Source organism: Nelumbo nucifera, chromosome 2 (assembly GCF_055504915.1).
Source record: "Nelumbo nucifera cultivar China Antique chromosome 2, China Antique-T2T, whole genome shotgun sequence".
NCBI lineage: Eukaryota > Viridiplantae > Streptophyta > Magnoliopsida > Proteales > Nelumbonaceae > Nelumbo > Nelumbo nucifera.
Genome location: NC_142650.1, coordinates 70,827,748 through 70,931,364, shown reverse-complemented (window position 1 = coordinate 70,931,364; position 103,617 = coordinate 70,827,748). Strand labels below are relative to the sequence as shown.

At 41.0% G+C, this 103,617-nt stretch overlaps 2 protein-coding genes across 2 annotated transcripts; both read left to right on the top strand.

Moving 5' to 3' along the window:
- The first annotated feature begins 21,539 nt into the window (after positions 1–21,539).
- LOC104604187 (abscisic-aldehyde oxidase-like) lies at positions 21,540–94,103 on the top strand. The gene is made up of 10 exons (XM_088897868.1): positions 21,540–21,983; positions 22,579–24,258; positions 35,234–35,449; positions 49,455–50,056; positions 52,381–52,599; positions 55,813–56,778; positions 62,827–62,922; positions 69,777–69,875; positions 83,274–83,463; positions 93,698–94,103. Exons 1-10 carry the CDS (start codon positions 21,836–21,838, stop codon positions 93,913–93,915), a joined length of 4,434 nt encoding a protein of 1,477 aa, XP_088753994.1. The 5' UTR covers positions 21,540–21,835; the 3' UTR covers positions 93,916–94,103.
- On the top strand, positions 35,464–41,659 carry LOC148802317 (uncharacterized). Its single transcript, XM_088897055.1, has 2 exons — positions 35,464–38,101; positions 38,428–41,659. The coding sequence occupies exons 1-2, from the start codon at positions 37,759–37,761 to the stop codon at positions 38,463–38,465; spliced, it is 381 nt and encodes a 126-aa protein (XP_088753181.1). The 5' UTR covers positions 35,464–37,758; the 3' UTR covers positions 38,466–41,659.
- Positions 94,104–103,617: the final 9,514 nt, after the last annotated feature.

The following is a 103,617-nucleotide window of genomic DNA, read 5'->3' as shown; positions in this document are numbered from 1 at the left end:
GCTTGTCGACCTGTCACCCGCAATTTGCTGGAGCACATGGGCAAAGAAGAGGTAGGCTCGGCCGAAGCCAAGGCTCCCCTCCTCTCGGTTCTATCCCCCCTGTCTTCTGAACTCTTGGCAGTCCCGATGCCCAAGGATTTCAAGCTCCCCCCTCTTGACAAGTATGACGGGTCGATCGACCCGAATGATCATGTAGATGCCTTTCAGTCACAGATGCACCTGGCACGAGCCAGCAAGTCGTGCATGTGCATGGCCTTCTCCACTACGTTAAGGGGAGCAGCCCGCACGTGGTACCGAAACTTGGCACCCGGGTCGATAAGAAGTTGGGCGCAGTTCACACAAGCCTTCACATCCCACTTTGTCACCAGCAAATGGTGCCCACGAACTGAAGAAAGCATCTTCGTCGTAGCACAAAGAGAGGGAGAGTCCATCCGAAGCTATATCAAGCGGTTCAATGACGCTTGTATGCAGATACCACGCCTGGACACCGCCGTACGCCTTGCAGCAGCCAAGAAGGGCGTGAAGCACAAAGAGTTCACGTGGCACATGGTCGTCAACCAACCCGCGACCATAACCGAGTTTCTGAAACTTGCAGATAAGTTCATAGCCACTGAAGAGGAGATCAACCAGAAGGGCGAGGGCACACCCGAAAAAAGAAAGAGAGAAGGAGAGCCTTCCAGTCAAGAGGACACCCGAAGAAAAAAGGAAACAGCTCGGGGTACAAAGCCGGGTCAATTGTTCCAAGCTCCTGCACTGGACTGAGCTGATTACACCCCACTGATCGCAAAGCGGGCCGAAATCCTGATGGCGATCAAGGACGCCCCGTACGTGAAGTGGCCACCCCATCTGAGGGGGAATCCCAATGAAAGAAATACGAGTCTGTATTGCAGTTTTCACAAAGACGACGGTCACAGTACCGAGAGATGTAAAAACCTCCGCGACGAGATAAAGGAGCTCATCCGTCGCGGATATTTGAGAAACTTTGTACAAAATAATAATAATAATAATAATAATAATAATAATAATAATAATAATAATAATAATAATAATAATAATAATAATAATAAGTAATAGAACATGTCGGCAAGGGGAGCACGGTAAAGACACTCCCGAGTCCAGTAGCAGGACGGCCGAACAACCATAGAGGCAGCCTCCAGAGGAGAGGCCAGTTTGGGGGACCATCCACATGATAGTGGGAGGTTCAACTGTTGCGGGTTGCACTTCAGCGGCAGCTCGGACGTCGGTTCGTGAGGTCACCCGGGAGGAGCAGAACCCCCCAAAGCGGCCGAGAATGGAAGAGCCAATTTTCTTCACAAAAGATGATGCGCGAGGGGTCCATTACCCCCATGACGACGCGCTCGTAATAAAGCTAAGAATCAACGATTTTGAGGTCAGGCACATACTAGTCGACTCAGGCAGCTTGGCCGACATGCTCTTCAAAGCTGCGTTTGACCAGCTCCAGTTGCAGAGAAGCGACCTGAAGCCCGCAGACACTCCTTTGGTAGTCTTCAGCGGAGAAAAGTCTGGCCCCTTGGGAAAATAACAGTACCTGTAAAGACTTCGAACACTTGGCTATGAAGTTCCCAACAGACTTCGGTGTGGGAGTAGCGCGGGGCAACCTGCTCGAGTCCCGCAAGTGCTACGTTGCCGCCCTAAAGGGGAAAACCAAGGTGGCCGATGACCTTGAACTGGAATGACCCACGGAGCAAGGCGAAGAACGAGCCACGCCCACGGAAGAAACAGTCGCGGTCCCGACCTCGACAGCAGACCCAGCTCGGATGCTTCAGATCGGCGCTTTCGTTCAGAAGCCCCTATGATCCGAACTGGTAAGCTTTTTACTTCAAAATTTTGATATTTTTGCATGGTCCGCGGTAGAAATGCCCGGTATAGACCTCGAACTCATAACTCACAAGCTGAACACTGATCCTGTAGTTAAGCCCGTTAGATAGAAGAAACGCAACCTAGCCCCGGAACGATGGAAAGCGGTCGACGAGGAAGTCGAGAAGCTCCTCGCAACGGACTTCATAAGAGAAGTCCAATACCCGAGCTGGGTAGCCAACCCCATCCTGGTAAAGAAGGCCAACGGCAAGTGGCGCATGTGCGTCGACTACACCGACCTGAACCGGGCTTGCCCGAAAGACTGCTTCCCGCTCCCCCGAATCGACCGTTTGGTGGACGCGACCTCAGGGCATGAGTTGCTATGTTTCTTGAACGCCTATTCGGGCTATAACCAGATCAAGATGGACCCGGCAAACGAAGAAAAGACTGCCTTCATCACGGAGTTCGGCCTATACTGTTACAAGGTTATGCCCTTCGGGTTGAAAAACGCAGGGGCAACCTTTCAAAGGTTTGTAAATAAGTTGTTTGTGCCGTTAATCGGTAGAAAGGTAGAATGCTATGTAGATGACATGGTCTTCAAAACTCAATTCTCACATGAATTAATACAAGACTTGCATTCTGTTTTTGAAATTTTGCATAAGTTTAATATGAGATTGAATCCAAACAAGTGTGTGTTCGGTGTAATCTTGAGTAAGTTCCTAGGATACATCGTTAACCGGCACGGCATTGAAGCCAACCCAGAGAAGGTTAAGGCCATCTTAGACATGAGACCACCCCGGAAGCTGAAGGAGGTTCAGAGGTTGAATGGCCGCATAGCCGCCCTAAGCCGTTTCATGTCTAAATCGGCGGACCGCTGTCTGCCGTTCTTTAAGGCAATAAAGAGCAAAGGGTTCGAATGGACCCAAGATTGCCAGCTCGCGTTCGACGAGCTCAAGGAATACCTTACTAGCGTGCTGACCTTAACCTGACCCGATGAGGGTGATGTTTTAGAACTCTACCTCTCGGCGAGCGACAAGGTGGTCAATTCGGTACTAATAAAGGAAGTAGATCGGGTCCAACGACCCATCTATTATGTTAGAAAAGTAATGCAGGGAGAAGAAACGAGATACCTGGAGATGGAAAAGCTAGCATACGCCTTGATAGTTGCAGCTCGGAAGCTCCGCCCGTACTTCCAAGCTCATACTATTATCATCCTTACCGACAAACCTCTGAGGCAAGTATTGCTTAAGCCCGAGGTCTCCGGTCGGTTGATGAAGTGGGCCAATGAGCTCAACGAGTACGACCTCCAGTACAAGCCGTGAACTACCATTAAGGCCCAAACCTTAGCAGATTTCATAGCCGAATGCACATTCAGCTCCAAAGTTCCCAGGCCGGTTGAGCGCGAGGCTCCCACCTCGGGTGAGCCCGAAGCTCCCGGGTCGGTCGAGTCTGAACCCCGTATAGTAGCAACCAGTGTGGCACCTCTCCTGGCTCGGCCAACCACGAGTTGGGATGAGGAGCCCTGGAATAGTTCTGCACGGCCCAAGCGGTGCCGAAATAGTTCTACACGGCCCAAGCGGCAAGAAACTGGAGTACGCGCTACGCTTCGAGTTCGAGGCGTCTAACAATGAAGCAGAATACGAGGCGTTGATAGCCGGACTAGCCTTAGCCAGAGAAGTAAAAGCCAAGCACATCGTTATCTGCAGCGACTCCCAGCTCGTGGTCAACTAGGTCACGGGCGAATATGAAGCTCACGAGCCGACCTTGGTTGCCTACTCAGCCAAAGTCAGAGAAGCCCTGCTAAACTTCCAGTCACACTTCATCAGACAGATCCCTAGGTCGGAGAACGTTGAGGCCGATGCCCTGTCCAAGTTAGCTAGCACTAGCGACATCACCATGAGAACCATGTACATGGAGGACCTGTCTCGGCCTAGCATTCTCAGGGGGGCAGAGGAGGTCGCTCCCGTCGTTCAAGCAGTCGAGCTGGATTGACCCACTCATGAGCTTCTTGTTACACGGGACCCTCCCTGCAGATCGCAATGCGGCCAGATGGGTGCAGCGCCAGGTAGCTAAATACGTCATGGTAGACGAGCGGTTGTACAGGAGATCCTATACGCTCCCCAACCTACGTTGCTTGCGACCTACCGAAGCCGAGCTCGTACTCCGCGACACTCATGAGAGTCTGTGCGGCAGACACTTGGGGGGTAGGGCCCTTGCCCAGAAAGCGCTTTGACAAGGTATTACTAGCCAACAATGAAGGCAGACGCCATTGAACTCATTAGAAAATGTGACAAATGCCAGAGACATGCCAATATTTACCACCAACCCGCTGCCGACCTCAAATATCTCAACAGTCCGTGGCCCTTTGCAAAGTGGGGTATCGATCTACTTGGGCCATTCCCGCCAGCAACGGGTGGAAGGAAGTTCTTAGTGGTAGCAGTGGACTATTTTACCAAGTGGGTAGAAGCCGAACCCCTCGCAACGATAACAACCCGAAATGTCCAAAACTTCTTTTGGAAGAACATCGTATGCCGCTTCGGATTACCTCGGGTATTGATTTCCGACAACGGCAAACAGTTCGAGGACATCAAATTTCAAGACTGGTGCCGAGACATGGGGATCCAACAAAACTTTACTTCAGTCGCGCACCCCCAAGCAAACGGTCAGGCAGAAGTCACGAACAGAGCCATCCTCCATGGACTAAAGGCACGCTGGACCGAGCTAAAGGATTGTGGGCAGATGAACTACCCAGTGTCCTATGGGCCTACCAGACCACGGAGAAGACCGCCACGGGAGAAACACCCTTCAATCTCACCTACGGCACCGAAGCAGTGATCCCCGCAGAGATCGAAGTACCTACGTTGCGCCTAGAAGCATATAGTGATCAAACAAACGAAGATGAGCTACATACCAACCTCGACCTACTCGACGAAGTAAGGGACCTCGCGTACATTAGGACCGCAGCCTACCAACAGAGAGTAGCTCGGTACTATAACGCCAGGGTCAAGAAGCAAAACCTCCGCATTGGCGACATGGCCCTTCGTAAAGTTATGGTGCCTGAGCCCGACGTTGGCAAGCTCGGGTCCAACTGGGAAGGTCCTTACCGTGTGAAACGAGTGCTCGGGGAAGGAACATATGAACTCGAGACCCTCGAAGGGAAACAAGTACCTCGAGCATGGAATATTGTCAACTTGAGGCAATATTATCCGTAAGAATCGAGTAGGCCACGAGCCACTCCTAAAGCCTAAGGGCCAAAACACCGAGCTAACATGACCTCGGCACAAGAAGACCCTAGTTGCCATTTCGGCCTGGGAGAAATCCAGAAGCGGACTACGGGTCCCTCTCTAAGCCTAAGGGCCAGAATACCGAGTTAATATGACCTCGGAACGACAGGACCCAGCCGCCCCTATGGCATGGGCAAACTCCGCGAGTGGGCCACGAGCCACTCCTTCAGCCCAAGGGCCAAAACACCGAGCTAACAAAAACCTCGGCGTGAAGAAAGAGCCCTACTTCGGGTATGTAACTTTAATAGCTCAAATGATGAGATCGCTTTAGCAAGAATAAAGGGAGTTCATCATACTCAGAAGAAGGAAGAAACTTTCATTGTCAAAAAAAAAAAGAGAAGAAAGAGCAGAAAAGGAAAATAACAAGCGCAGTAACCAAGCTAAACAGCTCAGGAAAGGTTTGATCATCACAGGGCATAACCGCCCAACCGAAAACTTGTGAAAGACCGGGTTTACGGCACCCGGAAGCCACAAAAGCCCAGAGAAAAGCCACCTCAAGGATTCGCCTCCTCATACTCTGAGAGTCAGGCTCCTCTTCATCCGCTTGGTCTGTTGTCTCAGGGACAGACCTTTCATAGTAATGCCATCGAGGTTGAGCCCGGAGAACTTCTTCCGAACCAGCCACCGGCAGAGCTTAAACCCTGAGCGGTACGAACCAGAACCATACTCCGCCTGGAGGTCATGAAATTCCTGGGAGTCTTTGAAATCCCAAACCGCTTTCTCTCACTTAGCCTCCACCATCTGATCAAAGTTTCGGGTCCGATTTAGAAGAGTGGACTCCAAATCCCTTACCTGCTACCTGAGGAGCTCCCTCTCCCCCGCCATCCTCGACGATTCCTTCCTATAACGTGCGTTCTCTTCAGTAAGCCGAGCGATTTGAGCCTCCTAGTCGTGGACGACCAGCTCCTGAGACTCGCTCCCCTTGCGGGTGTGATGGAGCTCGCCCCGGATCCGGTCGAGCTCGACCTGGAGCTTCTGGTTGGCAGCCCGCTGGTCGAGGGCGTCGACGCGATGGATGCGCGTCTGGAGAGCCATGGCATGGATGGAGGAATTTACCTATCGACAAAAAATAAGATCAGAAGATAGCGGAAAAGGGCAAAACAAGAAAGAGAGGGAAAAAGGCCACTTACCACCATGCAATGGGCAGAGGCGAACGCAGAGAGATCCCCGGGCTCCATGTTTCCCCACTGAGCGATCTCGTCATTATTGATTGCCTTCCGACTCCCCCGGCGAGCTACCAGATAATCATTTACCCCTTCCCAGTTTCCCACTGGGAACCGGAGGTAAGGACGGGGTTGAAGGGGGTTAAAGGGGACCTTCCCCGGCTGAGGGAGCTCGTTTCCCCCAGGGTTAATCCCTCTAGTCCCCTCAGGAGGGGGCATCGGAACCTCGGGCGGAGGAGACGGCAGGACTGGCTCAGCCGACCCGAACTCAGTGCTTCCTGAAGGAGGGGTCCAGTCAGGGCGCGTCCTCTTCACTTGGCATCTCTGGCTACCCGAGAGAAGGCGGCGCGAATCGGCACTAGACATGATGGCTGCCAAAAGACCACAAGATATTAGCCCAACAAGAAACAAAATACATTACACAATAGTCAGAAGACACTACGCGACCTAAAAGGCCGACCTATCCAGGCTTAAGCCTGCCTGCACGAGCTTCTCCTCGACCAAGTAGTTCGAGCAAAGGAAGCCTACCGACGCCCAGGACAACATCGTTTTCCGAATCTCAGGGTCTAGCTCGGCCCCGGGGTCCTGGATGGCGCCCATTCAAGCAGTGGGAAAGGGCCACCCCTCAGGGTTACGGACCACAAAGTAGTCCCGCTTCCAGGCGGGAATCTTATTCGGCAGCTCGTACAAGAGCTTATAGCCGCGACGGGGAGAGAGGTAATAAAAGCGCCTCTCCGGAGGAACCCCAGGAGCAGCGTTCTTTATACAAAGGATATAGACAAAAATGTCAAGGTCCAAAGGGAGGCAGTACTCGTGACACAGGGATATAGTCCCAACCATGTTTCGAATGGTGTTGGGATGAAGCTGGTCAATAGTGACATTGAAGTGATTTAGCACCTCCACTATCAAGGGGTGCAGGGGGAGACGCAAGCCAGCCTCGAGTTGTTCTTGAAAGATTACTATATCATTGGGACCATGCTCCCAAGGGAAGTTGCCAGTAGGGAGGCCGTAAACTAGGTCCCCAGGGAGGCGAAAGTAGTGGATCAGAGACATGAGTCTCTCCGTTGTCATTAAGGAAGGGCCAAAGGTATCAGGCTCCCTCCCCCTAGAAGTAGACGCCATGTCGCCGGAGGCCTCCCGAGCCTCCGGGATCTACTCCCAGGCTCCTCCCGAGCTCGAGGGAGCATCATCATCCTGGCTATCACCCCTGTGATAGGTATGGCGTGGGTACCCAGACATGGCTGACGGCGATTGGGACTCACCAGAGTAGACGGAACGGAGCAGACTGAGGAACTCGAGTAGACTAGGCGAAGTGCGACCTCAGAGTCCAAAGACAGCAAGATGGCGTGGAAGGAGATAGAGCCCGAGGGGGCCCCCTATTTATAGCCCCCATCCTTTCAAACCGACGACCCGGATCAAAGGAGATCCAACGGTCCGCGGGCGCCCTGATCGCACGCCTTTTGAAAACCGAAGGCGATTGGCGGCACATCTTCCACGATTAAGGTAGTCGCAGCCGCACGACGTTCGGAATTAAAGGCCACCTCAGCACGTTTTCGGAATCCGAAAAGTCAGGGAAGTTAGAAGATCTCTTGATTCCCGTAGATGCATTTAATGGGGATAGTCAATCAAGTTTGAATTTCGGTCAAATCAGTCAATTGCGCTTCATAAACTCCCCGCGCTAAGGCGATACTCTTAGCCCGAGGAGTAGGGGGCAATTGATGAATGATGATTTGACCCGACCTATGAAATGGCGACACGTGGACACTGACTCGACGTAAGCGACAGCTCAGCATTGTGGTCCAGTACAACTAAGTAACGGGCTCATAAAGCAGCTCGCTATATCGTAGCGCGCAAAAGGAGGAGCTCGCCACGACGCGAACTCCGGGTTCCCCGAGCTACCTCTAAAGGGATATTCCGAGGCAACTTTAGCTCGCAAGCTAAGAAAACCAGCTCGCCCGAGCTCCCAAGCAAACAAGTCATCTCGAGGACCAATTCTACTAAGGGCACTCTTGAAGTATTCTGAGCTCGTTGCAAAGTAGCTCGCGAATGGGCCGCACGAGCATTCCTCAGGAAACTTCTACCCAACAGGTCGTTCCAATCAGACTGCGCCACGTCCCTTACTGACGGCGCAGTCCCTGTCCTTTCGACAGTCTGCACGTGCCTGTCACTTTGGAGACGTGTCACTTACCCGAGCAAGGAGTACGTCACAACGGCCACCTGCGCAGCCCTGGCAGGTAACAGCTGTGGCAGGGGCCCAGTGGCGGTTATGCCCGATCTCACAAAAACGCCCCTATAAAAGCCCTCAGGGCAGAGGAGAAACTTCTTCTGGAAAAAAACCTCTAATCGCTCGAATATAGTGATAAAGCGCGACCTCCACTCTTAGCCTTCGTTTTCTCTTTACTTCCCACACACAATACTAACTTAAGCATCGGAGTATTCCCACCGGGTAAATCCCTAGGAGTCCTTCCTTTCATCTTCTCAGGTGCCGTTCGTTGCCAACAAGGAGCTAGTCAGCAGTCAGTTAGGAGTGCCCGTATCGCGCTACATCAGTTTTCATGGGTGAAAATTGAAACCGAACCGAATTATCAATTTACTCATCTTTGCAAACCCGAAACTGACCGGTGATGAAGAAAAATCGGCTGACTCGGATTGGTCGGTTTGGATTTATTTGTGAATAGTCCTACTATTCTTAGTAGATTGGTGCGAGATTTGAAGGTTAAAAGTTTTAATGATGTAAGCAATAAATGGCGTGTCTTAAACTACTGAATTCAAGGTTGCATTTGGAAACAATGCAAGTAGTGTAAATCCAAGTTTAGAGTAAATTTGCACTTTAGTTCACTTTTGCTTGTGTTTGACAACATTGCATTTGTACATTGATAAATGACAAACCAATGCATATTTATATTGATAATAAGATTTAAAATACATTAATAAAAAAGAAGTATATCTGTATTCAAGTGGGCTTTTGATAAAAAAGAAAAAACATATACTTTATTGAAATTCATGTTTGAATCCATTACAGCTAAAAATTTATTTAGTAAGAAAGTAAATTTGTAATGCAAAACTAACCAAACTTTACAATTTATATGAACTATTTTATACTCTGCATATTTAGATTTACAGTTATTTGCGTTATTTTAAGGAAAAACGGAGAATGACTGTTCAGTCCACCCCAATATTCGAGGTTTTTATCGATCTCCGCACTCAGAAGTCGAATTTGCAATTAACCTTGTAGGAAAACTGAAATAGGCACCAAATCCGGTTACTAAATCACTTTTTATTTTCAACTCCACTCCGTACATACGTCACACGTTTAGACTTGAGAGGCCCTCGTCTTCCTCTTCTTCTTTCCCGGAATTGCGTCCTGACCGAAAGGCTACCGACACCAGCAGCATGAAGAGTACGTCTTGATCGGAGTTGCGTCCGAATCGATAAAACTGCCTCAAGGAACTTGTCTTCGAGAGATCGATACCGACATGAAGAATATGTCTTGATCGGAGTTACGTCCTGATCGGGTCAAGAAGATGAGACATGTGGATCGGATCGTTTGCATATCATACAGCCCGACCCGTTTATATGTTAATTAATGTTACATACTATTAATTAATAGAAATTTTATTTCGATTTATTACTGTTAACAATGATAAATTATTAAATTTAACTAATAGTTGTTAATGAATATTGAGTTAAGTATACTTAATAGGTAATTAATGGTAAATTATTACTAAAAGTATATGTTAATTTACTAATAATTAGTAGAAAAAATGCTAAAAATAACAGTTAATTAATAGAATATTTATTATAACATCGCCTTTTAAGTACAATTTTTGAAATTTAATTTTTAGGAAATTAATTATTAGAGTTAATTAAATATTAAGGAAATTATTTTTTTGCAAATTAAATATTCCAACAACATATTTAGAACAAAAATTTTTCTGAAAATAATTTTGTGAAAATTATGTATTGCAATAAAATATCACAATTAAACAATTATCGAAAAATAATTGAATAAATATCCGAAAAAATATTTTAGAAAAACAAATTGAAAAGTAATCTGAAAAATTACTAATGATTACTGTAATTATATAATCTAAAGATTAATTTAATAATTATTGTTTTTGTAAATGATTAACTAATTTAAGGGTAAATTTCTTAAAATACCCTTATGGGTTAGTTAATTGAATAGGTGTACCTTTACTGTTTGAAAATTGATTAACACTACCCCTATTATTTTTGGCAATTGAGTAATTCTATCCTTACCGTTAGTATCCGTTAACTTTTCCTTATATATTTATTAAAAATTCCTAAAACACCCTTTCCACCATATCTCGTCTAGAAGCTTTTTCATTATTCCGACATTCTGAAACTCAAAGGCTTTCGACGTAGCTAGTGTGTAGAATAGTTCTCAGTTCCGATGAAGAGGTCTCAGTTCCAACATCCTCAAAGCTTTCTTCTTCATTACTTCTTTATCTTTTTTCAAATGAAAACTCGAGAGCAAGATTTCGATATCAGTTCCGGCGATCTTAACTAGCATATCTGTTTAAAACGAAAACCCAGGAACAAGATTTCGATATCAGTTCCGACAATCTTAACCAGCATATCTGTTTCAAACAAAAATCCAGGGGCAAGATTTCGATATCAGTTCCGGCGATCTTAACTAGCATATCTGTTTCAAACGAAGACCCAGGAGCAAGATTTCGATATCAGTTCCGGCGATCTTAACCAGCATATCTGTTTCAAACGAAGACCCAGGAGCAAGATTTCGATATCAGTTCCGGCGATCTTAACCAGCATGCTGGTTATGTAGTACCCCCTCCCTCGTTTTAAAAGATCTAATGGGTTTCGGTTAATTCTTGAGTGGTACAACCTGCCCAATATTTGTCTTTTAATGGGTTTAAAAAATCTAATGGGAGATCCTCCTTGGCTTCGGCGGAACCGCCAATAACATCCAAGGTCTAATCGAGTGAATAGATGAATGATAATGAGGAAATCAGAAACGGGAGATCGTGGGTTTTAAAAGAAATCTGGAACGGAGTGAACAGATGACTTGATAACAGAGAAATCTGAAACGGAGCTTGAGGTTTTTATAGATCTGAAATAGGAGATCGTCTTTTAATGGGTTTTAAAAGAAATCTGAAACGGAGTGAATAAATGAATTGATAACAGAGAAATTGGCTTCGCCGAAACCGCCAAGAACAACTAATATTTCTCCGTCACTGACTTCGCCGGAACCGCTAAGAACAACCAAAATTTCTCCGTCATTGGCTTCGTCAGAAATCGCCCTTGGCTTCGTTGGAACCAAGAAGAGAGCTGGGAGATCTGGTGGTTCTAACAATTCCGGAGAAGAAAACGAGAGGGAAAGGGAGAAATTTGCAGTTCTGGTGGTTTTTGGCAGTTCCGAAGAAGAGAACGGACGGGAAAGGGAGAGATACACTTTTTGAAAATTTAAAGAAAAGTGTAGGGTAAAATAGTCTTTTTAATATTTTCGTTAGTAAATTGTGAAAAACAGTAGGGGTAGTGACAGCACACTTAGTCAATTGGCTAAACTACCCCTAATTTAATTATAATGTAAACAATTTAATAATATAATCATAGTTTTCTTAAGTGCGTTTAATTTTTATCAATTAATTTTCCAAAAATTTAGTTAATAAATTAGTTTTCTAAAACTGATAATAATTATTATAGTTTAATTATTAGAGAAAATTATTTACAGTAAATATTCCAACGCAACACACGTGATCAAATATCCAAATTCCACCCCACCGGCACTTAAATTGGGTGGGAGGACTGTGTGTGTGCCCCGCATGCGACCAAATGTCGAAATTCCATTACCTTACCACTAAAACCAAAATGAGGGGTTATATGTCCGCCAAGTCCCCATAGTATCGTCGGCACAACCCTAGTGGACATCTCCACACCACTTGGACAATTGAACTCCCAACGGTTTTGCCCGATAGAGAGAAATGGAGATTCTACAGAACCTCTGTTTTACTCCGTCAGACTAATCCCTAGGTCTGAACCACCCCCACTTTGCACCGTGGCATCGTGGGACATTACCCTACAACATTGATGTGGTCCCTGAGACAATACACTTCGAGAGGACCTTGTGTGCCGCATGCGACCAAATGTCGGGATTCCACCATCTACTATTAAGGTTGGGCGGGGGTGTTATATGGCCGCCAATCCCCCATAGTATCATCGGCGCAACTCTAATTGATACCCTAACGTTGCATGACCCACTAAACTCCTGACGGAGAGAAATGAATTTGTGAAACCTCCGTTTTTCTCCGTCGGACCAATCCCAAGATTTGAACTGCCCCCGCTTTGCACCGTGACATCGTGGGACATCACCCTACGACATTACAATGGTCCCCGGGTCGGGATAACCCTGTATGCTGCATGCGAACAAATGTCGAGATTATATAGGGACATTTTCGTAAAAATCCGTATTCCTCATGCTGCTTGTGTCGGTAGACTCTCGATTAGGACGCAATTCCGGGAAAGAAGAAGAGGAAGACGAGGGCCTCTCAAGTCTCAACGCAGTCCGTATCCGTAGGGGCATTTTCGTAAAAGAGTTGAAAATAAAAAGGTGATTTATTAACCGGATTTGGTGCCTATTTCAGTTTTCGTACAAGGTTAATTGCAAATTCGATTTCTGAGGTGGGAGATCGTTAAAAACCCCGAATTCTTAGCCCATTGACCGTGGGTAGGATGCGATTTAAGACTATTGGGGATGTAATTTCAGATTTCTGCGACGAAGATGTGTCAAAAGGTTTTTTTTGGAAGGTTTTTCTTTGAAGACATCAAATGTTGTTTTTAATTTTTTTCAAAGGGTAGTGTCAACCAATTTGAATCATAGACTTGATTGATAGTCATCGTTCAGGAAGTGCCTTGTTTGTCGTATGATAACTTGGTAGTTTCTTTCTTTTTAATTATTTCGTGTTTGTTTGGATTTTACAGTATCAATGAGTTCAATTTCAAGTCGAGGACGAAGCTCTGTTTTTTATCACAATCTCACCAGGAGATGGTTAAAGCACAGAACTGACAGAAGAAGCTGGTTTTTGCTATTAATGGAGAGAGATCCGAGCTCTTTGGAGTTGATTCTTCAATTAGGTTGCTTGCAGTTGACCCTATAATCAGAAATAGTATGGGTAGTTTAAGAAATTTACTCTTTTAAAAATTGGTATATGATCAAATACCATTTTGTATTAAATATAAAATTAAAATTTTTCAACAGTATTAAATAACACCCTAAATATAAACAAATATATAAAAATGTCTCAAAAGATCAATAAATTGAATAAAACTGTCAAATGTATAAAAATGTTTCAAAAATTCAACAAAGTCAATCTAAAATTAAAGTTAAAAATTTGTCAAGTATCCTAAAAATGCCTCAAAATTCTTTGTTTTTCTTTTTTCATTCACTAGCAACAAAAACGCTCCATGCATCACCCGCTGTTGACAGAGAGCGAATCCTTACTGCCAAGAGTCAGTAGTATAGTTGTCTAGATCGTTTTGATGAGCCTCAAAAGATCTATACTCGGTGACGCAATCCTCTTTTGCCCGAGTATCTTCACCTCGGCCTCCTCGAACCCCCTCTTCAACACCTACCACGCCTCTTTGAGATCATGGACGTGACCCTTCAGCTTGTGGACAGTCTCATCCCTTTCCTCGATGCAACACCTCAACTCAGGCAACTCTACCTTCAATTGTGCATTCTCGATCTCTCATTACTCATAAAATTACCGCACCTTGTGGAGAAGGCCGACAAGGCCGGCGACCGAACAAACCGACTGTAGGGCACCGAATAGTTAGTACAAAAGAAAAGAACTGAGACCAAGGAAGAACAAATAGATCCAAACTTACTGCCATGATCTGATGGAGAGTCGCACTCTCTAGGAAGCTATTGGTGTGGCTGTTGGCTTCCTTCCTAATACCTGGGAGCATCACGCCCCAAGCAAACTGCTCGGCCACCCCCTCCATTTCAAGGGTGTCCTCCTACCAAACCAACCACTGTGGCACATACACACCGATCGAGCCCTCAGCCGAAGCATATTCCGAAGCGCCCCCCCTACGCGACGAAGACTACTCGAGCCCTCAGTTGAAGCATATTCCAGAGCGTTCGCCCTCTACGATGAAGACCGCCCGAGCTAAGTCTTGGCCTCCTCGAAGCCAACCACCACGACTTCCTCTGTCAACCTTGGCCTCTTCGCCTGCCAAGGTGTGCACTCTACCGAACGACGTTGGATCTCTGTGGCCCAGGGCTGTGTGCCCGAGGTCCTAGTTGCCTATGCCTTCCTCACGGCCACGACTTGCATACGCCAAGCTCTCTCCTCAGCACCAACCATGTCCGCATATGCAAAAATCACCACAAAGTTAGAACCAAATGAAAATAAGCTCATAAAAAAAAGGAGACCACACAATCCACAGGCCGGACTGGGATTGTTCAGCCAAAGGGCACATCAGCCCAACCAAGGTCAGCAATTGGGATGATGTGTACTCCCTGATGTGCACCTGCACTATCCTCCTTACAACAACTATCTCCTCCTTCGACAGCTTGACCGAGGAAGGACCCTTATCCTTGGTCCTCGGAATGGACAGGGTGAGGGAGAATGGTCAACTTCCTCGACACTTCACAAAGAAGAAACCCTCTTTCTATTGCTTAATGGAAGAGGGAGCCCTAACAAGCACCTTGGTGTTCGGCCTGGCCGATAGGTAGTAGTACCCCTACTTGTGCTTCTTCAAGTAGAGGAAGCACTTAAACATCGGTAGGGTAATCTCAATATCCTTGAGAGTGTAGTAGTAGAGCAGCCCAACTAGGTACCAAAATGACTTCGTTATTAACTGAATAGACAGGACCCGATACCACTATCCCAGGCACCAATCTCTCGCCTCATTGACACCAGTTTCCCGGGCACCAATCTCTCGGACCTCAACCTCGCCCTTGTCACCAACCTCGGCCACATTGGCATTGATCTCCAGTACCCCAACCTCGGTTGCCTCCCACCAAGGACTACCCTCACTCTCACCCCCCAAAGCATACCTTGTAAAAAGGGAAGACAGGGAAAACGCAGTGGAAGACATACTACCGAAGAAAAAAGAAGCTCGGGACACCTCAAATACCAAGCAAAGGACGTTAGCCGAACTCCAAGGCATACACTCTTTTCAAATGGCAAAGTAAAATGGCTCGCCTACCCCCTTTTTATAAAGGCAGCCAATGGTCTAGATCAAATCAGATCAATAGTGTAGGACCGCTGCTGCACTTCGCATGTACGTGACCTCGAGAAGACAAAACGACGCATCTACCAAACCATAACGAAAATAGTATGAGCGTTGAACCACTCGGTTCACCCACCAAGTTGACTTGACCATGGACTGGCCAGCTCACAAACTGGAGTTCCTCAACCAAGGACTTTAGAACTCTCCCGCCCGTTCGCGGCCGAGCACCACACTCCTCGACTTCGGAACTGGGGGAGTGGTGTTCGGGTGGTTGCTAAGCTATCCCAGGGCACTACGTGGCTGACTTCATATCTGCCCTCCCAGGACCACGTCAGCATGGACAAGGAAGCGGATTCCATCGGGGAAGGGGGAATCCCCCAAAGACCTCGATGGACAACCTCATCCCGAATACTCCAGAATCCCTATCTGACCCGAACACGGTCGTCCAACTATAAATAGGTACACTATGCTCAAGGTAAGGGACTTTTGGAACTCTGCGCTCTTTGAGTAACTCTTTGCACTATCTCCTCGTCTCAGTTCAACACTATCTCAACTTGCTCTTCCCGGCCACATCCCTCTCTATCTTAATAACTTGAGCGTCAGAGTACCTACTCAGGGAAAAACTCCTTGGGCCTCTAACCTCTCTCCTAGTTGCAGACCTCGGTGTGCGGCTTCGTCCAATTGGCAAGACTATTTGATTGTGTCCTCGGTTTGGAATACCTCGGATCAGACAACATCAAAAGCTATTCATTTCCTACTAGTTGTGGCATATGAGTTTTATAGAGTTAAAAGAAAAGAAATTTTCTCAAAAACACCATTAAATCAATTCTTTTCATAAACAGAGAGATCCTTCTTTTAGAAACTTTGTTCTTTTGATATATTATCTATAAATATCCCATTGTTCAATTGTCCAAGGTCCAAAGTTTGTTTTGTTCAACCTTCTTGATTTTTTATACATGGTAAATTGAAACTTAAATAGGGCAATGAGCTTTGGCATATCAGGCTTTTAACACTCAAAGACCTTTACCATTTTTGCTACAATTCACTAAGGGAGTGGTCTTCTGGGAGGGAGGGAGAGAGAGTGAGAGTCCACATTGTTTTGGACCGACCCGTTCAAATATTTCGTCAAATAGGTGGGGGTCAATCACACATTATCAGTCATTTAATAGGGCATAAACTCATAAAGGGGAAAATGGGATTTTTGAAAATTTAAATAGGTCACCTGATGTTATTTGTTAACAATACTTAACATTTTAACAGTAAAAGGTATATTTAAGTCTAATGGGGTTAGTCCACAAGGTATATTTAAGCCTAACAAAAAAACTCGGGGTATGCTTAAGTTATTTTATGAAAATTGAGGGTATGTTTAAATCTTTTGTCCCTTATATTTTAATAAAAAGGTCATGAGCATTATTAGGGGCATTTTTGAAATAAAAAACCTGAACTAATGGTCTTTTACATTTCCCCTTATTTTATGAGGACAAGTGACCATTTCCAGATGGAAATACAAATAGTCCAGAAAGATGGTTAATTAAGTAAAACAGTTGTAAATTATAGGTGGGTATTTTAGTAATATGCAAACTAGAGGTTGAGTTTTAGTAAATATGTGAAACTATAAGAGGTGTCTACATAAATGTAGAAGGGGTGCCTAAATAAATGATACATAATAAAATTGAGTGGACATAACCACACCAATCACTATTGAACCAAAAATGGAGTTTCACTTATTCCCACCCATGGAAGTAGAATGGTAATTTTATGTGCCCCAATAGGGGATTGGGGTGATCATGGGTTGTGTTCGGCTAGGATTTACACTTATTTTAAGGGCTATAGCTCAGGCCTAGGCCTGGCCTGGGCCTGGAACATAAGCTTGAGCTCAAGCCAAGAATGATTATGGGCCTACATCTTTTATACAACTATCTATAGTATTATTAAAAGTATAGATGAGGGTGTGGAATTTTTTCTTAATTTAAATACCCATATTTGTGAATTTAGTCTCTCTACTTGTAAGGGTTCAAAATGTAATTTCAACTATTACTTTTTACCTCATTTAATCTACTTTCATTAAGTTTTATATTTAAGGCATTAACTCTCATTCTCTCTTATTAAATTCTATATTTAAATTATTTTCACTAATAAATGCTATTAATTAGATCTAAGTCCAATACTTCTAACAATATAAACCCATGTATTTTAAAACTGAGTTAAAAACAAAATAATTCTTTCATCCAAGTTGTGACTAAGTAATTAAACCATCCAAGTCAAAAGGGTAAACCCATGAAGTCAAACTTAAATAATAAAATTATTAAAATAAAAGTTATATAAAAAATTTAAAAAATATAGAAAAAACTAGACACATTTATGATATTTTTAATCAAATTAAAAAAATATAAGTGTAATAAACAAGGAATATTTTTATTGACGACGAAAATGAAATACATATTGTAAAACTAAACAAAAATGAAATTATTTTCATGTTTGGTTGAGATCAATAGTTCAACTTTTGGGTCAAATGTATCAATCTTTAATGTCATAATTAAATAACAAAGATTAATAAAAGATAACAACACAATTTAAAAAATGCATAAATGGAGCCTAAGTGATATGGGAGATAATCTGTGTTGTGGCTTAGTACAACACAGGAATCACATCAGTTGGTGATGGCAATTCTTCCGGTGTGAGTCATGTCACATCAACAACAGGGCTTTTACCACCACATGCAGCTGTTATTTGCAAGACTTTAGGTTAAGTTTAGAAGGAATACAAATACAAGTATATACAATACAGATCTATACAAAATAATACAAAATATAAGATTTTGCCCTCTACATATTTGTATTTATACTCCTTACAAATGGAGCCTTAGTGATATGAGAGAGCATCTGTGGCCTTCATAAACGCGGAAAGAAATGCAATTCCACCGGAGTCTGATAATCTCAACGGCAAAAGGAAGGATGGGTTAGTACTGCTCTATTCTCTATAGATTGGTGCGGGGTTTTGCTGGTTAAAGGTTTTACTGATGTAAGATTGTAAGCAATAAATGACATGTCTTAAAATACTGAATTCAAAAGGAAAAACAGAGAATAACTGTTCAGTCCACTCGAGAATTCTTAGCCCATTAACCGTGAGTAGGATGTGATTTATAGGAGGCTATTAATAGACTATTGGGACTGTAATTTCAGATTTCTGTGACGGAGTACAATGTATTCACCGAAGGAAAAATCCAGTTAGAATCACTTTCGAATATTGATTTGGTAGACACGTCATGTTGAGCACTTTATAATTCTGACAAATGTGTCAAAAGTTAGTTTTTTGAAGGTTTTTTTTTTTTAAAGTTGTTTTTAACTTTTTTCAAAGGTAGGGCAGGTGGCAATCAAGTGGAATCATAGACTTTGATAGCAAATCAGGTGTTATTTATCCAAATTCATTGATGGCGGATTTTGATTGGTCAAAACTCTTTCCATATCATATCTTTTTTATATCATAGACATAGATTTTCTCATTATGAGTCATTATGAGGGACGGGTTGTTTTTAATTGTTCACCATGTGATACCTGATCCGGAGTAGTCAGTTTCACCTATTGAGCAAAGTGATGATTGTATGCGCCCCACTCCCAAATCTCCTCTCTCTCTCTCAACGTGTTCATTAGATGACCATTGAGGGCGTCCTCGTTCAGGAAGTGCCTTGTTTGTCATATGATAACTTGGTAGGTTGATTGTCCTTTCTTTCTTTTTAATTATTTCTTCGTTTGTTTGGGTTTTACAGTATCATGGAGTTCAATTTCAAGTGGAGGACGAAGTTCTATTTTCGACCACACTCTTACCGAGAGATGGATAGAGCACTGAAGAAGAAGCAGGATTTTGTTATTAATGGAGAGAGAGATTCGAACTCTTTGGAGTTGACCCTTCAACTACATTGCTTGAAGTTAACCTCATCAGAAACAGTAGGGATGGTGTTAGTTAATTTTCAAACAGTAAGGATATATTTAGTCAATTAGCTAAACTATAAGGATAGTTTAAGAAATTTATCATTTTAAAAATTGGTATACAACCGAATACCATTTTGTATTAAATATAAAATTGAAGTTTCTCAACAGTAGTAAATAACACCCTAAATATAAACAAATATATAAAAATGTTTCAAAAGATCAATAAATTGAATAAAACTATCAAATGTATAAAAATGTTTCAAAAGTTCAACAAAGTCAATCTAAAATTAAAGTTAAAAATTTGTCAAGTATCCTAAAAATGTTTCAAATTTCTTTGTTTTTTTTTTCATTCACTAGCAACAAAAACGCTCCATGCATCACCCGTTGTTGACAGAGAGCAAATCTCTCATGCCAAGAGTCAGTAGCAATCGCCCAGATCATTCTGATGGACATTTTTGTCAATTTACATGACACATAACGTTCGTTAACGGTTTTGGACCAATTTGACACTTTTTGAAAGTTTGGGTACTGTAGTAACACATTTGAAAGTTCGGGTACTAACTTGACACTACCCCCAAAGTTTAAGGTATTAAAGTGGCATTTTTTCAATTTAAAATAGATACTAAGATGGGAGCTTCTCTTCTGTTAACTTAAACATTAAAAGTGGGGTGCCTACCTTTTACAACGCGGTTGGATGACCAGCCCGCATCATAAATTGTTGTGTTCAGCTCATCCGGACCCGCTGGAATGGCATTCCCCATTTGAGAGAATGGCCATTACCAACCCATTCCTTGGGAATGAAATCCAGTCCTGCTAATTCCACCAACACCATTCACATTCCTATCTGAACTATTAGGAATGGACCATCCTGGTTCGAATTCTGAAAGATTCCGATTCTGATTTTAACTGTGAATCAAACAGACCCAAAAGGAGAGAACCCCTTTCTTCTTTAGCCCCGGCGTCCTCGGTCCTTGGAGGTAGGGGTGGAGGCGGTGCTTGCCTGCCCAAACACATGAGAGAAATGCTACACACGGCATCATTGGACACCACGTCTCACATTCCGTCACTTGTCAGTCTTAGTCACTCATCCTGGTTCGTTCGATCCGTTACCATCCATCACCTTTGGACCTTTGGTTTCGATATCACGTAAGGCTTCAAATAAACCGCGCCGGTAGCCCTAGGTTACACGGCCTCCACCAGCTGCTTGGATTCGAAGAAGATAGTGTGGTCAATGAGGCTTATCACTTATGAAGTTATGATCAATCAATACAGGAACGGCATTTCCATCGTGCCTTAGTACAACACGGGAGTCATATCAGTTGGCCACGACAATTCTTCCCATGTGTCGTGTCACATCAGCAACATGGATAGGGCTTTTACCACCACATGCACTGTTATTCGTAAGATTTTAGGTTCGATTTAGAAGGAATACAAATACAAATCTATATAAAATAATTTTGTCTGTATTTGTACTCTTTCCAAATGGATCTTTAATGATATGAGAGAGTATCAGTGGCCGTCATAAATGTTAAAAGAAATGCAATTCTACCGAGTTTGATAATCTCAACAGCAAAAGGAAGGATGGGTTGGTGGTACCTTCTATTTTCTATAGATTGGTGCGGGGTTTTGCGTTAAAGGTTTTAATGGTATTAAGATTATAAGCAATAAGAATTCAAAAGGAAAAACGAAGAATGACTATTCAGTCCACTCAAGAAGTTTTAGTCCATTGACCGTGGATAGGATGTGATTTATAGGAGGTTATTAATAGACCATGGGGGCTGTAGTTTCAGATTTCTGCGATGGAGTGCAATGTACTTCACCGAAGGAAAAATCTAGTCAGAATCACTTTAGAGTATTGATTTGGTAGACACGTCATGTTGAGCACTTTATAATTCTGACAAATGTGTCAAAAGTTAATTTTTTGAAGGATTTTTTATAAAGTTGTTTTTAATTTTTTTTAAAAGGTAGGGTAAGTGCCAATCAATTGGAATCATATACTTGGATAGAAAATCAGGTGTTATTTATCAAAATTCATGCGTGATGGATTTTGATTGGTCAAAACTCTTTTCATATCATTATCTTCTCTATATCAGATTTTCTCATTTTGAGGGACGGGTTGTTTTTAATTGCTCAACATGTCATACCTGATCCGGACTGGTCAGTTTCACCTATTGAGCAAAGTGATGATTGTATGCGCCCCACTCCAAAATCTCCTCTCTCTCTCTCTCAACGTGTTCATTTGACGACCATTGAGAGAGTCCTCGTTCAGGAAGTGCCTTGTTTATCAGATGATAACTTGGTAGGTTGATCGTCCTTTCTTTCTTTTTAATTATTACGTCGTTTCTTTGGGTTTTACGGTATCAATGAGTTCAATTTCAAGTCGAGGACGAAGCTCTATTTTCGATTACACTCATACCAAGAGATGGATAGAGCACAGAAGAAGAAGAAGCTGGTTTTTGCTATTAATGGAGAGAGATTCGAGCTCTTTGGAGTTGACCCTTCAACTACGTTGCTTGAGTTCTTACGTTCTCGGACACGTTATAGAGGTGCTAAGCTTGGTTGTGGAGAAGGTAAGTTGTTTTTCCGATTGTCCCCGTGGTTTCTCCTCAAAATTTTATTGTTTCTGGTTATTTGATGCTTCGGGTTAGTTTCTGAAGGTTTCATTAATACAGAATTTCGGGCTTCTATGCGGTTGGTTTTTTCTTTAACAGTATGGATATAATTGTTTGGTTAGGTGTTCTAGGAGTATGGTTCGTTTATCTGGCTTCTTTAGCATATTGAGAAGGTTCTTATTAATGGGTTATGGCTTCTTTAGCAAGTTAAAGAAAATAAAAAAACATTAGTAGTACAGTAGTTTAGTTTTGGCTTCTGTGGCATCTCTGAAATTGAATGCTTTAACATTGGATACATAATTTTATTGGTGCTTCTCTTCAAACTGTTGGTGGACTATTATCTGTGGCATTTGGTGTTAAATTTCTTGTGTAAGGTTTGGACTCTTATGGAATTCATTACTGCTACTCTGTTTTATTTCTTGGAGATTATGATTCGATTACATTCTTTTTTTTTCCTCTTATTTAGAAGAGAAATTTCCATCATATAGGTCTTCTTAGATTGATTGGAGAATAAATTTTGCATCTAATATTCAGTTCGAATTTTTGGTTGCAGGCGGTTGTGGTGCATGCGTGGTTCTTCTGTCAAAGTACGATCCTGTGCTTGAAAAAGTTGAAGACTTCACAGTGAGTTCATGTCTGACACTTCTTTGCAGTTTACATGGATGTTCTATTACAACAACAGAAGGTCTTGGAAACAGAAAAGATGGGTTCCACCCAATCCACCAAAGGTTTGCTGGGTTCCATGCTTCTCAGTGTGGATTTTGCACTCCAGGCATGTGCATGTCTCTTTTCTCAGCTCTACTGAATTCTGAGAAGACCCCAGGGCCAGACCCACCTTCTGGTTTCTCCAAGCTCACTGTATCAGAAATTGAGAAGTCTATTTCAGGAAACCTCTGCCGCTGCACTGGTTATCGGCCCATTGCTGATGTTTGTAAAAGCTTTGCATCTGATGTGGATTTGGAGGACCTGGGCCTCAATTGTTTTTGGAGAAAGGGTGAGAATAAAGAGGAGATGTTGAGTAGATTACCCTTCTACAGCCATAGTAATGAAATTTGTACCTTTCCTGAGTTTTTGAAAAAGGAAATCAAGTCGAAATCACTTTCTGATTTCAATGACTATTATTGGTACAGTCCTGCCAGTATTGAGGAACTTCAGAGCCTATTGGAAACTGAAGAAGATGGAAACAGGATAAAACTAGTTGTTGGGAACACAGGGGTAGGCTACTACAAGGAACAAGAGCAGTACAAAAGGTACATTGATCTAAGACATATCCCTGAACTCTCTTTGATAAGAAGGGACAAAACGGGGATTGAAATTGGTGCAGCTGTGACAATCTCTAAAGCCATCCAAGCCTTGAAAGAAGAAAGTGAAGGTGGGTTTCACTCAAATGGAGAAATGATAAAAAAGATTGCTGATCATATGGAGAAGGTTGCATCAAAGAACCTCAGGAATACAGCGAGTTTGGGGGGTAATTTGATCATGGCACAAAGGAACCATTTTCCCTCTGATATTGCCACAATACTTCTTGCTGTTGATTCATCAATAGTTATACAGACAGGTCCAGAAAGAACTGAACTTACATTAGGAGAATTCTTGGAAAGGCCACCATGTGATTTTAAAACTATAATTATAAGTGTTAGAATCCCCAGTTGGGAATCAGTAAGAAGATTTTTATTTGAAACCAAAACTAAGTTGCACTTTGAAAGCTATCGAGCTGCACAACGACCACTTGGGAATGCATTGCCATACCTCAATGCTGCTTTCTTAGCAGAGGTTTCTTCCTGCAAAACTTCTGTTGTCGTAGAAAGCATTCGGTTAGCTTTTGGTGCCTATGGGACTAAATATGCAATAAGGGCAAGGAAAGTTGAGGGGCTTTTAGCTGGAAAGTCACTCGGTTTGAATCTTCTATTTGAGGCTATTGAATTACTGAAAGCAACTGTGGTGCCTGAAGAGGGAACTTCATGTCCTGCTTATCGAATAAGTCTGGCTGTTGGCTTCCTTTTTGATTTTCTTTATCCTATGCTTGAAGCTGGTTCCACAAATCTATATGGTGGCTTGAATGGGGTATATATGGATACTTTGCTAAAAAAGAATTCTAAACATGAAAGTAATAATGATCATGTTCATATGCCTTCTCTGCTGTCATCTGGAAATCAGCTTGTGGAGTTTAATAGGGAGTATAGTCCAGTTGGAGAACCGACTAAGAAAGCTGGAGCTGAGATCCAAGCTTCTGGTTTGTTGCACTCAAATAATTATTTTGTTTTATATATGTGGTGGCTCCTTTCCTTTCATCCTAACTCTATACTTCTTTCCTTTTCTTTTGGTATATCACCTGACTGCTTCTATCTCTATATTTTTATAATTATTATATATCATTATTTTCTTACACAATAATTGTTATAGATGAACTTACTAGATATTTACAGGAGGAGGTCTTGTGGTTTATGTTGTTTTCTATTGATGTAGTATTGATTGATAATAGTACAGATACGTTAAATGCAAAGCTAGAATGATGTAGAATTGGAAGGTTTTGTTGTAGAAAGAACAAATCCAAGAACTGAAAAATATGATTGGAAAGTAGAGAAAACAGGAAAGCACAAACAGAGTACTCAAACACACACACAGAGATTTATGTGATTCAGCTTATAGTTTATGTCCACAGGCATCAGAGAAGGAGAAATCCACTATAAAACAATAGCAAGGATTACAGTTGCAGTTTAGATATTTTCTCACAAACCCTAGCTTGATATTCCTTGAGCCATTGATCTTTTCTCCGGTGGCTTCTGGTTGAAGGTCTGGTGCTTGACAGAATTTGAAACGTCTGTGGAAGAAGAGTTTGAAGGTTGAAGATGATGGCTTATTGGTGGGATGGGTGACACGTGGAGAAGGAAGGTTGGGAGAAGTGGAAACTGGAAAGGTTGGAGGGGAAGCGTTTTTGGTAACTGGAAAGTTACTCTTGCAGGTTTCGATTGTAGAGGATTCACCATTTTACTGAACCAGGCCGGGTTGATGGACCAAGCAAGAGGAGATCACGTGAGGCTTTAAATTGCCAGGCGAGTCGAGAACCCGATTTTTTGAGTAGGCCATTAGAGGACGATAATTTTCGTCCATTGTCTGCTCCAGCCATTTTTTTCAGAGAACGTCGATTTGAAGAGGGATTTTTTACAGAGTTGCCCGAGGGCTGATTCTCAAGGGTTCCATCACACTTGATCAGAAGCGATTTGGCTTCACCCCAAGGGTGGACGATGGGTGAGGAATAGCACGACTAAGTAGCTGAGGGCGAAAAAGGTGATAAGATTTAAAAATCGATACCCCCATTTTGTTTAAGGAAGAAGGAAGGAAGAGATTTGGGAGTGGGTGATTACTAAGTTTCATTCTGGTGATTTGTGTGAGTCAAGGTACCCGGAGATTGAGGCATCTTCAGAAAAGATTGACTCACAAGCACTCTTAGTGACTATTGAAATCGGCATTTCACAAGGAAGGGCTACTGGCAGAACTAGATCTGTATCTCCTGAGAAAGGTTCTCACAGTGTCTTAGACAAGGTAAAGGAGGGAAGTGAAAACACTTCAGATGTGCAGTTTCGTTAGTTAAAGAGGTGGTGGACCAACATCCTAAGCTTGGTAGTAAGGGGGACGTGGAAGATCGTTTGGAGAGAACTGAGGTGGGTGAAAATGTTTAGGAAAGCGATAAAAGAAAAAAACTCTGACTTCAATGTTTTAAAGAGTAGCCTCTGTCCCAATGAGGAGCAGAATGCTAGGGCCGATGCTGGAGTGGAGAATGAAGATGAGATGGGAGGTGAGGAAATTTCAGGCAATAGTGAAGTGACTGGAAACCAGGTCGAATGCTTACACCGAGGATGTTAATTCAACACCTAGAAATAACTCAAAACAACATCAATAACGAAAAAAAAAAAAACATATCAAAGTCAAAACCAACCGACCATATTACAAAATTGCAATCCCAGCAATTCCCAAAGGCTGTCCCCGAACTCTTCTTTCTTGACTTGTGCAAATTCAGGCATCTCCAGGACAGTCTGAAATAGACTTACCAACAACCTCCATCAGTCAAACCAAGTGATAACAATCTGATTTCCATCTCCTGCCTCCACTGTCCGTTCTCTCCTTTCTCTTTTGGCAACCCCTTCACTCTTCCCCTACCAAATCCTCTTCCTTCCCACGCCTCACCTGCCTCCTCTAAAACTTTTTTCTTGTTTTGTTCTTCTCTCCTGCTCCTTTTGGAAAGCTCAATCGCCCTTCTAACCACTCTCTCCCCACCCAGAAAAAATAAACCTAGATTTTCTCACCTCAATCTATCTCTCCACTAGCTCTTCAATATCCACCTTTCCTTTTCTAGAGCCCTCCTCTTCTGAGACCTCTCTCCTCAAGGCCATCCTGCTCTCTCACTTCCCCCCTCTCACCCCTTGTTCCTTCATTTCCAGATAAATATCCCTTCTTTTTCTATTATAAACTCTTTGCTTATGCTCATCTATGTCCTCCCCACTAGGATATTTTCTGTTCAGTTCGCTTCCCCTGCCTTCCTCCTCTTCAACTTTGGCTCCCTTCTCCTCCCCTTCTTTATTGATGTCTTCTAACATTGTTGAAGGAAATACAATGTTGGAGCTTACCTCAGTGTTCAAGCGAGCAATGATCTCTAGATTTGTCGAGCCAAGTAGAATACTCTCTGTGCTTCCCTTTGTCACAACATAGTCCTCGTCGATAATTCTTCCACGTTCCCTGTTTGTGGCTTCTTCACCACTCGAACCTCCACTTCCAATGTCTATACGAGTTTCCAGAAACTGGTTCTTAAATTGGGAATAACTTTGGGATGATTTAACACCTTCCAGACCTTGGTTGATCCCGCGAGCTTGAACAATCACTTCCTCTTTAACTTCCAATGATCCTTCTAGCTTCCAGCCTTTCTTATGCAAGCTTTTCTTCCTAGATTCCTCTTCAGGTTCTCCTAACCTCTCTGCCTCCCCTGCAGTATGATTACTATGCCATTGCGAGCTCTCCACAACAAGTGATGCATCCACACGTAGCTCAAAACTCCCCAGTCACTTCTTCCTCTCTGGATTGGAGCTTGAGACTGCACCCGCAAATCCACTTAACTTGATTGTCTTTTGCTTCATATTCTCATTCTCTTTCACCTGGTTGCCGTCATCCTGCCTCCTTTTCACCCTTTGAATCTCCTTCTCTCCTCCTTCCTACCTTGTGATAATCCAAACCCAATCAATCTTTGACTGCTACCTCCGACCTTCCCCATTTTTTCCTATTTTGCCCCTCTTTAAAACCCTAACCTAGACTCCCAATTTCTCCTTCTAAGATCCCCTTTCTTAGTTCTAGGGGTGTAAACGGTATCCGATTATCCGATTCCGAATTCGATATCCGACGTAATTGAATCGAATTCGAATGGTTCGATAAATTTAATGGTCGATTTTGAATTTATACATTCGAATTCGAATTAGTGTTGATCCGATTCGATTAAAATTCGATTTTGATTAATTATATACATTTAATATATATTAGTAATAATTATATACATTTAAAGTCTTAAAGAGGGGTCATGTCCCTCATAAAAAAAGCTGACAAATGATGTCACCTACACCTACCTACTCGAGTGGTCATTTCAATGACCCTTCCCCTCCCCTATCGAGCCTCTTCCCCCTCTCTCTCTCTCTCTCTCTCTCTCTTCTCGATGACACTTCCCCTCCCCTCTCGGGCCTCTCCCCCCCTCTCTCTCTCTCTCTTCTCGATGGCCCTTCCTCTCCCCTCCCTCTCTCTCTCTTGTCATTTCCTCTCCCTCTTTTAAGTTTTAATTTTATTCTTCTTCCTCCCTCTCCCTCTCCCTCTCCCTCTCTCTCTCTTCTTTTCCTCTTTCTCCCTCTTTTTTTTTTCCAATCTTTGCAAGCTATCAACAGCGATGGCAGCATGAATGATAGCAGTCGAGCACTGACCACTACCATCTCCTTTGCCGCTACTCAAACTCAAACTCAACACCTCAAGGCCCTCAACTATCCAGCATCACGGGTCATTGTTCTGCAACAGTCAAGCATCACCGGCCAACACTGCTCACTACCATCGCATTTACACCGTTAGAAACCCCGACTGCCGCCGTCACACACTCACACTTGGCCCACCGCCGGAAACCCATGACTGCTGTCGTCAATCCCCTGCCTCTTTTCTCAAGCTAATTACTTGCTTTTCTTTCCAAAATCAGTCATTTAAGATTATAGGCCTCATGCCGGTCGAATTCGAATCGATTCGAATATTCGATTTAAATAATAGAATTCGAATTCGAAATGAAACATTCGATATCCGCTGGATATCAAATTGAATTCGAATAATGTTTTTTATAATCGATTTCGAATTCGAATCTAGCCTGATTCTATTCGAACTTACCACTAGAAGAATGGGCCCCACACATCCCATTCACCTCCTCCGAACATGCAACAACCTGCTCCTTTCTTTTCAAGTCAAGTCCAACACTTGACTCTTGGGCTTCCTCACTTTGCGCCCCTCCCTCTCCCATGTGTCTTTCTTTGGACGTTTTTATCCCCACCCCTTCAATCGAATTCCCTTTTCCACCCAGCCCGAAATCCTCTCCTTCAACTTCCTTCTCTTTGTGACTGTTCACCTCCTCAACAATCTTTGTTGCAAAACTCTCCTGGATTCGAAACCATCTCAGCCCTCTAGTTGACTTCTACGTCTTGAGCCTTAGCGTCGACCTTGCAAGAGTGCAGAGCTGATGAATCCTCCCCTTCCAAAAGAAACCTAAGATCATACCATTCCCTTGCGAATTGAAGTCTCAAAGAACTTGGAATGCTGGAGACATCCTCAACTTCTACCAGGATTCTTGCCAGGTCCAGCTTGTCCCAAGTTTGATCCCTATTATCAAAAGCAAGAAATCTTCCACGGCACTCCCCAATCTCTTGGAAGGTAAGCACACTCCACGCATGCAAGGGGATACCAACCACTCCAAGCCACACTGCACTCCTTTTTCTCATGCCAATTACCCCTGCTGTTGGATACCATCTTCCCAACCGAAGATCAAACTTTGTGGAAATCGATTTCTCAGAGTCCAATACCTAGTCTGTCACTTCCATACTGTTTGCTGGATTACAACAATCGAAGAAGAGGGAGAGGAAGAAGAAGAGAAGAAGATCTGAGAAAGGCGGCATTAACTCTTCAGCCGACCCAACAAGTTTATATAGATGATTATAAAATAATATTACATGAACGGACTAGAATGCCCCTGATTAGTGATGGGACACCTAGACAAATAAACAATTAAAACATTAAACAGGTTTAGGCCCAATAGCTAAGAACATAAGACACAAATAAGACCAACTTAAACACTAATAACAGCCGAACCAACACTCCCCCTCAAGCTAAGCATGGATGTCAATCATGTTTAGCTTGCCAAGTACGTCTGAGAACTTCGTTGAAGCTAGTCCTTTAGTTAACACATCTGCAATCTGCATCTCGGAAGGAGTATAAGGAATGCAGAGTTCTCCTGAGACAATTCTTTTTCTAACGAAGTGCTGGTCAATCTCAATGTGCTTCGTCCTATCATGTTGCACTGGATTATTTGCAATGTTGATGGCAGCCTTGTTGTCACAGTACATCCTGAGAGGACACTCGACTTTTACCCCGAGCTCACCAAGAAGGGTTCTAAGCCACAACAGTTCTGCAACACCATGGGCCATAGCTTGATATTCAGCCTTTGTACTCGATTTGGAAACTACATTCTGCTTTTTACTTCGCCATTTAATCAGATTTCCTCCAACAAACGTGCAATTCCCAGAAGTAGACTTCCTGTCCCCAATAGAGCCGGCCCAATCTGCATTAGTATATGCTTCAATTTCAATTTTGTTGTGTTTTTTGAACAGAATTCCTTTTCTTGGGAAATTCTTCAAATACCTGAGAATTCTTTCCACTGCTCTCATATGGGGAATCTTTGGAGAGTGCATGAACTGGCTGACTACATGTACAACATAAGCAATATCCGGTCGAGTGAGAGACAAATATATCAGCTTGCCTACCGGTTTTTGGTATCTTTCTCTATCAAGGTAGTCATCTCCAACTGATTCCTGTAGACCATGGTTCTGCTCTATTGGAGTATTTTCTGGTCTACACCCCATCATACTTGTCTCCCCTAGTAGGTCAAGGACATACTTCCGCTGACATATATAGATGCCCTCTTTTGATCTAGCAACTTCAATTCCAAGGAAGTATCTCAGATGGCCCAAGTCTTTGATTTCAAACTCAGAAGCCAAGAACTCCTTTAATCTTTTTATCTCTTCCAGATCATCCCCTGTAATCACCATATCATCCACATAGACGATTAACACCGTAAGTCGGCTATTTTTTTTTTCCTTATGTACAAAGTATGATCTGCACCACTTTGAGTGTATCCCACTCTCTTCATGGCCCCACAAAGTCTCTCAAACCAAGCCCGAGGAGACTGCTTAAGCCCATATAATGCTTTCCTCAGTTTACATACTTTCCCATCAAAGCCATAACCTGGTGGAGGATCCATAAATACTTCTTCACGTAGATCACCATTTAGAAAAGCATTTTTTACGTCCAACTGATGTAGCTCCCATGAGAAATTTGTAGCCAATGACACTAAGACCCGAATTGTGTTGAGCTTCACAACTGGAGCAAAGGTCTCTTTGTAGTCAATCCCTTTGTTTTGAGTAAACCCCTTTGCCACAAGTCTGGCCTTGAATCTTTCAATGGACCCATCCTCCCTATGCTTTACAGTGAACACCCACTTGCATCCTACAGTGCTCTTCCCTTCTGGTAGATCCACTAATTCCTAAGTCTTTGCTTTCATTAGGGCTTTCATTTCCTCATTCATAGCCTCTTTCCATCTTGGATCAGACACTGCTTCTGAGTACCTAGTAGGAACATGCACTGAGGAGAGAGCAGACACAAAGGAATAATAACGAGGAGATAAACATGAGTAAGAGGCAAATTCAGCAATGGGGTGTTGGATAGTACAAGAGTGGGTAGACTTACGAAGAGCAATAGGGAGATCCAAATCAGAAGTATGAGTGATAGGATTACCTGAAGTTGCTGAGGCAGATTGATCCGAGTCCAATTGATTGCTGCCATGAGTTGGAGGGTCTTTTTTCCTTCTGTTGTAGGTGATTCTTATATCTTTTTGTTGCTTACTGGTGTCTCCAGTTACATCTGCAGGATCAAGAGTGGTAACAGGAGTAATGGGAGCCTCACTAGGTTCACCCGGGATGCTACAGCTAGGAGGATCAGGAGGAGAGGATGGAAGGTTCGAGGCAGAGAGAGGCACAAAACAGGAGGGGGAAGGAGAATCCAAAGAAGAATCCTCTTCCATCCCACTAGTCTCCCCCTGAAGAGGATTCTAGGAAGAATGAAAATAGGAGTGAGACTCAAAAAATACCACATCTTTTGTGACATATTTCTTCTTGGTGATGGGATCATAACACTTGTAACATTTTTGGGTAGGAGAGTACCCTAGAAAGATTCCTTTCGTAGCCCTAGGATCCAACTTGGACTTCTTCGGATCCTTAAGATGTATAAAGCACACACAACCAAAGACCCTAGGTGGAAGAGGAAAATCTGGAAGATTAGGGCAAAGGATAGAGAAAGGAGTTTTCATACCCAACACCTTGGATGGCATCCGATTTATCAGATATGATGCGGTAAGGACAGCTTGAGATCAGTAGTGCTTGGGCACCTTGTGCTGAAATAATAAAGCTCGAGCGGTCTCCAATAAGTGTCTATTTTTGCGCTTAGCAACCCCATTCTGTTGAGGGGTACTAGCACAAGATGACCGATGTATCATGACAGCATCCTCCATGAACAGGTTCAAGGACCTTTCAAAATATTCCGCAGCATTGTCTGAACGAATTGTTTAATCTTCTTGTCAAATTGAGTCTCAATCATTTTACAAAATGGCATGGTTATCCGTGGCATTTAATGACGTCCTTTTAACAAGTAGATCCATGTGCATTGTGAATAGTGATCAATAAAACTGATAAAGTAACGAAAGCCATCCATAGAAACAAGGGGTGAAGGGTCCCAAACATCAAAATGGACCAAATCAAAAGGAGCTTGAATTTCATTACTAGAAATTGGATAAAGGGTTCTACATTGTTTTGACAACTGACACACTTCAGAAACTAGACTTTGACTTGAAATACCCTTAAATAATTCAGGAAACAACCCTTGCAATGATGAAAAAGGTAAATGACTTAGCCTAGCATGCCACAAGTGTAACCTAGCTATTGACTCCTCATTATTCTGACTACTGGTTGCAGATGATTGTAAGACCGAACTTATGTCTGCATCAAAATAGTAGAGACCTCCACACTCATGGCCGCTCCCAATCGTTCTCTTCGTCAATCTGTCCTGAAAGACACAATGAGTAGGAAAGAAAGTTACACTACAGTTTAAATTCTTGGTAAGCTTTGAAACAGATAAGAGATTGGAAGTAAGATTGGGAACATGTAGAACAGATTTAAGAGAGAGGTTCTTGCTTAGGTCAACTCCCCCTTTCCCCGAGATGGTGGAGAGGAAACCATCAACAACCCTCATCTTATCTTGGCCAGACATCAATTGGTAAGAAGAAAATAAAGAGGACATGTGTGTCATGTGGTCAGTGGCACCAAAATCAATAATCCAAGAAGTAGAGTCAATGGAACTAGTTGTACTATAAGCAGAGACAATACTTGATTTGGCAAGAGAGGTGGAAGCAAGAGAATTAGTCCTTAGACAGGTTAAGGCCCGGCTAAGGACCTCTACCTCATCAGCAGTGAAACCCAAGGATTCGGATGTGGGGAAATTAGCAGTCTATCCCATGGGAGAAGATGCAACTATAGATGTATTCTTCGAGCTACCACCACTGTAACTAGTAACATGATTCCCACTTGCTGTTTGATTCTTCTGGGGGTTCCTGTCTTTCCTTAAAGTAGCTGGTTTCAGATGAGGATAAAGAACCCAACAAGTCTCTTTTACATGCCTTTTACCACCACAATGAGAGCACTTAAGATGCCTCTTGTCTGAATGCTTGCTCCCCTTTTGGTTTGAAGAAATTAGGGCTGAATGTTCAACAGACTCTTCGGCTGGCTGTGTTTGAGTGCCAACTTGCATCTCTTTCCTCCTAACCTCTTCATTCTTTACTAGATAATAGACATGATGTAAATCTGGCAGTTCATCCCTTCCCAAAATTTGAGACCTTATGCTCTCAAACATTGGGTCTAAGCCAGCCAAGAACTTAAAGGCTCTACCCTCCTCAATTTGTTTATCATGCCTCTCCTTGCCTTTTGCATTCTCCCAATCAAGAATAAGATGGTGATCGAGTTCTTCCCATAATCCTTCTAGGGTTGCAAAATATGTTGCAACTGTCATGTCTCCTTGTCTCAATGCAGCAATGTCTTGGTTCAGCCTATAAATTCTGGTATTGTTCTTTCTCTGTCCATAAGTTTTAGAGACTTTCTCCCAAATTTTAGCAGCAGTCGGAAAGTGTTGAACAGTCCTCCTGGTCACTCTTGAAGTCATCGAAGCAAGCGGCCAGGACATAATAGTAGCATTTTCCCTACGCCATACTGCATATTCCACACTACCCACTGCAGGTTCCTTCTTCTGGCCATCTAGATAACCCGTAAGATCCCAAGAAGTAATGAAGAGCATGGCTGAAACAGACCATTCTCTGAAATTATATTCATCTAACAGTACACTGGTGATCTGCAAGCTGTGCAGATTTGGATTTTCCAGATTAGGAGACCTCCCACCAGGTCTATTATCCCTAGAAGACACTTCCCCCGATATTGAAGACATCTCCTTCCTCTTACAGTGATCACAATTGAAAAACTCAGTGCAAAGAGCACAATTTCAGACTTACCGAAGCTGTTGCAGGCCTGAGAACCCCTTGTAACAGAACTGAAACCAAGAACACTCCACTTCTGTACAGTGCAGAACTCTTCTGGACTGGGCTGGACTTTGATTTCTGTTGTAGTAGACTGTGACCAACTGTACGAACCGAACTAGGACTGTCGAAGTCTGCCCTTCCACCTAGATCTGTTCCACACAGATCTCTTAGCAGCCGAATGGCTACTACCTGCTGTAAGGTGTCTAGTAGGGCATCGATCTCTGGAACAAACTCCCCTTGGGCCCTACAACCAAGGGAAACCCTAGATACAGACCTTGCTGTGCTCTACGGTCAGCCCTAGGGTTTCTTCACAGCGACCAAGACAGAAGAGAGAAAGGAAAAGAAAAAAAAAAAGAGAAGGGCCAAAAGGTGATGGCTGTAATCAGACAAACAAACCTTGCTCTGATACCATGTTTGCTGGATTACAGCAGTCGAAGAAGAGGGAGAAGAAGATCTGAGAGAGGCGGCATTAACTCTTCAGCCGACCCAACAAGTTTATATAGATGATTATAAAATAATATTACATGAATGGACTAGAATGCCCCTGATTAGTGATGGGACACCTAGACAAATAAACAATTAAAACATTAAACAGGTTTAGGCCCAATAACTAAGGCCCAATAACTAAGAACATAAGACACAAATAAGACCAACTTAAACACTAATAAGAGCCGAACCAACAACTGCCACACTGCACTCCTTTTTCTCATGCCAATTACCCCTGCTGCTGGATACCATCTTCCCAACCGAAGATCAAACTTTGTGGAAATCGATTTCTCAGACTCCAATACCTAGTCTGTCACTTCCATACTGTGAACATGAATGAAGAAGCCCGCCACATAGACTTCTCACTCCCATTATGGCATTATCTTTTCTTTTCCCCATTACATGACCATCCAAACTTCAATATTTTCTACATCCAACCTGCATCCTACGATTCTTCCAACTAAGCTTGCCTGAAGAACTTTCATTCTCTCCTCCATCTTCTCCATCTTCCCAACATCCACCTTCTAATTCTTGGAGATTTTATTGTTGATGACAATGCAACTACCTGAATCATGATTTTTTTTTTCTTACTTAGTTTTAGGATTAAGGGTAGATGTTTTAATTATTAGATTAAGTTTCAAGGTAATTAATATTGATTAGACCTGAATTTGTCTTTCTCACAATTTTCATTACTTTTAAAGTCATAGCCATCCCTTTATTTATTGCGCTCTCACTAAAATAGAAATATTTTTATTTAATGGATGCTTAAGGTGGCCTCTTTGTTGATCATTAATGTCACATCTTGTAGGTGAGGCCATCTATGTGGATGATATTCCTTCTCCAAAGGACTGCCTTCATGGAGCATTCATATACAGTACCAGGCCTTTGGCACGAATAAAGGATATTCAATTCAAATCTCCACCCGAATTGTATGGAGTTGTTAGAGTTATTTCCATTGATGATATCCCAGAAAGAGGGGAGAACTTAGGATCTAAGACCATGTTTGGTACTGAACACCTTTTGGGTACCCTAAACTGTTAGGGTACCCTTTAACTTGTGGAATGAATCGACCATGGAAAAAATCATGAAAACCTTGCGTGGAGCCTTGCTGGAGGTAAATCAAAGGAGTTTGCGTGCTGTAGAACTCAGAGTGGCAGGGATAAAACCAGAAAACCTGCCTCGATCGATCGAAGTTTTCTCATAGGGCGCCCTAGTATTGAGTTTGGCTGGCCTCAAAGCTAAAGCATCGCTTTGAGGAAGATGAGCGGAGGTTGGAGGTGATGGTGAGGTGGTAGGCTAGAGCACACGTGGCTCCCAGGGAGTGAAGGATAGGTTTGCCATGCGTGGTAGAGTTAAGGAAGAAATGGAACAGTTGCAGGGGTAAAGCAGGCTCAAAATCTTCCATTGAGGCAATTAATTCAAATTTTTTTGAAACAAAAATGTAGAGAAGATGGGCCGAATGGCCCATAGACTGTCATTTTATTTTATGTTATGTTATGTTTCTCTCTCTTGTGGGCCTTATTCTGGGCCCATACTCTGTAATAGTCTGTTTTTTGTATTTTCCTGCTCACTCAAGGGCCTCTCTGTAATTTGTAAAAAATTAACTTATTAATAAGATATTTAGAGTGTTAGAGTGTGGTTATATTTGAACCTCTTACTCTCTAACACTCATTGCCGCCAGCTCTCTCTTCTCTTCCTCTCTTGTTTGTTCATTTTCTGGTTTGCATCTAATATCAAACAGTTCCATACATCAAGTGGGCTGTTTTTCAACTTGGTATCAGAGCGGGTCATTGCTTGGCGTGTCCCTCATGTGGTTCTAGTTCAGCCAACTACATGAGGAGGTTTTAGGGCTGAAAGTTTACAGTCATCCGCCTGGTTCTTGGAGGTCATTGGAGGGTGCCCAAGTGTCTATACACTTGGAGAAGGGTTTGGTGACCAGGAAGAATCAGAGAGCAAGTTGTTTGGCCTGATTTGAAATCAGAGAAAAGGACTTTCGAAATTATCTCAGAGAACAAGTGTTCGGCCTGGTTTATAGTTGAAACCAGAGACTCTCTTGCTGTAAGTCTTTTCTCAGTTCTTTGCTGAGTTATTTTTTTTTGTTATCTGGGAGGACTGTTAAAGTATTCAAAACACCTCCATTCGGCCCACTGTTGCTGGACTGATTTCTGGAAGTGTGGTTTGGCTGTTATTGGGCTTCCAAACTGCTAAAAACTGATCTAAATTAAGTGGTACAAGCCTCTACTTAGTTCAGCTGCTTCTTGGACTTAGACGAAGTGTTCTTGAAGAGATTTCTGCTTGTTAACAGTGAAGTGTTGACTGTTGCATACATAGTGTTTGTAAAAAGTCCTCTTAGGTACTGTGGACTGTTTTCTTTGTTCTCCTTGGGAAATTATTGTTGGGAACCAAGAATACATATTGTTTGGAGGCCTACTGATTGTTCCTTGAAGGCTGAATCAGGGTTTCTCCCCTTTGAAAGTGCTGCCACCGAACTTGGTTCTCACGGCTGTCAGTTCTGAACTGAGTTTGTGAGTTGTTTTGTTTGCTACTGTTTCAACTCAATCTGAGTTCTTTGAAATCAGATCACTTTTAAAGGCCTGCCGAAACCCTAATTGAAGCTGTTACATAATGGACTTCTCAGAAATTGAGAACAAGAGCACTGCTGAATATGGACATAATTTGGGAACTACAACTGATTCCTTTTTGGCTGTAACTACAGTTAAATTGGATGGAACCAATTATTTGGCCTGGTCACAATCCGTAAAAATTCATATTTGCAGTAGAGGAAAGTGGGGGTTTATCTCTGGGAGCAAGAAAGCTCCCCCGGAGGAGGATCCCTCTTATGAGAAATGGGTGCAGGAGAATTACACAGTGATTGGGTGGCTTGTGAACTCAATGCAGCCACAGATTAGCCAACATTACTTGTGGATGAACTCGGCTAAAGAAATCTGGGATAGTGTTGCAGAAACTTACTCCTAGAAGTTGAATGTTGCCAAAGCTTACAAACTGAGAAGTGATGTGAAGATTCTAAGACAGGGGGAGAAGTCACTTGCAGCATACTTCTCAGCCCTAAAATCTATATGGCAAGAAATTGATTTGATAGAGGCCGTGACATGGGATACCCCTAAGGATGCTGAAACATATAGGAAATTGGTTGAAAGGAATAGGGTCTTTGAGTTCTTGACAGGGCTCAATTCTGAATATGACATTACAAAGCAAAACATCCTGTCCAAGGAAGATGTTTCATTGTCTCAAGCATATGCTTTGGTCAGCAGTGAGGAAAGTAGGAGGAAAGTGCAGGTTCAAGGGGTTAGTATCAATGATCATTTTGCAAATATGGGAATCAAACCCAAAGGAGTTACAGGAGCTCCCAGTGGCATAGGAAAGAAGGAGGTGGTGTGTGAATATTGCAAGAAGCCGAAACACACTAAGGACAAGTGCTGGAAATTGCATCCCAGTCTTGTTCCTATCCGATTCCAGAAGAAGAATGACAATAGAAAGACAGGAAGTGCACATACTGCCACAAGTACAGATACAGAGTTTGAGTCTGCAACTGCACAATTGGCAGCCATGAAAGCTGAATATGAGAAGTTTGGAAGGATGATCAGCCAGCTTGAAGGTGTAACTTCATCATCCAACCCTTCTGGAAGTCCAGCCACCATTGCATTTGCTCACTCAGGTATAAGGGCTTCTGCTAACCATGCATCTACCTCAGGTAATCCCAAGACCCCTTGGATCATTGACTCAGGTGCTTCTGATCACATGACCAACCTTTCCACTTTGTTTGTGTCATATGATTTGCTTCCTGGCCGTGACAAAATCACCTTAGCTGATGGTTCTCTTGCCCCCATTTCTGGCAAGGGAACTGTCAAGCCTACAGACTCTTTACTTTTATCTTCCACTCTTCATGTACCTAAGTTAAATACCAACTTGTTATCTGTAAGTAGCTTGACCAAGTCATTGGATTGTTGTGTAACCTTTTTCCCTTCTCACTGTGTGTTTCAGGACCTGAAGTCTCGGAAGGTGATTGGGAGTGGCCATGAAGCGAATGGAATATACTTGCTTGACACCCCTGGCCAATGCTTTGATCATCCCAAGAATGTTGCTTTTGGTTCTACTTCTTCAGAGTCTGTCAGTCAAATTATGTTGAGTCATTGTCGGTTGGGTCATTTACCTTTTTCTGCTTTAAGTCATTTGTTTCCCAAACTGTTTAAGGGAGTCAGTGTGTCCAGTCTCAATTGTGAGTCATGTCAGTTGTCAAAGCATTGTAGAAAAAATTACTCTGTGAGCAATAAAAGATCCTCTTTTTCTTTTTCATATTGTACACTCTGATGTGTGGGGGCCTTACCACTTACCCTCTATGGGGGGCTACAAATACTTTATCCTGTTTATTGATGACTTTTCTAGATTCACTTGGATATACTTAATGAAATCCCGAGACGAAGTCCCGAGACTTGTGAGGCAATTTCATGAGCTTGTTTTAACTCAATTTGGTACCAGAATTAAGGTTTTCAGATCTGACAATGCAAAAGAGTATTTTGAGAAGAGCTTATCCTTGTATCTCTCTGACATGGGGGTTATTCACCAAAGCTCCTGTGTTAGAACCCCTGAACAAAATGGAGTTGCTGAGAGGAAAAATAGACATATTGTTGAGGTTGCAAGGAGCCTTTTATTTGCCTCACATGTTCCCACAAGATTTTGGGGTGATGCTGTACTTACTGCTACCTATCTAATAAACCGTATGCCATCCAGGGTTTTAGGGTTTAAATCCCCCTTCAGTCTTCTTCATCCAGATAAGGATCTCTTCCCAATTCCTCTTCGTGTGTTTGGTTGTACCTGTTATGTTCACATTCCAAGTGTGCAGAGACAAGTTTGAACCAAAAGCCCACAAATGCATCTTCCTTGGTTACTCCCCCACACAAAAGGGTTATTGTTGTTTTGATCCAAAGACTGGCACCAGACATGTCTCTATGGATGTTACTTTTGATGAACTTTCTCCTTTTTATGGTTCCTCTCAGGAAGGACATTGTCAACAGGGGGAGAGTCTGTCACAAGTTTTTGCTCTTCCCCTTCCTGTCCCAGTTCAGTCTCTTGACAAATCTGTATCCTCCCAAAATGAATCAAAGGAGGATCAGCCACTTCATTCTTCTTGTCCTAGTGCTCCTATCTCTTTACCTCCTCGTCCTACCCATAATCCCAAAGTGTATCAAAGGCAGAGATCCAGGAATGAGCAAGTGGTTTCCCTTACAACAGATGAGGCTCATACCCTCCCAATCACAGATGAGATAACAGGTATTGCTTCAGCTCCCTTGGAATCCTCCTTCCCAGATCTTGATGTCCCCATTGCTGTTAGGAAAGGAAAGCGGAAGTGTACTGCACACTGCATTTCCAAACACCTTTCTTACGATCTACTTTCCCCTTCATATTGTGCCTACCTCTCTTCAGTTGCTTCTAACCCCATTCCTAGGTCTGTATCAGAAGCTCTTGGGATTCCAGAATGGAGAGATGCCATGCAGGCTGAAATGGATGCTCTACATGAAAATGGTACTTGGGAGGTGGTGGATTTGCCTGAAGGGAAGGATCCAGTTGGATGCAAGTGGGTTTTTACCATTAAATACAGGGCAGATGGGACTATTGAGAGGTACAAGGCCAGACTTGTTGCAAAGGGCTACACACAGACATATGGGATTGACTATCTGGAAACTTTTGCCCCTGTTGCTAAGATGACATCTGTGAGGGTTCTTTTGTCTCTGGCAGCTCACTTTGATTGGCCTCTCTATCAGTTAGATGTAAAGAATGCATTTCTGAATGGTGACTTACATGAGGAGGTCTACATGTGTCTTCCTCCAGGAATGTATGGGAAAGATATGCAAGGAAAGGTATGTAAACTGAAGAAATCTCTTTATGGCCTCAAACAATCTCCTAGAGCCTGGTTTGAGAGATTTAGAGCTGCACTTGTTAAATTCGACTATGTTCAGACACAGTCAGATCATACTCTTTTTGTGAAGAAAAGTGGGTCTCTAGCAGTGTATCTCATTGTGTATGTTGATGACATTATAGTGACTGGTGATGATGCCTCAGGCATTCTGGGCCTTAAGTCTTTCCTCCGTACAGAATTTGAGATTAAGGATCTGGGGGAGTTGAGATATTTCCTTGGCATAGAAGTTGCCAGATCCAGGGATGGGATTCTTATTTCCCAGAGGAAATATGTCCTTGATTTGTTCTGAAACTGACAAATTGGGTGCAAGACCAGCTGCAACTCCTATTGATATGAGTCACAAACTTTCAGCTTCGGATGGAACTTTGTTGGAAGACAAAGGGGTCTTCCAGAGACTTCTTGGGAAGCTTTTGTACCTGTGCATGACTAGACCAGATATTGCGTATGCTGTCAGTTGCATTAGCCAGTTCATGCATGCTCCTAGAGATACACATATGGCAGCAGCAGAACGGATTTTGTGCTATCTGAAAGGCTCTCCAGGAAAAGGAATTCTATTTGCCAAACATGGTCATCTGAAACTTGAAGCCTATACTGATGTTGATTGGGCTGGAAATATTGATGATAGAAGATCTACTTCGGGGTATTGCAGTCTGGTGGCTGGTAATGTTGTCTCTTGGAGGAGTAAGAAACAAACAGTTGTGGCTCGATCCTCCACAGAAGCAGAATATAGAGCCATGGCACATGGAGTCTCGGAATTGTTGTGGCTAAGGTCCTTAATGGAAGAACTTGGGGTAGATCATGACAAACCCATGATGTTGTATTGTGATAATCAGGCTGCCATCAACATTGCTCACAACCCGGTACAACATGATAGAACCAAACATATTGAGGTTGATAGACACTTTATTCGTGAAAGAGTCTCCTCCGGTGAAGTGTGTCTTCCATTCATTACTTCTGAAGGACAATTGGCAGATTTTCTCACCAAGGGCATTTCCAAGGGAAGGCTTCAACATGACACTGGCAAGCTGGGCATGATTAACATCTATGCTCAGCTTGAGGGGGAGTGTAGAGAAGATGGGCCGAAAGGCCCATAGACTGTCATTTTATGTTATGTTATGTTTCTCTCTGTTGTGGGCCTTATTCTGGGCCCATACTCTGTAATAGTCTGTTTTTTGTATTTTCCTGCTCACTCAAGGGCCTCTCTGTAATTTGTAAAAGATTAACTTATTAATAAGATATTTAGAGTGTTAGAGTGTGGTTATGTTTAAACCTCTTACTCTCTAACACTCATTGCCGCCAGCTCTCTCTTCTCTTCCTCTCTTGTTTGTTCATTTTCTGGTTTGCATCTAATATCAAACAGTTCCATACATCAAGTGGGCTGTTTTTCAACTAAAAATAAGACAAATGGATAGACCTTATGCTGATGTGACCAGAAGGGGAAGTGGACCGCTTGTCTCAGCCAAGGTGCTCTATCTGAACCGATGGGGAGAGTGGGTGATCCAATGAGCTGCTGGACCACATGGTCTACTAAGTGACCCAACCACGTGATAACTTAAGTGGTCATGTGGGTTGGATAAGGAAGAGGGAGATGGTAGACGAGAACTCCTGTCTATCAATGAGCTACAGTGTCACACTCTCTTCTCGGATGGATCCCGGGAATTAAAACCTTTTGCAAACATTTTTCATAAAATATTAATATATATATCATAAATATATTTTGCAATATTAGATTTTAATACAGTTGAAATTCACTGTCGAAAATTTAGGTTTCTATCAGAGAGTGTAAACCCTATCATTCACTTAGTCCGACAAAGAGGCTAATCCTATCACTATGATCACCCACTCAGGTTGCCCCAACATACCCAGATTTTGATCCTTGTTGATCTCACTGATTGGCATATCAAAGACAACCCAATCCAATACTGAAGGGATGAGAGATCCATCCTATGGACGCCCAAAGATTGCGGAATAAGGGGCGAATTTCAAAAATTTTATCTCTCCCTTCAACTGGGAATCGTATTCCCTATTTAGAAAATCATATTTTCAAGGATCAATCTTGAACCATAAATTGAACCAGATCTGAACCAAAAGGAGTGGGAGAGGATTATACCTGATACGGAGAAATACTATCTCCCAATGGAGGTGTTCACGCCCAAGGAAGGATCCAAAATCTGCTCCCACTGAAGATGGCGCAGTGAAGGATGGAGCAGAATCGGCAATGTTCTTCAAAAGAACTTGACCCTTCGCAAGAATCAACTGGACGGCTTGTGAGTACAGCTCCAATCAATCTTTTCCCAAAAGATTGAAATCAAGATCCAATCTTGATTGCTCCCAAGAACTGGAGATCGAACTGAAGGAATGGCAATGGCAGGAAGGTGGCGGCAGAAGAGAATTCGCAGTATGCAGGAAATCTCTTAATCTCTCTTTCTTCAAGAGAAGAATGCTATTGATGTTATTGTATATCTCAAGGCTGCCGCCCCCTTCCCCTTTTATAATCTTAAAGGGATCAGCTCCTAATCAGATTAGGAGTTGCTAATTCCAAATCATATTTGGGTTAGAAGTCCCTTGGTGATAAGGGATAATCCTTATCTTATCTGCAGATCAGATCAGCTGTCTCCTAATCTAATTAGGAGGTTTCCAGATCTAAATCTTATTTAGATCTTGGACTCTCTGAGTGGATAGGTTTCCAGTCTAAGCCCAATCCTTTTAGCTGACCCACTTCAGAATTCGCCCCCTTTAAATGACTGATCAAATCAGCCCAGTTCGAAATGGGCTTAAGGCCCATTAAGGTTATGTACTCAAAAAACCTTCCAAATTGCTGCCCAGTTGGGCTTCCTTGTATGGCGTGGGACCCAAGCATTGATCTACACATCAGCCACATGGGTTCAGCCCAGCCTTTGTTACAAAGCCTGGCCGAATGCACTGCTGAAGACAGTGTACCCCGTGAAACCAATAAATGAGCTCTATGGGCCCAACACTTACACTAAGTGGTCCCTGGGCCAAGCCACCTTGTAACACCCAGGGACTGTGGGCAGATGCAAGATTAGCCCATCAGGCATTATCCTCAATGGTCTTACACTTAACCTCTCAGCCCATAATGATCATACACTGCCCGACAAGAGAGGACCTCTCCCTCGGCTGCAAGGAACAGTGTTGCACTCTCCACTTATATGGATCCCGGGAATTAAAACCTTCTTGCAAACAATTTAGAAACCATATATATATACTTTTATATCTTATATAAAATATATTTTGCAAAACAAATCTCAACGGTTGAAATCGGCTGCCGGCAGTCTTGGTTTCCATCAGTGAGAGTGCATCCCCGATCATTACCTTTGTCCGACAAAGGGGCTGATCCTGTCACTATGATCACCCACTCAGATGAATTCTCGGACTGTCCCAGCATACCCAGGTTTTGACCCCCGCTAAGGATCTCACTGATTAGTACATCAAAGATAGCCCAATCCGACACCTAGTGCAGTATCATAATCGAGTCTAGGGGTCGGGTGTATTTTCCAGTTTTGCCCATCAATCTCTAAGGTCCAGGGCAATATTGGAAATCTGGTCCAGTTCAAAGATTCAATTAATCCTACACTGTATGTGCCTAGGGTCTCACCCTGGCAGCTGAGACAAGCCACCCCAACCGACTTGGTGGCACTACAGTGTCAGCCTTGCCAGGATAGGTCTCCCCAGACCGACCCACTGGCTGTGAACATTCTAAACTAACACGAGTCTCATTAAGTGTCCAGTTTAAGGGTATTACACAGAAACATACCAAGGGAATATGAAATCAAATATGTATCTTTATTCATTTACAATAAACTCATAAAGTACATCATTCTGATTGAAGCTAAGGGCATACAAAACTGTCTAACAGCTCCCACTTGCACTTAGGTCCAATCAGGTACTAGCCGGAGTCCCATGCTTTCCACGTGTTTCTCAAACACTTTCTGTGATAGTGGCTTTGTCAATGGGTCTACCACATTCTCCGCTGATGCTACCTTTTTACCCTATCCTCCCGTAGGTCCAGCGTTGTCATACAACAATGGAATGGGTGATGTGCTGAATTCCAAATTCAGGAATGAACACCATTCATGAGGCAGCCTCACTTACGGCAATGCTTTCGGCTTGGGTTGTGGACTATTAATTTGCTACTTAGGACCCCTGTTTGCTGACATTCAGGAAACAACACACGATCCTATCGTGAAAACATATCCAGATGTAGACTTTCTATCATCTGGGTCTGACTGGAAATCGGCATCTGTAAACCCTTGGATCTGTAGTGAGCTACCGTCGAACACCAGACAAAACTCTTTTGTCCTTCGAAGGTACTTAAGTATGTTTTTCACAGCAGTCCAATGCTCCTGCCCTGGGTTGGCCTGAAATCTGCTTACTACACTCACTGCCTGAGCTATGTCAGGACGAGTGCACAGCATGGCATACATGATGCTCCCTACGGCAGAGGCATAGGGAACGTCTTTCATGCCATCAATCTCCTCAGAAGTCTTGGGAGACATCTTCTTGGAGAGAGTGACTCCGTGCCTGAAAGGAACATTTCCTTTCTTGGAGTTTTTCATGCTGTATCTTTTGACTATTTTATCAATGTAAGCAGATTGGGATAATCCTATTATCCGCTTCGATCTATCTCTATAGAGTCGAAGACCCAGTATAAAGGAGGCTTCTCCAAGATCTTTCATGGAGAATTGCTGTGAAAGCCATACTTTCACCGTAGTTAACATTCCTACATCATTCCCAATGAGTAGAATGTCATCTACATACAGAACCAAGAAGGTAACCTTATCCCCACTGTATTTCCTGTAGACACAGGGTTCATCCGGATTCTGCTCGAAGTCAAACGATTTGACAGCAGAGTTAAAACGGATGTTCCAACTTCTAGAAGCTTGCTTAAGCCCATAAATGGATCTGTTAAGTTTACATACCATGTTTTCCTGACCTGCAGCAATGAAGCCTTGCGGCTGCTGCATATAGATATCTTCAGTAAGATCTCCATTCAGGAATGCAGTTTTGACATCCATCTGCCAAATCTCGTAATCATGGTATGCTGCTACAGCTAGCAGGATCCTAATGGATTTAAGCATGGCCATAGGCGAAAAGGTTTCCTCATAATCGATGCCCTCTTTCTGAGTGTACCCTTTCGCCACCAGACGAGCCTTGAAGGTCTCAACTTTACCATCGGGGCCCTTCTTCCTCTTGTAAATCCATTTGCAACCGATTGCCTTTACCCCGGAGGGCGGATCTACTAGAATCCAAACTCCATTGGTCTCCATTGAGTCCATCTCTGCCCTCATGGCCTCCACCCACTTCTGGGAATCTATGTCCAACATAGTTTCCGCGTAAGTCACGGGATCCTCCTCACTAGTCAAGGTTTCCACCAGGTAACTATCCTGGTCATAACCATAACGGACTGGTGGCCTGGATGCCCGAGTGGATCTTCTAAGTTGGTCACTACCTAGAACTTGTGGGACATCTCCCACTGCTCCTGAGCTCTCCTCATCAAGAACAACTTCCTGACGATGGGTGTCCAGGATATAGTTGGTTTCCAAGAATTGCGCATTTCGACTGCAGAACACTCTCTGCTCACTTGGGTCATAGAAAAGGTAACCTACAGAGCCTTTTGGGTAGCCTACAAACAGGCAACGACTGGTCTTAGATTCCAACTTGTCTGCACTCGTTCTTTTAACGTGTGCTAGACAACCCCAAATCTTCAATTGTCTGACACTTGGTTTCTTTCCGGTCCAAAGTTCATATGGTGTATTCGGAACCGATTTGGTTGGAACCCGATTCAGCACGTAAGTCGCAGTCTCTAATGCGTAACCCCAAAAGGATGTGGGTAACTCTGAGTGTATGAGAAGCGACCGGACCATATCTAATAAGGTCCTATTCCTCCTCTCTGAAACACCGTTAAGTTGTGGTGTAGCAGGAGGAGCTAATTGTGATACTATCCCATTGTCCTTTAAGTTGTCCCTGAATTCGTTAGAGAGATATTCGCCACCTCGATCGTATCGAAGGGCTTTAATTTCTCTCCCTAACTGTTTCTCGACCTCTTGTCTAAACTCTTTGAACTTTTCAAAGGATTCAGACTTGTGTCTCATTAGGCACACGTAACTATATCGTGAAAAATCATCTGTGAAGGTGATGAAATACACGTGTTGATTTCGTGTCCTAACACTCAGGGGACCACATACATCAGTATGTATTAGGTCAAGTGTGCCTGTACATCTTTCAGGCTTACCGTTAAATGGTCGTTTCGTCATCTTGCCTTGTAGGCAAGGCTCACAAGTGGGAAGATCTTCTACAGCTAGAAAATCCAAAGGACCATCCTTTACCAACCTTGTGATTCGGTCAACACTGATGTGGCCAAGTCGGTAATGCCACAGACACGTGGGATTAATTGTATCACGGGCTCTCTTCTTGGGGTTTTCAACCGACGTAGTTTCGGTTATGTTAGTTTCTAGAGAAGGATGTAGAACATAGAGACCGTTCTCCAGTTCCCCATATGCGATGAATCTGTTATTTCTTTTAATAGTAATCGTATTACTAAAGAAGACAGAATAATCATCTGCACATAGTTTTGAGACAGAAATCAAATTTCTTCTTAAATTTTGTACATAAAGACAATCTTTCAGTACAATTATTCCTTCTCTAAAATATAATTCCACGGTTCCTATGGCCGCGGCTACAACAGTTGCAGTAGTCCCTAAGTAGAGTGTTACTTCTCCTTCACTCAGCCTTCTGCTTACCTTGAACCCCTGCAGTGAGTTACGCGCATGAGTTGAAGCCCCGGAGTCAATACACCAGGACGCAGAAGCTACCAACAAATTGGTTTCTATAACACAAGTTTCGAAATTACCTTTCTTGGATTCCAGGTAGGCAGGACAATTCCTTTTCCAGTGGCCGGTCTTCTTGCAAAAATGACAGGCATCTGATGCCTTGTCCTTCCTCTGTTTCTTGGGTTTGGTAGCCTTTTTCTGGGGCTTTCTCTTTGCCTTCCTTTTCTTGCCCGATTTGCCAGTTTCAACAAGCATGGCAATGGGCTCATCCTTTTTAATCAATTCTTCGGCCCTCTGCAACATATTGCTGAGTTCCTGCAAGCTGACGTTTAGCTTGTTCATGTTGTAGTTCATGATGAATGGATTAAAGGATGGAGGCAGAGAGTTGAGAATAGCATCGATCTGAGTTACCAGATCCAGCCCGGATCCAAGAGCCTCTAATTCGTTGATATAGCCCATCATCCGGAGACAATGGTCGTGAACTTGTTGGCCCTTGGTCATCTGCGCGGTCATGAACTGTTTCAAGACCTTCTGCCGAGTAGAACGATTCTGCTCTTCGTACATTGTCCTAAGACTGTCCAATACGTCCTTAGCAAGTTCGATCTGATCGAATTGCCTCTGAATTGGATTGTTTAAGGAGGCAATGATATAGCAGCGGGCAAGGGAGTTTTTCTCCTCCCATTCTTGGTATTCTCTTCTTCGGGCCTCAGAAGCCCTATCTCCCGGACGATCCGGGGCAGGATTCTTTGCTACCTTGTCCAATTTCTCAGAGGTTAAGACCAACATAAGGTTCCTATACCAGTCAGCATAGTTTGGGCCTTTCAACTTGTTGTCATCAAGTAGCTTTGCAAATGATCCGTTTGCCATTTACTGATAAAAGAGCAAACATCAGTCCACGACCTAATTTGATTCATGTTCATTTCATAGATATGGATTTTAATCTACGATCCATTTCCATTTATTCATCTCTGAGATTTCCCTCCTTTCTCAGTGACGGAGACTATGGGTTGTCTCTGGAAATGTGGGAAATCACATAGGGTGCATGAAGACAACTGTTTCAGCTGCATAACCCCACCACCTTTCTGTGAAGGATCTTATCCACTCATCATATGAGTTTTCCCTTTGGCCTCTGTCAGACAAGGTTCAGAGCCGTTTTCAGGTAAACCTTTCTGTCCAGTGAGTGCTTACCCATCATATTCGTGAACGCCAAGGTACCGTGAGAGAGTTCCCATTTACAATAAACTCATAAAGTACATCATTCTGATTGAAGCTAGGGGCATACAAAACTGTCTAACAAACACCTAGTGCGGTACCATAATCAAGTCCAGGGTTATGTGTAACTTTCCAGTTTTGCCCATCAATCTCAAAGGTCATAGGCATAATTGGAAAATGGTCCGGGTTTAGTGTTTCATCCAAACACACACTGCATGTGCTTCGGGTCTAACCCTAGCAACTGTAACAAGTTGCCCCAACTTCTTTGGCAGTACATCAGTGTCAGCCTTGGTAGGATAAACTCCCCAAGTCTATCCAACGGCTAAGAACATTCTAAGCTAACACGAGTCTCATAAGTGTCCCTTTTATAGGGTAAATACACAGAAACATATCGATATTGACATGAAACAATAATGTAATTTTATTCATTTACAATAAATGTATCTGTATATTAATCTGATTGGAGCTAAGGGCATACACTGTCTAACATTTGCCACCTCCATTGCGTCCTGCCTCTTAGTGTTTTACACGACAATGCCTACGACAACATAGGGAGGTTGATTAAACAACAAAGGAACCCATGTCACTCCCTATTGGTTCATCGGAGATTCCAGGTTCGACTAACATAGACCTAGGTGTGCCTCTTGTTTCCTTTGATCGTTTAGTTCCTATTGATACTACTACCCCTTCTCCTAACACCATTGCGGATGACCTAGATCTCCCTATTACACTCTAAAAGGGAAGAGGAAGTGTAATACTCATTGCATCTCACTGTCTTTCATACAATGGATTATCCCCTTTATGCCGAGCCTTCCTTTCTGCCCTCGACTTTGTGTTTATACCTAAGTGTTAGTGAGGTTCTCTCAAAACCTGAGTGGAAGACAACTATGCAGGAGGAAATGAAAGCATTGATTAAAAATTAGACATGGAGATTGTGGATTTACTTGATGGCAAGGAGATTGTTGGATGCAGATGGGTTTATATAATGAAGTACAAGGATGATGGAAGTATAGAAAGGTACAAGGCGAGGCTGGTTGCAAAAGGGTACACTTATACTAGTGGCATAGATTACTTGGAGACTTTTGCACCAGTGGAAAAAATGAGCATAGTCCGGATTCTTCCATCACTAGCAGCTACATACTCTTGGCCACTCTTCCAACTTAATGTAAAGAATGCTTTTCTTAATGGGGACTTGCTAGAGGAGGTGTACATGGATCTTCCGGTTGACTTTTACAATGATGTAGATAAAGGAAAGGCATGCAGATTGAAGAAGCCTTTATATGGTTTGGAGCAATCACCTAGAGCTTGGTTTGACAGGTTTAGAAGTGCATTGGTTGTATTCGACTATACTCAAACTAAATCTGATCATATTCTTTTTGTGAAAAAGAGGGGGTCACTGGTGTCAGTTTTGGTAGTGTATGTGGATGATATTATAGTAACAGGAAATGATTTGAGTGAGATTGATACCTTGAAGAAGAACCTGCACAAAGAATTTGACATTAAGGATCTTGGGGAGTTGAAGTACTTTATAGGCATTGAGGTGGTAAGGTCCAAGCATGGGATCTTCATGTCACAGAGGAAGTATGTTTTGGATCTACTACAAGAGGCAGGAAAACTTAGGATAAGGGCAGCCGATACACCTATTGATCAGAACCACAGGATAAATGATTCAGAAGGTGAACTAGTGAAGGATGTATGATGGTATCAGAGATTAGTGGGCTAGTTGCTATATTTATGTATGACATGAATAGACATCTCTTATGTAGTGAGTGTGGTATCAATACATGCATGCCCCACGAGTTCAGCATTGGGAGGCTATTGACAGGATACTTTTCAATTTGAAGGGACACCTAGGTAGAGGCATACTATTTGCTGACCATGGACAGTTGAAGTTAGAGGCTTACATAGATGCTGATTGGGTAGGGTGCCTACACGACAGGAGATCTACATTAGAAGTTTGCACTCTTGTTGGAGGTAATCTAGTTTCATGGAAGAGTAAGAAACAACAAGTTGTGGCAAGGTCAAGTGCAGAAGCTGAATTTAGAGCCATGGCACATGGTGTTTTAGAGTTCCTTTGGGTCCGATCCTTGTTAGGGGAGATTGGAGTTGAGGCCGAAGAACCTATGATGCTATACTGTGACAATCAAGCAATAATTAGCATTGCCCACAACCCAGTTCAGCATGATAGAATGAAGCATATAGAAGTGGATAGACACTTTATAAGGGAAAGGGTGACATCCGGAGAAGTTTGCTTACCATATGTTGTATCTGACTGGCAGCTTGCTGATGTTCTTACAAAAGGTGTTGCAAGAAACAAGTTGGAGCATGACCAACGCAAGTTGGGAATGTGTGACATCTATTCCCAACTTGAGGGGGAGTATTGGGTTTTGGGTTGATATCACTTGTTTTTTTTTTTCTTAGCATAATTAGCGAGTTATTGGGCCCAAGGCCCATTAGTTTATGTTTAAGTTAAGAGTGTTTATTTAGATTTTACAAGTTGCTGACTTACTAAGGGCATACTTGTCTTTGTATTTAGTTTTTTACTTGTTAGTATATAAACTAATGAAAGGGGGTGGCCAGACCTAATTTTGGCTTCTCCCATTTTCTTCAATTTCTCTCCTCTTTTCTTCTTTGCATAAACCTTCTCGAGTCTTGTTTGGATATGGGTGGGTGGTACTCAAAGAGATCATCAACATTGAAAGTTTTGGATATATTCATGGAAGTAGGAAGGTCTACAACATAGGAATTGTTATTAATCTTATTCACAATCTTGTAGGGTCCAATCTTCTTTGGTTGCAATTTGTTGTATTGCCCTATAGGGAACCGGTCCGTCCTTAGAAACACCATTACTTCATCCGCTTCTTGGAAAAACTTCGATTGCCTATGCTGATCAGCTGCTTCCTTATACTTGGCATTGGCCTTTTCTAGGTGTTTCTTTACTTTTGGAAAAACACCCATGTTTATGCCTTGACTGTTTGGGAAATACTCTGCAATTAAGACTAATTGCCCCTTCTCATAAGGTTGCACTTACATGCCAACCTTGTTAGGCTTGAACTGCCCAAGCATAGCCACTGGTTGAAGAAAATTTATTCCACATACTGATCAATTAGTCTTAATTATTTTATTTATGATTAACATAATCCTACATTATTTTATTCCACATACACTGAATGACATGTGATTGTAAATGAATAAATGAAACTGTTCTTTTATTCATGAAAAAAGCAGTGTACATGTCATATTGGATCTGAAGGGCATACATCGTCTGACACTCAGGTGTTTTGCTTGAGATCTTTTCTTGTTGAGCTAGTAGCTAGTTATGAGAAGCCTTTGAGGCTATATTGTGATAATCAAATTTCTACCAATATAGTATAAAACCCAATGTCACATGACGGAACTAAGTATATTGAGTTTGACATGCAGTTTTTGGAGAAATGGTTGAATCTGAGGAAGTTTGCTTGCTGTACAATTTTTATGATATGCAGTAGCTGATATCTTCTCTATGGGAATCATTAAGTCTAAGCTGGAGACTGACTTACAGAAGTCGGGAATAACTAACATCTATTTCCAACTTGAGGGGGAGTGATGAAATATTATTTCCTATTATTGGTTGCTGTTTTATGTTCCTTTTATTTGTTTTATTAATGTTTTATTCCTGGTGTGTAGCTGCTGTATTTATTTTTTGTTTTATATGTTTCATATTGGTGGCAGGGGTAGAATGATCTTTGTACAGCATCAGTAGCTTAATATAAATAGATGAACAGGGGAAAGCAGCAGCATATTCTTTTGCTTCCATCTCATTCTTCTCTTCTCTTCTTCACTATCTTCTCTTTAATTCTATTTCTTTTTGTTTTGTTGACTTAGAAACATTGTTCTCTGTTAGTTATACTTGACAAGTGAGAGTCATATCCCCATTTCCTATTTCCGTAACTGGCCATCAGATCTGTCTGCAAATTAATACAATGTTTATATTACTACTACTAGTATCACTGAATTTTTTGTATTGGTAATTTCTAGATAAAACTTGGGTCACAATACCATTTTTATATGGAGACACAAACTGCACTTGCTGTGCCAGAAGAAGACAATTGCATGGTTGTCTACAGCTCGGTTCAGTGCCCTCAGATCACACAGATTGTAGTTGCAAGATGTCTTGGAGTTCCCTGTCATAATGTCCGTGTGATTACAAGAAGGGTTGGTGGAGGGTTTGGTGGAAAGGCCATGAAGGCTATGCCTGTAAGTTGTCTGCTTGACTTTCTCAATGAATAATTCTCCCTTCTTGAGAGTTTTCCCTGTTATTAATTTCAGAGCTAAAAATGAAGCTTCAAAAAGGAAATTATAAAACATATAAGTAAAACTGTGTCTTCATACATGAGGTTGAAGGAATATATGATTTCTATGAAATGACCCGCCCATATCAATGAGCCAAGATACTGAAATACTGCTTTGGAATTAATCCAACTACCTAGTTTTGGAATTATAAAATGATAAAGTTTTTTACATGTTTTGCATGTGATGCTTCTGTTTTCCTGGGCTTATATGTTTGAGGGCCTCTCAGATTTCCACTTGGATATTTTTCTTTCTCTATTGTATTGAAATACTTGTCACATATAAAAAAAATATTTCCTTGTTTAATTCTGTAAAGGAAGAAACCTGTGTCACAATGTGATCCTTAGAAAAAAACCCCATGTCGGATATCTATGTTAGATACATCATACATGTGCCCCTTTTCTGTACTGTGTTAGGAGACAATCCTTCTTCACCGTTTTTTTATCTACTTAAATTGACAAGTGGATCCCGTATACCTGTAGGACATTTTGATTTTTATCATAAGTCCATAAGGCCACTGGAAAGGGAGTTGGTAATTTACTCATGGTGTTTTTATTTTTTTTTTAATTTTTTAGTTCTACACGAGTTTGTAGAGGTATCAAGAGTTTTTTGGAGTTGGTTTTAGGTCTTATATGGATTTGAGAGGTGGGAGATGATGTATGTTTTGTTTCTTTTTGTAATTTTCTTCTTTTTATGGGTTAGTGATCTCTCATCACCCCATCTGATTGTAATCTTTTTTTATTCATGAGTTTTCTTTTTTATTTATGTTCAAAAAAAGGTCAGCAAATCCAGTGGCTCATAATGTGGCTAGACTAGGGGTAAGTAGGCCTTAAATGTTTTGGGCTTACTTGTAGTTTTGATCAGTTTAATCTATAACGAGAAATGAAATAATTAGCAAATGCTAGTCTATATCCTGGACTTCTTTGCACTTGTTGTTCATATTCATTTTTCTCTCGTTAAAAAATTACATATGTGCCAATATGAAACTAAACTGCAGATTTTTAACAGTTTTAATACTCCCTCTCAAGTTGGGACATAGATGTCAATCATGCTCAACTTGTCACATAAGTCATTGTGCTGAAAATGATGTAGGCCCTTTGTAAAAATGTTTGCAAGTTGATCTTGGAACTAATATATGGAGTGGACACTTCCCTATTAACAAGTTTCTCCATTATAATGATGTAGGCCCTTTTTAACTCTTGCAAGTTGCTTTGAAAAATGGGTGAGCCAAGAGTGGAGAAACCTTTTCGTGTATTCAAAGGATGGGGCCTCTCTATTCCTGTTTAACTTTAGTGGAAAGAATATAGGGAAAATGATCTAGTGAGGGAATGAAAAAAGAAAAAAAAGAAATCCTGAAATTTTCGTCAGTTGTTGGTCCCCTTGCCTTGGAATGGATATAGAGAAAATGAGATATATATGGATTGATGTGTATGGGATACCATTGCATGTCTGGAGTATAGAGGTTTTTAGGGTCCTCGGGAATGCTGTGGGGAGCTTTAAAAAATTTGACCTCAGAAACAGAAGATGGGAGAATATACCATTTACACGAATCTTAGTTGAGACTGAAGATGTGATGTCGATTCCAACACATTTGGATCTGTTCTATCTTCAGAGGTTTTCAAACTCAGGATTGTGATAGCAAAGTGAAGATCCACTGTTTCGCTGGAAAGACCAGAAGGCAGCAAGAGTGGCCTTCAAAGCAGACAACCTGAAGAAATCACATTTGGGCCGGTCTACTCTGCAAGAGTTGCTACGAAGACGAAGGGTCAGGGGCTTGCGTTGTAAATTTGAAAACTTCTAAGCCCCTTGACTGAAAAGATAAGAATTTTTTGAATTTAAATTCAAGTGGGACCCCCGTCTAAAAGGAAAGAGTTATGATGGTCCTAGTGGGGTCGGCTCAATGGCCTGCTCGACCCAGCAGCAGCCCAACTGCTTTTCTTTCATATACAGAGCTTCTACGATTATGAGCAAGAGCTCAGAAGTCTCAGGGGTTGCCGGAGAAGGAAGAAGTACCTTCCTGTAATCTGGATAGATTGGTGGTGACTGTTGGTTTGTCAGTTTCAGACTGGGTTTTGGGTTTTGGGGTTGCCTGAATTTGCACAAGTCAGTTAACAAGATCATGGGAACAGATTTTGGGAGGTGTTGGGATTACAAGTTTGTAATTTGGACAACTGGTCTTGATAAGTCTTTTCTTATTTTCTTTATTTCTTGGTGGTGCATTGTATCTTGGCGTTGCCTTAACAACTAATCAGTCTGTATCTTTTTTCCCTTTTAATGAAATTTTATTTTTAGTATAAAAAATAGAAGGCATAACAGTAAGAGTTGCACATTGGGTAAAAGCTTTGAAACTTTTTCATTCATTTTCAGTTATTGGCATTGTAAGATATTGGACAGAAGTGGCACAAATAGGAACAACAAAGGCAAAGGTACATGTGAATTGGAACCCACCAGCTGATAACAAGATAAAACTGAACTTTGATGGTAGTTCCATCGGTAATCAGGGGAGAGCAGGCATTGGGAGTGTGTTCAGGAACCATTTGGGCTCGGTGTTGGCATTGTATTCCAGGCCAATTGTTAATGGTGACTTGGTTAAAGCTGAACTAGTGTCATTGTTGCAAGGATTAACACTACCAAAGCAGCTTGGATTTAGAGAGCTAGAAGTGGACGGGGATTCAAAACTAATCAGTTCAGCTCCTTGGATTTATATGCTTGCCTTCAAGGAAATAACTTACCATTTTAGGGAACTCAACTCCACCTTTAGCTAGGAGTGCAAATGGAATGGCTGATGTACTTGCTAAACAGGGGGTTAATAGACATCAGTTCTTTTGGGCTTAAGTGTTGGTTTATCTTTGTTGGGTCTTGTTGGGTTGCTCCAACTAGTTTTAACTTTACTAATGTTTCTTTTAATGCTTAATGAATTCCTTTACTGATAAAAAAATATTAAAACATAAATGGAATAGCCCACATATCTTGATCCCCTCTGAAATATTGCATGATTTTAAAACTTTTGATCATCGGAGTTTTCTATGACTTTGGAATGTTTATCTACCTACTTTCTGGATATTCTTTTGCCCCACATTACATGTGTAGGAATTACAAGTTATTATGTGATGTTTATAGGTTGCTACAGCATGTGCTCTTGCAGCACATAAGTTACAGCGTCCTGTCAGGATTTACCTCAATCGCAAGACAGATATGATAATGGCAGGAGGACGGCATCCTATGAAAATAAACTTTAGTGTTGGCTTCAAATCCAGTGGGAAGATCACAGCTCTACACCTTGATATATTAATTAATGCTGGCATATCTGCAGATATCAGTCCCATCCTACCACTGAATATATTGGGAGCCTTGAAGAAGTACAACTGGGGATCTTTGTCTTTTGATATAAAGATCTGCAAAACAAACCATTCAAGTAAGACGGCAATGCGGGCTCCAGGAGATGTGCAAGGATCATTTATTGCTGAAGCTATCATTGAGCATGTAGCATCAACACTATCTCTGGAAGTCAATACTGTCAGGAGCAAGAATCTCCACACATTTGAGAGTCTCAAGCTTTTCTATGACAGTAGTGCTGGGGAAGCCCTTGAGTATACTTTGCCTTCAATTTTGGATAAGTTGTCTGCATCTTCAAAGTTCCACCAAAGGGATGCAGAAATAAGACAGTACAATAGTTGCAGTAAATGGAGGAAAAGGGGAATCTCAATGGTGCCCATTCTGTATGAAGTGTCATTAAGGCCTACTCCTGGGAAGGTAAGCGTTCTCAATGATGGGTCTATAGTGGTTGAAGTTGGAGGGATTGAGCTCGGCCAGGGGCTCTGGACAAAGGTGAAGCAGATGACTGCATTTGCTCTTAGTCCAGTAAAATGTGATACAAGTGGAGACCTCTTGGAGCGTGTACGGGTCATTCAGGCAGACACATTGAGCTTAGTACAAGGGGGGATGACTGCTGGGAGCACCACATCAGAGGCAAGCTGTGAAGTAGTTCGAATCTGCTGCAATGAACTAGTTGAAAGACTAACCCCTCTCAAGGAAAGGCTGCAGGAGAAGATGGGTCCAATCTCATGGAATATGTTAATTCTCCAGGTGATTATTTGAATTTAAATTATTTACTTTCTGGATTTTTCTCAAGTCATGATGGAGAGGAAGAAGACATTCTTCTGTGACACCGTTTCATAAATGCGTAGGTCTCAACTTGGTCATCAGATGATTTTAGCCATCTTTATTATAAATTTGATGTTCAAGTTTATATGATTACATTCTTAGCAAGAACTAGCTGGTGGGGCCTATCAACACGTCCTAGTACATGCTAAATATATATTGGTGATTGGATTTCTTCATTGTTTTGCTTATATTTTGTCACAAGTAGTTATAATCTTCATTTCTTGGAAAGCTCCATCTTTCTAATTCAATATGAGAAGAGGTATAATCCACAAATACAGGTTTAGTTGTAAGCTAAGCCTGAAATACAGGTTTCACATCCTATGCATGTTTAAGTTACTATATGTGCTACCTGTGGTGCTACCCATATTGTCCATATGTTAGGGACATCCTAGATTGCCCATGGCCATAAAGTTGCGTTATTTAAAGGAAGAATATTGTAGATTATTTGAAATTCTCTTAGACAAAGTATTTCTGATATGAATGTTGTGTCTATGTGTGGCGAAATATAGAGGGAGAGAAGAAGAAAATTTTCTTTGTTGATCATAAAAACATATTGAGCATACAACTTAAATAAGAAAAGATAGGAAAGACAAACCCCTAGAATCTCTCTCAATCAGGGATTGACTAAATCTTTCCCTTAACCCTAGGATATGACTTTCCTAAATTTATTCAAATCTAATCTTTCCTAAATTTATTCAAATCAAATCATATCTTTCTTAATTTGCCGCAAATCCTATCTTTCTTAATTTGCCGACACTCCCCCTCAAGTTGGTGCAAAGATATCTATCATGCCCAACTTGCTAACTTGAAGTTCAAATGGCTGTCCTCAACCCCTTAGTCAAAACATCTGCAACTTGCTGTGTGGTTGGTACAAACGGAGTGCAGATTTTTCCTTCTTCAAGCTTCTCCTTTATGAAGTGTCTGTCAATCTCAACATGTTTAGTCCTGTCATGTAGAACCAGATTATGGGCAATGTTGATAGCTGCCTTGTTATCACAATACAGTTTCATAGGAAAACTCACTGGTCTCTTAAGATCTGCTAGCACCCTCTTTAGCCAAAGAACCTCACACACTCCTTGAGCCATTGATCTGAATTCAGCCTCAGCACTACTTCTAGCAACTACACTTTGCTTCTTGCTTCTCCAAGTAACGAAATTGCCCCAAAGAAATGTGCAGTACCCCGAAGTTGACCTTCTATCAGTGATCGAGCCTGCCCAACCCGCATCTGTATACACCTCAACTCCTCTCTTCTCATTTTTCTTGAAGAAGAGTCCTTTTCCTGGTGTGCCTTTTAGATACTTAAGAATTCGATACACAGTTTCAAGATGTTCTTCGTACGGGGAGTGCATAAATTGACTCACCATGCTCACAGCGAAGGCAATATCAGGACGAGTATGTGACAAGTAAATCAATCTTCCTACCAGCCTTTGGTATCTACCTGTATCTACTGGAACCCCATCTTTAACTTCTCCAAGTTTAGCATTAACTTCTGTCGGAATGTCTGAAGGTTTGCATCCACTCATTCCAGTTTCTTTCAAGAGATCTAGAATATATTTTCGTTGCGAAACCACAATGCCTTCTTTGATCTTGCCACTTCCATTCCAAGAAAGTACCTTAGCTGGCCTAAGTCTTTAATCTCGAATTCCTTGGCTAAGCTCTGCTTTAGTCTGCTCATCTCTTCAATATCATCTCCAGTCAAGATTATGTTATCAACATAGACAATCAGAACCGAAACCTTGTCTTTGGTGGATCTTTTTGTGAAAAGAGTATGATCAGATTGTCCTTGATTATATCCTTGACTTTTAACGAACCTTGTGAATCTTTCAAACCAGGCTCTGGGAGACTGTTTAAGTCCATGTAGAGACCTTTTTAGCTTGCATACCTTAATTCCAAACTTCTCAGTGAAACTAGGTGGAGGCTCCATATATACTTCTTCTTCCAAGTCTCCATTCAAAAAGGCATTCTTCACATCTAGCTGATTCAGTGGCCAGTCATGATTAGCTGCAACAGATAAGAGTACTCGAACTGTATTTAGCTTCGCTACTGGAGAAAAGGTCTCAGAGTAGTCCACTCCATATGTCTGAGTAAAGCCTTTAGCTACTAGGCGAGCCTTGTATCTCTCCAAGGATCCATCTGAGTTGTACTTCAGTGTGAACACCCATTTACAACCAACAACTGTCTTTACATCCGGCAGATCCATTTTCTCCCAAGTAGCATTCTTTTCCAAAGCTCTCATCTCCTCAAAAACAGTTTCTTTCCACTCAGGAACATTTAAAGCCTCCTAGATATTGTTAGGAATGGATACACGAGACACTTGTGAAATAAAGGCACAATATGAAGGTGAAATATTTTTGTAAGATACAAAATTTGACAGAGGATGTTTTGTACAAGACCTAACACCTTTCCTAAGAGCAATGGGAAGATCAAGCTGACTAGAAGAATTAGAATTACCTGGAGGAATATTTTCAAGAATTTTTGGAGAGTTATCATGAATTTCATGATCCAACCTCAGATCAAATTCTTGTTGATGCTACGGAATAGTGCTTCTCCTTTTCTGTGCTAGATATTCCCTTGAATATACAAGGCCTTTATACTATTTCGCACACATCTCTGTTGTTTCAGCCTTTTCATTTTGAGATGGCATCACCAAAGGTTGTTCATTTTCAATATTTAATTCATTTGTTTCCACTGATTTTGTATTTTCTGCTGCACTTTCTTTCGGTGACTGGTTGTGAAGAACATCATTATGGACAAATTCAAACATTAAATCAGAACCATCTAAAAAACCATCTTCATTAGTGTTGCTCTCCCCCTGAAGATGGGAGTTGCTGTAGTACGAGGTTCCTTCAAAGAATGTGACATCCATAATCACAAACATCCTTTTCAAAACTGGATCAAAGCATTTGTAACCTCTCTGAATAGTGGGATAGCTTACAAAAATACATTTATGTGCTTTTGGATCAAGTTTTGAACGTTTAGGATCATGGTTATGAACAAAGGCCACACTTCCAAAAATTTTTAAGGGAATGTTTGTCACTAGCCGAGAGTTTGGAAAACAGTCAATGAAAACTTGTATGGGTGTTTTAAAATCCAAAATTCGTGTAGGCAGTCTGTTAATCAAATAAGTGGCTGTTAAAACTGCTTCTCCCCAAAGATACTTAGGAACCTTAGTTTTAAGACTTAGAGCTCTAACAACTTCAAGGAGATGTTTGTTTTTCCTTTCAGCCACCCCATTTTGTTGAGGTGTATTATTACACGAACTTTGGTGTACAATTCCTTTCTCAGCAAAAAAATTCCCTAGCACATTGTTAAAAAATTCCTTTCCATTATCACTTCGAAAAATTTTAATCTGAGTCTGAAATTGTGTTTGAACCATGTTATAGAAATTTTTGAACACAGTTTCAGCATCAGATTTCTCTTTTAAAAGGAAAACCCAAGTGACCCTAGCATGATCATCAATAAAAGTAATGAACCAACGTTTTCCAGAAAGAGTTGTTACTCTAGAAGGACCCCAAACATCACTGTGAGTCATGGTAAATGGTTTTGATTTTTTATATGGTTGAGACTGAAAAACAGCACGATGATGTTTTGCTAATTCACAAGATTCACACTTGAAAACTGAATGATTTTTATTCATGAATAACTTGGGAAATAGATGCTTTAAATATTGAAAGCTAGGATGTCCTAATCGATAATGCCATAACAAAACTTCACTGTCACTAGAAACAGAGATAGAACTGAAACAAGTCTGTCGGTCTTGCTTTTCAAAGGTTGATCCTTTATTAAAGAGGTAGAGACCACCATCCTGTTTAGCACCCCCAATCATCTTCCCCGAGTTAAATCCTGAAATTCACAACAAGAGGATCAAAAATTAACTCAATAGTTATGATCAAGGGTTAGTTTGCTGACAGATAAGAGATTGTATGATAGGTTAGGAACATGCATAACATCTTTGAGGTTTAGAGAAGGAGAAATAGATACAGTTCCTTTCTCAGCAACAGTAGCAATGGAACCATTTGCAATCTTAACCTTTTGATTCCCTGCACAGGGTGTATATGAAGAAAAGAATTGCGAAGTGCCGGTCATATGATCAGTGGCACCTGAATCTAATATCCAGGAGCCATTAGATTTGGTACAAGCAATGGCTGTAGTGAAAAAATTACCTGACTGAGCTAGAGAACAGGATGGGTTAGAATTTCTTAACGATTGAGATTGAAACATTTTATACAAGTGCTCTATTTGTTCCTTTGTGAAAGGAAGAGACTCTGAGGATGATTGCTGCCCTGGATCCGAGTTGCTTACTTGAAGTGCACGGACATCTTCCCCTGACTTGTTGTCACTGCTTGATTTTTTCTTCCAACCCGCCGGTTTACCGTGCAGCTTCCAGCAGGTTTCCCGAGTATGCCATGGCTTTCTACAATGATCACACCAAGGCCTCTGCTTTCCTCCTCGTTTATCTCCGTCTAAGTCTGCACCTCGGGCCACAAGAGCGGACCCTTCATTCTCTGTTTTTGTTTCACTAACATTCTTCAACATCACTTGCCATCGTGCTTCTTCTCTACACACTTATGAAAAAACCTCTCTTATAGTAGGCAAGGGCTTTCGCCCTAAGATACGTCCCCGAACCTCATCGAGTTCTTTGTTCAAACCAGCCAAGAAGACAAAAACCCGGCCTCTTTCTATCTTCTTTTTGTACCGAGCACTGTCACTCGGACTTTCCAAATCTTCTTCTTCAAATAAATCCAACTCCTGCCAAACAGCCATCATCTCATTATAATAAGTTGTTACTTCACGTTCACCTTGCTGCATCTTCCACATTCGGGTATTCAGTTCGAACAATTGTGAATGATTGTCCAAATCTGAATAGGTTTCCCTAACAGCTTCCCACACATCGCGAGCCGTCAGCAGGAACATGAATGGTTTTCCAACCACCGGATCCATAGAGTTGATCAACCAGGCGGTAACCATCGAATTTTCAGAATGCCACTGCCTGTACTTTGGATCATCAGTGGCTGGCGGTTTCACTTCGCCGTTCAAATAGCCAAGTTTCCCTTTGCCGTCGATCACCAACCGCACGGACTGAGACCACTCAAGATAATTTTTTCCATTCAATTTGTGAATGGTAATTTGAAGGGAATTCTCAGAAAGAGAAATAGTCGCTGACTGGATACCTCCCTCCGAAGACGTCATACCATTGGTAGCATCCGAAGATGCTAAACCAGAGCCAACCATAGCGGCCTTAAAATTCATGATCGAACCCTAAGGCTCTAATACCATGTGGCAAAATATAGAGGGAGAGAAGAAGAAAATTTTCTTTGTTGATCATAAAAACATATTGAGCATACAACTTAAATAAGAAAAGATATGAAAGACAAACCCCTAGAATCTCTCTCAATCAGGGATTGACTAAATCTTTCCCTTAATCCTATGATATGACTTTCCTAAATTTATTCAAATCTAATCTTTCCTAAATTTATTCAAATCAAATCATATCTTTCTTAATTTGCCGCAAATCCTATCTTTCTTAATTTGACGCAAATCCTATCTTTCTTAATTTTCCGACACTATGTTGTTGTCCAGACATCAAATATTAGACTGTTAGGCTGTATTTTTTTCCTTGGTAATGAGGCTGTGTTTTTAAGGAAGTTTCCTTTAAGTTTCTGTTTCTCTCTTATTTTCTATCAAACCAAGCATAGCCTTATGAGATTATACATTGCCAAAAATTCTTGTTACTTGCAATATTATCTGTAATAATGAGATTTTTCAACATTGACGGTGAAACGGTTCCTGTAATACTTGAACATTGTCAAGTTATTGCAAAAGCATGCATTGATGTTGGATTTACTAAATATTATAATTTTATCACAAAAGTGCTGAGAATTTTTTGCTTTTCTTTGGAAAATTTTGTGGAAACTGCATTTGGCAGGAAGACAATTCTCTGCCTCAGTACATCTGTTTTGCACCTTGTAGGCAAATCTACAAGCAGTTAACTTATCTGCCAGTGCTTACTATGTTCCTGAAGTTACACCTATGCGGTATTTAAATTATGGTGCTGCTGTTAGTGAGGTGAGTACATCAATATATTTGCTTTACATTTTTTATTTGTATGAAACAACATTAGTGTATTTTTGAAATTTTTGGGAAAAGAGACGAAGTCTGACTTATATGCTTTAACCTCAAAACTTAAATCCCTATTCCACACAAAGGTAGGTTCTACTCTCACCGTCAATGAGCAGAAGATTCATGAAGGCCCTTCATACCTGCATTAAACATGCTTCAAAATTCTAGTCATGCATTAAAACAGCCCCACTACTCTATATCACCCACCCCCTTGTGCGAAATCTCTCATGCAACCTATTGTTTGGGGGAGAAGTGAATCAACACCTCCATAACCACTCCTCTCTCTTTTAACCTTTCTTTATGAAACAAAAGTTGAGGCAAGTCTAAGTCTCTGTTTCTCTATCTTGCATGCATATACACTCTCGTAAACAAAACTGTCATCCCACACACTGTCTCCCCCATCCAAAAAAACAATTGGCCTAGTGTTTCTCAAGGAATATACAAGTAAAGATTGAAAAGTAATAGAAGTTTCCCTTCAATCATAATGTCCTTTTTTAATGAAAGCATTGATCTGTATCATTATTGTCAATATCACTGTAATCAAAACAAATAGATGTAGTACAATACATAGAAGACAGTGACAGACATTTCAGAAACACAAGCCGGAGACCTGTTTTGGTGTTCTGAATTTTGCACTCCTGCTCATGCTCTTGCTTTCACTCTGAATTCTGGTTACTGTGAACTGATATTGGTGGGTCAAAAAATGAGTCTATACAGCACAGGTGACCATAGATAAAGAAAGGCAAAAATTATTAATAAGAAACTTCAGCATCTATTAACATCATCAAAATGGAGAAGAAAATAAACTATATACCAGTTAGTAGTGTGATCTGATCTAAAACAGTAGGGTCTGTTGAAATATGTTATAGTGCAATAGGGTCTATTGAAATATTATAGACCCCCTAATAGAAAACTTATAAAAAGAATAATATATTTTTATAGTCTTTTACAGTGTATGAAGGTCTACAATAGTATTGTCGGCCCTCATCATAAAAGCCAATAAAAAATGGATAAATAAAAAGAAAAGTTTAATAAAATGTTCATAAAAAAAACAGTAAAAACAAATAATTAAACTAATTAATTATTAAATAAAATAAAATGTTTTTAAAGTAATACAAATATTAAATGATTTATATGGTAATATTGTAAATCCTCATTATAAAAGCAATGCAAAAATGGATAAATAATAAGAAAGTTAATATTTGAGATAAAATATTCATAAAAGAAACAAAAATAAAGAGATTTTTGTAATAATAAAAATATTAAATGGTGTATATTGCTTATATGATTTAATTCTAATTATTTCTTAGAACAAAAGAGATGCATCATGGAAGATAATAGACTAGAAAGGTTTATTAATGTTTCCTTTATCATTTTATAGTTTATCATTCCATATTTCTACTTATTTCATAATATTTCCACAATGTCTATAACTTTTACAATATTTACCTTTGACATTTCCGACATATGTCCTATTTGGGTAAGTGACATTTCCATTGACATCGACATTATTAACCTTAACCTAACATGTGAACAAACAAATTCAAGAAGACTCGAGACTCTATTATTTTCCCTTGGAACAAAAGACAGACATGGATGTTTGCTAAGCTGATAGGCTTCACATAGCAACTCACAAACAGACAATAAATTAGAGGCAAGACTTTTAAGAGTCAGAAGCAAGGGATGACCCAACCGACAGTGCCACTATAACGCTATAGTAGTAGTATGTATAGATTTTTGCGAATCTCCACCATCTAGATAGTACAATCCTCCAACCTCACGCCTGGCACAAATTGTCTTCCTCGTCTTGAGATATCGAAATACACAATTTAGATGGAACAATTTAGAGTTTCTGTCAATTTACTAATAGCCATAGGGTTTAATGGAAATATAGGAACATACAGGACAAACGACAAAGTCAAATCAGAATGTAAGATGATGAAAGGGCTATTTTGGGTTTTTCATTTCCTCTTTGTAATTGGGCGCCCAAGTAAGGGAAAACATGTACTTTGAGCAAAATTATAAAATTTTTGTCTCTGGTGTGAATAGTTACTCGAGACACACCTTCATAAGTCTCTTCTTCTCCCTTCTCCTCCTTTCTCTTCTTCTTCCTTTGTTATTTTGGCTTCACCTTAAACAACTTGGTATCAGAGCTCATCTGGATTCACGGTAGGCTTCTGCTGGTGTTCGTTACCCTAGAGGCAACTTGTTGATGTCAGACCACCGCCGGATGACTCAGCAGCCCGTACAAGTGGTTACAACCATCCTTGAAACTGGTATGGTTCAAATTGCCCTGAATTTAGGGATTTTTGGTATAGGTTTCACCTCCATGTGAAACCTTTGTGATTTGTTGTGATTTTTCCAAAAGGAAATCCACAGAAAATTCAGATTTGAGTTTGAGGCTGTTTCAACACCTTTAATGGAGTGTTTCTCCTTCAAACCAATTTTATTTGGCTCGTTTTATATTTCTAGGAAGATGGGAAATGGTCTTGTAATTTTCTGAACCCTAGAAATTTTTTGGGGTTTTTTCTTCCTATATTTTGAAGCCCAAACTATTCTTGGGGTTATTGTTTCTTCTTAGCTGTGTGTTGACTCTTCCCTTGGCCTTGTTCTATGCTGGTGGTGCATTGGAACTCTTTGTGACTCTTAAAATTATTCCTAGTTAAGGAATGGAAGCTTCTAAGGATGTTTACTTGGTTCCTGGAGTGCTTCTAGGAAACGTGGGTACCTCTAATGGCATGATAACTACTATGAAACTTGATGGAACCAACTTCCTGGAATGGTCCCAGTCTACTAAGCTCACCATTGGAGGAGAAGGTAAGCTGGGTTTTATCATTGGAAAGGAAATAAAGCCTAAATCAGAAGACCCAATGTTTTCTAAATGGGAGCAAGACAATTTGATGACAATTTCGTGGCTGGTTTGCTCCATGCAGCCACATAGAGCCCATACCAATTTGATGGTAATGGTAATGTCGTGGCTGGTTTGCTTCAATAGAAGTTCAAAACCAGATCTATTTCCACCCAAAACCAATGGTTATTGCAGGGTAGCTCAAGGTAGAAGTAAGGTTTAGTCCTACAGCCAATCTTTACAATCCAATCATCAAACTAGTCAGTGAAACCAGCTCCTAATACACTCATCAGGAGTACTCCCAAACCACCAAGGATTGCCCTTGCGCTTGAATCATTTAACGTAGAAGAAACAGCCACAGTTTAGCAATCACAGCAACCAATACACCCAATAAGTATGAGAACCGGAATTATACTAACTTATGTTAACACCAATAGCAGCAATGTAACATCCCTTAAACATGGACCTGCAGTGAGTTCTCATATGTCAAAAAAGGAAGGTGAAATCCTAACTACGAATCTTACAGCCAAGGCACCATAGCATACATGGGTTGAAAACAGATCAGAACCATAACAACCGAGGCAGTCACCATCTCTTCACAATCCTCAAGTATACACTCGTGGGAGATCAAAAACACACCAAGGCACATCACAGGCTGAACTGAACACATATTTGAAACATGAACAGGTAAGAAGAAACCTCTTCCAAATCCTTTTATCTTCATCCACAGAGTGAACAGACGGCCAAAAGAATAAACCTTTTGGTGTTACAACGAAAAGGAAAATAATAAACAGGAAAATCTGTCTTACCCAACCAGTCCTAGGCCAGATATAGTAAATTCCAACACCTTCAGAATAACAAATGAGAAAAAAGGAAGAAGAGTCAATAGGAGCTTCAGATCTCTGCTTAGTCCTGCTCTGATACCACCTACTAAGATCCAGTAGAAAGAAAGGAGACAATAGAGGAGATAAGAGAAAAATAATGAAGCCAAAAGTCAAAGTGATGGCTGCTCCACTTTGTCTTATATATTAGGGTGTCAACATAAAGAGAAAAGACATAATCTTAGTTACAAATAGAGAGAAAAAAATAAAGATAACACCCCTAACCTGACAACAATGACATTGTGCTATCCTATCAATAGGAACCAGTTCTATCAGTAGGTTTTTATCAATAGCCACTCCATGTGCCATGGCATAGTACTCTGCTTCAACACTTGATCTAGCCAGAATAGCTTGTTCTTACTTCTTCCAAGTAATCAGATTTCCACCCACAAAAGTGCAATACCCAGAAGTGGATCTTCTATCATCAATGGATCCAGTCTAATCTGCATCTGTATAGTCCTCAAAATGGAGATGACCATGTTTAGAGAAATGAAATGTAATAGGGGAGTGCATATACTAAGTGTGCCCACAACATATGCAATATTGTGTCTGGTCATGGAGAGATATAGGAGCTTACCAATTTGTCTTAGGAGCTGCCTGTTCTCACATATGATTTAGCCTATGGAGGGTGTTCTTATAGATGCTTTGACCATGGAAATGAGCCACTAATGCCTAATGACATAGGTCTCTCCTGATTGGGAATTTGTGGAAGTATTCAGAAGCAGGGTTGATTTGATATTGCATTCTCACATGACATGGTTGTTTTCAAATAAATGTGGCCACGCAGTTTCAAAAATATTGACTCAACCTAATATTAGCCTTTTGTTTTCTTTTAAAGAAAGATATTTAAAAATGTTGACAAACAATGGGAGGGTTATTGGTGCTTGTCAAATTTCATTTTGTTTTTTTTTTTAAATTTATCAATAATGGGTTGATCTGTATGAGAAATGATAATGAATAAACCTATTAGAATTTGTTTATAATAAGGAGAATTGATCTGAGAAGTAAAATTTCATTTTGTTTTTAAAGAAAGATATTTAAAAATGTTGACAAACAATGGGAGGGTTATTGGTGTTTGTTAAATTTCCTTTTGTTTTTTTTTTTTTTAAATTTATCAATAATGGGTTGATCTGCATGAGAAATGATAATGAATAAACCTATTAGAATTTGTTTATAATAAGGAGAGTTGATCTGAGAAGTTTTGGTGGTAGTAGGACTGAGTTGAGATCATTTTGATGGGCAACCTATCTCAGTTATTGATTGTGATAAGTAAGAGTGCTGGTCACCTCTGGATAGAGGTATTTATAAGCCCTTCTAAGGGTGTTTTCTATCCTATCAATGTTTTGGCTCTCGATCCAGAGAAGTACCAGCAGATATTGGCTAGAAACTGGAAGTTGAACCAAATTTGATCAAATAACAAAATGGAATGAGGACTTAAAATAGGTATGCTGAATTTAATTTGATTATAGCTTCTGTTGTTTCTTGATTCAAAGCTGACAAACATTAGGAATACCCCTCATTAGATGCATAATAGAATTATGCTATTAAAGTACTCCCACTATCTCTACTAACATGATTTAATTTATAAATCAGTATGACTCAATTACCTAAGTTTCCTTTGGAATTAAGAATTGATTTAGATGACTCTGATAATAAGAGACTGACAACACCATGCTGGTCTCTACTCTAGAAATAGTAATATTATTATTGTCTTACTAGATGACCATGGCATAATACTGTTGCTTTCTTACTAGCAAGGTTCAAAATTTTGATACGATACGCCCCTACAGGGGTCATATCGGGGTCTGACCTGATTCAGGGGGTAGAACAGCCTTAAGCCTACCCCTCTGAAGTTTGAACCAGTTTCAAAGAAAAAAAACCAGGAGAGCGAGCTTTGATACAGGCCGATACACCGCTACCTGAAAATAAAAAGGTGTCACTTTCAACACAATCTCCCCTTGTGAAGAAAACCAACAATCCATCCTGATTTGTGATTCATCATACTAAGAGAACTGCATATGTCAATTGTCAACTGAAAAATCTGAAAGAAATGCTTCTTAACAGATCATGGGATTTTGCAATGGAGCATGATATGGTTGACTGTTTCTCTGTTCACAAAATTTGCATCATGCAAGAATTATTCTGGAATAAACTTATGCCTACTAATAAGGATATCAATTTAAATTCCATCCAATTTTGCTGTCCAAGACAAAAATATAACTATTTAGCATGCCAAATAAGTTTCACTGGGACTGAAAGGTTATCATTTGTTGTCAAAGATAAAAGTTAAAGAGGAACTAACTTTATCTCCTCAACACCGTCTTCTTTTTACACCATTTTTATAATTGATTTGAATACCTTCCATTTGAGCTTACTTGTATGGTGATGCACACTTGCACAGATATGGAAATGGACATGGACATTAGGATACAACCCTCCATTTCCTTGGGTTGTGTTTGGTTTGAAGGAAAAGGTAGGGAAACATATACAAGGTTTGTACAGGTTTCCCTTCCCTTCCCTACCTTTTCCTTCAAACCAAACACAGCTTTAAATCCTAGAAATGGATATGCATATGGATGTTCCATGTGATATGTTTATATCATGCCTATTTATCTAGTTCTGGAAGCAAAATGTAATTTCTCATGACTAATGCCTTTCCAATTTAATTAAATTTCTTGTATGTACAGGTTTATTTATAATATATTTTGTTAAAACATGCCATTTGACATATTTTACAAGTATTAATCCTGTAGAATACATCTAGAAGTGCCCATGCAATATCTGGTGCTATATCCTATATGTATGACATCCAGCATTGGTATGCTAAACATGTGTGTATCTGGGTTTACCATAGGTCTATTTTCCGATCCTTAGAACTTTCTTTTCTGGATTTTGAGACTGAGCCTAATACTTCATGGTTAACTCTGATGTGTATATATATATATACAACTTAATTTCTGTACTGAAAGGTCATGTAGTAGGTTTGCTTGGTATCTTATCATAAAACAATTGTCTGGTACTCTTTTTCAATTTCAATAATGTACTAACAAATGAAGTTGTTTGAATCACAGGTGGAGGTAGATCTTCTCACTGGAGCAACTTCAATTTTGCAAACAGATATTATTTATGACTGTGGACAGAGCTTGAACCCTGCTGTGGATATGGGACAGGTTTATTCAACTGCAATATTATTTAAAGTCGTACCCCATTCTTAAGTTCTTACCCTTGTTCTTCACGTTTGGTCCATAACATATATGTTAGTACTATTCAACTTCTGTGGATTTGGGACAGGTTTTTTCATTCATTTGGTCCATAATGTTTGCTGAAAGATTGTAGCTGAAGTAGTAGAAGAGAGGTGAAGGCAAACAAGTTCTGAGAATGTCGAACTAAGTAACCCAGTCGACAGTACTATTATTTATAGTAGATTACAATACAGTGTTACATGAAATGTCTGGAATGCCCCTGATTAGTGATGGGACACCCAGACTGCTTAAAACACTAAACAGACTTAGGCCCAATAACAAAGGCCTAGTACCTAACAGCTTAAAACTCAATACAAACTAACATGTACACCTATCATCCGAACCAACAATACATAAAAACAGTCAACTTAACACTCCCCCTCAAGCTAAGCATGGATGTCAGTCATGTTTAGCTTGCCAAGAAGGTCCAAGAATTTTGTTGCAGCCAACCCTTTAGTTAGCACATTTGCAATCTGCATCTCGGATGGAGTATAAGGAATGTAGAGTTCTCCCGAGACTATTTTCTCTCTAACAAAATGTCGATCAATCTCAATATGTTTTGTCCTGTCATGTTGCACTGGGTTATTTGCAATGTTGATGGCAGCCTTATTGTCACAATACAGCCTGAGAGGACCCTCAGCTTTTATGCCAAGCTCACCAAGAAGGGTCTTAAGCCACAGAAGTTCAGCAACACCATGAGCCATAGCTCGATATTCAGCCTCCGCACTTGATCTAGCAACCACATTCTGCTTCTTACTCTGCTATGTAACCAGGTTCCCTCCAACAAATGTACAATATCCTGAAGTTGATTTTCTGTCCCCAACAGAACCGGCCCAATCTGCATCAGTATAAGCTTCAATTTCAATTTTATTGTGTTTTCTGAGCATAATTCCCTTTCCTGGGCAAGTCTTCAAGTACCTGAGAATCCTTTCAACTGCTCTCATATGAGGGATCTTTGGAGAGTGCATGAACTGACTAATAACGTGCACAGCATAAGCAATATCTGGTCAGGTGAGAGATAGATATATCACCTTCCCTACCAATTTTTGGTATCTCTCATTATCACAGTAGTCCTCCCCTACTGATTCCTGTAGACCATGGTTCTGTTCTATTGGGGTATCTACTGGTCTACACCCTATCATGCCTGTCTCTTATAGGAGGTCAAGTACATACTTCTGCTGACATATATAGATCCCCTCTCTTGATCTAGCAACTTCAATCCCAAGAAAGTATCTCAAATGGCCCAAGTCTTTGATCTCAAATTCAGAGGCTAAAAAATCCTTTTAGTCTTTTGATCTCTTCCAGGTCATTCCCAGTAATCACCATATCATCCACATAAACAATGAGTATTGTAAATTTGCTATCCTGTCTCCTTATGAACAAGGTATGGTCTGCACCACTCTAAGTGTACCCCACTTTCTTCATGGCCCCACAAAGCCTCTCAAACCATGCACGAGGAGACTGCTTTAGGCCATATAATGCTTTCCTCAATTTACACACCTTTCTATCAAAGTCGTAGCCTGGTGGAGGGTCCATAAATACCTCTTCATGAAGATCACCATTTAGGAAGGCATTCTTCACATCCAGTTGATGGATTTCCCATGAAAAATTTGCTGCTAATGACAGTAAAACCCGAATTGTGTTGAGCTTCGCTACTGGAGCAAAGGTTTATTTGTAGTCAATCCCTTCTTTTTGAGTAAACCCCTTTGCCACAAGTCGGGCCTTGTACCTTTCAATGGACCCGTCCTCCCTATGCTTTACAGTGAACACCCACTTGCACCTGACAGTGCTCTTCCCTTTTGTCAGATCCACTAATTCCCAAGTCCTTGCTTTCATTAAAGCTTTCATCTCTTCATTCATAGCTTCTTTCCACCTTGGGTCAGACACAACCTCTGAGTACCTAGAAGGAACATGTACAGAAGAAAGAGCAGACACAAATGAGTGATAGGATGGAGATAAACGTGAGTAAGAAACAAAAATTAGCAATGGGGTCGAGTAGTACAAGAACGGATAGACTTACGAAGAGCAATAGGAAGATCCAAATCAAAAGTATGTGTGTTGGGATTACCTTGGATTGCGGAGACAGATTGCTCCGAGTCCAACTGGTTGCTGTCATGAGTTTGAGGCCCCTTTTTCCTTCTGTTGTAGGTGATTCTTATATCTTTCTATTGCCTACTAGAACCCTCAGGAACATCTGCAGTATCAGTGGGAGCCTCACTAGGTTCACCAAGGATGCCACAACTAGGAGGAGTAGAAGGAGAGGATGGAAGGCCCGAGGCAGATAGAGGAACAAAAAAGAAAGGAGAATAAGAATCCTCTTCCATCCCACTAGTCTCCCCCTGAAGAGGATTCTGGGAAGACTGAAAGTAGGGTTGAGACTCAAAAAGGACCACATCTCTGGTGACATACTTTCTCTTGGTGGCAGGATCATAACACTTGTAACCCTTTTGTGTAGGAGAGTACCCCAAAAAGATTCCTCTCATAGCCCTAGGATCCAGCTTGGTCTTCTTTAGATCCTTTACATGTATAAAACATACACAACCAAAGACCCTAGGAGGAAGAGGAAAGTCTGGAAGGGTAGGACACAGAACAGAGAAAGGTGTTTTCATACCCAACACCTTAGATGGCATCCGATTTATCAAATATAATGCAGTAAGTACTGCTTGAGACCAGTAGTGCTTAGGAACCTTGTGCTGGAATAGTAAGGCTTGAGTTGTCTCCAATAGGTGTCTATTCTTGCGCTCAACAACCCCATTCTATTGAGGGGTATTGGCACAAGATGATTGATGTAGCATGCCAGCATCTTCCATGAACAAGTTCAAGGATTTTTCAAAATATTCAGCAGCATTATCTGACCGGAATTGCTTAATCTTCTTGTCAAATTGTGTTTCAATCATTTTGCAAAATGCCATGGTTATCCGTGGCACTTCATCTCGTCCTTTTAACAGGTAGATCCATGTGCATCGAGAGTAGTGGTCAATAAAACTGATAAAGTAACGAAAGCCACCAATAGAAACAATAGGTGAAGGGCCCCAAACATCAGAATGAACCAAATCAAAAGGTGCTTGACTTTCATTACTGGAAACTGGATAAACAGTTCTACATTGTTTTGACAGTTGACATACTTCACAGACTAAACTCTGACTTGAAATGCCCTTAAATAATTTGGGAAACAACACTTGCAATGAAGAAAAAGGTAAATGACCTAGCCTATCATGCCACAGATGCAACCTAGCTATTGACTCCACATTCTCCGGACCACTCGCAGCAGATGCTTGTAAGGTTGAACCGATGTCTGCATCAAAATAGTAGAGGCCTCCATACTCATGACCGCTCCCAATCGTTCTCCTCGTCAATCTGTCCTGAAAGACACAATGAGTAGGAAAAAAGGTTTTGCTACGGTTCAAATTTTTGGTAAGTTTTGAAACAGACAAAAGGTTTGAGGTAAGACTAGGAACATGCAAAACTGATTTAAGAGAGAGGTCCTTGCTTAGGTCAACCACCCCTTTGCCAGAGATGGTGGAGAAAGACCCGTCAACAACTCTCATCTTATCCTGACCATACAACAAGTGATATGAAGAGAATAAGGAGGACATATGTGTCATGTGGTCAGTTGCACCAGAATCAATAACCCAAGACGTAGAGTCAATAGGACTAGTTGCACTAAAGGCAGAGACTATACCTGATCTGGAAAGAGAGGAGGAAGCAAAAGAGTTACTCCTTAGATGGGCTAAAGCCCGGCCAAGGACCTCTACCTCATCAGCAATGAAGCCCAAGGTACCGGCTCCGGAGGAATTAGCAACCTGCCCCATGGAAGAAGAAGCCACTGTTGGTATACTCTGTGAGCTATCACCATTGTTACTAGTGACAAGGTTCCCACTTGCCGCTTGACCCTTCTGTCCCTTCTTGTCTTTTCTCAATGCAGCTGGCTTCAGGTGAGGATACATGACCCAACACTTTTCTTTTACATGTCTTTCACCTCCACAATGAATGCACTTAAGATGTCTTTTGTCTGGATATTTGTTCCCCTTTTGATTTGTAGAAATCATGGCTGAATGTTCTATGGATTGTTCAACTGGTTGCTTCTGAGTGTGAACTTGCATCTCCTTTCTCCTGACCTCTTCATTCCTTACCAGATAATAAACATGATGTAACTCGGGCATTTCATCTCTTCCAAGAATTTGTGACCTTATGCTCTCATACACTGGGTCCAGGCCAGCCAAGAACTTAAAGGCTCTGCTCTCTTCAATCTGCTTATAATGTCTCTCCTTGTCCCTGGCATTCTCCCAATTCAGAATCTAGTGGTGATCAAGCTCTTCCCATAGTCCTTCTAGAGTTGCAAAATATGTTGCAACTGTCATATCCCCTTGCCTTAAAGCAGCAATGTCTTGGTTCAACCTGTAAATTCTAGCATTGTTTTTCTTCTATCCATAGGTTTTTGACACTTTTTCCCAAATCTTAGCTGCTATGAGAAAGTGTTGAACAGTCCTGGAAACTCGAGGAGTCATAGAAGCAAGCAGCCAGGACATAACTGTGGCATTCTCCTTGCGCCACACTGCATACTCCACACTGCCAACTTCGGGTTCCTTGTTCTTCCCATCTAAATAACCTATGAGTTCACGGGAAGTAATAAAAAGCATTGCAGAAACGGACCACTCCCTGAAGTTGTATTCATCCAGCAACACACTTGTAATCTGCAAGCTGTGCAGATTCGGGTTCTCCAGATTTGAAGACCTCCCACCAGGTCTGTTATCCCTAGAAGAGACCTCTCCGGATATTGAAGACATCTTGGATGCAGACTTTGTGTAGATAACACTGTTTCAGACTAGCCGAAGTGGTCACAGTCCTGGAATGGACTAGTTACAGCACCAAGAAGAATTCTGTGAGCAAGTAACCGACCTGAAACTGAGAGCTCTCCACACTGCACTATGCAGACTTCACTTGGGCTTCGACTTCTACAACTGAAACTGAGAGCTCTCCACCACTGCACTATACAGACTTCACTTGGGCTTCGACTTCTACAACTGTAGAGAGTGCTCATCCCTACGACCAATACTAGGACTGCTGAAATCAGTCCTCAACCTAGGTCTGTCCTATATAGACCTCTCTTAGAAGCCGAATGGCTACTAACTACTAGAAGCAGTCTAGTAGGGCATCAACTTCTGGGTCTTACCTCCCTTGTGCCCTACAACCAAGAGAAACCCAAGGTTCGAACCCTGTTCTGTTCTATGGCAACCCTAGGGTTTTTTTGCAGCAACCAAGAAGAAAAAAAAGAAGAGAAAGCAAGCAAGAGAGAAGAGTTGGCATCGGCTGTAACCAGAAGATCGCTCAATGCTCTGATACCATGTTTGCTGAAAGATTGTAGCTGAAGTAGTAGAAGAGAGGTGAAGGCAAACAAGTTCTGAGAATGTCGAACTAAGTAACCCAGTCGATAGTACTATTATTTATAGTAGATTACAATACAGTGTTACATGAAATGTCTGGAATGCCCCTGATTAGTGATGGGACACCCAGACTGCTTAAAACACTAAACAGACTTAGGCCCAATAACAAAGGCCCAGTACCTAACAGCTTAAAACCCAATACAAACTAACATGTACACCTATCAGCCGAACCAACAATACATAAAAATAGTCAACTTAACACATAACATGTATGTTAGTACTTAGTACAATTTGACAATCACACTTCTGTAGTTAAAATGCATAGGAGCTGCCACAGGCAGCTGATCATTGTTGTAATTTATAAATTAACCTGTAGAATGATTATTGTGATTTAACCTGTAATTTATAAATTAAAAAAGCAAAAACCTAGTACAAAACTAGGAGGCAGAGATTCAGTTTCTTTTTTATGAATAATAGTAAGATTTATTAGATCAAAAACTGATTTAGAGTTGTGAATTCATACAACATCCCAGGGAGAGGCACGAGCTGCAGCCCCTCCTTGAATCTTACAAGTAAAACTAGGAAAGAAAAACAGAAATCACAGCTGAGCCCAAAACAATTCTTCCCGATTTACCCTTTGCTTAGCTAAAACATCGGACAAAGTATTTGCTGATCTCCCCACCCACTGTAAAGAGACTATCATATTCCTTGTCAACCAATTGAATTTCTTCATTTCATTCTTGTAGCACCATATAGCATCTTCAGGATTTTTCGACCAGCCCACCACCACTTTGGAATCTCCTTCAATTACTAGATGTTGTACCCCCAACTCCTAGGGGACCCGAGTAGAGCAACAAAATCTCTCCCTTCTCATTTCTCAAGACACCCCCCATTCCGGATAAGCCTGGATTGCCAATGCTACTTCCATCAAAGTTCAGCTTCAGTGAGCCTTCAAATGGAGGAGACCAGCTTGTAATTGACTTATCCTTTGAGGGTAAACACCTTGCTACTGCTGACCAGTTTCTCCAAAGGTCATTAAAGGAGAATTGATGAAAGATTTCCATAGTTTTCAACCAATGTATTGCCCTATGCAGCACACAGTCTTTCAATTCCTGACTGTTTCTTTCCTTTTCTTGAAAGATTCTAGCATTCCTTTCCTCCCAAAGAGTCCAAATCAAGGCAGCACGAGCACATCTCCACATAATTCTCCCTCTTCTTGTAGGCCAAGAGAAAGTAGAGCGGTTAAAGATCATGTGAACTTCTGCTGGCATACTCCAACTACTCCCGAACAACGAAAGTAGCCAAGCCCAAAGGTCTGTAGAAAAAGGACAAAATATTAGTAGATGGTAACAATCCTCCTCGTGAGCTCTACAGAGGATACACCAATTGGGAGAAATACAAAGGAAGGGTCTTCTCTTTTGTAGGTTATCTAGAGTGTTTACTTTCCCATAGAATACTTCCAAACAAAATGCCATAACCATTGGGGAACGGGCCTACACCAAATTTCCTTTGAAGGAAAAAGTTGTTGAGCAGAAAGCTGAAAGATGGACTTGAAGTAAGAAGCACAAGTAAAGGTTCCTTTGGGTCTAGGAATCCACACCCTTTTATCGGGCTTGGAGGGATCCAAGCAAACCTAATTAAGACAATGTAGCAAATCACAAAGAGATTCAATTTCATCATCCCCGAGTCCCCTGCGAAACCCAAAATCCCAATTAGGAGCCAAGGGTGTTCCCAAAGGTGAGACAAATTTTGAAACCACCTCTTTTTTATACAAAGAAACAGAAAAAAGCAAAGGAAAAAGGTCCTTTAGGGGGGTATCTCCTAACTAGATATCCTCCCAAAAGTGAACAGTATTGCTAGAACAAACTTCGTACCTGATAAAGTTGAGAAAGTGAAGAAGGGTGTTGTGAATGGCTTTCCAAGGTGCTGCCAGGTTAGCCTGCCTTGACACACCAGCATCCCATCCATTCTCTGATCTCCCATGAATGCTTCCCACCACCTCATGCCACAACCTCTCACTTTCCAATGGCCATCGCCACAACCATTTCCCTAATAAAGCTTGATTTTTTTCAATCACCCTTCCAAGGCCCAAACCCCCCTCTTCTTTACTTCTGCAAACAATTTCCCGACTAATCAAATGATCCTTTTTTTCTTGTCCCGGCTCCCACAAGAAGTCTCTCATCAACTTCTCCAACTTCCTAGCTTCCCTAGTTGGTATCCTAAAGATAGACAAGAAGTAAGTAGGTAAGTTAGCCAACGTAGCTCTTATTAAAGCAATTCTCCCTCCCAAAGAGATATAGTTCTTCTTCCACGAAGCTAATCTCTTCTCAAACTTTTCTAACACTGGGGTCCAAAATCTGCTCTCCCTAGGGTTTGCCCCTAATGGAAGCCCTAAGTATGACATAAGCCAGGTAGAGATGGAACACTCAAGACAATCCGCAATAACCTCGATCTCCCCATCCTCCAAGTTTATACCTGCTATGCAACTCTTTTCCAGATTTACTTTCAGATTAGAAATCCTTTCTGTTGAAGATTAATTAGTTTTATGATGTTTTTTTGAGTAGATGTTTTATGTTAGTTGTTATAGGAGGTGGGGACCACAGTAGTTATGTGAGTCCAAATTTTATTATGTTTTTGAGTGTTATATATGCTGTTTTATGTTTTGCCGCCCTATAAGGGCATAGTTGTCTTTGTACTGTTCTATTATTTTTAGTATAAATAATAAGTGAAGGGGGCGGCCAGATTATTGCTCTCTTTTCTTTTCAACTTCTCTTCTTCTCTTCTTCTCTTCTTCTCCTTCTCTTTTCCTTCTCTCTTCAAGAAACTACTTTTCTTTCATATTTTTTAATTCAGCAGATTTCTACTCTTTCAAATCCTTTGATCGGCTCCTTTAGATTTGCTACCTTCTCACTAAAGCCTCCTTCACAAAAGATCATTAGGTCATTTGCAAACTGAAGGTGGGTAACTGGGATTTGGTGTCTCCCTATTCTCCAACCCCTAATGGCATCTTCACTATCAGCCTTAGTAATGATCCTACTAATCACATCGGCTACTAATGTAAAAAGAAAGGGTGATAGTGGATCCCCTTGCCTGACACCCCTGCAAGCTGGAAAAAAGTCCCTCACCACACCATTTACCAGAATGGAGTAGTGACAGGTACTGATACACCCAGATATCCAACTGCACCACTTATCCCCAAATCCACAGTTTCTCATCACCTCTAATAAAAACTCCCAGTCTACCAAGTCATAGGCCTTTTCAAGATCCAATTTACAAATAAAGCCACTTTGCCTAGACCTTCATTTCCTCCGCACACTCATTCGCAATTAGGATCTGATCTGTAATTTGTCACCCTTGAATGAAGGCCCCTTGAGTCTCACTAATGATAGAAGGGAGAACTATTCCTCAAAGAAAGCACTTTAGCCAGAATTTTATAGATGCTTGTCACTAGACTAATAGGCCTGTAATCTTTTGGGTGGTTGGCATCAATCTTCTTATGAATCAGGGCCAAAAAGTGGCATTGATTCCAGGGCTTATTACATGATTATCTACAAATTCCTTAACACTTCAACTAAATCCTCTTTCAGCACCTCCCAGTAGTCTTGATAAAAGCCAATTGTAAAGCCATATGGACCTGGCGCCTTGGATCTATCCATTAGAAAGACAACTCTCTTAATCTCTTCTTCCTCGAAATTCCTTTCCAACCACCTTGCCATTCCGTCCTCAATTCTTGGCCACTCCATCCCTCCCACGACTGCTCTCTCACTCAAAGGTCTTCTATAGATCGATTTAAAATGGTCCACAAATTTTCTGGCTATATCATCCTGGTTGGTAATCACCTCCTCTCCTATCTCTAGCTTGGTCACAAAATTCTTTCTTCGCCTTCCATTGGCCAAGTCATGGAAAAATCTAGTGTTCCCATTGCCTTCCTTAATCCAATTGTGTCTAGATTTTTGTCTCCAGGTAATATCTTCCCTCAATAACACCTCTTCCAAATCCTTTTTCAACTGTCTCCTTAACACTCTATCATCCTCAGTCAAAACATTTTGGGATTCCTTAACATCCAGGTTTTCTATTCGAAAAATTAGGCTCATTTTTTGCTCCTCAATTCTGCCAAAATGTTGTCTATTCCATTCTTTTATTTTGGCCCTCAATCTCTTCAACTTCTTATGAAACTTGACCCCTTTCCATCTTACCCCCCTCACCTCTTCACCCCACCATTCCTTTACTTTTTTCACAAAATCTGGATGGGTAAGCCACATATTTTCAAATCTAAAAGGTTTGGGTCCAGTAGGAAAAGTCTCAGTGCCTATCTGGATAGGACAGTGATCAGAGGTGACCCTAGGTAATGCTCTAGCAACCAAGTTTTCCACACTATTATCCCAGGCTAGGTTAAACAAGAATCTGTCCAACTTTGAATACAAAGGGGTTTCCTGAAGGTTGGACCACGTTAAATTGGTTTGCAACAAAGGTATTTCCTTCAACTCACAATTTTCAATAAAGCCATTGAATTTCCTCATACTTGTTGTAATTACCTATTGGGGATTACTGGTTTCCTCAGAGAATCTAATGACATTAAAATCCCCGCCCAAGCACCAAGGGTCATCCCATAACCCCTTGATTGCTTATAATTCTTCCCACATCTCATTTCTCTCTCTATAAGAGTTTGGGCCATAAACGTTGGTTAGTACCCATACACACCCATCCTCAACATTCTTAACCTTAATGGAAACGGAGAATCTGCCTATCAATTCTTCCGCTACTTCCACCGCATCCTCCCTCCACAATGTTACAATCCCCCCCTCGAGGCTCCTCAGGAAGGAGACAAAGTCCAACCTACACCTCTAGACCTCCAGAAACTCCTGACCCATCTCCTATCTAATTCCATTAGTTTGGATTCTTGTAATAGCACAATGTCAGGTTTTTCCCTTCAAAGTAGATCTTTAATAACCCTTATCTTGTAATAGCACAATGTCAGGTTTTTCCCTTACATTCTAGTTGATAGTTTTCATCCATGAACAAGTCTTAGTCTCCTTATTTTAGACCCTTCCTCCTCTCCCCTCTGCCACTAAATTCTAAATCTCCCTCAATATCTGAAATTAACCTTTCCACTTCAGATCTTTTTTTCTTCTTTATTCCTTCCCCCCCCCCCCCTCCCCTCCCCTCTTGATACAATAAACATCCTCTTCCTTTTCTCCATCCTTTCCATCCACTGTCTGAAAAAGAATCTTACCATGTCACACTCATAATGGCTACAACAGCTCTCTAAAACTCCTTCCTTCTTTTTTTGTTCCTCCAGCAATTCACAAATCAAATCCCAGATTCTGTCTGCCTCCCCCTTACTACTTCCTTCTACCAGCCTCTCTCCTCCTCCCACTAGTACCTTCTCTCTTACATCAACACCTTCTAGATGGGAAGCTGGTATATCTGTTACAGGCATAGCACACAAGTCAGTACCCAAAAAAGAAATGACACCCATACCTGGTAGGACTAGGGTTGGATTAGGATCACTGGATTTGAGTTGCTGACAGGCTTCATTTGGTTTCAAGGCCTTTCCCCTTTCTGGACACTGTTGTGAAGTAGACGCAGGGATAGTATCATTTCCTGACAACCTACCCACTTGGAATTCCTTTCTCTGTGTTTCCTAGACTGGATTACCCACATCCATCCTCACGGCAGATTTTTGTCCCTCTCCACCAAAATCATGCATTTCATTAGTTGTAGTCTTCCCGCAGCCTACAACTTCGATCTCTTCCTCTATAAACAGCAGCTCTGTATGTAGACTTTCTGTTTCAAGTAGTTCATTGTTGCTTTCCAGATTCACACTTCCCAAACTTACAGTTTCAATACTATCAGAATCGTCCCTGCTGTCTTGACCACTCGACCAATCTTCAAGCTCTGCTGTTAGTATCTCTATGTTTCAGACTTCTTGGATTGCGCCTTTCAGGTGAAAAACGATTCGCCATGTTGGAGGGAACCCATTGTAGAGAGCCACGAGACTGAGAAGCTTGAGACCTTGCGCCTGTAGCATTCAGCCGAAAGGAGGGATTCAAAGTAGAAGAAGATAGACGCCTGTTATCGTCCATCAACTCATCCCTCCTCCCAGTCACATGAGACTTTAAAAATTCCCTTGGCCCATCTTTCCTGGATTGGGCCTTGGGTTCGAACCCTTTAAAAGGAGCATTTTTTACTTGGGCTATTTTCTTCGGCCCACCAGGAATGGGATCCACTCGAATGGGCCCACTTTCTACTCCTTTCTCTCTCATGTGACCTTTTAAGAGGTCACGCCCCCCTATTTTAAACAACAAACCAACAACCTTCCCTTTTGAACCAAACTGAGGTTGCTGGTTCAACCTTCCCCCCTTACCCACTTGGAAATTTTTGTCTTTTTCCCCTGAAGCCACCTGCACATAAGATCTGCCACATGTTTGAAAACTTCCTTTCTCTCTACAGGTTTGACATTCCATTTGAACTAGCCAATCTCATGACTCCACGTAAAGCTTCTTCTTCCTCTTTTTCACCTCCTTCCACTGCCCTGCTTCAATGGAGGATGCTATCCACACAGAGACGAAGCTCCCCTCTGTTCGTACCTCTACCTTTCGTGGAATATCTTCTGGCTTCAACCACTTAGTATAATTGCTGCTGAATAAAGGTCATCCCAGAATGCTCTTTCTAAGAATCCTCCACACAAAACTGCAATGGATTCTGCTACTTCTTGTTTCCACAGATGAAATGGCAGGCCTATTAAATGCACCACCACACCATCTTCGACAAAAAAGTCCTTGGAGTTAGCTGTTGGACTCCATTTGAAAACTGTGAATGATCCTAGCTCATCCTGAATATTGAGGGCTGAAATTTCCACTTCATTCTCTACTGGGTCTAAGAGGGCTTTGCAGTTATTGAAAGGGGTTACTATGAAGACTCTTTTCAGCTTCAGCCTAGTTTTCAGTAGATCAGCTACCCTCTTCCAATCTTTGACCTGTTCCTTGGCTTGTATCACAAACTTACTGTCCCAATCTTTCCTCTCTAGACTACCCACTATTCTGCATTGGCCTTTTGTTTTTGCCATGACCAATGGCTCTTGCTCTACCCTGTTGTTGCTCTGGCATTCCTTCTCTTTCCCTGTGAAATCTTCTTTTTCACTTGATATTCTTTGAGCTAAGAACTCTTTGAGCAACCTGTCAACTTCTCCCCATCCTTGGCTCTGTTTTCCTGCTAGCAAACACACCAGTTGCCTTCGTCCCTTGCCAAAGTATTCAGTCAAGGCTATGAAGGATCATTTTGTGTTCCTCTTGCATTCAACTACATATCTTCTCCCTTCTAATGTACTAATTTCCTGCCGGTTTATCTGCTTGCCTTTTGAACAAGCTCCAGCTATGAAACCTCTTAGCCACTCAACCACTTCTAATCCTTCCAGCAGTAGTGTACCCTTTTTTTCTTCCCTTACCTTCAGACTTACCTTCCCTTTGATTCTCATTTCTTCGATCAAAATATTTTTTGCCTCTACCTTCAAGGATCTCCTCCACCGACCTGCTTGCACGGACATGAAAACTGTCCTGGATGGGATTTGCATAGTACATGTTAAAAAGTAAGCAACTGTCTAAGCCTTGTGGAGTTGCTAAAATGAAACAAAGAGAAGAAGATTTAGAAAGAATAGGGCTGAGAGTCTGTCAGTATCGAGAGACCCAAGTGCCGCCCTTATAACTTATATTCATAAGAAGTTAAAATTACACAATTATCCCTGATTATGTGACTTAAGAACAGAGGCTATAAGAACCATAAATAAAAGAGGAAAAAGACTAAGTTGACCCTGCACAAACACTATAATTTAACAATCAGGTCCTTTTGTCCTAGGATTGTCAGGGGGAAGATTTGAATGGGTTGTCTAGGCTACCACAAAACTATGTAAGTGGACCTCACATTTGAAAATTTATTTGTTCAGATTGAAGGTGCCTTTGTACAAGGAATTGGTTTCTTCATGCTGGAAGAGTACCTCAGCAACTCAGATGGGTTGGTTGTATCGGAGGGTACATGGACTTACAAGATCCCAACCATTGACACAATACCAAAACAGTTCAATGTTGAGATCCTGAACAGTGGGCATCACCAAAAACATGTTCTCTCCTCCAAAGGTAAATTCTGATTTACTGAGCAATTATAAGACTCAATTAACCAGCTATTTAATTACTGAAAATATTCAAGTCTCCCCACCCTTGGTACAAAATGTGGAAAAAAAGAGTATAAAAGCAAGGGAGTAGCCCTTCCCTTGTTTTCATCTAAGGGGGGAGGACCACCCTCAAACTTTTTAAGTAGAATGCTTTTTTTGGCTAGCCAATCATCAACAGTTACCTTCCCTCCAAGAGTGATAGAATTGCTACACTTTGCAATGCGGAAAGCCTTAACTGTATTTAAAATGTTCATGATCAGTGACCCGGTTCTTCATGATATCCTAGAAGAGTTTCCTGGGCTTTTGATGATTATTTTCGTGTCACCTTATAAGTGAACCTGATTCACTACCAGCTCCTTGGCCATAACCAATCTCAGCCCAACACTAGCATCACAACTTTCTGCAACTGTTACTGAAGATTTTGACAAGAACCTTGATTTGGATTTATATGCTCATCTCAGCAATCTCTAGCAATCATCCCATGACTTCTTCTTGTTTCTCTCAACTGCCATATTAAAGTTAAATTTAATAAATGGATGGTGGGGAGGATAACTAACAAGGGCTTCTCTAGGAGATTTTTTGGGTTCAGGTAGTATATTGACAAATTGAATTTTGTTGGAATTTTGGAAAGCTAACTCTTAACTATCAATGCTATAAGGATTATCTATGATTTGATAAAAAATACACTGTTTGTGCATATTAAGATATACCATGAGATGAAAACAACCCTTTGAATCATATAGGGTCCTTAAGAATTGAAAACAAACTTGGAAGAAATGAAGAAGATAAAAAAGAGAAAAAAAAGAGAAGTCAAAGAGATTGGAGAACCAAAAATGTGAGCAGTGGATCCCAACCACTCGTTATTTTATTAGAGTGAAGATAACTAAAGATGAGTTGAGAAATACACCTGCAGTAATTCAAAAAATATAGAAAAGAAAGAAAGGAAGGAAGAGAAAGGAGAATAAAGGGTTCCAGCAGTAGGTTGTGGAAGAAGAAGAGAAGGGAAGAGAGAAAAGAAGAGTTTGAACCTCTCTCTCTAGTCCTCTTGATCTCTTTTATTAACTTAATTCTAAAATTGAGTACAATTACCTGGATGTCCTTAATGAGGCGGCCAGCACTAAAGGAATAATTAAAGAAAACAAAAAAAAAACCATAACTAAGGTCCATAACCTTAAACACTACTTAAAAGAAAAGAAAACACTAAGGCCAGCACTGAAGCCACTCTTCTCCGTATAAAGTGTCTATCTACCTCAATGTGCTTAGTTCTATCATGTTGAACCGGGTTTTGAGCAATATAGCCGCCTGGTTATCACAATACAACCTCAGTGGCTCCTCACATGAAACACCCATCTCATCAAGGAGAGATCTAAGTCATAACAACTCAGACACCCCATGGGCCATAGCCCTATGCTCTGCCTCAGTTGAAGATCTAGCAACCACTGACTGCTTTTTACTTCTCCAGGAAACAATATTTCTGGCTATCATAGCACAATAACTTGATGTGGATCTCTTGTCATCTACATTTACTGCCCAATCATCATTTGTATATGCTTCTACCATCATGTGGCCATGTTTAGCAAATAATATTCCACTCCCGGGGGTTCCCTTAAGATAGCATAGCGTTCTTTCTACAATAGCCATATGTGTCTCTAGGAGCATGCATGAACTGGCTGATGACACTCACAGCATATGGAATGTCTGGACAAGTCATACATAGATAAAGAAGTTTCCTAGTAATCTCTGAAACACTCCCTTGTCAGTTAAAAGTTATCCATCATTAGTTGAGAGTTTATAATTTACATCAATAGGGGTAGAGGGAGGTTTAGCACCAAGTTTTCCAGTCTTAGTAAGAAGATCCAACACATACTTCTACTGAGAAATAAAGATACCATCTTTGGACCTAGCAACCTCAATGCCAAGAAAATACCATAACTCCTCTAAGTCTTTGACCTCAAATTCAGAATTGAGAAACTTCTTGAGAGCACTAACTTCTTCTGTATCATTGCCAGTAACCACATATCATTTACATAAACAATAAGGAATGTCACCAAGGTGCTTCTTCTCTTAACAAAGAGTGTATGATATGATTGAGTCTGAGTGTAGCCGAACTGAACAAGAGCAGCCCTAAACCTGTCAAACCAAGCACGTGGAGAACTAGAGATTGTTTTAGGCCATAAAGTGATTTCTTCAATCTACACACCTTACCTTGCATCTCTTTGCCATATATACTAGGAGGAAGGGACATATATACCTTTTCGGTGAGATCACCATTCAGGAATGCATTCTTAACATCCAACTGATACAGAGGTCAATCATAGCTCACTGCTAAGGATAAAAGAACTTTCATCGAGGTCATTATAGCAGTTGGAGAAAAAATCTTAGTGTAATCTATCCCATATACCTGGGTATATCGCTTAGCAACAAAACAAGTCCTATACCTCTCAATTGACCCATCTGCATGATACTTGATAGTGAAAACCCACTTGCACCCAATAGGTTCCTTACCAACTGGCAAGGCAACAATATCCCAGGTATTGTTTTTATATGAAGGTTTTCTATTTCAGTCCTCGTAGCATCCCTCCATTCTGGTGTGGCTAAGGCTTCTGAAACAGACTTTGGGATGGGTTGAAGGGAAATGGAGGTTAGAAAGGCATAGTAGGATGGGGACAACAAGCTATAGGAAAGGTGTTTGGAAATACAATGAGTTGTACATTTCCTTTTACCTTTTTCTCAAAGCAATGGGTAGGTCAAGGTTTGGAAACGAGGGTGCTAGTGGAGGAAGTTATGGACGTGTCCTCTCTTCAATAATTGGAAGCGCCTGAGACTCAATTGGAGGTGTGGGGTCGACCTATGTTTGCCTTAGCCTTTGCTGCTAGTACCACCTCTGGAGAATAGGATGGGTGGTAAATACTGGAGGACTTGTAGGAGGAGGGGGAGGAGCAAGAATGGAAGACCTCAAAGGAGAGGATCCCTCCACAGGAATGGGGATAATTGTGGAGGGCTCGACACAAGACTTAATTAGAGTTGGCAAAGGAAGGGATTAAGAAAACAACTCAAGAGGTCTCTCCCCCAGAAGAACGATTATAAAAGGGAAAGGCACAAACTCTGATGACATCCATGAATACAAACTAGGTGCCACTAATGGGATCAAAACAATAGTACCCTTTTTGCGTGGAGGCATAACCAAGAAAGATACACTTCTGAGCCTTAGGGTCAAATTTATGCCTCTTAGAACTGGGAATGTGGACATAACAAGTACAACCAAAGACCAATAGAGGAATGGAGAAAATCTCAACACTAGGAAAGAGGACTCCAAAAGGAGATTTTAACCCCAAGACTCGAGAAGGCATGTTGTTAACAAGGAAGGCAGCTGTTAAAACTGCATCACCCCAAAACTTAATAGGAACATGGGTAGCAAAAAGGATGATCCTTGCAAATTCCACAATATGTTTGTTTTTCCTCTCTGCTACTCCATTTTGTTGTGGAGTGCGGGCACAAGAACTCTGATTAACAACCCCAAACTTCTCAAGATAGGAGGTAAGGTCCTTCTCAAAATATTCCTTAGCATTGTCCAATTGGAATATTTTGATGCAGGTGTTAAACTGAGTATGTGTTCATGGAACTGTTGCACAAGTTTAGGCACTTCAGCACGAGAGCACATAAGGTAAATCAAAGTATATCATGAAAACTCATCAATAAACATGATGAAATATCTAAAGTCACCCATACATGGTAAATGGTAAGGCCCCCACACATCAGAGTGAACAATATTAAAAGAAATAGTCGATCTTTTATCACTTGAAGGATAAGTGTTCTTACAAGGCTTCGAGAACTCATAGGACTTGCAATGTAGATTCAATAGACTGATTCCTTTAAATAACTCTAGAAACAACTGACTCAATGAAGAAAAAGACAAATGACCTAAACGACTATGACATAACATAATATGACTAATGGACTAAAACAAATGTAGTTCTCTTAGGTTGTACTTGGCTCTGCTCAGGCATGTCTAACAAATAGATCCCATTCGCCTCATGGCCACTCCCAATCACCTTCTAAGATTTCATGTCCTGAAAAACACAAGAGGAAGGGAAAAAGGTCACACTACAATTCAAGGATTTAGTCAAATTACTAACTGAAATCAAATTGGTATTAAGTTTAGGTACACGAAGAACAGATGATACGGTCAGGGCATTAGAGGTCTTAATGTCTCCCTTTCCCGTGATAGGGGCAAGAGAGCCATTAGCAAGGGATATCTTATCCTGGCTAAGAAGGAGTTGATAAGAGGTGAATAACTATGAAACACTGGCTATATGGTCAGAAGCACCAGAATCAATTATCCAAGGGGTTTTATGAGCACCTAAGATAAAAGCATGATGAGCAGTGGCACGAATACCTGAGTGAGCATATGTAGAGGAAGAACAGTCTCTGAAGGAGTTGTAGTAGTGGACTCCAAATGACTGATTATTCGGCCATACTTCTCATACTTAGCCCTAGCGGCTGTAAGCTGTTCTACCACCCACTTCTCTCTACCCTGTCCTTGTTCACCTTATGAGGAGTGGGTTACATTTGCATTTTCACCTTTTCTAGTTTCAAACCTTTTTCCACCATTTTCTTTCTTGAGTTTGGCAGGAATGAGCTTTGGATGCAGCTTCCAACAGGTGTCTTTTGTGTGTTTAGGCTTCTTGCAATATTCACAAATAACATCTTTCTTTCCAGTGTTAACCTTCGGCTTCATCCCAGCATTGGGATAATGATCAACCTGTGGCTCGACAGACTGAACCTGTCTTCTTCTCTCCCCACTGCTCACCATAGCATACACCTGAGACAGTCACCCCATCCTTTGCTAAAACATTCTGCCTCACAATATCATACTCCGAGTTGAGTCTGGTGAGGAACTCAAAGACCCAATTTCTCTCCATCAACTTCCTATATGTTTTTGCATCCTTTGTGCAACCCCAAACAACAGTCTCCATCAGATCAGTCTCTTGCCAAAGAGATTTCAGCACAGAGAAGTAAACGGCTAAGGGCTTCTCCACCTGTCTTAGATTATTCACATAATGCTTCAATTTGTAGGCCCGAGCAACATTAAGCTTTTGGGAAGAGGTCTTTGTGACACTATCCCACACTTCTTTTGTTGTTTCCATCCACAAGTAATGCTGACTAATGTGTGGTTGCATAGAATTCACTAACCAACCCACTACTATGTAGTTTTCCTGCATCCACCTTTCATAGGTAGGATCATCCTCCTCTGGTTTTTTCTTTCTCTTGGTAATGTAACCCCATTTTCCTCTAACTTCACAGTAGTCACAGCCCTAGAAAGATTCTCCACTGACCCCCTATGTCCAAACCCATAATTTGTGGAATATTTGGTCTCTCCTCTAGTTTTCTCCATTGAGTGAACGGATATGCAAGAGAAAATCAAATTAGGGTTTTACTAGGCTAGATTTATTGTTCTAAGTAGAGAACAAACTTTCAACCTCCCAAAAATAAGGTTTCATAGGATCCAATAGGATGGGGAGAAAGAGAGAAACTTCAATCGCTCCTACCAAAGTTTCCAAAACTCAGCCCAACCAAAACTGCTCAATAGAAATCAAAAGGCTTACCTTTTATCCCCAAGAGTCTAGTTCAAACTATCTCTACGACCTGTAATTAGTGGTTTAAAAGGCGCGCCTAGGAGCATAGGCGAGGCGCATTTCAGGGTATGCGCATCGCCTAGGTCCTAGGCGCAACCCTTTCAAAAGGCACACACCTGGTGCGCCTAGGTGTGCGCCTAATGCACCTGGTGCCTCAGCCCAAGCGTGTGCCTTTTGAAAATTTGACGCTTTTGGTAATGTTGTTCATTCATTCATCCTAATAAAATGTCTTCTTAAAAAGCAATTAAAGACCTAATGTGGACTTGTTCGGGCTTGCCTCGAGGGGCGTGGCACAAAGGTGGCTCGTAGAATCAGGAATGTAATATGTTTTACATTACATTAGCTACTTGAAGTAATGCAATTGAGTGAAAAAAGAGATTAGAGGTTTTACATGCTTGAAAATGTTTTATATGTTTGATTTTATTTTTAAATTCTCATTTGAATATGCTTTACATCTTATGTTTATGTATTTTAATTTTAGATAATAGGTTTTTTAAAACATTATTTTAAAATTTAAGTTTATATTTTTTATTAATATTATGTTTAATATTTTTTTTATTTTTTTGGCGTTCTTTTTGAATTTTTTGACATTTTTTTTTATTTTTTAGCATTTTTTTTTGTATTTTTGCACCTTGCTTCAAAAAGGCGTGCACCTCGCCTTGCGCCTTGCGCCTCAGGCGCAAATTGACCCCTGCGTGTTTTTTGCGCCTTGCGCTTTTAAAACACTACCTGCAATAAGATTTCTCCAGTTATCTATGGTTTTTGGGAAAAATATCCAAGAACCTGCCTTGGGCTTCAACTAAGGATGAAAGCCTCTACAAAAACTCTCCAAAAACCCTCCTAACTAGGCTGCGCAAGTTGCTGATTGATCAAATGGTTAGTTCTCCATAGACATTGTGTATAGGAAAAGAAAAGAGAAAGAAGTCGAAAGTGAGAGCTGGCTCTTATACCAAGTTGAGAAATACATCTGCAGTAAATCAGAAAATATAGAAAAGAAAGAAAGAAAGCGAAAGGAGAAGAGGTTTCAGTAGTAGGTTATTGAAGAAGAAGAGAAGGGAAGAGAGAAAAGAAGAGTTTGAACGTCTCTCTCTTGCCCCCTTGATCTCTTTTATTAACTTAATTCTAAAATTAAGTACAATTACCCGGATGCCCTTAATGGGGCGGCCAACACTAAAGAAATAATTAAAGAAAACAAAAATAGCCCATAACTAAGGCCCATAACCAACAAACATAACCTTAAACACTACTTAAAAGAAATAAAAAGCACCAAGGTCCATTCGGCCCATTCTCACTACAAGATGAAAGGACAATAATGCCCTTGTATCACTAAACATACATATTACTCCCTTAAGTTGGGCATCATTCCTAACTTGTTACGTAGATCATTTTGATGCTGGGTGGTTACAACTTTTGCGGATATTGCAGCCAAAGTACTAACATATGGAATACATATTTCACTTGCTTCCAACTTTTCCCTAATAAAATGCTTGTCAATGAATGCTTAGTCCTGTCCTGTTGGATAGCATTATGAGCTACATTCAAAGCTTGTAATAAGTTGGCTCCGAAAGGTTGAGGAGGCTGGATGGTGGTGCCACATCTATGAGAAAAGGAAAGCCATGAAATTGTTACAAGGGATAGAGGTGACCAGCGATTGGATAAGAAGAGATGCAAATGCTTTTGCTGACACACTTCCCTCTATTGGCAACTTGTAGGGTCTCTCATCTATCTGACCATGACTCGTCCTGACATTTCATATGCAGCTCATGTTGTTAGTTAGTTTGTTTCTGCCCCTCGTCAACCCCATTTGACTGCGGTGCACCAAATCATCCGCTATATTTGGGGCTCTTTATCACAAGGTCTTTTCTTCTCTTCATCTTCTTCTCTCTAATTGAAGGTCTATGCTGATGCAGTTTGGGCTGGATGCCCCGACACATGCCGCTCCACTACCGGGTGGTGTGTCTTCATGGGTGACTCTCTAATATCATGGAAATGTAAGAAACAACAAATTGTTTCCAAGTCCTCTATGGAAGTAGAGTACAGGGCAATGTCATTTGTTTGTAGTAAAGTTGTTTGGCTTCAATCTTTGTTTCAAGAGTTGGGTTATTCCTCTCCTACGCCCATTCTTCTGTATGTGAACAACACTAGTGCTATTACGATTGCCTCTAATCCTGTCTTTCATGAAAGGGCAAAGCATATTGAGGTGGACTGCCACTTTATTCGCGACCTGTTTCTTGCAAACTCTATCTCTCTCCCTCATGTTGCCTCTGATATGCAAGTTGCTGACATCTTCACAAAGGCCATGACGAGGTCCAGACACTTATTTCTAGTAAGCAAACTGATGCTCATGCCTCTGCATCAGTTTGAGGGGGAGTGTGAAGATGTACCATTTTATTGTAGTCCTTATTGTATTGTTTCTCTTATTTTATTATTATTTTCTTTTCATCCCTACAAGGGCCTCTCTGTAAATTCTCTAATTTCTGTTAATCTACAAGGGCTTCTTTGTAAATTCTTTAATTTCATTTTCTATATAAAGGATCCTTGGGGTAGGGTTGAATCATCCATTCTTCATTCCCAGAATTATGTATTCTGCTCTAGGTCTGTTGACAAGGTAAGAGCTTCCCAGGCATCCCTAGGTATAGATATAGATGACAAAAGAAAAACAAACTGGCAATAAGTATACACTTTTTGGATTGGTGGTCATTTAGTACGAGTCTGCACTAGAGGAGGTGAAGGCCCAGTCACAAAAGGAACAGCCGGAATGGGATCGTCAACTGGAACTAAAGAGGAACCATTGGAGAATAGGGAGAAACATTAGGACCCGAGAAAAATGGCATAAAATAAAAAAATGTGACATCAGGACAAACAAATGATTGTTGAGTGATAAGATTATAACACTTATACCCTTTATGGGTCCTAGAATAGCCAAGAAAAATACACTTTGTAGAGCATGCATCCAACTTGTCTAAGCTGGGACCTAGGTTATGAACAAAACACATTCAACTAAAGATCTTGGGAGTCAAAGGAAACAGAGACAAAGTAGGAAACAAAATAGAAAAGGGAGAACAACCATTAAGGATGAATGAGGGCATCTGATTAATGAGAAAACAAGTTGTGAGTATTGCATCATTCCAAAACTGTTTTGGAACATTCATATGATGAAGAAGGGAAGCTGTCTTGGAGCTTGAAAGAATCACCAATAGTTCCCTAGAATCAAAATATTTGAGAGAGTTTTATAATGCAATTAGATGCTTCAAAAATCAGAGAGATGTTCCGACTGTTTAGGCGAGGCCCATGTAGAACCACACCTATATCCTAATAAATTCATCCTTACTGTGTATTTAATGGCCTTTGTCTTTGTATGAAACAGATGGTTACAGAGCTGACCTCATAGTTTTCAAGGCGCCAAGGCGAGGCTAAGCGACAGGGGGGTGCCTTGTCACCTACTCGCCTAGGCAATGGATTTTTTTAAGTAAAAAGCACATATCCTAGGGTAGTTCCCTAGGTTCCATAACCATATTTCCTTAATTACTATCCATAATTTTCATAAGAAAATTATACACTCCATGTTTAAGTCTAGAAAATCAACATATTTATGAGAAGAAAAAGAATAAAGAAAAGAAAATTAAAAAAAATATAGGGGCTAAACCCCTATTTTTGTTTTAGGAAAAGAAGAAAAGAAAAGGTGGAAGAAGAAGAAGAAGAAATTTGTTGATTAGACAAAAATTTAAGTTCTTTCATTATTTATTGGTTCAAATTTTGAAGTCTTTGACGGTTCAATACAGCAGCTAGCAATGTTTGTGTTGATTAAACCCTAACAAATAAGAAAAGAATAAAAAAAAATTAGCTTATAAACACAAAAAATGAATACTTTTGTTTAATAAAGTCTATTTATAATTATAATCTCAAAAAATAACAATATAAAAGTATTTTATACGACAGTATACGAAACTGCTTGGCAACTGGGCGAGGCTAGCCTCCCAGGGTCCTTGTCACCTAGGCGTCGCCTTGACAACTATGACTGACCTGCAAATAATTAGCATTTGATCGGATATCTGGAAGTTGGTGATATCTCATTAAAAAATACACAAATCTAGTCGTTCTTTCATTCTTGCTGTAAACGGAAACATGTTGATATACTTTTGTCCTCTCTTTAAATTTCAAGATGCTCATATTTTTTTCTGTTATCCACCAACAGGTCCAAACTTGAACCTGATTCTTAAACGAGCCTTCAGTCCATGGTCCAGGTCCAAGTTTTTGGGCCTAGCCCCTACTAATTTTGGCTGGGTATGTCTACCATCTGGTAATCGGATACCCATTGTCACCATCATACTGCCCAGACTTCAATTCGGGCTATAGGATCGTGCAAATGGGCTGGATACCCTGCATCATGGCTAAGGCTTCTATGAACTTAATAAACTGGAAATATTGGTTTTATTCTTATCTTAGGATACACTAATAGTTATTTAGAAAAAAAAAAGTACTTGTGGAATGTGCACAAATACATATTTTATCAGGTTGAGCAACGTGACTGATAATAACCAAATGGTTATTCGACTCATGCAGCTTCTGGGGAGCCACCATTACTTTTAGCAGTATCTGTTCACTGTGCAACAAGAGCAGCTATAAGAGAAGCCAGGAAGGACCATTTTAAATGGTGCAGCTCAGATGGATCTCATTTAACCTTTCAGTTGGATGTCCCTGCAACCATGCCTGTTGTCAAGGAGCTCTGTGGACTGGACAATGTAGAGAGATACTTGCAGAGCCTGCTTTCTCATAAATGAATTAGAATGCCTGCATGCTGACATGGTCATGGTGTTCTTCCCATGCTTCAAAGATCATGTATGTTATATATTTGGTCACTTGAAACAGAATCTTTTCACTTAAATGGAGTCACAAAATGTGATCCAATTATTGTATTAAGCAATATAATTGATGCAGCTCTATAAATAAATCAGTTAATTGATACTCAGTCTTGACATACAAATCACCTTTGCATCAACTTCCACATGTTTAGTATGATCGTGCTAAATAGGGTTATGAGCAATTTGATGCAGCTCCAAGTAATTTCAGGCTTTTCAGCTACATTAGTTCAGATATCTCATTACGCAGACCCAAAGTTTGCTTTTGCACTCAACCTATCTACTACATTCTGCTTTTTTATCCTCCATGTTACCAAGTTCCCTCTTAATAAGGTATACATGAAAGTTGAATGCCTATCATCAACAAATCCTGCTTAATTTGCATCTGTGTATGCTTCCAAATGCAAATGCCTATGATTAGAAAAGAGTATCCCTTTCTCAGAGTGGCTTTCAAGTATGTAAGCACCTTCTCAGCGGGCTCAAGACCAGGAGCACGAGGAGAATGCTTGTACCAACTTATCACTCCCACGGGATAAGAAATGTTTGGCCTTATGAGGGATAAGTAAATAAGTATTTCCACAAGTCTTTGAAACATCCCCTTTTCTTTGGCCACTTCAATACCTACAAGTAAGGTTCAAAGTATCAACACGTATCGGCCTATATCGGTCGATACGTATCATATCGTTCTGGGACCTCCCCGATACGCTCCTACAGTGGGTGTATCAGGGTTCTGACTGGTTCAGGGGGTGAAGGAGCCTTAAACTGCCCCCTGAACCGATTTCGAAAAAAATAAAAAAAGGTATGAAAAACAGTATTGATATCGCCCAATACGCCCCTATCGACGTATCGGGCGTATCGATATTTTGAACCTTGCTAACAAGTACTTGAGTTCTCCCAAGTCTTTGACTTAAAACTCTAATGCAAGGAAGGTTTAGAGGTGTAAAGTGGACCGTGCCGGGCCGGGACAGCATGACCCGTGCCCGTGCAAAGTGAGGGCCGTGTCGTGCTGGCCTGTGGGCCGTTACGGGCCATGCCACCCTCCCTGGTGAAAAATTTGGGGGTTGGCCCGGCACGGCCCACGCCCGTGTCCCATGCCGTGTCGTGTCGTGTTGCGGGCCAGGTTGGCCCATGGGCCGAGCCTTGGGCCAGGTTAGGCCGTGCATCAGGCAAAAGCTATTTATTTAAAAAAATTGACAAAAAACATAAAATTTTAATTTTATATGAATTTTGTGTATACAATTACATATATATACAATAATTAAATAAATTATTATAATAAAATTAAAAAAACATTTATTTTATTAATATATTATATACTATATATTATTATATAATTATAATTTATATAAAATATATATAAATATATATAAATAATATATATGGGTCATGCCAGCCCGTGGACCTAAAAGCCCAGGCCCAGCACGGCCCGCATGATCATGCTGGGCTTGGCATAGCCTGCGGACCGTCGTGCTGAGCCGTGTCGGGCCACAGGTGGCACGACCCGATTTACACCTCTAGGAAGGTTTTAAGTCGGTGAATTTCTTTGTGATGATCTCCTATGATAATTACATCATCCACATATACTATAAGAATTGAAGCTAATCCTTTCTCTTGCTTAATAGACAAAGTGTGATTTGCCTAGGTTTGAGCATATCCAAACCTCTTAATCACTTTGTTGATCCAGTCAAACCAAGCCCTGAGATATTGCTTCAGTCCATAAATAAATTTCTTCAACCAACAAACATTTTTGGGAGGAATGTCAATGCTCAAAGGTGGAAGCATGTAAGCTTCTTTCAAAACTCAATGAAAAATAAGGCTCGAGACTTGTGAGTTGTAACTACCAACAATGCTATAATAGAATTAGTTTTAGCAATGGGGGGTAAAAGTCATCAGTATAATCAATACCATTAGTTTGATCCATCTATACCATTGTCAACTAGTCTAGCTTTATATTTCTCAACATATCCACCGTATTTATATTTTATAGTAGACCTATCTATAACCCACTAGATCCTTTCCCTGGGAAAAACAACTAGCTCCAAAGTTTCAGTTTTGATGAGGGTCTCCATCTCAATATTAATGGCTCCCTGCACTCAAGTTTTCAATTCTTGAAAAGATGAGGGGCGAGGGCCTCCATCTTTTCAATTCTTGAAACATCTCTACTTGTTCCAAAACAAAAATAAAGCCTTTAATTAGTTATATTTTTGTTTGAGAACAAAACAACAAGAAGACCATAAAATCACCCTCTTCAACCTTTTGGAAGCAAGATGAAGTTATCAAATGAAATCTTGGCACCTAATAAACACCAATTTAAGATTGAATCTTGATGGGGTTTTTCAAGAAACCCTAAATCACCATATACATATAACAAGATTTGGTCTTGTACATCAACATGGACGATGGATCTAATACCATTGAAAGATTCTAGTGAATCCTATGTTATCTTAATGTAGCAAAGATTAAAAACTAAAGAATTTTGGATAACCAAGATCACACCCATGGTGGTGCACAAAACCCTAATTGTAAACACAAAAACTGCATACTTATTATGTAGGTTTGATTTGTTGAAGCAGATCCTCAAAAGATTGATTCTAACTACATTCTCACAATTGTTTGGCCTCCAAGACTGATTCAACGAAAGACAACAGTAGGCAAAAACGGTTGGGTGGCTCCAAGATTGTGCTAGCAATCCTTTGGTGGCTAGAGCTTAGTTAATAGAGTGTATTATGTAACCCTAGGGCTTCTCCTTCTATTATCTTATATAGCTTGTACTCCTTTTTTTTATTAGGAGAGGATTTATCTAATAAATCCTCTTAATAGCAATAAGTCCCTAATTATTACAATTAGGTCCCTATACTAAGACTCACCTTAGTGAGCACACCCCATATGCATTTTTCTACTTAATGTTTGTGATTTCTTAGGTTCAAAGCTATTGGCAGTGGAAAATGATGTTGAACTCCTTAAGCATCCTACATAGAACTTCTAGCTGAATTGAATTAAAACTCTTTTAATCAAGAAACCATGAGTTACACTTAAAAATATGTCATTGTTACACTAACAACTTGAATTTAGCAGTTTGAAACTTTCCATCTCTAGTTATTGTATAGTCAAATCCTTCTATCATACAATATCCCAAGGGAGCAAAGAGTCATGGTGGACAAGTCAAACCCTATTGGTTCAATCATATGTTCCACTAAATTGATGATGACTCATGATGATACATGGATCTCTTTCATATACCATACTACCTTGGCCAAGGACCATGGAACCTGTTCATTGCACTTCAAAACATGTTCATTGAACCTTACAACACACTCAACACACCTTGAAACTTGATCATCCCACCTTAGAACCTGCTCATCGTTCCTCAGATCACGTCTATCGCACCTCAGACCAGTTCATCGCACATCTAAACATGCCCATTGCACCTTAGAACATGTTCATCACACATCTAAACATGCCCATTGCACCTTAGAACATGTTCATCACACCTAAGAACCTGTTTATCATGTCTCAGAACACACCCATTACACCTCAAAACCTATTCATCGCACCTCAAAACATGCTCATTGCACATCATAGCATGCCCTTCGCACCTTAGAACATATTCTTCCATATAGGGCAAGCATAACATGTGGCAGCCATTTGAACTATCATAGCCCTCTTGATAGTCCTATGACTAGGAACCATTTTAGGATCCTTGTATTAGGTGAAAATATATCTCAAAATTTCTAACATACTTAGTAATATGTTTGTTTAACGAACAAACTATGGGTTATTCATATGAAACTAAAAGTTGCAAATATGAATGACAAAAGTGCCCTTTTACTAAAAAATGTGGATAGTACAAAATATTTCTCTCTAAAGTGTCGCACAATTTGTTTTAGGGCATATTATTAACAAGGTATACATTGATCAGCTTGGCTTATGCTCCTAAATTCACCTAATTGAACCTAATATTGACCAATCTAGCCTTGGATAAAAGCATTTTAATGTTGACCTTTGTGCCGACCAACTTATTTTAATCTCTCCCCTTCTCACCAATCAACACATACTCCTTGAGACCTATCGTAGCTAGGCGCCAACCACCTCTTTGTGGAGGCTACATTAGCCATCTACTCACATAGAAAAAGTGCTCCTTCCAGCCATGGATTGAGGAGGAAGCCCTTGGAAACCTAGTGCCCAAGTTTTGAGCTGAAAAGTAGTATCATCCCTTGGACAGAGGATGTTCTTAAATACAAAGAGGACTTGGAAGACCTGTGTAGTTAATCCCACTTGGTGAATCTGAGTCGTGTAAATAGTAATGATAAGAAACCTCACTGAGTTCGGGACTAACTAAAGAACTATCACCTCATGAAGCATCAAAATTTGAGCCACTTGTTTGTCTATTGGGAACTAGAGCCCAACAGTGAGGTTGTCCTCGTACATGCATAACTACCCCATAGTGGCTAGGTAGACTCTCTTCTCCTTGGTTGACGCTTGCATCTCAAACTCCTTGGGTATTTGTTATTGACAACTAATCATCACCTTTTGCCTCATTGTACTCCTAACAAGATGAGTTCCAACCTTGGGAACATCCTCCTCCTCACCCATGCTGACGATTTCAGCTTTAGTGTCCCCTACCTCAGCCTTCTCAACCTTTACCTTTAGAATAGACTCGAAAGTAGATTCATCTATAACCTGGGGGCTACAGGTCTCAATGTCCCTGACCTTGGCCATAGGGACCTACTCAACTGATCCGGAGTGATCACTTGCCAACTTTGACGTTGAGCCGGAATGCTTAGACCCACTACTGGAGTAACTAGAGCTTGAACTAGAACTGCTGGATAAGGACATGATAAGAAGAGCAAAAGAAACATATCCAATTGAACTTCTACACTGACGACGACACTGAGCACTGAGTTGAACTCCTAGACAACCTAGCTTTGGTCTACTCTCCTTGGGCTCTAGAAGCAAATGGCAAAGTCCTAGTTGTTCAAGACTCCTCCCTTATATTGTAGCCTTTGACAGTTCAGACAGGACACCACGAGGGGTGAATCAATGCATTAATGACAACACCCATGCCAATCACATGAGCAGAGAAGTGACGTGACTCCCATAGAACACGTACGGACATGCACCGTAGACAATGACACCTCCATAGAATGAGACTGGATCTGCTCCTCACACCTGATGCCTCACACGCACATCCTATCATGTATTGGGAACATCTTCCGTACTTATTTGTTATTATTCATGGGAAATGTTCCCAATGCATGGTGAATGTGCTTGTGAGGTGCCCATTTGTAAGGAGCAGATCCCGTCACCCATAGAATGGCTACAACATGGCTTGGATTTGATTCTTGCTCAATTCAACAATCTTTGGTCGAGCCAACCTCTCATTTTACGAGCAACAAGATGACCACCTTAATCTCAAAAGTGGGGAAATTTGATGGGGCCCATATGTGTGGTTCAACTTTGAGTTGCCACGTGTCCTAGACCAGGCCAGAGAACTTGTCGATTATTTAGATTGGCTTGATAGCCAATCCAACTAGTCAGTCTCACACGGTGCACCTAGATAAAGATAACCCATCGAGAGCCTCGAGCTTGATAATTGTCTCCAATTAGGATAAGACTCTTCAACATGGTTTTTAAAAATGACCCTGAGACTGAACCAGTTAGGGGTCCGGTTACCGGGTCGAACGGTTGGCCTGTTTTGACAAAAAATTAAAAAAAATAAAAAATTGTCAAAACCGTTTGAATGGTTCGAACAGTTAACTGCCTAGGTCAGTGGTTTGCTGACCAAAATCAATGGTTTTGGGCAAATTTCCAGTTTTGGAGAAAACCGAAACCGGTCACCTAATCGGTTCTCGATTTTTTCGGTCCGACCATCTATTCCGGTTCGGTTTTGAAAACCATGCTCCTCAATGAGCATGGAACCACTCCTATATATGGGTATGGTCAATGGCAACCCGACCAAGAAGCCAGCCGAGCTGAGGCGAGGTAAGGGAGCCTGCAAGGGTGAGCTTGCTAATCGCCCCCATAAACTTGCTACCGAAGGCGCTGGCATCGCGACCGTTAGAACAACTCACCGTACCGTGCGCCAGGTTCTACTCGAATGAACTATAACTGCTGCACGAAACTCGCAACCAACACATTAATACGCCCTATATTGCAGAAACAACTCTGCCAGAAGCTCAGGGATGTTATTGTAGTGACTTGAGCCCCCCGGTGACTATAAAAGACAACCAGATCCATCCAAGATAGGTATGCGCACTAATACTCTCAATTTCCCTTATACACTTACTTGGTAGACAGTGTATGCTCTTAGCTCCAATCAGAATGATGTACATTATGACATTTAATGTAAATGAATAAAATACATATTTGATTCATGTTATTATGATGTATTTCTGTGTTATACCCTTAAACTCGACACATATGAGACTCGTGTTAGTTTAGAATCTTCATAGTCGTTGGATAGATCTGGGGAGATTTATCTTGCCAAGGCTGACACTGATGCGCCGCCAAGTTGGTTTGGGTGACTTGTCTCAACTGCCATGGTGAGACCTGAGGTACATTCAGTGTGGATTTTCTTGAAACTCTGAACCGGACCAGAATTCCAGTATTGCCCTGGACCTTGGAGATAGATGGGCAAAACTGGAATGCTACACCTGACCCCTAGAATCGATTATGATAATACACTAGGTGTCAGATTGGGATATCTTTGATATGCCAATCAGTGAGATCCTTAGAGGGGGTCAAAACCTGGGTATATTGGGACAGTCCAAGAATTCATCTGAATGGGTGATCATACTAACGGGATCAGCCCCTTTGTCGGACATAGTGAATGATCAGGGATGCACTATCTCTGATGGAAACCTAAACTATCAGCAGTCGATTTCAACCGTTGAAATTTGTTTTGCAAAATATATTTCTATATAGATATACATATATATATATATATATATATATATATATATATATATATATATATATATATATATATGATGGGTGAGCACTCACTGGATAGAAAGGTTTAACCTAAAATGGCAATGAACCTTGTCTGACAGAGGCCAAACGGAAAGCTCATAAGATGAGTGGATATGATCCTTCCAAGAAGTTGGTGGGGTTATGCAACTGAAACAGTCGGCTCCATGCACCCTATGTGATTTCCCACATTTTCAGAGACATAATGACAGTCTCCATCACTAAGATAGGAGGAAAATCTTAGAGATGAATAAATGAAAATTAAACATAGATTAAAAGTCATATCTATGTAGATAATATGAATCAAATAAGGTTGTGGACTAATATTTGCTTTGCCCTTTATCAGAAATGGCAAACGGTCAATTCGTTAAACTGTTGGACGACAACAAGCTTAAGGACCCAATTATGTTGACTGGTTCCGTAACCTTATGCTGGTCCTAACGTCCTAGAAATTGGACAAAATTGCTAAAAACCCTACTCCGGATCGTCCAGGTGACCGGGCTTCTGAGGCCAAACGAAGAGAGTATCAAGAATGGGAGGAGAAAAATTCTCTTGCCCAGTGTTATATAATAACCTCTTTGGATAATCCAATACAACGACAATTCGATAAGATCAAAGTGTCCAATGACATATTGGATAGTCTAAAGACTATGTATGAGGAGCATAATCGTTCTACTCGTTAGAAGGTCTTAAAGCTATTTATGACCGCACAGATGATCGAGAACCAACAGGTTCATGACCATTGTTTGAAGATGATGGGTTATATTAATGAACTGGAGTCTCTCGGGTCAGGGCTAGGCCATGACACTAAAATTGATGTTATCCTCAATTCCCTGCCTCCCTCCTTCAATCAGTTTACCATGAACTATAACATGAATAAGCTAAATGTTAGCCTTTAGGAACTCAACAATATGTTGCAAATGGCTGAAGAACTAATTAAAAAGGATAAGCCGATAGCCATGCTTGTTGAAGGTGGCAAATCGGGCAAGAGAAAGCAGAAGGCTAAAGGGAAGGCTCAGAAGAAAAGTATCAAAGTTAAGAAGCAGAAGAGGATAAGGCATCAGATCCCTATCACTTCTGCAAACAGGCTGACCACAGGAAGAGGAACTGTCCTCAATTTCTGGAGACTAAGAAGAAAGGTAATTTCAAATCTTTTATCATAGAGACCAATTTGTTGGTCACTTCTGCTTCTTGGTGTATTGACTCCGGGGCTTCAACTCATGCGTGTAACTCACTGCAGAGGTTCAAGATAAGCAGAAGACTGAGTGACGAAGAAGTGACATTCTACTTGGGGACTTCTGCAACACTTGTAGCTACAACCATAGGAACTATAGAATTAGTTTTCAGAGAATGAATTATTGTACTGAAAGATTGTCTTTTCGTACCAAATTTAATAAGAAATTTGATTTTTGTCTCAAAATTGTGTATGGATGGTTATTCTATCTTATTCAGTAATGTGATTACTATTAAACAGAATAACAAATTCCTTGCATACGGAGAACTTGAGAATGGTCTCTATGTTCTCCATCCTTCTCTAGAAATGAACCTACCGAAACTACGTTGGAAATAATCCCCAAGAAGAGGACCCGTGATACAATGAATCCCACGTGCATGTGGCATTACTGACTTGGCCACATTAATACAGATCATATCATAAGGTTGGTAAAGGATAGTCCTTTGGATTTTCTAACTGTATAAAATCTTCCAACATGTAAACCTTGCCTTTAGGGTAAAATGACAAAACGGCCATTTAACGGTAAGCCTGAAAGATCGACAAACACACTTGCCTTATACATACTGATGTATGTGGTCCCATGAATGTTAGGACACGTAACCAACACATTTATTTCATAACATTTACCGATGATTACTCATGGTATGGTTACGCATACCTAATGAGACATAAGTCTGAATCTTTTGAAAAGTTCAAAGAATTCAGACAAGAGGTCGAGAAACAATTAGGAAGAGAAATTAAGACCCTTCAATCAGATCGAGGTGGCGAGTATCTCTTTGACGAATTCAGGTACTACTTAAAGGACAATGGGATAGTATCACAACTAGTTCCTCCGGCTACACCATAGCTAAACGGTGTGTCAGAAAGGAAGAACCGGACTTTATTGGATATGGTCCGGTCACTTCTCGTACACTCAGAGTTACACACATCCTTTTGGGGTTACACATTAGAGACTGCGATATACATGCTGAACCGGGTTCCAACCAAATTCGTTCCAAATACTCCCTATGAGCTTTGGACCGGTAAGAAACCACATGTTAGACACTTGAAGATTTGGGGTTGTCCGACACATGTTAAAAGAACAAGTGCTGACAAATTAGAATCCAAGACCAGTCGTTGCATATTTATAGGCTACCAAGGGCTTTGTGGGTTACTTATTCTATGACCCAAAAGAGCAAAATGTGTTTTGCAGTTGAAATGCCCACTTCCTAGAAGAAGATTACATCTTGGATAATCATCATCAGAAAGTTGTTCTTGATGAGGAGAGTCCAGGAGTAGTGGGAGATGTCCCACCAGCTCCAGAAAATAACCAACCTAGGAGATATACCCGGGTTTCTAGGCCTTCAGTTCATTTCAGCTATGACCAAGAAAGTTACTTGGTGGAAGCCACGACTAGTGAGGAAGATCCCATGACTTATACG

What these genes read in the sequence shown, in the direction of transcription:
- LOC148802317 (XM_088897055.1), top strand. Translation starts at nt 37,759, where the DNA reads ATGGGAATCAAACCCAAAGGAGTTACAGGAGCTCCCAGTGGCATAGGA. An exon ending in CATTGCATTTGCTCACTCAG is followed by an intron (nt 38,102 to 38,427) that starts GTATAAGGGCTT and finishes TGTGTGTTTCAG; the next exon opens with GACCTGAAGTCTCGGAAGGT.
- LOC104604187 (XM_088897868.1), top strand. Translation starts at nt 21,836, where the DNA reads ATGGATAGAGCACAGAAGAAGAAGAAGCTGGTTTTTGCTATTAATGGA. An exon ending in TAAGCTTGGTTGTGGAGAAG is followed by an intron (nt 21,984 to 22,578) that starts GTAAGTTGTTTT and finishes TTTTGGTTGCAG; the next exon opens with GCGGTTGTGGTGCATGCGTG. An exon ending in ATGGTGCTGCTGTTAGTGAG is followed by an intron (nt 62,923 to 69,776) that starts GTGAGTACATCA and finishes TTTGAATCACAG; the next exon opens with GTGGAGGTAGATCTTCTCAC.